Source organism: Camelus dromedarius, chromosome 10, assembly GCF_036321535.1.
Source record: "Camelus dromedarius isolate mCamDro1 chromosome 10, mCamDro1.pat, whole genome shotgun sequence".
Classification (NCBI taxonomy): domain Eukaryota; kingdom Metazoa; phylum Chordata; class Mammalia; order Artiodactyla; family Camelidae; genus Camelus; species Camelus dromedarius.
This window is the reverse complement of record NC_087445.1, coordinates 37,795,978-37,940,156: the sequence shown is the minus strand read 5'-3', so window position 1 is coordinate 37,940,156 and position 144,179 is coordinate 37,795,978. Positions and strand designations below refer to the sequence as shown.

The 144,179-nt window shown below is 37.8% G+C and overlaps 1 protein-coding gene across 6 annotated transcripts; it reads left to right on the top strand.

Moving 5' to 3' along the window:
• Positions 1 to 36,247: 36,247 nt before the first annotated feature.
• Positions 36,248 to 116,211, top strand: CEMIP2 (cell migration inducing hyaluronidase 2). Of its 6 annotated transcripts, none has more exons than XM_031449864.2 (24): positions 36,248 to 36,302; positions 61,904 to 62,246; positions 65,989 to 66,129; positions 66,721 to 67,282; positions 70,893 to 71,062; positions 75,101 to 75,289; positions 76,933 to 77,102; positions 78,619 to 78,828; positions 79,143 to 79,348; positions 79,490 to 79,559; positions 82,246 to 82,374; positions 84,550 to 84,638; positions 88,998 to 89,129; positions 90,591 to 90,626; positions 91,243 to 91,398; positions 93,644 to 93,821; positions 95,941 to 96,156; positions 99,591 to 99,799; positions 102,920 to 103,102; positions 105,381 to 105,600; positions 108,189 to 108,287; positions 111,211 to 111,365; positions 113,753 to 113,856; positions 114,217 to 116,211. In XM_031449864.2, the coding sequence occupies exons 2-24, from the start codon at positions 61,916 to 61,918 to the stop codon at positions 114,411 to 114,413; spliced, it is 4,152 nt and encodes a 1,383-aa protein (XP_031305724.2). In that variant the 5' UTR covers positions 36,248 to 36,302; positions 61,904 to 61,915; the 3' UTR covers positions 114,414 to 116,211. The 6 variants fall into 6 exon arrangements, with proteins under 6 accessions (XP_031305724.2, XP_031305721.2, XP_064346338.1 ...); XM_031449861.2 differs by lacking the exon at positions 36,248 to 36,302 and adding an exon at positions 46,076 to 46,154; XM_031449858.2 differs by lacking the exon at positions 36,248 to 36,302 and adding an exon at positions 46,581 to 47,178.
• Positions 116,212 to 144,179: the final 27,968 nt, after the last annotated feature.

Here is a 144,179-nt window from a genome sequence, read left to right as displayed (position 1 = left end):
AGTCTTGGTTTTCAAAAATTATGTAACTGGAGAGCAGCAAGGACAGAGATTATAGAAAAGGGACAAAGACTAGATCTGAAGGCAAAATGAGTCACATGAGGATTTGGGACTTCCCCCCAAAGGCCCTAGAAAGCCACTGAAGAGTTTTGGGCAGTGGAATTTTGTGTTCAAAATTGTGCTTTAAAAAAAAAAAACCCATCTAGATTTAAGGTAAATGATGACTTGAAGGGAAGTAGAGGCAAAGGTCACCCAGAGAAGGCCATTATTTAGAAAAATTATGTGGTGGCGTGGTCCAGATTAGTGGCAGTAAAGATAAAAGTGAACAGAAAGTTTTGAGAGGAGTGATAAGCTTGAGAGTAATTGGTGATGGACCTGAAGTGGGAAGTCAAGGATGGCTTCTACATTTCTGATTTTAGCGACTAAGTAATTAGCAGCACTATTTCAAAAAACTAGGAATTTTTTTTTAATTTAATTTTTTTTATTGAAGTGTAGTTGATTTACAATGTTAGTTTTAGGTATACAGCAAAGCAATCAGAAACTAGGAATTCTTTTAATCTTTTAATCTTTTGGGAGTATACGGGGCAAACAACAGCATCTCCATCTTACTGATGTGGTGACTAATATTCAAGAAAACCATGTAATTTGCTGAAGTCCACATAACTCATTACATGCTGAGAGCTGTTATTGACTTCCTGCAGTTTCTACTTCAAATGGCAATGCTTGAACTTGTTCTCTAATTGCATTTAGAAACAACCTACCATAGGTAAAGTTAAGTGTGTAATTTAAAGGAAGAGAGAAAGAAACTGGGTTCTGATATAGTCCTCAAGCTTAAGATATTTATATTTTTGACAATTTCAGCAAAAGATAATTATGCATCTTGGAATCATGGAAACATTCTGTGAAACCCTCGATTTTAATATACTTGAGAAAACTCTGAAGTGGCCTAGGTAAAGTTTTGTTTCTCTCCCAGCCACAATATTCTGCAGTTCATCTTTTAGAGTAGTATTTCTTAAACCTTAATGTGCTTATGAATCACTTGGAGATCTTGTTAAAATGCTAGTTCTGCTTCAGTAGGTTTGGGGTGGGGCTCAAGATTCTGCATTTTTAACAAGCTCCCAGGAGATGCCTAGGCTCCTGGTCTGACCTTTGAAAAGGCAAGGTTTTACATGAGCCCTGAAGTCGATGTGGGCACTGAAAGAGGTCAGAAGGAAAGGACCCAAAGGAGCCCCAGAAATGTAATTATGTTGAGGATAAACAGATCTAACTCTTGTGAAATGGTAAAGTGGATAAACTTTGTCAGGCCTATTTCCCTACTTTCTAAATTCCTTTCCTCATTCAGCACCTGCCTACGCCTTAGTCCATCTTTCTATAGATTAACTAATGAATCCTTGCCTAGAGGCAGACTGGAAGGTGGTTTTTTCTGTTACCCTTCCCGGAAAGCTGTATTTTCAACTGTACTCTTTTTTTTTTAACCAGTCAGAAGTGTTTTATTTTTAAAAAACAGAGTGAAACAAACAAAGAAAAAACCTTTTAATCAGAAAGTCTGATTAAATTCAGTATTAACTCAAGCTCTCAAAAACCGATTAGGGAAAGCCAACAGGTGCATGAGAGAAAAGCAGGCAGCAGTTGACAGTTCTTTGATGGAAAAGCAAGTTGCATACTTACATAAGCTGCCTTAATGATTATCAAGCCCAAGTTTTGTTTTTCAAAAATAGGTTTTGAGACTCAAAGAATAATTAACTTTAATGTGGAATGACAGGGGATACTTTGATATTTGTGGGGAAGGGTCCCTGATTAGCACTCCTTCAGAGCTGACCTAGACAAATCCTAGAGAAGAGACTGCCAGTTCAAGCGGCTTGTCTTATAGGGAATATCTGATGCTGCTTAACTCCCCATGCCTCCTTGAAATCAAATCTTTAAGATAATCAATCTTTAAGATATGCCAAATATTGAAAAGGAAAGAATTTTCCCCCAAAGAATATTGGTTGGCAACTTCGCCCTTGCTTGCTCTGGACAGGAGTGATGTGGAAGGTAGGGACATTGTTGAGCTCTCAGTGAGTCAAGGGATAAACAGGTGGAGTTAGATTGGATTAGACAGAATTGTTCCAATTAATCACGCTGAATTTAGAGACAAAAGATGTTAGGTTCTGTTCCAGGTTTGGCCATTTACGTTCTATGTGACTTTGGGCAAGCTATTTCACAACTTTAGTTTGTCTCTTCACAAATGAAATGAAACAACGGGACAAAATGATCTCTATGTTTCCTTCTGGTTCTAAAAACTGTGTCCAAAATTGTTTCAGGTGAGCTTGAAAAATAGATAGTTTTTAAGCTGCTGGTTTTTACACTGGCTGGTCATCAAAATCACTTTGGAGAGCTTTTCAAATATACAGATCTTCTACCCTGTTCTGATCATCAGTGTATGCAGCCTTGGAAACTGTTTTCATTAAGTTGTCCAGGTAAAGTCTGTCCATCAGATAAGTTTGGGAATCACTTAACCAAGCCACAAGGCGGCGCCTGGGGGATGCTGATTTCCATCTCAAAGATTTTAAACTATTTTGAATATTAAAATGCAAGTAAAATTGATTTTCCATTTCTGTATCTAATTTTACTTCATATAATTTGAAATGAATTTGTAGTTGAAAGCGTCTCTTACTTTTGGTATTTTGGGTGTAGTTTTCTTTTATGTGAGCTAAAGCTATGTTAATATAATACGACTGTAATTTCCAGCATTACAGACATAAAATTAATGTAATCTTTACTATTCAAGTTAAGATTGGAGGTTTAGAGAGTGGCAAACTATCTCCTGATGTGAATGAAGGATAAATGTTCCAAATTTTCTAAGATAATCCCTTGACCCATGGCCCCTACATTTCTTCTGCCCCTTTTTTTTCTTTTGTTTTTTTAAATTGTAGTTGATTTACAATATTGTGTTAGTTCTAGGTGTACAGCAGAGTTATTCAGTTATATATATATGTATTTTTAAAGATCATTTTCCATTATAGGTCATTATAATATATTACATTTCATTCCCTGTGTTATTCAGTAAATCCTTGTTGCTTATTTATTTTATGTATACTAATTTTTATCTGTTAGTCACATACTCCTAATTTGTCCCTACCCATCCCTTTCCTTTTTAGTAACCATAAATTTGTTTTCTATAAATGTGTCTGTTTTTGTTTTGTATGTAGTTTCATTTGTATTATTTTTTAGATTTCACATACAAGTGATATCATACAATATTTGTCTTTCTCTGTCTGACTTACTTCACTTAGTATAATATTCATTAGATCCATCCATGTTGCTGCAAATGGCAGTATTTCATTTTCTATTGGGAAGTAGTATTTAGTTGTATATATACCACATCTTTATCCATTCATCCGTCAGTGGACATCTAGATTGCTTCCATGTCTTGGCTATTATAAATAGTGCTGCTGTGAACACTAGGATGCATGTATCTTTTTGAATTGGCATTTTGTTTTTTCAGATATATACCCAGGAGTGGAATTGCTGGGTCATATGGTAGTTATATGTTTAGTTTTTTGAGAAACCTCCATACTGTTTACATTCCTACCAACAGTGTATATAAGGATTCCCTTTTTTCCACACCCTCTCCAACATTTATTATATGTAGACTTTTTGATGATGGACATTCTGACTGGTGTGAAGTAATACCTCACTGTAGTTTTGCTTTGCATTTCTCTAGTAATTAGCAATGTTGAGCATCTTTTCATATGCTTGTTGGCCATCTTTATGCCTTCTTTGGAAAAATGTCTTTAAATCTTGTGCCCACTTTCTAATTGGGTTAGTTGGTTTTTTGTTATTGAGTTGTATGAGCTATTTGTATATTTTAGAAATTAACCCCTTTTTGGTTGCATTGTTTGCAAATATGTTCTCCTGTTCCATGGGTTGTCTTTTTGTTTTGTTGATAGTTTCCTTTGCTGTGCAAAAACTTTCAAGTTTGATTAAGTCCCATGTGTTTATTTTTCTTTTGTTTCTTTTGCCTTGGGAGACTGAAGTAAGAAAATATTGCTGATTTATATCCAAAAATGTTTTGCCTGTGTTCTTTTCTGGGAGTTTTATGATGTCATGTCTTATATTTAGGTCTTTAAACCATTTTGACTTTATTTTGTATATGGTGTAAGGGAGTGTTCTAATTTCACTGACTTACATGAGGCTGTCCAGCTTTCCCAACACCACTTGCTGAAGAGACTTTTTTCTCCATTATATATTCTTACATCCTTTGTCTTAGATCAATTGACCATAAGTGTGTGAGTTTATTTCTGGGTTCTCTATTCTGTTCCATTGATCAATATGTCTATTTTTGTGCCAGTACTACTATGTTTTGATTACTATAGCTTTGTAATATTGTCTGAAATCTGGAAGGGTTATGCCTCTAGTTTTGTTCTTTTTCCTCAGGATTGCTTTGGCAATTCTGGGCCTTTTGTGTTTCCATATAAATTTTAGTATTATTTGTTCTAGTTTTGTGAAAAGTGTTCTGGGTAATTTGATACAGATCACATGAAACATGTAGATTGCTTCGGATAGTATGGCCAGTTAACAGTATTAATTCTTCCAGTCCAAAAGCAAGGAATATCTCTCCATTTCTTTGTGTCATCTTCAATTTCCTTTAGCAATGTTTTATAGTTTTCAGCATATAGGTCTTTCACCTCCTTGCTTAGGTTTATTCCTAGGGTTTTTTGTTTTTTTTTTATGTGACTTTAAACAGGATTGCTCTTTTACTTTCTTTTCTGATATTTCATTGTTCATATAAAGACATACAACAGATTTCTGTATAATAATCTTGTATCCTGCTATCTTGCTGAATTCGTTTATCAGCTCTAGTGGTTTTTGTGTGGATTCTTTAGGTTTTTCTATATATAGTATCATGTCATCTGCATACAATGACTGTTTTACCTCTTCCCTTCCAGTTTAGATCCCTTTTATTTCTTTTAATTGTCTGATTGTTGTGGCTAGGACTTCCAACACCATGGTGAATAGAAGTGATGAGAGTGAGCATCCTTGTCTTGTTCCAGAATTTAGCAGGAAGGCTTTCATCTTTTCATCATTGAGAATTATATTGGCTGTGAGTTTGTCATAAATATCTCTTGCCATGTTTTTGGAAGTTTCTAGAATCTGTAGGTTTTGCTTACTCTCTCAAAAACTAAAACTCCATCATTTCCCCTCAAAATATCCCCTCTTCTGTAAAATAAATAAGAGAACTCAACCTCATAAGGTTGTTGTGATGATTAAATGAGTTAATATATCTAAAGCATTTAGAGCAGTGCTTTGCATGTAATTAGCAGAAAGAATATGTTAGTTATTCATATTTTTGTTGTATGGTTATCATTACTGTCTATCTTGGCAAGGCTTCCACCACTCAGTTACCCAGTCGCACAACCTGGGTTCCACTCTTCCCTGTCCTTCAGAGAGGCTGAAAATGATAAAGCTAATGGGACAAAATGTTAATGGGTGAATCTGGGTAAAGGATATGCAGCTGATTTATGTACTTTTTTTCAATTGTTGCAACTTTTCTATAAGTTTGAACTAATTTTCAAAACAAAGTTAAACAAACAAAACAAAAACTTCACTGGCTTCCTCAGCATAATGTCCAAAGGCTTTACCTACTTCTTCAGACTCTCCTCCTACTGTGTTTCCCTCTTGATGTTTAAATTTCAGCCACAATAACATGATTTTAGTTCATTACTTTTGTATTTGCTGTTCTCTGAGCTGGAGTGCTATGGTCTTCACCCATTTTCTACCTGGAAAACTCCTATTTATACTTCAATACCTGGTATATAATCCCTCCTGTGTGATACATATGTTATTTGACAGATTTAATCATCTCCTGTGATGGGCTGACTGTGTTTCTCATTTTGACTCCTAAGCCCCTTTCTCATATAGAGTAATTACTGCTAAACTCAGAGTTTTTGGAGAAGAGTCCCTTATGTCTTATCTATTATTGCATCCCAGCATCTGAGATTCTGATTTCTCTCCTCTTGTACTCAGAGAACCAGGCCATGCTGGTTCCTCACCTTTTGCCTTTTGAAGTGGCCATAACGACACTCAGTTTGCTGCTGCCTCTTATTGTTCCTGGCTGAAGCTTGGCTCTGGCCACTCTCCTTGTTTTTCTTCTTTCCTCCATGAGGAGGAAGTGAACCTTTACTGATGAGGAGCTGAAATCTAGTGGTCATCGTTGTTAGTTACAGAAATCTCCCTACCCCAGTGACCTCCTTCCTTTGTTCTGTGTTTAGAATCATTTTACCTCTTGGAAGTCTCAGTTTCCCCATCTATAAAAAGAGTACTTCAGTCCAACATCCCTTATAAGAGAGTTGGGTAAGGGAGGAAAAATAATTTTCCCTCTACCCTTCAGGATTCTTGGCTGAGACTCCTGATGGGGAGCAGAATATGCCACCCCAAAGTATGCCCCTTTGGCATAAGGATTATCTTGAATAGGTTTATTTTTAAGAAACAGCAGACATAGGAGAACCTCTGAAGACTGAGTAGAAGTTACCTTTTTGTAAGAGACGTTTACATTTATAAGGGAAATCTTCATTTGTAAGAATGTCTCCTCAGTACCCAGGAACAGAAGGATGAGACTCTAATCTCTAGAAACTCTTTATTAATGCAGAAGGTCCGACTTAAATCTACATAATAAGCAAACCATTGTTTACTATGTTTTCCTGGTAACCTCCCCTAACTGACTTGCCCCACCCCCCAACATCTTTCTTTTGTCCTTAGCTGAAGATGGTTTTCAAAGTGTGTGGAGGGTCTCCTAGAGGATGGAGGGAAATTCTTTTTCCTCCCATACAGCTTTCTGTAATAAAACACAGAGTAACAAGAGAAAAACAAACAAAGTTAACAACATGTATACCTTCTGTATACATGCCAGAGACCCAGGAAGACTGATTAATTCCTCAAAATGGCTCAAGCTACCACCTTAAATACCACCTTCAGCCAATGACAAAAGAAAGATGTTTGGGGTGGGGGTGAAGGTAGGGGAGCCTGTAATGAAATGAAAGGTTACCAGGAAAAGCACTGTAAACAGGGGTAGTTTGTTATGCAGATTTAAATCTGATCTTCTCTGTTGGTAAAGAGTTTCTAGAGATTAGGAGTCTTACCCTTTTCTTCCTGATAACAAAAAGGGAAAAAATCCTTACAAATGGGGATTCCCCTGTACATGTAAATTTCCTTCCCAAAAGGGCAACTTCTACTCTGTTTTCAGAGACTCTCCTGTGTCTGCAACTTCTTGAAAATAATCAGCCCAACATAATCCTTATACCAAAGAGGCATATTTTGGGGTAGCAAATTCTGCTCCCTTTCAGTTCTATGTTATTTTCTATTCCATTTGCTTAGGCTTTCTTTTAGAGTAGGTCATTTCATTTAAAACTTCATGCTAATTTGTCAAAGTTCATCAAATGTTACTAGAAACTAATAAGGTATTTTTTGAACTTTATTTAAGTCAAAGACCAGTTTGCTCTGGTGAACGTATGTCCCTTTGGATTCTTACGTTTTTATTCTATGGAGATTTTAGGGTACGGCAAGCTTAGCATAGTTTATAGCAATAATTGCCTCTTCTGAAAGTTCCACATTTTCACTGCTTGTTTTTACTGCCATTTAAAACAATATGTTTTGTGGTTAAAAAGTGACCTGACTACTTGAAGAAGAAAAATCTCGAATTGGCAGTAAAACGCATTCACTTTGAAATACCATTGTGAGGACTGAGTAGTTTCTACACTGTTGAAATAGATCATATGCTTAAAATTTGCCATTGGGAGAAGAAGTATGACTCTGGAATGAATGCCTTGTCTTTCTTACTCAACACTCTATTCTGGTGCCTCAGACAGTGCCTGGCTCAACAAACATTTGGTGAATGAATAAAGGAATGAGGTCAGTAAGCCTGTTTGGGGAAATGTCAGAACTTAAAGGGCCTAAATATGTTAGAGCAAGTGACAAAGAAAACCCTGAAAAGAAAAGTTCTTCAAAGTCCAAAATTTGCCATTAAGAAACCATTTGGTGCTTCTGATTGATCTATGATGAAGAAAATCAGCTGCACCTGGTCCAGGACTTTTCATGGTGGATAGTCTTCAAATGTTTCTGAAATTGAAGGTTGTAACAATATTTTTTGGTCCCTTTGTGTTCCTTCTGTTTGTTGCACGCTGTAGTTTTTTGAGCAAGGGTTTTCTGGAGAAGTTTTACTGGAATAAAGGGGTGACTTACTGACAGCCCTTCCCTTCTCATCTGCTCTTTATCAACATTGTACAGTTTCCTGTAGCTGTTAGTAATGGGGAAATGATACAGGGACATTAGTACACGTGAGTAACCCAAAGTTATGTTGTATTACTCTTCCGGCTCACATACTCTAACTTTATTTGTATGTTAAATGATTTGCAGTTATTTTCTTAAAAACACATTTTATTTTCTTGTTGAATTACTGTTTATCTGCTGTCTCAGGTTTTCTGAAGGCTCTTCTCTTTTTGCTGCTCTTCCAGTCTGGAGAATTAGCAAATGACTATATTGGGGCAGTGGGAGAGTGAGTACTCTATAAATCATCAAAATGCGATGTACTGTATATTCTCAGCATGAACTGAGATGGAAAAAAAAAATCTGCAAATTGGATTGATTCCTTTGGGCTTAACTTGGATTGGCTGCAACACAGATTCTGCTGTGGGTTGAAGTCATTTTCTACTTTGGCACTACGAAGTCCATGGGGAGTGGTGGAGTCATGATATAGCAGGAAGATTCTGGGAGCAGGCCAGCATCTACATCTGTTCTGAACTGTAAGTGGACTGGAAAAGTGCTTTGAAAAAAGAAAACCAGAGGAGGGAGGTGAAGGAAAACACAAAACCTTTACCCTCAAAAGGCCACGGAAAATGACTTGATCAATTGCAAGGAGATTGGATTTAGAGAAAAATTTTTATAGAAATAAAATATATACAATTCTTTCTATGTCTTTATCCTTTAAGTCTCTCTCTTCTTATAATAAGAGAATCATAATATATAATACAAGAAAATCTTATTAGGAAGGACTAAAGCATCACTTACTGTACTTGGGATGAGTCAGTGATGGAGTGCAAGGCCTTGATAACACCTTCTGACTTTCAACATACTTTTAGTGAATTGCGTAATGGATCTCTTTTCTCCAAATGTTTGACTACACCATCTTGTAGGAATCCTTTATTTTTATTTTTTTATTCTTTTTCTTTAAGTTGTACTCTATCAATTGAATGTCATGAAGACCATGGGTGGGAGAGTGTGGCTGATTTACTGGAAAGAATTCACAAACAGGCTGGCCTGGGTTCAAATCAGACTCTATCATTTCCTGTCCTGTGACTTCATGCAGATTGCTCTCTGGCCCTCAGCTTCTTCACCTGCAGTGGGGGTAGTAGTATCTAATTCACAGGGTTGTTGTGAGGATTAAGTGAGCCCCTTAATGTTTCCCTTCACATGGAAAGCAAGGGATAAAATGTTAGGTTTCTGTCTCTCTATTCTCATGAGTTCCCTTTCCCTTTATCTTATTGTGCTGCAGACACTGTTCAATATCCAGAATCTTGATTTCCAGAGAAGGTAGAAGGTATTTTTGTCTGATTGAAATCAAAGAAACAAACTTGGCTTGTCTAAACTTGAAATTATTTTTTGTAACTAGCTAAAAGTGGCTAGAGAAACCAAGAGAGGAAACAGGCTGCATGGCACGTACACACAGAAAGGGAGATTCTAAGTCTACTTGGAATAAACAAAATGGATTTTGCAAAAAAGCTGGGGCAAGGATCAATTGAGTTGTTTAGCTAACATGCCAGATTCTTTTTAGAAAGACTTTCTGAAAATAGCAGTCAAATTTCAGTAAGAGGCAAATAGAAGCTTCAAAATAATGGAAATCATAGAAATAAGTTCCACATGATTTAGGAGAATTTTTTTTCGTCTCTGAAAAGCACTTTACATTTTCTACTTAGTCCCTGGGATGTATAAAGAGAATAAAATAGCTCTGAGGGGTCCCAGGGCCCTACTCAGCCTCTTTGAGTCACTGTAAAATGAGAGAATTGAAATGAAATTCATTATTTCTAAGGTCCCTTTTAATTTAAAATTCAAAAATTGTGTGCTTTGTTTAAACTGACATTAAAATTATTTTTATACTTTATATATTAAAAACAAATAAGAATGATTTACTGAGAACTTAACTTGGTGTGCTACAAGTTTTTTGCTCCCTATAATTACCCCAGGAAGCAGGTACTATTTTTTTTTTAACATTTTTTATTGAGTTACAGTCATTTTACAATGTTGTGTCAAATTCCGGTGTAGAGCACAATTTTTCAATTATACATGAACATACATATATTCATTGTCACATTTTTTTTTTCTCTGTGAGCTACCACAAGATCTTTTATATATTTCCCTGTGCTATACAGTATAATCTTATTTATCTATTCTGCATATGCCTGTCAGTATCTACAAATTTTGAAATCCCAGGCTGTCCCTTCCCACCCCCCGCCCCCTTGGCAACCACAGGTTTGTATTCTATGTCTATGAGTCTGTTTCTGTTTTGTATTTATGTTCGTTTTTTTTTTTTTTTTTAGATTCCACATATGAGTGATCTCATATGGTATTTTTCTATGTCTTTCTGGCTTACTTCACTTAGAATGACATTCTCCAGGAACATCCATGTTGCTGCAAATGGCATTATGTTGTCATTTTTGTGGCTGAATAGTATTCCGTTGTATAAATATACCACATCTTCTTTATCCAGTCATCTGTTGATGGACATTTAGGATGTTTCCTTGTCTTGGCTATTGTAAATAGTGCTGCTATGAACATTGGGGTGCAGGTGTCTTTTTGAAGTAGGGTTCCTTCTGGATATATACCCAGGAGTGGGATTACTGGGTCATATGGTAGGAAGCAGGTACTATTATTATTCCCCTTTTATAGATGAAGAAACTGAAGCCAAGAGAATATAAGTAATTTTCCCAAGGTTGTCCAGTTAGCAAATGGTAAAACTCAGATTTAACTGGAACTCTGATTCTGTCTCATGCTTTTAACCTACACCTATATTGTCTTGCAGTGTATAGTAAACACATTGCTTACTGACAGTGGGATAAGTAGCTACATTGGCAACAGAAAATTCTACCTTGCTGAAAAACATTCTCTTAAATAAATGATATACTGAATAATTATACATATCAGAACCGGGAAATTTGTCAGTGCTTTGGACTTTGAGTTCTAAGGGTAGGCAAAATGTTTTTTTATTTTGTTTTGTTTTTAACCTTGACTCCTGCTTCCCAGGTACAATAGGCACTGAGTAAATTTTTATTGAATGAAATGTATATTGTATAACTTCATTATAAATCATTATAAAGATTTTGAAGGCTAGAAGCAACTTTATAGCTCATTTAACCTATCTACCCCCCCCCCCCCACTATTTTATAGAAGAAGGAACTGAAATTCAAAGAGGGTAGTAAGGAAAACAAAACTAACACCCCAAGACTCCTAATTCACAATCCAGAGCTCTTTCCACTTTGCTGTTACATGGAATCCTTTGCTTCCTGGTAGTGTATTCACAGGGCTAAATGCCTATTCTCTTCATCGGTTGAGATGCTCAGGTCTCCAGTTTACAGGCTCTACTTTTTTGCCCATTGTCCACCCTTGAAACAAGCAGAGAGCATTGCAGGAAATTCCAGCTGGCATGGAAAAGCACTCCCTTGAGAGAGGACCAATTTTGCCTGGCCTTGGGGAACTTGCTTGCCTTTTTTCAGCTGTGTCTGAACCAATATGGCTGGATTTACAAGAGCCAAGAGGATGTTTCACCATCTGCCTGTTAGTGGGGGAACTGGCCTTTCTGTTCCTCTAACATGGCTCAGGGCCAGTCCACTAAGGCACTCCTCCTTGGATTGATTGCATGTGGCTAAAGGAAAGGAAGCTCGGTGCTGAGCTCCAGAGCCAAGGGTGACAAATGGCTTGCATAAATGTGCAACAACAGCAAGTGTGATCTGAACACAATTGCACACTGTTACAACTTTCTCCTAAATACATGTTGTTATCACATTGGGATAGTAAACTGAGAAAGGCTTGGCTTTAAAGAAAAGAAATTTTTTCCTAATTACAAAAGTACTACAAGTTTTTTGTAGAAAATTTAGGAAGTACCAAAAAATAAGAAAATAAATGTCAACTATTAGATTACCATTCTGGGAGAATCATCAGGAAGTTTTTGTTATATATATTCTTTATAGCTTTTAGAACATATGTATATGGATTTCACATGTGTGTATGTGTTTTTTTCTTAAAATATATCATAAACATTTTTTATACCATTAAATCTTATTTACACTATTTTTTAGCAGCTGCTTAGTATTTCATCATGCCTGTAACCCTATTGCTGGGTATTTAAGTGCTCTTCGGCTTTTTGTTTTTTTAAAGTAATGTGGTGATAGACCTCTTTTTTGTGCAGCTCTGATTGTATTCGTAAGTAAAGTCTTAAAAGCAAAATTGTTAAATCAAAGCTGTGACTAGCGGGAGGCTATAGCTTGGTGGTAGATCACATGCTTAGCATGCACAAGGTCCTGGGTTCAATCCCCAGTACCTCCATTAAAATAAATAAGTAAATAAATAAAACCTAATTACCTCCCCCAAAACAAATAGACAAACAAAAAAAGCTGTGACTAGTTTCTAATTTTAAAATTTTAAAGCTTTGATATCTACTGTCAAATTGCCTTCCAGCAAGGTTATGCCAATTTACATTCCCACCAATGGTATATTAGCAAATTGCTCAGTGTCTCAGCTAACATTGGGAGTTGTCTTGTAGAATCTTTGCCAATGTGTTAAGTGAAAAATGTTAGCAGTCCACCTTAACACTTAAATATAGGTGGCTAACCACCACAGGTTGCCTTAATTGAAATGCAGCTGAAGTTACAAAGACTCATACACAGGTAGGTTTGTTCCCAGACAATCATAATTGAGCCATTTCTGCATGTATAATTTTTTTCTAGTTAATTACACAAAAGCAATGATGCCATCCTAGGCTCAGTTTTTCAGTTTGCAGATGGTAATATTCACCCTAGAGTAGATAAGCCTTTATCTCTCTTTTTTTTTTCTCAGAGAAGAGAGGCGGTCATTGTGTCTTTTACAGTTATGAAAGGAATATTTTCATCAATTGTTTATTTCATGGGTGTCATAAGTTTGCTGCCAGGAAAGTCAAGGTAAATGCTTCTGTGTAGCAATATTTTGATAAGAAGGAAATGTATTGTGTTTTGTGTTTCACACAGTAGAGGTATTGTTGGAGTAGACTTTTTTTCAGTTTCTGGAAAGGAAAACTTGAAACATTTTTGGTGGAGTTCTTTACGGGATGTTAGAGAGGAGCATGTCATTCTGGTTGGATGATTTCAATCATCAGGAGTAAGTATGCCTAGGTGGTTGTGCTCAAGAGAATGACTTACTCGTCTTTGTATTCCTAGTGCCTACAGCTGTGCTAGAAAATATGTTCTATTCAGAATTTAGTATTTCTCATGAAAGTCTGCACTTGCTCTGAGAACAAAACCATCCATGGTAAAGGAGGTGAAAATAAGTTCATTATGTTTCTTATCAAAGAAATGGAGATGATTAGATAAATGTCAATTTTAAGAAATTTGTGTAGTTGTATTTTATTTTGAGTAAACTAGTACAGTGATACCTACTTTTGATTTCTCTAATATTTGCAAAATCACCTTTTATAGAAATACATACACAAAAAATACACTATATTTCTGAAGTATTTATAGTTTACCATTTGGATGAAAAATGTTTGTAATTAATACTTTATTTAATATTGAATGTTTACTCTCAGTATAGCAGAATAGTTTTTCTGTAATTGTAGAAGGGGGAGAAAAATTCTAAGAAAGCTGATTTAATTTCTGTTTTAAGATGTTGGCTTTTCTTATGTTATGGAAGATCTCACTATAATGCAAGTGCTGTAGCTAAACTCTTAGCTCAGTGTACTGTGCTAGAATGGACACAGGAGGTCAGGGTCTATGGATCTAAATTCTGATCCCACAGCTCTGTGACCAATGAGGGAACTTAAGCAGTTTAGCCAGGTAATGCCAAATTTGGCTGATGTTGAATCTAACAAAAGCAAACATCATTTTGTGAAGTATTTCTTTACAGAATAAGTTCCTTTCTCTTCTGTTTTTTTCCCTTCCCTTTTTGGCTGTATGATATTCCTATCACTTAAAACAATTTTTTATCTTTATTTATTTATTTGTTTATTGGGGGAAGTAATTAGGTTTATTTACATATTTATTTATTTTTATTTTTAAAATTTTGTTTGTTTGTTTGTTTGTTTTTAATGTAGGTACTGGGGATTGAACCCAGGACCTAATGCCATCACTTCTTATGTTGTACAGGTAGAAATACAGTGTTTCCCCTTTCCTCACATTCCAAAGGATATCATATGCCGAGAGAGGAAATGGAAAAGAAGAAACCTAAATTATTCTACAGAAGCAAGCATAAGGAACTACCTAAGGAAAGAAAGGAATAAGGAGCAAGAGAATTGGGAAGGAAGGCTGGAATGGTGAATGCTTTAAGGAGAATGACTGAAGAAGTTAGAGCAGCTGACATTGGGGAAAAGAAAAGGTAAGTATTTGCTAAGGAAGACATTATAAAGGTTTGCTCTGTGTTGTACAATAAGACCCAGAATTAAGATCTATAAAATTCTTTGTTGCTCTTTGGAGCAGGATCTTTCTTTCTTATAGACATGACAATGTGATGAACCTGGACATGAGACAGTCCTATTGTTTTCAGGTTAGACTTAAGAACTAGAGAGCTATTTCAACTGTAACCATCACTCACAAAATAATGTTAGGAATAAACAGAAAAACAGACCATTTATTATGTGCCAGCCACTTTGCATATATTTTGTCTAATATTTTGAACAATTCAACAATGTAGGGTTTTATTTCCCCCGTATAAAATTCTGCCTCTGGAAAGGTGGGCATTTTTATCTTGAAGCATTGCATGCCTATTTTTAGGAAAGTCTTAATGAATTGTTGAATCAAATCTTCAAAAGTTTGTAAATTTCTGCAATAACCTCAGCCATTGCTATCTGTTCTTTGCTGGGTTAAAAATTAAGTAAGTCTGAATTATATTAATATAACATTGTTAATATTAACTCTAGTTAAATCTTTAAGTATACCATGGATAAAAAATATGAATATATTCTTTCAAACTAAATATTTGAATGAATATTTAAATGATAGAAATACAAATTTTCATAATTATAACAGCAAAGTGAAAGAAATATGAATCCTTCTTACACTGAAAATGGGTAATTAAAAACCAGAGCAAAGCCTCTAACTGTATGTGGAACTTGGTTCCCCCTCTTTCTTTGTATGAAGTTACTCAGGAATTGGTATAGCTGAAAATAGAACCAGGTCTCCTGAACCCTAGGCCTTGTCTGATTTTTGTTGCATGAGCTGCCTCAAACACAAAAGACCATGTTCTCAACTCTCACTCTTTGTCCATTTTGCCAGCAGCCTCTAAAAACAGCCATTCAATTAAAATATTTGGAGTCTGAACTCAGGCTCTTTTGGGTGCTCAAATGATCGGGGCATCATAAAAGGCTTAAAGTTCCACACAAGTGCTGTAGCAACCTATCCCCCGACCCTCCCAGCTCTGATCTCCATTCATATCCACACTGGCTGGGTTATTATTTCAAAGAGGAAGAAACCAAGAGCAGGAGGCAGATGTACTTAATAATAAGTCTTTGGTTCTCTCTGCCTAATAGGCAGTGGTGCCCTCTCCTGGCAGAGCATAGCATAGCACTTCCAAAAAGGAATGGAGACTATGGCTGATGGCTTCAGGTGCTTGAATAAATCATTCCATAGCACACACTAAGATCTTCCAACTAGTTTTTATTTATTATGAGCTTTATTTGAGGTAAAGGTAGAAAATAATGTACTTAGATTCGCAATTTAAAATAGTTTACAGTAATTCCTTTTATATATACTTCATATTATCCTTTTAGACATTTTTTAATATATAAGGAATAAAGTTAATCATTTATGAAGTTTAACAATAATCAGAAAATTGTCTTCAAAAGAATTTTCTTAGTGTGCTATTACTATAAATCTCATAATAGCCAAGATATTTATATGAAGGGCACGATCCCAAGTCATTAAATAAAAATAAAAGTACACTTCTTAAAAAGGGGCTAAAGAAGAAAGTACACCAAAAATATGCATATGCATACTTTTCAAAAGGACATAAACTATACTTTTAGCTACTGTCTTCTCTTCAGATTTCCTTTACCGACAATATATGGCAGAACTTTTGATGTCAGGGTGCTGCTGCAGGAAGATCTCTAAGGCAATCGTGTACAGAAAAGTTTGTGTATAATACAGGGAAAATATAAAGATATCATTCCAGAATTAAAGTTTGCAATGATAATTGATACCAGAAAGGACTGGAGTGCCTTCATATAATTATAAAAATGTACATCTATGTATAGTATGCCACTGGAGTTAGGTCTTGAATGTACTTGATTTACAGAATCTCCATCTTTAAGTGACTTAAAATTTACCACACAGGCAGATATTTCACTTCTGTGCTTTTTTTTAAATAGGCTGACTATGTATAATAAAGTTTATTTGTAAACAGGATGTTTATTTATAATAAATAGCTGATCATTCATGAGTGCTAACTCGTAAGCCCTAGTATACAATAAATACATTCTAAATATAGGATGTTTAACATATAGATATTGGATTTTAAAAAATGACAATCCTGAAATCCCCCATGTTTCATCATATTGCATAGCTGAAATTCATCTACTTTTATAAAAACATATTCTTTTTATTCACACAGAATTTTGCTCCAATCCCCTTCAATTTCTTTCTATCATACTACATAGTGGAACCACAAGTTTATTCATTAAACCTTTAAGCAGTTCACAGTTTTAACTCTTAATTTTAAAGCAGCATATTCATCATATACAAAAATAGTAAATGGTTTCTGCAGGAAAGGTGAAACTGTCCACATGTGCCTGACTCTTTCCTCTGTTGCCCCATGCAGGGCAGATGCTTTGTTGTGCTTGTTAGGAAGATAGATAATTAACCCCAAAATATAGATCTATTCCTCCAGCTTCTTTTCTTTTCTTTTCTTTTCTTTTCTTTTCTTTTCTTTTCTTTTCTTTTCTTTTCTTTTCTTTTCTTTTCTTTTCTTTTCTTTTCTTATGCATCACATTCTGTTTGTAAATCTGCAGCATTCCCATCAAAGATGTGAACGTTCTTAGGATCTATGTCAATATGCTTTAAAAAGTGATTCCATGTGAAAGAATAGTAGCTTTCAGGATGATTGCTGGGAAATCCTATATGTTCATGCATGTTAGGTGTCTTCACATATTTAAAAGAAAGGTATGACATTCTGTTAGATTTTTTATAAGATACTGTAGGCATTCAGAGCAGGCATCCCCAAGATGCGCCACCTTGGCAGTGATTATTTTGAGCAAAAGGCAACGAAGACTCTGTGAACTGAAGAGAAACTACTGCCCCTCCCTTAGGTATCTAGAGTAGTTTAACTGGGGATTTTTTCTTCCCAGAAAAAGAATTACTACCAGAGATAAATTTCATCTAAGTGGCCCCATCTGTATGGCAGGGCAAACATCTAGTTATCAAACATCTGCTCTTCTTATTCTGTGAATGACCCTACTGTCCTTGGAAGCCCCAGGCCCTTATCCCATTCCTAAGCTCAGGATGGCATACAGACCTCGTTTTACTTTTCTGTCTTAAAACCTCTCATGTTTTTGAGGTCTCTGACTCTCTCGTATATGTACGTACAAAATTAAATTTGATTTTTCTCCTGTTAATCTGTCTCATGTCAATTTAATTCTTAGATCAGCCAGAAGAACCTAGAAGGGTAAAAAGTGTTCTTCCTCCCCAACAATACTAGTGGTGTATATTTGTACACCCAGTGGACTGACAGATTCTTCTGATGCTAGAGCAACAGGAGCTTTTTCAGAGAGAAAAATCACCTGTTTTATCTTAAGTGATTACATACTCAACTATGATGCTTTCATTCTCCTCCCTTGGAAAGAGAGCTGACCACCTACACAACACTAGCTTCTGAACTTGCAGTTATTTACAGAGTAACTCGGGTGATGCTACAATTTTAGGTGCAATGACCCAAACCCCATTCTACACAAAGAAATAGATTCCACTTTCTTTTTTTTTTTTTCATTTAAACTATTCTGTTCTTAATCATGATGATTACCTAGCTCTTTTGTGCTGGTTTAGACATGTATTAGCATCATAGCCAAAGATGATGAGTCATTTGACCATGAACCAGATTTGGGGGGGCAGTCTGCGTGCCATTTATTACCAGAGTGCAGCAAAATAACGATACTCACTCTGTATTTTCTTTTCATGGTGTTATTGCCAGTAGAGGCCTGATGCGATCCCACAGCCCACCACTAAGGACTACTGCATTTTGAGACATGAAGGATTTGTCACAAGCAGCCTGACATTACTGTGTGGTATGAATTGCTCCCATCTTATTTTTATTTCCTGTACATAGCATGAAACACTTCCTTAAGAAAGGGCTCTCTTTATCTATGGTAAATATTCTAATTCAAGGGCCTACCTGCCACACATAGTAAATGGCCTAGAAAACAAGTTCGGTTTCAAACACTTGGAACTGGGGCAAGCGGGCCTCCTTTTCTCTCTGTTGGCACCCCTACCAACCTTGCTAAAACACTATATTGAATTTCCTTAAAGCAAGGGAAAACAAAAGCCTTTTATATTGCCATGTATTTTTAAACCAATGGCTTCTTTTGCATAGCTCTATTTATTGTGTAATTAAGAAGAAAAAAGACTATTCATGCTGAGATGAAAATTCTTTTTAAAATGTTGTTGCAGCTTTTGGATCTCAGTGTCCTCATTTTCAGATCTTATTGTCCTCCTGGTCCTTCAACCCTCCCCCAAAGCACCTCAATAAAGTAGTTTGACCCCCAAAACATTTTTAATAAACAAACAAACAAAATGTTGCAAACCTTGTAAAACACAGCATATTATGAAAATTTTATTTTCTTTCAATAAAATTTTTTTTTTAAGATTAAAGCTTAATATTGACAATCTAGTAATTTTAGGAGTCTATGTAGTAGTAGGTTTCAGTGTAGTAAAAAGTATTCTGCAGTGATGGAAGTATGCCACACTTTATATGTAATTCATGCTCTTTACAAAGAATATGACATCTTCGAAGACAGAACAGATAGAAAATGGAACCATATGTTTAAAAAAATGATCTGAGGCAACTCCAAGCATCACATATGCTGAAACTTGGCTTACCCTGCTCTTGTTAAAGGGCTCAGGCAAATTTAAGCCTTCACAACATTTATATATCTCACATGTTAGAATAAATATTCAAAGACAAATAATAATATTAATAAAAATAAAATGCTCTCTGTCTTAACTTCCTCATTTGAAAAAAATCTCCTCAAAGCTAGACTCATATTATTAAAATTTGCTAGAGGCAATAATATTAAAAATTGTAAGCCCATGTACAAAATTCTTGAGCTTTGCTTAGTAACAACTCAGAACACCTACTGCAAGGAAACTGAAGCTTAGCCTGTCAGGCCTTTTAGAAAATCAGCTTGAAAAATATTTGGTAACCTTACCCATGCTTACTAATGACCTTGTTCACAGAGGGAAGCCCAAGTGGCTTACAGGTCACACCATTATTCCTATGGATCCTATTTCGAGCTGTCGGTTAATTTTACAGCTTGGTTCTTTCTGTTTAGGTAAGGTATGAAGGGACCTGTACCCATTTTAATCTCTATTTTATTTTTTAATATATAAATGACCATGCTGTGAATAATTTTTAACATCAGGTAAACTTTTAATTTCTACAGTTTTAATTTTGAGTGTATTGTTTCCTACTGAGAAACTTATGAAAAAAGGTAAATAACAAGTTTAAAAGAAATTATATTGAATGTAGTACTTTTCCAAAGTTCTCATTTGTGGTGCTCACTAAATTGGTGGATTGTTGGAGAGTGTCACCTTCTAACTCAGTTCACTAAGCTTATTCTGGGAGGCAAAAAGTATCTTTTTCTGAAAAGACTGCACAAAGCTTCACTGTAAGGCTATCGTTTAGGTAGTGCTGTAATATTGTTATAATGTGTGACAGTTTATAAAACATTTTCACATTTGTTAATTCATTTATTTCTCTTAACAACCCTAAAATAGTGAAAACAGACACTATTATCCTGTTTTATAAGGTTCCAAGGGTAACATATGCAAGGCTTTAAGAGGTAAAGGCAAGCTTTGAACTCCAAATTTTTGTGATTCCAAATCTCAAGCTCTTTTTACAACCTTAGAGTAAAATTTTCTCAATTCTTTTTTTTTAAATTGAGATATAATTGACATATAACATTATACAACCATTTGTACAACATAATGATTCAATATTTGTATACATTGTGAAATGGTCCCCACAGTAAAAAGTAAGCGCCTTCCAAAAGCAAACTCTTACTGCCACCAGTATTCCTCACTCCTCACCAAACCCAGCTACTGGGCCTAAATGGTGGCCTTCCTGGGTCACAAGGAAAAGAAGGAAAGACAGAGGCGAGTCTAAATTCCTGATGCTCACTGGAATCTTGGCAGCGAGTTATGCGCTGTCACAGTTTTACCCTAAAGGAGTAAACTTCAGTAAAGTTTAAATAGATTAGGACCGTCTGTTATACAATTCCTTCCCATCATCCCATCGCCATAGCAACCCACACGCCAAATAAGCAAAAATATATCAGGAAAACTTAAAAGAAGGTGCCAGCAAATGTAGCCTCCATTCCTGGTTCCAGAGTTATTTCCAGGATCTCAGCTGGTGCTCCGTCTCCTTGCTTCCTAGCATCTTGTGACATTCAGCTCTCACCCACGAGCACTGGAAAAGTCCCAGATGGATTCCCAATACTCCCAACATTTGGCACCAAAGGTCTCACTTGGGTTTTTTCATGACTTTCCCAATATCCAGCCCCCATAGATAAGAACGATACTAACATTGCATAAACACCACTGGTTAAAAAAAAAAAAAGGAAAAGATTTCTGTTCTAATAGATTGTACAAATTTCAAAAAGGATTACCATTTATCCCTGAATAGCCCTTATGATAATAATGGAAAACAAAATTTATTGAGCATTTCTTATATACCAGGGAGTGTGCTAAGAAATTAACACGCATTGTATTATTTAATCCTTGAAACCATTTCATGACATGAGTATTATTCCTGTCCCCATTTTACAGATGAGGAAACTGAGTCTCAGAAAGTTAAAATAGCTTACCCATGCTCACTTCATTTGAAAATTAAGGAGCTGAAATTTTCATCAGGGCTCAGAGCAGGATGTTGATTATAAAAGCATTGAGACAAAAGGAAGGACGTATGGGCCAGGGGGTGGTTGAAATAACCAGTGACTTCCTTCCTTAAGCCTAAACCCAGTTTCATTATATAAAGCATCTATGATTTGGCAGGAAACAAGTGAAACTAAGATGAGTCATGAATGGGCTCTAATTCTACTAGGATCTGGATAATTGATCAAATATTTGTTGTGCTGTTGTATAAATGATGTCCTATGAGAAAATCCTTTTCTGCCATGCAAGTCAAATGCAAGAAGCTTGCAGGACAAACACATAGTTAAGACTGGACTACAAAGTAGTTTCTTAGTGCTATAAAAGCAGATAGAGTAAGTGATTTATTATTTTTAAGACATGTTTATCTTTTTGTATTTGTGCTTTAATATAGTAAAGAAGGCCAAGAAACAATTTTCATGGTGGCCTTATTTTGTGTCTAAAATGCTCACAAATACACGTATGTTATTTCTTCATTCATTTCATCCTGACAGTTATGTCAGGGATTTTTCCCATGTGAAGCTACTAAAGGAGAAATAAGTTATTTGTCCTGCAGATACTGGGTAGGCTATGATTCAGAGGGAGAATCTTCCAATCCTGTGAAGAAATTGAAAGAGGAAGAAATGCCTCTCACACACAGGCTTTGATGGATTATCTCTCTCTTTTTTTCCCTCTGCTGGAAAGTAGCAAAAACAGTTTTCTGAAGAATAGTAAACGATACTCAACCTGGGAACTTCCTTTTGGGTGCCTGTACTTGGGATTCTTTTTCATAGGAGAAAATAAAAGCAAAGAAACTAACAAACAAAACTACGTAGCTGAATTTCCTGACTTTTCCTTCATATGTCATTTTTAAAATTTAAAATTAGTTTATTAGTATAACCTATTCATTAAGTATACTTTCATTCACAGATTTTTTTTTAGAGTGTAAAATAAACCTTATTTTTAAGAGCAGTTTTGGGTCACAGCCAAATTGAGTGGAATGTACACATATTTCTGATATATTTTCTGGCCCCTCACATTCATAGTCTACAGCATTATCAACATCCCTGATCAGAGTGGTACATTTGTTACAATTGATGAACCTACACTGATACATCATTATCACTCAAAGTCCATGGTTTATTCTAGGGTTCACTCTTGGTGTTGTGCATTCTACATGTTTGGACATACGTATAATGACACCTATCCACTTTTATTGTATCGTACAAGGCAGTTTCACTGCCATACAGATCCTCTGTGCTCTGCCTCTTCCTCCCTCTCTACCCCTCACCTCATCCTCTGGCAACCACTGATCTTTTATTATCATGGATCCATGGTTTTGCCTTTTCCAGCATGTCATATAGTTGGAGTAACATAGTATGTAGCCTTTTCAGATTGGCCTGTTTCACTTAGTCACATATATTTAAGACTTCCCCACTTTTTATGGCTTGACAACTCATTTCTTTTATCACTGAATAATATTCCATTATTCAGATGTACCACAGTTTTATTTCCAGCCACCTACTGGAGGTTATCTTGGTCGCTTCCAAGTTTTGGTAATTTTAAATAAAGCTGCTACAAACATTAACTGCAGGTTTTTGTGTGGACATATTTTCAACTCCTTGGGTAAATACCAAGGAACACAATTGGACCGTGTGGTAAGAGGACACTTAGTTTTGTAAGAAACCACCAAACTGTCTTCCAAAGTGGCTATACCGTTTGTCATCCCCACCAGCAGTGAAAGAGAGTTCCTGTTGCTCCACACCCTTTCCAGCATGTGGTATTGTCAGTGTTCTGGATTTTGGCCATTCTATGTATGTAGTAGTATCTTGTTTTAGTTTGCATTTCCCTGACAATACATGATGTGGAACATTTTTTTTTCTCATTTGCCATCTGTAAATTGTCTTTGAAGTGTCTATTAATGTCTTTGGGTAATTTTTTTAATTGGGTCATTTATTTTCTTATTGTTGAGTTTTAAGAATTCTTTGCATATTTTGGACAGTAGTCCTTTATCAGATACATACTTTGCAAAGTATCTTCTCTCAGTCTGTGGCTTGTCTTTTCATTGTCTTCATAGAATCTTTCACAGAGCTGTTTTTCATTTAATGAAATCCAGTTTATCAGTTATTTCCTTTATGGATCATGCTTTTGATAGTGTATCTAAAAAGTCATTACTAAATCTATTGTCATCTAGATTTTTCTCCTATATTTATTTCTAGAAGTTTTATAGTTTTGTGTTTTACATTTAGGTCTGTGATCCACTTTGAGTTTATTTTTGTGGAGGGTATAAAGCCCGTATCTAGATTGATTTTTTAAAATTTTTTTTGCATGTGGATATCTAGTTGTTACAGCACCATTTGCTGAAAAGACTGTCGTTGCTTCATTGTATTGCTTTTCCTCCTTTGTCAAAAATCAGTAAACTATATTTACATGGGTTTATTTCTGGGCTCTTTATTCTGATAAAATCCTGGGAGGTTAGGATCTGGTCAAAGAGCCCTTCCTGAAGGTAGATCTTGTTAAAAAGAACAGAACGATCTGGTGTATTTCAGAATGGTTTATTTTCCCCTCTGCCTGCCAGGAGAGACTCTGGTAGAGCTCCAGGAGGTTAAACTTACAAAAGTGTGTGGTCTTCCTGATATCTGAGTCCTCTAGTGTTTTTCTCTCTCAGACTTGTCCCCATTGAACCTCTAGCAATTCATTAATTACAGTTCAGGTTTCTGTACCCTGGCACTGATTCCCGCCGAGGTTTCTGCCTTGGCAATTTATAATTCTCTATATCGACCTATTGGTCTCACCAATTTCAGAGGCAGTGGTTTGCCCTGTGACTTCCTCTAATGAATCTGGGAATTGTTGATTTTTCAGTTTGTTTAGCTTTTTACTTGTTTTTACATTGGAGTGGCAACTTCCAAGTTTCTTATGTGCAGGATCCAAAACCAGAAGTCTCCATACATCTTTTAGGACTGAGAAATACTGAGATTAAAACCTGTTTCCTTTCTTCTTTCTATCTGTAGATTTGTAGCAAAGATTTTATTCACAGAAGAATCTGTATGTATGTAACTTAATCTTACTACCTAAAAAGAAATACATTTTATGTGTTAGAGGCTATGATTTGAGATATTACAATATCTAGTGACCTGTATGGCTTTTGGAGGCAGATATACTGCGGTTTGAATATTGGCTTTGCCATTTAATGACCTGTATGGTCTTGAGCGGGATATTTAACCTCCCTGAGTTTCAGTTTTGGATCTTTAAAAAAATGGATAATATATAAAAATATTAAAATATATATACTTAAAGTAAATATAGAAATAAAATAGCATATAAAATATAAAATTTGAAAATACAAAACATGTTTTGAAAAGGATAATAATGCTTATAATGCAGAAAAGAGATAAAAGATCATAGCGTAAAAAGACAAAGCAGTCCCTAGATTTCTGTCCCTTGAAAGGCCTGCCTGCAAGCCTAGCCCCTTGGCTGGCACCTGGGAAGCTGCATTTGGGGAGAGTTCCCACCATTTTCTTATAAGAGGAGCTCACTTTGCTTAAACCGTTTATGCAAACAATATGGTTTGTATTGGGCACCTGTTTTCCTTCTGAGTGTCTGGAATTTTAGTATATGCTAAGCAGAGAGTGTCTATGTGTGCAGCCCTCAGTAAAAATCCTGGGAACCGAGTCTCTAATGAGCTTCCCTGGTAGACGTCATCTTACATGTTTTGTCACAACTCATTGCTGGAGTCCTCTGTGACTCTCCTAGGAGAGGACTCATGAAAGCCCATGGTTTCCTCTAAACCTTCACCCTATCTACTTTTTCCCTTTGCTGATTTTTCTTTGTATCTATTTACTGTAATAAATCATAACCATAAATATGACTATGTGCTGAGCCTTGTGACTCCTCCTAGGAAATCACTGAACTTGGGATTGACCTCATGGACCCATCACAAGCCTCCTTTACTAGATTTTCCCAAGTATTAAGTGTAATTACACTTAGCGCAATATAGTAATAAGTAATAATAAATACTAAGAAATGATACTTTGGAGTATTATTTATCTTGTGATAACCTGGTAGATTTGAGTCATATGCTAAAGGATATAGGACAGAAAAATGGCACTAACCAAACTTGAACTTTTCTGAATGCTTTTCAAAGCAAATTCCCTTAAAGTAACCACAAATAAGTACTCAACTTTTATTTATAGTAGAACAATTAGGATGCTGTATACTTCTTGGATCCTTCTTCTAGACTTGGGTCAATGACAACTTACACATAACAGCCAGATATATTCTCAGATATCTTTTGTGTGTTGGGGGGAAGGGTGGAGAGGAAGGAGCATTGTACCATTCTGAGCCTTTGAGAAAATAATTTGCCCTAGCCACTTCCTGTGTTTGAAGAATTGTAATGTAAAAAAAAAAAAAATTGCTATGTATTAGCATCTGACAAGAGCCCATTTGAGATTAAGAAGTGTAGACAACAGGATGTACTTTTTTCTTGTCAAGGTAGAACTCTCACACCTGGCTAATCAACTAGAAAGTTTGGTTTTTGCATACCTCAGGAAGAAAAAGTCCTAGTGGCTTTGGGGTCATATTCTGCAGTTTTTACTTACTTTGGGTGGGTCCCTACATGCAAATTGAAGTACTTCTGTTGGGTCCCCCAGCTTTCAACTACTTTCATCATCATGTTTATCAAAAACAGATGAAAACTTGAAGCCATATGTATGTTATGGTTACTGCTTCAGCTCATAAGCTCAGTGACATGAAAGACTGCCAGGTGCACGTAGGGCCTTATACAGGAAAGTGCTCTGCAGTGGGTCCAGGCTGAGATGTGAGTAGCCCTGTCACCTGGGCCGTAGGATCCTGCAGACCCCATGATGTTGGAGGTATCAGTGGTAGGAAAAGATGCAGTATGGATTTTGTGGCAAGCCCCAGCAAGAGAATCACAATTCAGGGCCTTGAGAATTGGCAGCAAGGCCATGATACTGTAGTAGAGAATCATATGCCTTTGAAAAACTACTCCTGCCATGCTTTAAGGGTCTGGTAAAGACAGAAAGCCTGTCAGTGGTCACCAAGTGACCACGCAGTGAAACGTCTCATCATTAGCTGTGGCCAATCAACCAAGTCATAAAATAAGCAATCCATCAAAAAAAAAAAAAAAAAAAAGTGCTACATCCAGGATTGAGCATAAGCAGGACCAGAGGGCACAAGTAAGCTGCATGAGCAGTAGCCCAGACCACCCCCTGCATGGTACCTCCCATAGTTGCTCCAGTACCCCTCTTCAGCTCACACCCATAGCTGTATGGGGAATTCTGCATGACCAAGTGAAGGAGGAGAAAATAGTCTGAGTTTGTTTTGCAGATGGGTCCAATCTGTATGTGAATGCAAGTTGAAAATGGATGGTAGCTTCCCTGCAGTCCCCTCAGAGGTGGCCTTGAAAGACAGTGGAAATAGAAAATCCTCCCGTGGGTAGTGTTGAGTGGAGCTCTTGGTCATTCATTTTATATGGAAAGAAAAGTAGGCTGAGGTTAGAATATATATGAACTTATGGTCAGTGGCAAATCACATGGCCAGTTTGCTAATGGTCTGGAAGGAAAAAATAAGATTGGACGTTTGCAGACAAGGAGGTCTGGAGCAGGGGCATGTGGAAAGACACAGGAGTAGACATGAAGTACATCAAAGAGAGAATCTACAGAAGAGACACTAAACAACCAAATAGACAAAACAACCTGGCCAGTTGACTGACAGCCAGCCCCTGCCATTGGCTACCCAAGTGCTACCATGATGGATGTATGAATCAAGTGGCTGTGGTAACGGGGATGGAGACCATGCAGGGAACAAGCATTGTTGATTCCTACTTACCAAGATTGCCACTTCTGAATGTCCAGCTGCCAGCAAGAGAGACTGAGGAAGAAGTTGACTCTTTTGGGCCCCTATTATCCTGGAAGTAAGTAGTTCATTCTCAAGAATAGTAGCACATTCTGGGTATGGGTTTGTCTTTTCCTGCATTCTGGGCCTCAGAGAGAACCAATCTCTGAGAGCTTATGAAGTGTTTAACTCACTGGTATAGGATCCCATGTAACTTTGTATCAACCAGGGACTCACTTTACAGCAAAGGAGATGAGGGAGTAGGCCCATGACCATCGTCCTATCACATACCACGCCACCCAGAAGCTGCCACACCGAGGGAGTGTTGGAATAGCCTGCTGAAGGCATAGCTTGACGACCATTTTCGAGGCACTACTCTGTGAGGACAGCCTGTGCTGGGATTCCCCACTGGGACTTGCTCGACACTCAAGCCAGTACCTTTGACACCATCAAGTCTGACAAATCACATGGCCCAACAGCAAGGCTGCTAGCACCACAGCTGAGATTTGACGCAGAGATTTTTCCTATTCTGGGCCTCACTCAAGGCTGGCAGCCTTTTGCATCACCTAGTACTTGGGCCAAAGCCATACCTCTAGGTGTGGAATGTTGTTGCCTTCTTTATGGTAGGAGATAAGATGCAATAATTAGTCTTTTACATTGGAAGGATATACTGGCATACCCCTTACTATTGGGCCCCTTGACATTTTATAGATATGGCAAGGCCTGAATCGTCACAGGGTTTCTCTGTTATTCTCTGGAGCACATGTACCTTCCTAAGGCTCTGAAATGCTAGCCGTTTCTTGCTCATTCAGTCCAGTTGACATATTGCTACCAGAGTAATGGATCAATGTGATGTTCTGTAGGATGTCCAGATGGTCCAGATCTCTTTGGACTATATTGTGACAGAAGGAAGGAGAGTTAATATATTCCTGAGGGAAAACTGAAAATATATATATTGTTGTCTGTTACATGTGAATTCAAACTGTTTCTGGTTCTTCTTTTCTGACTGAGATAGAAAACAACATAGTTGCAAAATCAAAATCAATTTCTGAATTGCCGTTGTCCCAACTATTGAAAAAGTTCACACAGAAATATTTTCTAAGTGGTTACAAATAGTGACTGTTCTCTGGGATATTTACAGATGGCCTGTACGATGTTTGTACAGGTGGTATACACGATAGCACAAGTTTCATTGCTGGAATATGGCTTTGTAGGGAAAATACAATACTGTCTGGAAACTCAAGAGTTACAGATACTTGGTAACCACAGCCAAAGCTGAAGTAGAATGCGGATAGGAATACAAAAATGATCAAGCAAACAAGCTTGATCCATGCAAAGATATTTTGATATTCTTCCAAACTGGAGGAAGAAAGAGATTTCAGCTGCTGGCTCAGTTACCATTCTGAAGTGGGGTTTTATTGGTTTAGACCTCAAAGGTTGAGACTTGCCTCAGAAGTCAAGCTAGATCATCATCTGTGCTTACGACTGATACTGCTCGGTACATGTGTCCAACAGAAGTGTCTAACAAATAGTCTGCCAATGGGTCCTCTTCAGTCTATATTCCTGAGGCCATATTAATCTCTATCAAAAATATCACATCTGGCCTGGTGTCTGTGATGCCAGAATCCTACTGGATCCATTCTGCAGGTGGCAGACCAAGGAATTAATGGAGCTATGATAAGAACCACAGGCCCTAAATCCTTTAGATCTTAGGGTGCAATATTGTTTGTTTCTTAATAAGGAGGTATGGGCAACATCTGTAGCCTCAGAAGGTTCAAAGAGATATAGGGAATCAAAACCTTTGAGAGTGTCTGCCCAGATGTCCCAGCCCATGTGTCAGGGTCCCTAGATCCCTAAACAGGGCCCTGATCTTAGCATAACAGAGTTTCCTTGATTAGGCTTTTAATCATCTCTGAAGTCCAACCATTCTATTAAGATCTGGGTTTGGACCTTGACTTTCTCTACTTTGTTGCTGCAGGAGATGAGAACTTCTCTGCAACCAAAGAGGCCCCCTCTTTCACATCTGGCTTTCAGTTCCTTGTATCTTATCCCTCAGCTATTCTCTATCTTTAAGTAGCATATCAGTGGTCCTTAGCAACTCACCATCGGTGGACGTTTATGACAGAGCTTGTGTGCTTCAATGATGGAGTCCTTATCTCCAGTCTGGGCAGTGAGTGATCCAACTCTAAACCCCATCTTACCACATGCTCTTTCAGACCTCTCCCAGTACAGTCCAGGTTTTCTGGAAGCAGATGCTGAGACAGAGTTTAGGTTGCAAGATATTTGTTGGAGATCAACACTTTTATAAAGAATAAGACGCAGAGGGAGAAATTTATCTGTGATGTAGTCCTGACAAAGCTTCCAGCAATGCAGATGGCAACCGTGGAGTGAATTTGCCTATCATAGTTGTCCATCATTGGGCTGAAATGGCTAGGCGTTTATAACCCTTGTCTATTAGTCACCAGGTACAAGCTGCCCCGGGAGCCCATTGGAGGAGGTGGCTTTCTGCAGCTAAGGCAGACCCCGAGGGACTGAGAGTTGGATTGCAAGTCTTGAAGGAAGATCTGGGCAGTGCCTCTCTGTCTGCTACACAGACTCACCTTTCTTCATGCATTGCCCTCCCAACCCCCTCAAGTGTTCAGGCTCCCACTCTCTCTCTCTCTCTCTTCCATTCACCCTTTCTCTTTTCTCCTCTCTTTGTCCTTACCCTGCAAAATCCTAGGCTGCCCCCTACCCTCCCATTCCCCAATCTCCCATTTCCAAGAGCTGAGTGCAAGAGAGTAGTGGGAGAACCATTTCTTTGTTTTGTCACTTCCTTCTTTTTAGTGTCCGCCAGGTCTGAGCTGGGTTAAGATTGAATTAGAGGGGAGTAAGTTTTTAAAAATAATTCCTTATATTTGCATAGGATTCACAAAGCCCTTTCAAATACATTTTGAATTTTATTTTTCATAACTGTTCTGTGAAGAAGCTAGCATTATTTCTCATCTTTCAGATGAAGAATCTGAGGTCTCAAGAGATTGTGACTTACCCAATCTAAACAGGTCCTATGGGGTGTCGGACTCAAGTCTTCTGATCCCAAGTCCAGGGCTTTGGCTGCTGTGTCTTAGCTACCATATCTACCTAACAGTGGGAAGACTGAGGAAAAGACAAGCAATGATTTGCATAAAGAAAATAAGAGCTAATAGTATTCTAGTACCAATTCTGGAAACTAGTGAGGGGTGTGGCTTCCTACATAGCACCAAGCAATTTTCAGACATATGACATGTGCGTCCTGCAATTCACCTCAATCCTGACACTATCTACCTAAAGATAGTGTCATATTCCACAGGTTAAGGGCTTAGTCCTACAAGACTGCCCTGCAACCCCCACTTCAGATGCCAATGGCAAGTCCAGTTTATCACCTGGGCTTCTGACTGGCCAGCTATCGACTGGAGGTTCCCACAACCCCCTCCTTAAGTTGGATTAATTTGCTAGAGGGGTTCAGAGAACTCAGAGAAACATTTTATTTACTAGGTTACTAGTTTATTATAAAAAAAGATATTACTCAGGTATAGCCAGATGCATAAGAAAATGTGGGGAAAGGGTGAGAAGCTTCCATGCTCTCCCCGGACTCACTAGTCTCCTTGAATCTCCATATGTTCACCAGTCTGGGAGCTCCCTGAACCCTGTCTGTTTTTATGGAGGTGTTATTACATAGCCATGGTTGATTAAAGAATTGGTCATTGATGATTGATTAAACCTCCAGCCCTTCTCCCTTTCCCCAAGGTCAGGGGGATGGAATTTAAAGTTCCCATCCTCTAATCATGTGGTTGTTTCCCCTGGCAAGCAGTCTTTATCCATAGGTTTGGCCCCAAAGCCACCTCATTAGCATAACAAAGACACTCTCATTACTTAGGAAATTCTAAGGATTTTAGGAACTCTGTGCCAGGAATGGGGACTGAGACCAAATACATATTTCTTATTATAAATTACAACATCACAGCTAATGTTAGGTGGTTAATTGCTGTTTTGTTTCCAGGACCCACCAGCTAGATGTTGGTGACATCCTGGGTAGAATGAACTGGTCTAAAGGATGCAGTTTGATCCCGATAATCTTTGTATCTATGTTCTCTTCCAGGGCCAAAACAATCTCTGGTTACCATGAGGAAATGGAAAATAAGCATTCCCTTTTCTCTTCTCTGCTTTCACGCTCATCCTCCTACTGTCTCTTTTTCCCATAGCAGCTGGAGTGACCCATCATAAACTGTAAGTCAGACCGTGATACTGCTCTCCTGAAAACCTTCTGGTTGGCTTCCCATGACTCTTGGAAGACAAATCGAAGTCCCTCCTTTGGCCTCCAAGCCTTTAAGTGGTTTGGCTCCAGGATACCTCCCACCACTCTCTCCCTTACTCACCTCCTTCCAACCACAGTGGCCTCCTAGCTGTTTCTTAAACACATGGAGCACATTCCCTCTTCAGGGCCTTTGCATTTCCTGTTCTGTTTTCCTGGAAAACTCCCCAGATGCTTGCGTGGCTCGCTCCTTCAGTCCATTCTGGCACCTGTTCAAATGTCTCTTTCTCAGCCTTTCCTAACTGCTCTCTGCCAAACAGCCTCCCCATTGCTTTCTTTCTCCTTCCCCTGCTGCGTTTTCCTTTCTGGCACTTACAGTATGACATTATATCATGTAATGGTTTGTTTATTTGTTTATTGCCTCCCTCCCCCACCTCAACAAGACAGCTAGTTCCCCATGGCAAGCACTTTGTCTTTTCTGTTATGTCTCCAGCTCCTGGAACGAGGCCTGGCATATAGTGGGAACTCAATATAGATTTGTTGAATAACTGAATGCATCCTCAGTTTTCTTTCTTTTTCTTTGTAAGGAATCATGGACTCTTGTCCTTAATTCACCACTTGGGACTACGGTGAATTATTTATTCTGAAAGGCATTGTTTTAAGTCAAAGTGTTAACCAGAAAAATACATCAAATTCCATCTTCTTCCTTTTTAACTTTAAGTTCCCAGTTGCTTCAGCTACATTTAAAGTAGCCAAGATCCCTTGTGTCAAATAGAAACACATGGGCTGGACCTCCAAAGCTTTTATGGTTGATTCTGCCTGTCATTACCAGGTCCATTTCTCTCCTACTATGACTTAGTTCAGGGATCCTTAACATGGAGTTGGTGAACCTCAATGAAATTAATGGATGGGATTCTGGGGACTCAAGAATCTCCTAAAATTGAGCCAGAATTGTGTGTGCACTTTTCTGGATTCTAAAGGAGACCCAACACCTCCTACCGAGGTTTAGAACTCTTCAAATCATGACAGTTGTCACCATTCACCATGCCTTCATCCACTCTTTTTTTTTCACTTTTAATTAATATTTTTTTAAATTGAAGTACAGGCAGTTACAATGTGCCAGTTTCTGGTATACAGCACACTGTTCCAGTCATGTATATATATATACATATATTCGTTTTCATATTTTTTTCATTAAAGGTTATTAGAAGATATTGAGCATAGTTCCTTGTGCTATACAGAAGAAACTTTTTAAAAAATCTCTCTTTTATATATAGTGGCTAACATTTGTAAATCTCAAACTTCCAAATTTATCTCTTCCCACCCTCTTTCCCTGGTAACCACAAGATTGTTTACTATGTCTGCGAGTCTGTTTCTGTTTTGTAGATGAGTTCTTTAGTGTCTTCTTGTTTCTTTTTTTAAATTCCATGTGTTATTGATATACAGTATTTTTCTTCTTCTTTCTGGTTTACTTCACTTAGAATGATGACAAAGGCTTAATTTCCAGAATATATAAATAGCTCATACAACTTAATAACAAAAAAGCAAACAACCCAGTCCAAAAATGGGCAGAAGACCTAAACAAGCAGTTCTCCAGTGAAGACATACAAATGGCCAATAGGCACATGAAAAAATGCTCAATATCACTAATTATCAGAGAAATGCAAATCAAAACTATAGTGAGGTATCATCTGACACTAGTCAAAATGGTCATCATTCAAAAGTCTATCCACTCTTTATTGCCAGCACAGGACTATTGATTGGGCAGAGGCTTGAGGAGTAGTGGATGGCTGAAGTTCTCTCTTTTCTTCCTTAAGAGAGTGTGATAACACACAAAAAATATAGTTAGTGTGAAAGTTGGCTTTAAATACTAAAGGATGAAAACCTAGGATCAATCTAGTAGTCTATCTCTCTTCCCAGTGACCTCCAGTTCTTTGTGGAATGATAAGCCATGCACACATATACGTATTTGTCTGCCTATCCATCCATTCATCTGTCCATTCATGTATCTGTCCGTCTACCTATCCATCCAAAAAGTTCCCTACAGCATGTCATTTTCAAAAGAGGAAGACACATTCTGTTTTCTCTTCAGATTCTAACCTCTGTTCTATTTTCAAATACACCTGTTGGTGTGGCTTTCTTCTCTGCTATTTTGAATCCAATTCTGATCTTGGATATTAAGAATAATGCCTCTAAAAAGAGAATAATGCCTCTAGTAACAATTTTATAACATCATTCAACACACTTCTGGAGGTGGTTAATGTTCACCAGTAAAAGTGAAAATGAAAAAGCTCTATTTGCTTCTTCCTGAAATGAAAACTATTTTTCCTGTTTACTGAAGTAATAATTGATATAAAAATTGACACTTCACTAAATATGAAAAAAGTCAGTTGAAATCAGTTCCAGTCTTGTCTAGAGGCCATTGCTAGTGATACTTCGGTGGATTTATTTCCTGACTTTTTTCAGTTCTCATACACACATTTACTTTTATGAAAATGGAATTATACTATGTATGTGATTTTAGAGTTTGCTTTTCCATTTCATATATGATGGGCATCTTTCATTAAATATATATTTGCATTGTTATTTAATGGCTACAGAGAATCTAATGTATTGACAAAATAATTTTTAAAAACAACATCCCATTGATGGCCATTGAAATCGTTTCCTTTTCTCCCTTATTCTAAACAGTGCTGGGTGAACACTCTTGTACAACACCCGTATGCACTTGTCTGATCATTTTGGTTGGATATAGTCTGGGTCTTGGTCTTTTTTTCTGTAAAACAAGAAGTTGAATTGGCTGATCATTAAGGTTCCTTCTAAGAATCCAAATTCTGAAAGATATCTTAAGTTATAATTTGATTTCTTGCTTTTTTGTAAACATTTCTTAACACATCCTAGATAAAGAAATATTTATGCTATTTTAAAAAGTAAAATAATTAAAATTAACTCAATTAAAGGAAAAGAAGCCCTAGCTTTTAGGGAGTATAAGAGAATCTCTTAGTAATATGTTTTAGTGCTAAATTGTTATAGTCATCAATTATCTTTTTGCCTAGCTTAAACCTTATGTTGGCATGTAAATTTATTTAACTATTTTTATTTACCAGTCAAGCCTCTCTGAACCTTCTCCTGGAGAATAATGCTCTTTATATATACTTTCAGGGTTTAACAGTTAAAATTTCTCTTCTCCTATAAATGTAATTCTAGCTTTTCTTGGATAAAAGAGAGGTTGAATTAATAAAACACTTGGAATTATACTTAAAGAGAGTTACTAATTTTGTGTGTGTGTGTGTGGCTAAATTAAGGAGAGTATACAAAACAACCAGCATATACTCTTCATTGGTCATGTTGTGAAAGACAGAGAAAGGCTAAGGGACTGTTCCAGATTAAGAGGGACTGGAGACACATGACAACCAAATACAACGGATGACCTTAGACTGCATTCTGAACTTCAGATTGGGGGAAATTCTGTAAAGGAGATTGTTGTTGTTGGGCTAATTGTCAAAGTTTGAATACAAACTGTGTATGGTAAAATTTCTGATTTTGATAATTATGTTGTTGTTCTGTAAAAAAAAAAAAAAAGTCCCTGTTTCCACAAGATATACAATGAAGTAGTTATGGGTAAAAGGGAATGATGCCTGCCATTTATTTTCGAATGGTTTAGAAAGCGTACATAAAAGTGTATAGTCAGAGAGAGGAGCAAATGTGGCAAAGTGCTAACAGTTGATGAGTCTAAGGGAGGGACACTCAGGAGTTCCTACTAATCTTGCAACTCCTGTAAGTTTGAAATGATTTCAAAATGAAAAGCAAAAATCAAAAAACAAAACAAACAAACAAAAAACCTTTAGAGCATCTTTTTTTTTTCTTTTCTGAGAAATCTTTTTCACATTCTTATGTGTTGGGCTCCCATTTGTAATCTGGAGTAGTGCAGGGTGGGATGTGACCAAAGTCAGTTATAGCTATAAAATTTCACTCAAATGAGAGATCTGGCCTTTTCCTCCATTTATGTCTGCCACAAAATTTTTTTACACAGAAAGGGAGTCAAGGAAAAGCTAAAAATACAAAAAAATAAAAATAAGTAGACGTTTAAGTGTGGAAGAATGAGTTACTGTTTTCTTCAACAGATTTTCTTTAACTTAGTATGAAAAATTTAAGTCTATAGTAAAACAATTACTGAGATAAACACCTATAAAGTCATAACCTAGAGTTAACAATTGTTAATATATTGTCACATATGCTTCATTATTATTTTTTGCTAACTTTTAAAAAGATGTTGTGACATTTCATGCCTAATCCTTCAATGGAAAGCTCTAAAAATAAGAAAAATTTTCTTTGTAACTACATCACCATTACCACACCTAATAATATTAACAATAATTCCTTAATGTCATCTAATTTCTAGTCCATATTCAGATTTCCCCATTTGATCCCAAATGTGTCTTTCACTGATTCGTTCAAATCAGAATCCTGTCAAAAACCACACATTACACTTTTTTAAGTCTCTTTTAATCTATAACTATTTCCCTTCTTGCTCTGAGTTGTAATTTTTTCCCTTTTGTGTCTAGCAAATGTAATTTTGGGAGAGGGTTGTAAATAAGGAGTTTGAAAAAGGCTGAGTCTTTGTATACAATATAGGCTAATCATACAAAAGTATTTAATTAAAAACCAGGAGATATTTTTATTTCTTAGAGACAAACTGAATACTGTTTTGAGTAGTTTTTACCATTTCGTTGAACCTCACATTTCTCATCTACATTAACTGGGATGATAATCCTTGTCATGCTTATTCTACAGGTGTGTCACGAGGATCAAACAAGACAGTGTTTGTGAAAGCATCTGTTCAGTGGCATGCAAATGTAAGTCAGCACTGCTATTATTATTCTCTCCAGCAGAATAACTTTTTAACTTGAGGATTAACATGAGACATTAAATCTAAATGCTGCTGCAGGTAGAGGGGAACAAAGGAAGAACAGTCCTGTAATGACCGATTAATCTTTCTGGTCCCTTATCCCTTCAGACTCCAAACCCCAAGCCTAAATCCATGGGATAACTTTTCAAGCCAAAGTTTCAAATACGTAATGTGGGTTCCCCACTGCGCCCCTCCAAACAGCCTGAGCCGTATAAGCGGTTGCCAGACGTGGCCCGGGGCGCGGAAGCGAGGCGCAGCAGAGGAGCCAACAGCCGGCTCTCCCACCCACGCCCTTTCCGCCCTCCGTGCGTCAGCGTCCCGCAGCGCGCCGGGAGCCACGGAGTTGCTGACTGTTATTTCCTGTGTGAATTAAAGTGCAAAAGAATGGAGGGATGACTGGTTGTCCTGTCACACTGGTGACACCTAGGGCCTGGCTTTGGGAAACATCCCTGGTTCACTGCCCTGCCTCGTAAAGCCAGGTGTTCTCAGAGCGACAGTGAGTGGTGTGCTCCCGAGTTTGGGAGACAGGTGCCGCGCCTTTGGCCACACCACGTGGGGGCCTCCCTCTACTGCTTCGCGTTTTAACCTTTTTTGTCTAACCAGGTTGAAACCCTTTAGCTGTTCACACCATACTAAAATTAGGGGCTCATGGGATCTCTGTGCTGGAGGGAACCTCAAGATCATTGATGGCAGCACCCACCCCGTAATAATCAAATGTTCTTCATACTATTGCTTATATATAGTTAGTAAAGCAGTTAAGAGCAAATCTCCCTGGGTTCAAATTTCTGGCACCTACTAGTTGTATATTCTCACACAGATTACTTAGCTGCTCTGTTTTAGTTACCTCATCTGTAAAATGTGGATAATAATAGTATTTATCTCATAGGGTTTTATATGAAGGTTAGCAGAATTTATCTCTATCTCTGTCTCCAAATCCATATCCATATCTATATATCTGTATCCACACCTATATTTATGTCTGTGAAACACACACAGCTGGTCCTTGCCCAGGAAGCATTATATAAGTGTTGCTATTTTAATGTACCTGTGCAGTCCCTGCGTAAACACCTCCAGGGATGCAGAACTCCATAGCTCATGAAGCAAACCATTTAATCTTTGGTCTATTCCATCCATCATATGCAGCTCCTTATATTGTTGGGGGAGGAAGGGAAAGAAAGGTAGTGCCAAAAATAGACTGGGCCCTGTGGCAGATTTTTTGCATGTACTGTGTTGCAACTCTGTGAAATTATCCTCATTTTATTGATTTACATGTGACCAAACTGAAGCACAGAGGATTTGGGAACTTTGCCCGGAGTTGAATAACGATTAAATGTTCCTGTTAGAATTTGAACTTGGGCCTCTTAGGCTCTAATATCTTTAATTATTGGAAGATAACTGTCTTTTTCACACTGAGACTTGGGGTTTTTTCACACTGGTTGGCACATAGTAAGTTCTCAAATGGCAGGAAGTATTACTGTTAATTTCCATTAATACTTTATATGTTCTAACCACTCTTTCCCTCTTCTTTTTTCTTGCTGAGGCAGGCTACTTACAACAGTCTCCTTTACTTGATTTTACCTGTTTAAAATATTAGTAGTATAGTCTTGCCTCTGGTCACCTGTGTCCACAGAGACAGTGACTCACCAGGTAGAGAAACATTTGACAAGAATCTTTTTGAAGTTAGTTCCTTCTGTCCTACAGAAAGTTTTAAAGTCAGAAGTCAGTTCTTCAGTGGTCCTGAGAGGAACTTCTCTTTCTGCATTTTCACTGGAACCATTTTTCTTCCTGAAGACTCAGATAGAATAATTAAATGTAAATAGGCATTTATTCTAACCCTCTATCAGCTTCTTAGCTGTGAGCTTTTCTTACACATGGCCGGGATGGAGTGCTCCTGAGGCAGCCTGTTCATTTTGGATAAACCCTTATTATTTACTTTATTTATTATTTACTTACTCAACAAATGTTTATTGAGAGCTGAGAGCTGTTGCCAAGCACCAAGCTAGGGACTAGGGATACAAGGAAAGTAAAAATAGCGAGTTTTTCATAAGACTGAACCAGATTCTGCATCCCTTGATTTTCTACCTATTGATATCCCTTCTGCCTTCTGGAGCAACACAACAAAGTTAATTTCTGGTCCTCACAATAACCATTCATAATTTGAAGATGGTTTTCCAGTTGCCTCTGTAACTAAGATTTTTTTTCCTTCAAGCTTTCCTTCTAAAAGATACTACTTTCTTTAATATTGGCAAGTGACCTAAAGGTGATGAAAAAAGTGGGTCTTACATACTTTCTCTGAATGTCAGTTTCCTCATTTGTGAAATGAAGATAATTATACATAATAGGTGACTGAAATTTTGAGGAATTATGTTACTTGTCTGAAATAGAGTGTGTGTGTGTGAATTAGTGTGTATTATTAGCATTAAATAACTCTAACTGCATATATGTACCAGGTACTCTTCTAAATGATTCACATCTATTAACTCCCTTACTGTCATAACAATTCTGTAGTAAGTATGTGATTATTGCCATTTTACAGATAAAGAAACAGGCACAGAGAGCTTAAGTAACTTGTCCAAAGTCAAACAGCTAGTAAGTGGAATTGCTGAAGATCTGAAACACTGTGGCTCCAGACCCTTGTTTAAGGGTCCCTGCTTGGTAGCCATTTTTATATTAGGAGAGGCTGAGAGAGGGATGAGAGTTGAATGGTTCTGAAGGTGAAGGGGAGCTGAGGTTGAACTTGGAGGCTGACCAAAAGGTGATATCTACTGTTTTAAATAATTGCCTACATTTTCAAATTCAGTCTCTCGGGTTGTCAGTCTAGTCTCAAAGGAGGCTTCCTTCTTCCCTAGTTGCAGCACCCTGTCCATTCAGCCCCCTACTCACGTGTGCTGGTTTCCCCTGTACCTCACAGTATGGTTTTTGGCAGCAAATAGTACCTTTCTTTCCACAATACATTATTTATTAGTTTCTTATGCTTGTTCAAATTGTGGCTTACAAACATGTTTTTGCACTTGAGTATGGTTTTCTTGTATGGTATAGTATGGTTTCTAGCTATTTACCACTCTAAATCAGCCTGAGAAATGGGGAAACCATAGTTTCAACTCAAGTTACAAACAAAAGGATAATTTCCTTAATGCATATAGAACTTTTACAAATTAATGAGAATAAGAAAAACAGCCAAGTAGTACAATGAGCAAAAGATATGAACAGACAAGTCACAGAAAAGGAGCTACAAATGGCTCTTGTATATGTGAATAGACACTAATCCTTGGTTATTAGTAGATAAATGTTAAAGTTGTTTTTTTCCTGTGGCAAAGATTGGTACATATTTCTATGTCTTTATTTATATATCTGATCTTATATACTGCTGGTGAGGTGATAGGAAAATAAGTACTCTCATTCATTGCTCTTTGGAAAATACGTTGGTATAACCTCTATAAAATACTGTTTGACAGTTACCTATCAAAATCATAAATGTGTATATCTTTTGTTTAGGTCAGAGTTTCTCAACTGGGCATAATTGACATTTTGGGCCAGATAATTCTTTATCCTGTACATTGCAGGATGTTTAGCAGCAGGCCTGGCCTCTGCCCCCTAGATGCCCATAGTACCCCTCCCTCCAATGTGACACCCAAATTGCTTCCAGACATTGCCAAATATCCTATGGGGGACAAAATCCCCCTCAGTCAAGAACCACTGATTGAGATTTTTAATTATTGCATAACAAAAGCTCAGTGGCTTAAAATAACAACTATTTGATTTGCTCAAGATTCTGAAATCTGGATTGGGCTCAGCTGGGCAGTTCCTCTGCTGTTTTTGCCAGTGTTCGCCCATATGGCTGCATTTATTTAGTGAGGCACGTGGGGCTGACCTCAGCGGGGATTCTGAGACGGCTGGGTCTTCTCGCTCTTTCGTATTATCTCTGGTCTTCTCTCCTCACACATGGTCTGTCTGTATAATGAGAAAGTGAACGTACAACACTCTCTCCGTGTAATTTCTCCAGTAGGGTAGCCAGATTTTTACATGGCAGCTCAGGGATTCCAAAGACACAAAAGTGAAAGCTGCCAGACTGTCTTCAAACTGTTGCTTATGTTCAACTAAGCAATTTTCTACATTTCTACATAAAGCGAAGCATCTGTCCAGAAAATTCTTTGACCTTTATGACTTCTTTGGATTTATTTGGTATCTGGAGAAGACAAGTCCAAACAGAAATTGGGCAAAAAGTTTGCAATTGGTCTCTCCTGGGTCCATAACATTCCAAGCCTAGATTATCTGGTCCTCAGGGCTAAACCTACTCTGGTCTTTTCTTTTTCACCATCATAACTCATCCTCCTCCTGAAATTTCTTTTCTTAGGGTTAACATCCTTTAGATCTTAGCTTAACTGTCACTTGCTGTGTTAAGTTGACCCTTTAACAACTTGGGGGTTAGGGGGCACTGACCCTACGTGCAGTTGAAAATCCTGGTATTAACTTTGCGGTTAACCCTCAGTATCCTGAGGTTCCATATCTGTAGATTCAACCAACCTTGGATCACGAAGTACTGTAGCATGTACTTATTGAAAAAAAATCTGCTTATGTAAATCTGCAGAGTTCAAACCTGTGTTGCTCTAGGGTTTACTGTATTCTGTGACCACATTATCTTAAATTCCTCTTCCCCCACCCTACCCCCAACAACTAGTGCAAGGGCTTTTGAAGCTTCTACTTACTTCATTCTTCCATTGTTGCATTGGCCAAAGCAAGTCACATGGCCAAGTTCAGAGTCATCGTGGGAGGGGATCTTATAAGAACATGAATACTTGTGTTCATTTCTTTAGAGAGGTTGTAAAAATGTCACAAAAGGGATTTGTGGAATTCATTTGGACTTAGGGTAGTTTCTGGCAAGTTGTTAACTCTGGATTTTCAAATCACTGATGATCCCAAGTTTCCTGAAGAGCACTTCTGTCATCCAGGTGGTCCTGAGTCTACAGGATTTATTTTTTCTTGTACTTTATTTAGTCTTTAATAATAACTATGGAAAATGCAGAGAGCTTTTGATACAGTATATTTTTTAAGCTATAAATTTATGCAGGTAAGTTGCTTCTAATCTTGCTTTTCCTTTCTAATTATGCTCCTTTGAAGAGTTCACAGAATTTTAATCTTTCAAAGTAGAGTGAGTTTATGCTCCTTTGCTGGCTGCCAGGAAGGGAGGAACAGGAAAGAAGGGATAAAACCTGAGAGATAATGCATGATTTCAGGATATTGGTATTATTTCAAATTAAAATCTATATCCATAGCCAGCTTTCTCAATTCTTATACAAATTCATTACTTAAAGTCTATCAGGATACATCTGTATGTGAATATAATGAAAAGATGCCACATTTCTCGTGTATTTTTTCAGTTTACATGTATCATGCAGTCCTCATACAGCAAACAAAGGGTAGTGGTGGTAACACCGCATATATTTTAGGCATTGTATAAGAAAATCTTAATCCAAAATAATAGTAGCAACTCTTACAGTAGCAGCTTCATTCTAGCTGGGTGACCTCAGGCTATTCACTTCCTTTCTTAGGAACAGTGTCCTCAGTTGTGAAATGTCCTCAGTTGGGGAAATGTCCTTTCTGGTTCTTGGGTTTGGGTGCCAGCATCAAAGAAAAAAATCACTTATATAAAGATAGCTGTAAAAGCCCTTAAAATAGAAAAATACCAAAGGTATCTAACTTTTTAGGGTTTTGTGCAAATTTTGAAGATGTTGGATAGGAATCAGGATGGGATCTCACTTTTTTCAGAGTAAAGGTCATATTTTTTAATAAGGGAAACAAAAGATGATTAATTCCTACTTAGAATTAGAGGCTTAAAGTAAAATAAATAATTTTTTCCTTTCTTTGAAATGACTGTCAGAGTTTTAGCTATATCAGAATTGCTTACGTCATACTTTAAAGCAAGTATCTAGAGAGTTGAACTGAAAATATATACAGTCCTCATAACAAGCTGATGAAGTGTGAGAATGAGGTTAGCTGGATGGAAGGACATAAAGAAAAGATGGTTTTGTTGACACTCAGCTGTACCACAGCAGAGAACGTTCACACTAACATTCTTTAATGTTATTGCGCTGGGTCACTGGGGAAAAGTTCTTCTAAGACTTTTAATTAATGTGAGGATGGCAAACAGCTCATCAACACCTTCCTAGTGAAGCATTAGTCACCTGTAACCAGGAAGAAGTATGAATAGAAAAACATGATTTAAAAATGACCTGCTCCCACCCTCATAGAATGAAACACTGTTGGTAGGAATCAGTTTCTCCAGCCTGGGCTAAAACAGAAAGGAAAAGAGTAGGTGATAGTCAAGCAAGGTTCTATCTTAAAGGGTTTGGAGCTGGAAAATGCAAAACAAGCAGAGGTTCTAAGTGCTGAACACAGAGGTGCACAAACTCTTTCCAAATCATGATATTTGGTCCTCTACCCTCTCTTAAAGGGCTTTTCGAACTGCTTGTCACCTGCTCAGCAATCAGTGTCACTCAACTACTGTGCTAGGCCCTGAGGATTTAAAAATGAAGTTCCATCTTGAATCTTGGCATTCTCAGGTCCCCTGTCTGTCAGCTGTGAGGGAGTGGGCAAGATGGGAATGGCTGGGGCTAAGATTTGTTTTATTAATCACAGTGCAATGTGGTAAGAGCTGTAGCAGATGTGTGCAGAGCCATCGGAGCTGAGGGGAGGCCCTGACTGGTGACCATAGAATGTGCACAGAGAGGGTGACATTTGAAACAGTTCTCAGGAGATGCAAAGGACAGTGATAAGTGTGGTAAAGGGTTGGGCCAGCCAGGGGACAGAATGGGAGAACTGACATTTCAGAGAGATAGGGAAAGGGAAGCACACACAGAACCAGAGAGGTTTGTGAAATAAGACGTGTGGGGAGTCCAGCTGCAGTTTCTCACCATTAAAAAGAAAGTTCTCATTTCCTTTAGGTAATGCTCATTGTATGTATCTCATGGCCTTCACCCCCAACCTGGATCCTAAGAGCACTCAGTTTCCTATCCCACCAAAAAAGTTATTGTGAGTGTAACCTGATAAAATATTCCAATTTAGCGAATCATGGAGGGCTAAAGACATGACCAGAGGCACCAGTAATACAATTTGCTGAGCACTTATGAGGTGTGCAGCTAAGCCCCTTAGAGCATAACCATATTTCTCATAATGACTCTCTGGGCTAGGTACGATTATTATTTCTATTTTTAAATTAAGAAGCAGGCATTGAGGCATCTTGTTCAAAGTTATACAGCAAGTGAGCTATGCACTCTGACTCTAACCAAGGCAATCTGACCAAAGTGCCTCACGTCTTAGCCAGTGTACTATCCTGCCTCAAGACTGTGAGCACTGCCACCACTAGGAATCAAAAAACACCATCTGAGCATTCCACTCATCCTGGGGCTTTCCCTCACAGGGAAGGGACAGGTGAGGGTGTTATATACTGTGTGAGTGGGTAACATGGAGTTTGCCAGCCAAATCTGTCTTCAAGGGAGGACATGCTGCCCAGCTGAGTGCTATTGACAGCTGGCCCTCTCATGGACTGCTTCAGCTGGTGAGTCATCTTGCCAAGGTTGTTGCACTTCCCAGGATCCTCCACATTCAATGACTAGTTCAGGAGGAGGCTATTTAAAGTCCCAGGCATCTAGGCCCAATATCTCTGATGGGTCATGCTAGCTGCAAGGCCTCTAGGGGAGAGTGGCCGAGCCTGTTGCTGGGTTCACATTGAAGCTCAGATACTTCCTGTTCCATCCTGCTTCCTGTCCCTCCCTCCACAGGTGTCGACCCCATGGGCATTCCTTAATGAACATCCCACCACTCTGTCTCAGAGCCTGCTTCCCTGGGAACCCAATCGGTGATGATATCAGTTCCATTCTGTGACTTCTCACTTTGTTCTGTATCTTTTGTAACTTCCTTTCATGTTAGTTTCAAAACTATTTGCCTTTTTGCTTTAAGGACCTTTGGTTTTTCATGTTCCAGATAAATATCTAAGAACAAAAATTTATGAAATTCACAAAAAAAAAAAGCAGATGGTACAGAGAGTTCCCCTATATACCCTGCCCTCCTCCCACATGCACAGCCTCCTCTACTGTCAATATCCATTTTCCTTGGTTTTGGCAATAGATACAGGTTATAGAAGTAAGACCTCTTTAAAACCAAAACTTTCATTAAAATAGCTTATGTGAATTTTTAATTGTTATTTTTGATGCTTGAGTTATTGGCAGACTTTATTCCAATATACTCTTGCTGTGTGAACTTGGTAGTCTCCTTAAACTGTCTAAGTCCTAGTGTCCTCATTTCTAATTGGAATAGTAATTATTGAGAGGATTAAATGAGCTGGTGCAACTCTAAACAAAGTGTCTGGCATGTAATAAAGATTCAGAAAATGAGCATTTTTATGTAAAGTTGGCACTGCACAGGCCACAGGGTATATTTCTTTCCTGTGGTTGCTGTAACACATTACCACAAATTTGGTGACTTAAAGACAACAGGAATTTATTCTCTCAGGGTCTTGGAGGACAGAAGTCTGAAATCAATGTGTGAGCAGCACTGCTCTCCCTCTGGAGGCTCTAAGGGGAACCCTTCCTTGCCTCTTCCAGCTTCTGCTGGCTGCTGGCATTCCTTGACTTGTGGCTACATCACTCCAGTCCCTGCCTTCGTGGTCACATTGCCTTTTCCTCCCTGCCTTCATTTTATAAGGATACATGTGATTGCAGGTAGGGCCACCCTGATAACCCAGGATAATCTGTTCAACTCAAGATCCCTAATTAAAGCTGCAGAGGCCCTGTTTCCATATAAAGGGACATTTCCAGGTTCTAAGTTCCTGTTCTGTTCTTACAAGGCATAGTCCTGACCATTTCACATTCAGACTACTAAAACAGTCATTTGTTCCCTCCAGTTTGTCATCATCTGGCTTATTTTAAGAACCTTCATCTCTCAAAAGAGACAGTGGCTTCCAGAGTCCCAGGGTGGTTTCTTTAAGGTCTCAGCACAGTACTAGACTGTGGTGCTTTTTTAGAGGCCTCTTTGCAAGGTTTTATTTAATTCCAGGATGCACTCTAGCACTGTTCTTCAAACCTGCATATTCCTGGCATCTCTAATTCAGTGGGTGGTGTTAGATCTGGGAATCCAAAATTTTCAAAGTGCCCCAGGGGAATTTTATCAGCCAAGATTTAGAAACATTGATTCCAACAAAGTACTGAACCAAAACCCTCGAAATAGGGAATCCCTTTCCTGCCTGCTGGGTGTGTCATCGTTACATGACAGAGTTTTTATTAAAAGGATGAAGGGGGAAAAAAAAAGAGCAGTTCTGAAAACTGAACAGTCCTATCTGTACAGTATTCACTGAAAAGAGTTCCACAGCGGGAAAACTTCCAATTCCGAATTTAGTGGCGGATGACGGCAGCCCAGATTTGGCAGTTCTGCTGCTGTCACTAGCCCGGGACCTCGTGGGTCTGACTGATCAATCCCGGGCCGCACCCTCAGCGGGAGCCAAGGCTTTCCTCTGTTGAGAGCAGCTCCAACACTGGTGGTGGCGTGGTGGCGGCGAGGCTGCTCCGGTTACGCTGGAGTGCAGGAGCGTTGGGATGGGCCGGGGAGTGGCTTTCAGCGCCACTCCTGCAAGTGGTAGCCACTCCAGAGTGCCGTAGGCAGGGGGTGTGGGGAGACGTAGGTATATTTATTCTGGCGTGACAGCGGGTTGCTGGGACCGCTCTGTGCTGCAGGAGGAGCTGTCCTGAGTCTGGGAGCCGGCTGTCCTTCGGAAAAGGCTAAGAAACCAGCACCAAGGATTGGCCAGGTGGGGGCGCCCGTGGTGCGGTGGCCAGAATCAGGAAATTCTTGGGAGTTGTGGACGTCTCTTTGGGGACGCTGGGGCGCAAAGTCTGGTTCAGCTGGGAGCGATGAAGGGGCAATGTCCAACTCAGCTGTGAGATGCTGGGGCGCGAAGTCAGGCTCATCTGGAAGGTGATGGAGGTGTAATGTCTAGCTCAGCCTTGGAGTGATGGGGGTGTGGTGTCAGGCTCTGCTGGGGGTTTTGGGGCTGCAGTGCCGGGCTCAGCAGCGAGGTGATGGAGGCGCGGGCTCAGGGTCAGCCAGGTGTGCGCGGCGCCGCACTAGTAGGAGTTTGCAGCCGCATCCGGGGTGCATGTGCGTGTGTGTGTGTGTGTAGAGGGGGCGGGGCGCTGCCCCGGCGGCCGTGCAGTCGAGCGCTGTTCCTTGCCGCAGCGGCGAGAGGCGCTGAATGCTGGCGTCCGCAGCTCTCGGGGAGCCCAGGCGGCGGGAGGAGCCCTGAGCGTCCACCGCCTCCTCCAGTCGTAGGCTCCTCCTCTCCTCCTCCTTCTTCGTCTCGTTCACCCGCTCGCCCGCCCAATTCGCAGCCCTCGGCCCTGCAGAGCCGGGCCGCTTGTCTGGCCGGCGGAGGCTGAGCGCGACCCTAGGGAGCCGCGGCGCCCGCCGACCAGGGACAAGCGCGACTCCTGGCGCCCCGCTCTGCCCAGTGCTGCCGCCTTCTTCCCACTGTTTCGGGGACGCTCCGACCGGCGCCTCCCGGGCCGCGATTCTCCTCCACTTCCTCCCGGAGGGGAAGGAGCCGAGAAAGCGGAGCGGCTGCTCGGGAGAGAGCGAGCCGAGGCCCCTGCCCCCGAGGCTCAGGGCTGGAAGAGGAGGAGGCGGAGGCGAAGGGAAGTGCGCGTCACTCCCGGGAGGAGAGTGTTTCACCTCCAGGCATAAGCTGTGGCTGCCAGTTGCGTAAAAGCGGCAGCGGCGGCGGCGGCAGCGGCGGCGGCGGGCGCTGAGGCTCGAAGGGCTCCCTGGCCATGGAGGTAAGATCCGGACCCGGGGACGCCAGGAGTTCGGCTCTTTCTCTTTGGACCGCTGTGTAGGCACCTGAATTAGCCGACGCTAACCTGGGAGGGGAAGGTAAGAAGCGACGGGGGTCACCCGCCCCCCGCCCCGCCCCCCTTGCTGCCTGCTGGGGGCCACTGCGAGGACGCGGACCCTCGCACCTTCCTAGCTCCCCGCAGTCAGGAATTTGGCCATTTTTACTGAAATGGAAAACATCCTCCCGCTCCCCCCACGCTCCGAAGCACCCTCCCAAGCACCCTCCCGCCCTCCCCCCGCGTGCCGCCTTTCCCCTCTTTGGATTAGGAGTAACAAGACTCCCCCGGAGTTCTTTACATAAGTCCTCTCTGTAAGAAAGGGTAGTTGGGAACCATGTCTTTATTTCTTTCTCTCCCTCTCACTTTTCGTTACTTTTACGGGAAAGGAAACAATGGACCTTTGAAAGTCGGTGTGAACAGCCTTAAACTTTCTGGAGAGGGCTGGTATGGGGGAATAAACCCCACAGGAAGCCGACTACAGTGAAAGGTTGGTGGAATGTGCATTGCAGAGTTTCGGCTTAAGTGCGCGCGCCTACGCGTTTGGAGTGACCTTTGCCTCTTTATTTGCCTGAGGTCGTGGGTCCCCCGCCCGTCTCCCCAATTTCTGTTAGTTAAGGCGACGCTTTAAAATCTCGTGCAGCTTTCTTTAAAGCTGGGGAAAGACCCATCACTTCCATCTTTCATCTGCAGAGTTGGGAGGTCTTGGCATAAGAAGGGGGTCCTGCTCTGTGAGGAACGCTAACCGCTGCACTTAATGCTGGTTGCTACACCCCTTGCAGTAAAACCAAGGTTCTGATGTCCCTGGATGCTCTCTGCTGAGGGTTGATGTGTGCTACCACATCTCGCCTTGAGCGGAAACTTCTCTCTTAAAGTCTCTGCATTAGGTTAGAAAACAGACTCTGATGTATGTCTCCTTTCATCAACAGTAGGGGTTAAGGATAGAGGATTTAATAATTTTAAGAACTTTTATTCCGTACAGGAGCCACTGGCTGTGTTCCCTCTCCTTGTTTCAATGTGACAATGTGATGCGATGTTGCATAATTTCACGTGTTAAGCGTGTGCAGATATTTTCATGAGCTGTTCCCAGTACAAAGTGAGAAGAATTTAAAGGAAGGTGGGGAAGGGGCGATTTCACCTGAGCTGAGGGAGACCTGAATCAAAGCAGCCAGACATACCTGTTGGAAATGACTTTGTTTCAAAAACAAATGCATTTAAAACGTTGTTTTATGGTTCTTTGGTTGGCTAGAATGAAGCTATAAATGTTTGTTTCACCTTGAAGAAAACTTGCTATTTTCAGAATTGGTCTGGGCATCATACTTTGGTTGTGTGCCTTTGATTAGCTATTCAAAAAACTCTTTTGAGTTTGCATTTCTGGGCAAAGCAGAAGATAGTGCACTTCCTCTGCTTAATAAACATTGGGTAGCACCTTCTGGTGCTTTATTCTTTACATTAAAATCACTTCTCTCAGCTTTCTATTTACCTGCACTACAGGATGTGTGTGTGTGTGTGTGTGTGTGTGTGTGTGTGTGTTTGTGTGTAACCGGGAGTCTTGTCCATGGTTTTCAGTTCAGTTCATCTGATGTTTTATCTGAATGTGTTTACAGGCACAGAAAAGTAAGGTTAGAAATGAATTCAGAGCCATCACCAGTCCCACTTTAACAGTCTATGAATGAGACAAACAAGCTAAAGACCGGGCACTCTGTAGACAGGGGAATTGAATGAGTGAATTCTCACATAGTGCTTATTTAGATTTCCTTTGTCACAGATAATTGTATGAGTAGTCTTTTTTTTTTTTTTTTTTTTTAAAGAGGGTCCTTTATTTGTCTGTTGTGGAGTAGGTAATTAGGTCGGTTGGTCGGTGGGTCGGTCTGTCTGTCTATCTATCTTTTTATCTATCTAATTTATTTTAATGGAAGTACTGGGTATTGAATCCAGGACCTTGTGCATGCTAAGCATGCACTCTACCACTAAGCTATACCCTCTCCCACTCCTTTCTTGATCTGGCCTGAAACCCACAAATTTTCAAGTCTCAGATTTCACAATAGGAAATCTGAATAGGACACTTCATGTTCTAATAGACATAATCAAGCCTGTTCTCAACCATCTATCTTGGAAATGAAGAGAAAGCAAAGCAAGAGAGTACAGTGGTTTTATGGGCCATTTCTGAAGTTGAAAAGTTGCTACTTAATTAGCTATGTGCCTCTGGGCGAGTTTCTGAAATTGAGAATTATGAATCACATGTTAGAAGGAAAAAATTTAAATGATCGTTATCAAATTCAGTTTAGACTCATATGGGACACTGTATGTAAATGTGTACCTTGTAAAGTACTGTAAAATGTGAGTATTGCATCATCCACCTACCCACCATCCATTTAGCCTACAATTATTAATCACTTACTGTGTGCCAGGCTCTCTGAAAGCAATCTGATTGCCCACTCTCTTTGCGGAGTGTTCTTTTTGGAACAGAGAGGGAGTTGGATGGAGTAGTTAAAACTTGGGAGGTCACAGGGAGTGAAGATAATCTGTGTGGTGGCTTCTACCTATAAAGAAAACAATCTCTGTTGTTGAAGAAGTAAGTCTATCCAGGGAGAAAAGGAAATAAACAATTAGAAGTCCCAGTAAAGTGTGTGCTTGGAGAATTATGCATAGAATGCTTTGAGAACCCAGAGCAGAATTAAATTGGGCAATGGGGATGGTGGTGGGGGAGGAAGCCATTTAGTGAAAAATAAAATTTACTAAATCAGACAAAACAGTAGGGACTGAAAACTGATGTCATAGGTACCATTTTGAAATGTAAAGATTAGAGGACTTGAAGTCAGAATGGAGTTTAAAACAAGGCTCAGACAATTGCTAACAATTTGCAATTGGGCAAATCCCCTAATTCTTCACACACTGTTTCTTTATCTGTAAAATGACTTTACAGAATTCTTGAGGATTAACTTCAATTTAATTTGCTGTGTAATATGATAAAGTACCATACAAGCTAGTGTGGTTTGGTACTTTAAAAATATGTTCTTTTTAAAAACTATAAATAGATACAAGTCATAACTTAGTCTAATTTGGTCTCAGTCACAGATTTCAATTTCACTGGCCATTTCCAGAGTGTTCTGAATCCCATCTTGAGTGCAAGTCTTCAGACTTTAAGTTAGCTATTATCATATGGTATACGTCACTTGTTCAGGCATCTTCATCTCAGCAACAGGAAGTCTTTCCATTGCTTTGGGATTGTGAGCACTAATTAGAAGGATGAGCTGTCTAGTACAGTACATCAGTTGAGAGGGGCTTGTCTGGGTCTGTACTGTAACGTCTCCCTGCCTGTACTTTTCTCCCTGCCTCCCAAGTCAGGATAGCCCTTCTCCTTTCCTCTATCCTAACAAGATGAATATAGGGGGGAAAAAAGAGAAAGGACAAAAAAAGCTATGCATCTGCATTTTTGAGAGCGTGAAAATCACCCTTAGTAATTTTCTCCATTTGTAAAGAGGTGTAATTTTCAACTACACTGTTAAAGAGAGGCTGTGCTCTCAATAGCAACAGCTGCTGTCTAGGTGAAACTTGAATCTGTAAGCAATACTTGCTTTAATATACTTGCCTTAATTCTCTGCTTGAAATGGATTTAAGCTCATCTGACATTTTAATAGATTGCCTTTGATAGCAATTCATTCTCAGATATTTAAAACCGCCATGTTAAATGTCACTTTTGGGGGAAGGGCAGTAGGACTATAAATCACTTTTCAGGACAGTTACACATGCTGAATCTTAGCATGCAGTTTGAATGGGCCTCAAAAATAATATTAAAATGAGGAAGTTGAGACCCAGAGAGGCTAACTAATTAGGTAAGGTCATGTAGTAAATTAATGGCTGAGCGGAGACAAGAACTCCTTTGTCCCTATTTCCAGCCAGCATTTTTTCCCCCTCCAGTATACTCTGATTTGCTCCTGTTTGGTTTTGTTAGCAATTTAGTTATTTTAATGTTTTAATAGTGAAATAATTTGCATTTTGGCTTAGAAACCCATTGCGCCCAAGTATAAGGCAAACACTTTACCTTTTTCATTTGGGAGAATCTACACAGAGTGGGGTGAAGCTACTTGTAATAAATTGTCAAATAAGAAACTAAGTATAAAAATAAAGTTAGCTTTACTTGCATTTTCTATAAATAGTATAGCAATTTAAAATATTGTTGAAGTACACTTTTTTTTTAAAAGAAACAAATTCCTGGAAACGTTACAGATTTGTGTTGTGAATCATAGGATAAAAGCATATTAAAAATGGGTTTTCATGTTCTTTTGCTTTCCTTGTACTTGCTTTGGGAAACCTTTAATGCTAGTTGTCAGAAGGTATGTTCAGCAAATATTTTATTGCATTCCTAAGATGTACAAGGCACTGTGCAAGTTGCTGTGAATAATACAAAGATGTATGAAGCATAGGGTCTATTAAAATGTCTGTTTACAAAAAGTGAAACAGACTCAAAGCTGTGTATGACTTATAGAATTGCTATCTCCCAACAAATCAGTCCTTTGATCTAGTGGGCAAATCTACTCTGAAATTGTTATTATTAGACTAACCAGACTTGTAACAAGATATTTATTTTCATTACATGATGACAAGTGATAAACATTTATTTTATCGGGACTCCATCTTAGTTTGGAATTTAAGTAAAAGTTTGGCAACATTTGATGAGATTTTATATTATGAGAAGTTTGCCTAGGAGAGCTTGTGGTAGTCTTAGCTTTAATTTATTTTAAAAAATGACTTTAGCATTGCACAGAAATGTGACTGGAACATTGTTGCCTGAAAGCATTGCAATTTAAAACAATCCATGTTGAGCCACCCAGAAAAGAATTGTCCTTAATGACTTTAAGTTTGATACAAGTATCTTAAAACATATGTATATTCATCACAAAGTCTATGTCCTCGTCATGTCTGATTACTAAGTCTCTCCGGAGTGAAACTGTTATTGGTTTGGGGGCTCTTGCCTAGTTATTGGCTTGTACTTGGAGACACCACTAATGGTGACTCACTTCCCTGAAGAATTAAATTTTTTTTTTTGCTTTTTTTACATGCAATGAGGTTGGAAAATTAATTATTAACATTTTAGGGATCGGAAAGATTAAGTTTAGCACAAGGACAAGTACCTGATTCCTGTTTCAGAAGGAATGAGAAAAATGAGACATTTTTAAAAAAATTGTGGATAAAAAAACCACACATAACATTGTTTTTAATACCACCAGTGCCACTGCTATAAAATCAACTTTATATAAAGATTTAAAAATATTATACTTCATTAATGCAAAAGATGTCACTTTAATTGTTCAATAGGTACTTGGTGATAGCCATTCTCCAACCATCCAATGGCAGATGCAGACAGGATGAAGTGCTAGTAATTTGGTAAAAAGTAGACTGTGTATGAAGGTATAGCTAAAAAGGCCAAATGAGAGATAAATTGTCTTATCTGCATGGTTAATGACATCTTTTGATGAAACTTAATTGCTACTTTCCCAAGTGCCTGTGCTGATTTAGACACTGTCTGTCTTTACCATATGGCTACCCTTTACAATTTATGGTCAGCTCCTGGATAACTTCCCAGCTGCTTGGTTACCATGTTGTCCGATCTTGGCGTTAGCCTCAAAGTATTTCTTCTTGCTCCCTGTTTGTGCTTGTGGCTTAGCTCCTTTTTGCCTGTCCTGCTGCTGCTGGCGGTGTTCTGTCCGTGTTCAGCCATGCAAAGACCAACCTCTGCTCCGGTGCTGAGTAATTTCTCATTCCCTGGGGGTCCTGCCTTTCGACACTCTGGTATCCTTGAGTTTGATGGATGTCGAGGAGGTTGTGGAGGAGGTATATTATGGTCCCTTTGGTAGGCTTAGTCTTCACAAGCCCGAGGAGGACAGGGACGGTGGTTCTTTTGTATTTTGGCCAGGAACTTATCTACAGGTGACACCCACCAGCCAGCCTTCCAGAGAATAAGAAAGATATCATGAGTCTGTTGGTTTTTCCCCATATTGGTTATTGCTGGACGATGTGCTGTCATTTTAGGGGCAGAGTTCAGTGGTAGATTTTAGTTCACATGTACAAAGGAAGTTATCAGTAGTAGTCTGATGGTATATTTGGATAGGTAAGTTTGGGATTTAGTAAACTCAGACTGTCACCTCTTCAGACATACCAGCCCAGTGTCTGTGCCCTAACATGCATTGTCATTACTTGTTCACCCATGTCATCTCTTGACCCCCCAGCACTAGGCCATGAGCTCTTTGAAGGCAGAGATGTAGAGATCATGTATACATTTTGCATTAACTGGGTTCCCATCCTCTAGCAAAATCTATGTCTCATAAGGGATGTCCAAGCCTGAATGTGTTTCCTGTTTGGTAAGGCTTTTCTCTCAGTTGTTAAAGTTGTATTGAAAATAGACTGTGTGTTGTGGGTAAAAGAAATAGGACATTTGGATTCTGGTCCTGGCCCTGCCATTAATAGAAACTTTGCTTTGATGGTGGATCGAGTAGCCCTGGATCACTTCAGTCTGAGCATCTCATTATTCATCTTGAACGTTTCATAGTTGGAAAGGCATGTCAGAATATACTTGTTACATGTTTCCTACTGTCTTTGCTTCTTGATGTCTGTGTATCACTAGATCATAAACTTTCTGTACATCTATGCTTATTTATCAGACATGTATCTGTTGTCTTTTCTTTATCCCCATCTTTCAACATTCTACCAACATAACTTTCTTGGATTCTCCTTCTTGAGAAGTATTTTAAAGCTTTATCTCCGGCGCTCAGCAGAGAATGCAGCCCACAGGCAGCTCTGCCCTGTGCTATAACCTTAATTAAATCAGCCCCCTCAGGTCAGACTTAGGCTTTGGTTCTTTCGAAGGCCAGCTGCAAGGCTGATGACATGCCTGCGTCTGCCATTGTGTGCTTCTGCACAGCCATCCGTCACTGTCAGCAGGTTGGAAGTCTCTGCTGTGTCCTCCCAGCCGGTGGGGGATGGGAGGTGGGGGACCGAGGGCGAAGGGGGATGGTCTAAGGGGCCTTGGGAGGGAGGGGAGAAAAGAGAACAGCTTTTCAATAGAAAGAATTAAGGAGAAAAAGGAATCCGAGGAATAATAATCAGAAGAAAGGAAACAAAAGTGAAGAGCAGAGGACTGGTAGGTAAAATGACCCTCTCCTTCTCTCTCCAGTTTTGCAAGTTGAACAACAATCATTCTTCAGTTTTGTTTATCCTTTAGTTCTTTACTTCCACCCAAAGGCCTATGTACTTTGCTCTTTTTTAAACTTTTATTTTTGACTGGGTGAGGAGTGTTAGATAGTCTTCATTGTCACCCTTTCGCTCACCTTGGTTGACAAATCTGTGTTTTTACTCCTTTTGCTTTTCTTTTGTTGCCTGTGATAACGTTCTCCAGCCTTTTCACTCCATCATCCATCTTGGCTTTAGGGTCAAGCATTGCTTTTCATGGCCATGCTAGCAGATTTGAAAAAAGACAGGATTAATGAGTATATTTGGTGGCAGGAAAGTCAGACATCTGCCTCCTATACCTTGCATAAATGAGAGGAATATAAGAATGAATTAAAAATATTTCTTAAAGATCACTTATTTAATTTTAAAGTGAAAAGTGTTCACTTGTTTTACTTTGGGCATTAGATATTATAAATAAAGACTTTTTGTTTTGAGGGATCCATATTTTAACAGGAGATTCCAGTATAATTTGCTGAGGATATATCCCCTTTAGTGAAATTGTAGCTACTTTGCTAATTGTAATTCCTTAAATACAGACCCATGAGCATATAGTGTTTTGTTGCTTTCCACATAAGCAAACTCTTGGTATTTTTAGTTAATTTTTGTTTTCCTGACTATAGTTTTCTAGCAAAGAGAATATAGCTTAACTGAAAAGTGAATTTCTAAGAAGGAAAAAAAATGTCTTCTAACTTTAAATTATAATTACTCCAACTCATGGTTAGTGGCAAAAACCATTTCTTAAAGTACATTTAGTGTGTTTAAGACTATACATTGGAAGAATTTTTATAATTTTTCTGCATTGTAGTTTAATAGAATGAGTGTATATTGGGAGAATTATTTCCTTTTGAGAGAGGAGATAATGTGAACAACACATGGTACCAAACTAGAAGTCAGGTGTATACTGGTTTCTATGTAATAGTAGCTTAACTTTTGAGTATAACATTCATCATATGTGTCTAAATTGACCAAGTGGAGAAAGAAGGTAGAATTAAAGTGTCTCGGTCCCTTGTCCTTACTTCATAGGAAACTGTTTATAATTAAGAGTTGGTACATTTCCCCTTTACCTCTGAACATTGGCCTGGGTAGATCAGGTTAGTAAAAATGAACCCGAATCAATGCAGGTAAACTAACTTTGCATTTCCTGGGAATGTGCCAGACATTTGCAGGTGACAGTGCCCCATTCTGATTTTAAGAGTTAGAGAGAAACAACAGAAAGACGGGCTGTGATCAGTGCTGGGTAATAATGGAGAATGTGTCTTGTGTGAATGCGGCAGTGTGAAGGCACTGTCCTGTTTAGAAGTCAGGGTATTCTATTCTTTGGGAATCTGTTTACACAAAGCTAAGCAGATCTCTGAATGAAAGTAAACTTAATTTTTCCCCACCATCTGTCTGTTTTCTACCAAATAGCTATAGGAATAGACGTAGCATTTATGCTGAATTCCTTTGTAGTGGTTGTTGTAGAAAAATGTTTTATCTTGTGTGCTCTGGGGATAGAAAATGTAATAAAATATATTCTGCTAAACTATGTATAAGAGAATTCCGCCCCCCCCCCGAAACTCTGTGTCAACCTTTGTTTTTGAAAATCTTTATGTATTTAAATACATACTCTTCATGAGAATCTTGATCACACTTAAATATGTGACAGTTTGTGAAAGTAAAGGTCCTAAAAGTCAACTTTGCTAATTTTGTTTCTTAGCTGAATAGTTTTGTATGATTGAGGCATTGAGCTCATTGTTTATCACCGACAGATGTGATCTGAATTTAAAACAAAACTAGATGAACATCTTACCCCCTGCTCCTCCTCCCACCCCTCCAAAAGACCCAAACCTGAAAATCACCTTGATGTTATTCACTGTTGTCTTTCTCCTAAAAATAGGAGATTGGAAATTGAAGCCATTAATTGAAAGCTCCAGGCCAACAGAAGACAGTTAAGAATTTTATTAGGTCATGATTACTAGTAATTATAAACATTTATCATTTGTTTTCATGATAGTGCATGAACACCTCTCTTTCCTGGCATGTTTTACTTTTTACTGTGACTGAGCATACCAGTCAATATGTTACAAAGACTTGCCAAGATCTGAATAAAAGGAAAAATTTCCTCAGCTAAGTTTTGGCCAGTTATACTGAAACTCTTGGAAAGTAAAGACCAACTTGTAGAACTGACCTTTAGGTTGGATACTGTTTCAAGAATTATGTCCTTGATCAAGGAAGGGATAGACTTGATGAGATCATGCAGGCCTCTTGACTGTTCCTATAAGCCTGAATTTTCCATTCAAAAATAAGTTTTCATACCAAGCTTAGGCAGGATTTAAAAGAGCTTAAATAAGTCAAAAGTGTTGCATTTTCATTAGATTTTTCACTATGATCAGCCAATATGCATGGCATAGCACTGGGCTGTGGGAGCCCCCTGCATTGGGTTGGAAGGGCCAGATGATTTTGCAGACTGTAGGGCAAGGTCCTCAACTACCGTGCAAGTGATCAACACTTGTGGTAGGCAGTTGGTCTTCTGTATTAGCATCTCGACAATAGAAAGAAAATGGAAACTCAGCTCTTTTAAAGAGCTCATATGAGTTTTGAATTAATTGCTGCTACCTCTATATTGAGAAGAGTTTTCCTTTCATCACAGCATTTATTGGCTCTCAGCATAAAATATAAAGTGGAATGGAACATTTCCTTTTTCCTAAGTACCTACTACATTTTATAGTGTGTGGTTAAAACTTATAAAATATTGTGAAAGGTTGAGCTTGGCTAGATGGTTTGCTGTCCTTTATCTTTAGAATTCCTACTTGTGGTTGTTAATAATACCTTTTAGTCACCCACTGGATTTATATTAGGATTGCATTTGGTAAAAATTAATGTGTTGACTTTTTTACCTGAAGTAGTAAATATTCTCAATTTTTCCCAAGTTAGAGCAACTAAATATAAAGATTAGACAAATTTCCTAGAGCCTCAAGGATGTTGAAGAGGGAGTGAATAGGAAATTCCGATCTCTGTGTGTGCATGTCTGTGTGAGAAAAAGGAATAGAGAAAGAGAGAGGGAGAAGAAGAGAAAGAGAAGGAAAGGAATAGTGTAAGTTCTGAGTACTTTAAGCAAGTACTGAGTACCTGCTATGTGTGAGGTCCTGTGAGAATACCAAGATGAGTAATATGTCGTCCCTGCTTTCAAGAGGCTTCTGGTCAACTGCAGGAGATGGAGAGGTGCATAACATTAACTACTGAAACATAAGACAGAAAGCAAGGTGATTGAATAAGATTTCTAAAAGAGTACAGGGATGAACAAACAAGGAACTTATTGTGGAATCCTGAGACTTCATGGATGAGATAGCACAGTGTTTGAAAACTTTATATCCAAATATCTGTTTTCTTAAAATCATACCCCTTTTTAATAGGTTAAAAAAAAGCAAAGACACAACTATGATCTCCTTTAATGTTATTGAAATTTCAAAATAAATTACTTTCTGTGATTATTTACTGTAATTTATAACTGAATAAATTAATTGAATGATCTTACTAATTGTATAAGCCCCTCCCACAGTTATTGTTTGAGATTATATATGTAAAATAACAGCAAATTTTTAAAGTTTTTTTTTTTTGTGAGGCAGCTGAGAATTGGACAAAAGTACTAGGTTTTAAATGCTTCCCCTTTTTCTGGCATTTGCATTTACATCTTTGATATGATGCTTTCATATTTTTAGTGATTTATTATCAGCTTTTAACTTTTGCCTGAATTCCCTCTGCATATTTTTAATTGCATGATTTAATTTTTCTCATTAATTATTACCAAGCCTTTGGCTACTAGTTTTTTAATCATCCAGGAAATAAATCTCACAAGACAATTTTTTCAAGGAACATCTAAATACCAAAAATTATGCTTCAAAACCTTTGTGGAGTGTATTTCCAGATTCGGTATGAATGACTTGAGTTATTCCTCATTTTGGATTATCTGTGTTTAGGAGTTTAGCACAGTTTGTAATAACTCTAAATATGTATCTTCAAATACTGGTGTGTTCTTTGTATACTGTATGCTTTCCACTAGAAATACAGCCCTTTAAAAAATAACCGGTAATATAAACAAATTAACAGTGTATTAAGTAAAATTTGGTCTGTAGGAAAAATTTGAAAATGGTACCTAATGCTCACCTTGAATAAAGTATTGAAAGCCAGAGGAAACGCTTCATCCTCTTTCTTCTGTTAGGTTTCTCCTTTGTTCTTAGGACCCCAGACTCAAACTAATACTACAAGTAATAAATAACAACCTTATTGATTAAATAGCCTGGGAACCTATTACAGTATTTCCTTGGTCAGTTTCACTCTTCTTCAAGCAAGTGATTTAAAATTCAATTTAGGAATTACATTTCTTGGGGATATTATAAATCTTTTGTCTTTATCCCCCGTGGTCCCTACCACAATTCTTTAATGACAGCAAGAGCTCATAATTGCTTATGAAATGAGTGAAATGTCCATTTTTTTACATGAATAATTTAAATCTATAACTAGCAATCAATATATTTTAAAGTAATTGATTCATAATACTAAATTTACCAAGTGAGTTAACTCATAAATGTCAAGTGCAATCCTAAAACAATGTATTTGCATCTTATATATTAAAAAATCATAATAAATTTAGAGGGAAGTTTGAATATAATGTGATTATTTTCTTGTAAATTTATCCTAACATTTAGTTGCAATACTATTACTTAGGAAAATAATGAGTGTATTTGCTGCTTATGTATTTACATGTTTTTCAGTAAAATAGAGCTAATTGGCTCAGAATATATAGAAAAAAAATATATAGTTTTGCAGAAGGATTATAGGGAAAACACAACCATGATTATTTTTGATTTATTGACCATGGTAGTTTGTGGCAGACACCATCTGAATTTTCATGTTAGGATACCATTTTGTGAATGTGAAGAAAGAATTTTTCTCAGTGGGATGGTGACTTCATTTAGCCTCTCAATGCCTTTTATTTTGTTGTGGGTACATCTGGAGACATTATCTCTCACAAAAGGGGCCTCCAGCCGGTTAAGTAATAACAACCTTTCTCACCCTGAAACAATGAAGTATCAGATGATTGCAGCCTCAAACAAAAGATTCCCACTCCCTTTCAGAGGAGATTATAGTCTGATTCCCCTCTCACCCTGGTGAGCCTGGCACTCAAGAATATCTGGTTTAGTCCTTTCTTTGTTAATAGACGATCATAAAGGGGTCTTTGTCCTACTCTCTCATTTGTTCCAGCAGGATGTATCCATTATTTCGTTCTGCTGCTTGGCACATGCAGCAGTTTCTTCAATAATACCTTGAACTGTGTTGTTTTTCCTCTGTCATGGAGCTTAAGCTTCATCTAAAGAATTACTTTTGTTCAGAAATCAAACCCCACAAACCAAGTGTTTTTGACAGACACAGTGACTCTGAGAATGTTCTTTGCCCCATATAAAATCAGCATCAATTCCTGATTAGATTCCCTTTCTGTCCCCATTAATTTCCAGGTCGTTTGGGTCCTGGGAACACTTATTTGTGGCTTCTTTAATGACCACATTTTGTGTTTAATGGATTTGCTGTAGTTTAGAGCAGTTTGGAGGTACCCTTATTCCTTGTTTTGGCAGAAGATGAGGAGGATTAACTACAAGAGCATTGAGTGAAGTCAGGTGACTCAGATGCTGCAGTTGTTAAGGAAGGGCGATAATAAACATCATGTTTCTTATTTTTCCACAGTTGTTGCAATAAGAACATTAAATGGCACAGCATTTCTTTCATTCTTTCCCTTCCTTTTCTTTCTCCTTGCTTTCTTCTTTTTCTTTTTTGCCCTCCCTCCCTGCCTTTCACTTGGCAAAGCACAGAGTAAGGTTTCATTCAGAAGTTATTCTTGTATTCAAACACTTATAAGTACTTACTGTAAAGAGTATAAAAAGTACAAAGGACAGCCCTTTTTTGGTGTGTCAGCTTCTCTTAGATAAGAAAGAATCATGTATAGTCTAGTGAACTTCTGCATGAAGAATTCCTGAGAATATTACAGCGCCCTTTCAGACTCAACAGGTTCTAGTTACACCCTTGCAGAACTGATTCTTTGAAATTATTGCCTCTGGATTGTTTTGAAAGACACATTAGTGTAACTGTTAAGAGAATTAACTAGAGTCAGAACTCGTGGGTTCGAGTTCTGGTTCTCTGTACGTGGGCTAATTAATTTTTCTAGTCCTCAGTTTTTCTCACGTGTAACATGGAGATAACGGCACCTACTCAGATATGTTGCATTCAGTGTATGAGATGAGTTAGCACATATAAGGTGTTTAGAACAGAGCCTGGCCATAAGCACTCTATGAACGTTAGCTATTTTTTAAAAATCATCTTAACCATAATATTTCAAAGCCTAGTATTTTTTAAGCAGAATTTGAGGATTTAAAGAGATAATAGACTTTCTCACTAAATGAATTCACAGTCTATAGTTAGGTAGATAACATGGTTAAAAATAGTTAAAGAGGGGAGGGTACAGCTCAAGTGGCAGAGCACATGCTTAGCATGCATGAGGTTCTGGGTTCAATCCCCAGTACCTCCTCCAAGAAGAAATAAATAAACCTAAGTACTACTCCTCACCAAAAAAATAAAAAATAAAAAAAAAAATAGTTAAGTTGCTTTACCATAAGATAAATCTAGTGGGGAAATTAAACATCTAAACATGAAAGCTTGCCTGTTGGAACTTGTTAGGGCCACCTTGTGATCCTCATATGGCACATGGATTTTAACTTCCATTTGAAAAACTTACAATAATGACACTCAAGTTGTAACTGCCTGATTCAGTGTCACCAGGATATGTTTTGAAAATGTGAAATCCAGGGCCCTCTTTCCACCAACTAAGCCAGAATCACTGGGGTGGAGAGCCCAGGAATCTACATTTTTAACAAGCTTCCCTGGTGATTTTATGCACAGTTGAGGACAGTTGCTATGGAACAGTGGCTCGCAACCTTGATGCCCATTAGAATTACTTGGGGGCATTTAAAAGATACAGATGCTTGGCTCCTGACTTAATTGTTTGGAGTGTAGCACTGGGCATTAATGTTAGCGAGTAATTACAATGTGCAGGGTGGAGGAGCAGTGCCATTAGAAGACGATTAGTGAAGGTGATTGTTGACGTAGTTTATTATATCAGGATGTAAGCTGATTGTATTTTCAAAACATCATTACACTAGGGACTGGGGAGAAGGAGAAATCAAGAATTATTGCTGAATGGCTACAGAATTTGGAATAATGAAAAAGTGTGAAAATGGATGATAGTAATGGTTGTACAACATTGTGACTGTGCTTAATGCCACTGAACTACACACTTTAAAATGGTTTAAATGGTAAGCTTCATGTTATATGTATTTTACCACAATAAAAAAATACTTTAAAAAATCCATTACAATTCTCACATTTCTGAGCCTTAATTTTTTTCTTTTCACAGTGACAGTGTATCATGCATGCCACTGATTCCAGGGGACACTCCCCTGCTTTCCTGCAACCTCAGAATGGAAACAGCCATCGCTCCTCTGGCTATGTTCCAGGGAAGGTTGTCCCACTGCGCCCCCCTCCTCCTCCAAAGAGCCAAGCTTCAGCCAAATTTACCTCCATCAGACAAGAAGCCCGGGCCACCTTTGCTTTCTCATCTGAGGAACAGCAAGCCCAGAGAGAAAGCCGAAAGCAGAAGAGGCACAAAAATACTTTCATTTGCTTTGCTATTACTAGTTTCTCATTTTTTGTTGCACTTGCAGTCATTTTAGGAATATCCTCAAAATATGCTCCAGATGGTAAGTGTGTATGTGTGCGTGTATAGATGCATGTGTGCATACAGAATATATTCTAGGTGAAGAAAGAAGGGAAGGAAACAGTAGAATAAAATTCTAAAAGCTTTTATGTTATCTTAACTTGGCTCTAGGTAATTAATATATAATAAAATAATATGAAGTGTAACTTCTTATGAATGAGAACAATTGTTAAAGGAATCCCTTGGAAATGATAAAATTAATGGATTGCTCTTTCTTTCCATTTTGCCACTTTGCCCCAGGGCTCAAGATGGTTTTGGAGCATTTCTTTTCCAAATAGTAATTTTAAGAGTCTTTATCGAAATCTTGTGGTAGCACAATTTCATCTTTTGTGCTAGGCATGATTTTCAAACTGCTAAAAATTTTTAGTAATAAAAGTTACTAAATGTAGTGATAAAGTACATTTAATTGAAAAAAAAAGTGAAAGCGATAAGATTTGTGTTCTGCTGTTTGAAACTGGCTGAGGAAACAGTTCCGAAGGAGAAGCTTACAGTATTTTTGAGGAACAATGTAAATCCTTAAACATCCATTAGGAAGTATAAGTTCTGGTACACTTGTCTAAAAATCACTCATTACTTCATGGTTAAACATTATTTAGGGAGATTTTAATTTCTTAAATGGCCTTTGCTTTTCAAGTTGGTAATATGGCAGTACTTTGGATGATTTTGAAAAGTTGATTGTCAGTCAGCCTCAATATAGTACCAACAAAGAATGGCCTCATAATAGATCCCATCCATCTCTCTGAAAATAAGAGGGCTCAGGGCTGTGGAAGAAGTAGATCAGGCCACCTGAATTGGGCACCATATTTGTCTGCGTTTTTTTATGGTCTGCAACAGATTTTTGTCGAATTAGTTCCTCCTTAAATGGATGTAATATTTGAGAAGCATTTTACCATTTATAAGACTTAGAAATATTAGTTTATTTACTTTCCATGGGTGACTTAGGGGTCTTATAAACTTTAAGGTTTTGGAAGAGCTACCATCAGTATTTCTAAGAAAATAGATCTGAAGTAAGAGAGATGTTCATTCAACTCTGTTGGCCCAGCCAGTAGACCACAAAAGGAACTTGTGACATTGCTTTCCATTGCACTAGCGTTGACTTTCTCTCCCCTTTTCTCCAGCAGAGTAACAAGTTGACTACTGTTGATTCATTCTTTCCAAGTAATCTGCAGTAAAGGGATGCTGGATTATGGAAAATCAGAGCTGAAATAAATCTGTGGCTTTAATTGGTGTTTTCATATTCCAGCTAAGACATTGAATTGCTGATGTGGTTCCTTAAATCAACATTTTTCGTTTTCACATTTTGGTAGTATAAGGGCAGAATATCAGTGGAAACATTTGGTATGCTGAAATATTTCAAGATCAGCCTCACTGTGGTTATTGCTGTTATGTAACCTTGATAATGCATCTACTGGTCAACAAGTGGGGGCTGACTAAGCTATTTTTTGATGCTTTCTGCAGACTGCATATTTTCTCATTAAGTGTAGTTTACAGGAAGGAAACAGATTGGAATTTTTGGTGATGGTTCTAATGAAGCATGCTTTCCTGGGGAATAATTATAAACAATTAAGAGGAATTATATAACTATGTAGTAGGCTCTAGATCTCAAAGACTGGATTTCCTTTTCTGGGTATAGTTCTTGCTACGTGGGGCCTACATTTTCTTGTGATATAACATCATGGAGAATTCCAGATAAATGTTTTATGGGAAGAGAGAGAGAGGTAGGAGGAAAGTTCAAGAAATCCTCAGTATTAAGTCAACAAAGTCAAGAGATTTCTTATTTCTTCGATGGGAAGAAGAGTTAAAGGATTATTTTAGTATAATAGTGATGATCATTGATTTATCAGAATTAAATATCAGTGATTATGAAATTGCTAGGAGAAAAATTAATTCCACGAAATAATTGCCAAGGACTTAACCAGTGGGACTAATTTTAACTGTAGTAGTTACTGTCACCTCAAAGGGAAAATGTAAGCCTAGTGCAACATGAATGCTTAGCAATAGAGGTTTGCATTAGTGCTATGCAAGTTCAAATGAGGAAGCAAAATTTTCTTTCTATAAAAAAATATTTTGTGATGCACCCAGTATTTCTTTTTCTCATATTCTTCCCCAACATGTACCTTCTACCTTCATATGATTCCCAAGCATATCTTGCCCATTCCTACCACTCTTTAGTTTAAATATACTGAGGCCTGTGTTTAAACTTACTATTCTAGCTGAGCGACCAAATGGGCTTGGATAGCAAGGGATACTTGCATCACTAGTATTTTTATCTCCCCTTCATGTTCTTCTTATTTAAATACTAGCCACCCTTTGGGGGTCTAAGTCTAGCGTCACCTGCTCCATTGAAGATGCTAAAGCAGTTATTTCCAGCCTAGCTCCTCCTTTTTCTGAGCTCTTTTGCACCTAAAGTAACTCCAGCATTGTTCAGTATTATTTCGAGCATGGTGGCTTTTTCTTTCAAGCTAGATTATAAGCTCTAGGGGCTGTGAGCTTATTCTAAATTTTATAAATTACACACTTCACAAATTTTGTAGTATCTAGTACAGAGTAGACAAATTGATCCTCAATAACTACTTGGTCATTAGTTGGTCAAAATTTGTGTGAAAATACCCCCCGCCCTCCTTCTTCCAAATTATAGTGGAAACTAAAGGTCTCATGCATTAAATAGCTGTGGCAATGCAGACTACTTTTATGTTTTCATCATCACCTATTCAAGAAGCAAACTTTCATTCTAGTGAAGGAACACTATAGGAAAGTAAACTTCATGTTTTCTTTCCTTTTAGTTGTCTTTATTTCTCTTTAGATTTGGAGGTCATTTAGTACCTTAAGGGGAGAAAGACAGTAACTTTAATTTGAAAATACTTAAATGTCAAAAAAACACCCCACATTTAAAATCAATAAAATAATTATCTTAGGGTAGGACAGAATGGGTAAAAATGCTTCATATGTATTTGTGGGACTAAGGAAATCATCATAAAGAAAAAAATATTTTCTTATATGTCAGGTGTTAGATTTCTAAACCAAAGTCATACTATGTCTTGCAGATGGTAAACCTCATTTCTTAAAGGCAGACATCCTTATCACTCAACTTGTTGAGTAATCTTGGGTTTGACTTCTCTAATCAGCAGTCTCCTCATCTCTGAAAATGACAAGTCATGTCTTTGGCCATTTGCCTCTTGCAGTTTTGTTGAGAAAGTGTGTATCTCTGAAGATAGCGATGTTTATCAGCACCTGGCTCTGGAATGAAAGAAGTGCTGTTGCTGCCTACTTTATGACTCACTGTGCATGGGGAGGAGCTTAGAAAGACCTGATATACATATTGCTTAGCAGTTTCCATTTTTTACTTACCAGTATGTTGTGAACATATTTTCTTTTCTAAAATCACTTTCTAGTGTGGGTCCAAGGACGATTTATTTCCAGAGTAAATGGCTTAGGGATACTCCTCTTTTTTTTTTTTTTTTTTTTTAACCTTGTAGACTTTGACTCAACCTAGGTGATAGCAACTTGGTTTTGTGGTGAAACCTTTTTTATGTGCTGAGGAAGTAAATGATTTGACATATCTCTGCTGGGTGGGATGGGATGAGATTTCTATCCTTATGACAGGAAATTAAAATACATCAGCCCATTACTTGTAGGTTGCAATAAATGATGATAGTGTTTGGATTTGGCAGAAGATATTTTTGCATATTATTGGGTTAATGGGATAATGTTGCATTGTTTTATAGAGAATTGCCCAGATCAAAACCCCCGACTCAGGAACTGGGATCCAGGACAAGATTCTTCAAAACAAGTTGTTATCAAGGAGGGAGATATATTCCGTCTGACCTCAGATGCCACAGTGAATTCTATAGTCATTCAGGATGGAGGTAAGTAATGTTCCTTGTCTATGAGAACTACAAGGTTGCTCTTTACTATGGGGGAACATTTAATGTTCTTTATTTAAAAGAACTTAGCTTTTAGGATATGGTGTCACTCTACCTACAGAGATAATAAAAGTTCCCAAGGTAGAACGGTAGAATTCAAGAGCTAGAAGAGCCTTAGAAATCATGCAAGACCTCTGATTTATAGAAAAGGAAATAGTTTCAGAAGGTGATCTTTCAGAGTTGTAATCTTTGTTACAACTATGGAGAGTGATGAGAGAGTTAACATGGGTTAACATATGTAAAAACCATATAAAAATGAGATTCAGATTTATAGGGTCTTAGGTATTTTTCTAGAAATGATTTATCTTTAAAGTAACTGGATTGAAATTCATACACATGGGCATTTTAGGGTGTTGAAACTCTCCATTTCTTCCTTTACTGTGTTTTGAAAAGGGTTCAATTTTCTAAGCAGAATTTTAGTAAATTCTTTTTCCCAATTTAACTGCTTTTTTTCCCCTCTTAAGATGAAATCTATTTCTCTGTATCTCAGAAAGATGTTTCAGAAGTTGGCTTACTTAGTGTTATTCCCTGCAGGACTGCTTGTATTTGGGGACAGTAAAGATGGATCCAGAAATATTACTTTGAGGACACGTTACATCCTGATCAAGGATGGTGGGGCGCTTCATATTGGAGCAGAAAAATGCCGCTATAAATCCAAAGCAACAGTTGTCTTGTATGGCAAGTCAGATGAAGGTGAAAGTATGCCAACATTTGGCAAAAAATTTATTGGTGTGGAAGCCGGCGGGACACTGGAATTACATGGGGCACAGAAGGTATCATGGACGTTGTTGGTGAGAACTCTGCATTCTTCAGGCTTGATCTTTGGCTCCTATGCCTTTGAAAAGAATTTTTTAAGGGGCCTCAATGTGAGGGTCATTGACCAAGACACTGCCAAAATTTTGGAAATTGAGAGGTTTGATACCCACGAATACCACAATGAAAGTAGGCGACTTCAGGAATTCCTGAGAGTCCAGGATCCAGGACGGATTGTTGCCATAGCAGTTGGAGATTCAGCAGCCAAAAGCCTCTTACAAGGAACCATACAAATGATCCAGGACCGGTTGGGAAGTAAGCTGATCCAAGGACTAGGCTACAGGTGGGCACACATATCTTTTTCCTTTCCTTGCTGCTATGTAGTAGTGTCTGTGTCTGTGTGAGAGGAGAGGGAGTGTGGAGAAAAAAACACAACATATCATAGTCTGACTTCAGGTGTCAGCATGGTCACTACCCTTTGGAAGTCCAGCTGTCTCTTGCTTGGAAACATGGGATGGGAGGACAGAATAATGGTTACAAAGCTCTTTTCTTGGCTCTGGTTATGAAGCCCTGTGTGAACTTTTGCATTGGGCTTATGAAAAATTAAGAACAGAAATGTGGTACTGGAAAACAATCAGGCAGTTTAAGGAAATTGACTTTCTTCTTTTATTATCTTCTGAAGATCATATGAAACTCAGGCTAGTCGAGGCACCTTATAAGTTGAAAGGTTAGAGTGCATTTCCATGCTGAGTTGTAAAAGTTGTCTTAAAAGCCTAGGGGTTTGGTAAGGGGTGGAACATGCACAATTTTCTTTTTTCTTTCTTTTTTTTGTGGGACGAATCCTGTGCATGCTAATTTGAACCTGCTTGTTTGATTGGCATAGGCCTATGAAGCCTTGGCCCATGTGAGGAAGCACAAGTTGGAAGACTCAGAGGTTCATCCAGATAGTAGGATTCATTTCTATGGTTTATTCCTGTGTTCTTGTGCTATATTCTAGTTAATCATGATTTCTGAATGCAGTTCTGGGGAAGTAGCTGGCTCAACATTTAATTAGAAAAAAAAAAGAAGTTTTTATTCTGCTTACTGTTCATAGTAAAGTTGAGGAATATCTGCAGTGAAACGTAAGAGGACTTCAAAACTCACATGTTGAGATGATCTCATTATTTTTTCCTTTGATGGTTGGTTGATCTAGTTATTAGTTTTTCCTTTGGTCAGTGTTGGAATGGAATATTATTTGTAGAAATTGTAGAGGAAGTTAAGAAGACAAAAATTAGTGAAGAAAGAAAGTCTGTAATGTTCTAAAAATGCTTTTTACTCACCCAGGGAATATTTAGGAGGTGCTAAGTGCTGGGTACCCATAGATGCTTAGATGAAAGCACACCGTCTCAGAGCCCTCCTTTAATCTGATGGATAAACAAAGACCTAAATAGACAAGGATCATACAATGAGACACGTGGTGCAGCTACAGGCTGTGATGGGAGTGCAAATAGAAGGAGCCACAAAATCGGCCTTGGGGAATCTGTGGCAGCTTCCCAAAGGTGAGAGACCCAAGGGAAGTTTAGGGGTATGCTATGTAGGCTGTAGAGAAGGAGGACTTTCCAGACAGAGGTAATAGCATGTGCAAAATCTCAGGGTTTTTTTTTTTTTTTTAATTAAATATTAAACCCATAAAGAAAAGTGCTAAAAACAAGAATGTAGAGTTTAATGACTTCTACCCTGTGATACCGGGTAGCTACCACCGAGGTCAAGAAAGAGAACATTGCCAGTGGCCTGGAAGCCCCTGTCCTGTCCCTCCTATTCACTGATCCCTCCCTCTGCTCACCAAAGGGAGGCACTCTCCTAGGTCTGTGAGATCTTAAATTCAGGTTTGCCTGTCTTTGAACTTCATATAAATGGAAGCAGACAGTATGTCATTTTTTGTGTCTATTTTCTTTGCTCAACCTTGTTATTGAGTGTGATTTGTCAGTGCATGCAGGGCTGGCTCATTTTCATCGCTGTTTATTTGCTATTGTGTGACTGTTGCACGGTGTATTTACTGCTAGACATCTGGGGAGTTTAACAGTTCGGACCTCTGTTATTAAAAACTGCTTCTCTGAATATTCTTTTATCCATCTCTTCATGCTCACGTGCACATATTTCTATAACTTTCAGACCTAGGAGTGGAAGTGTGATCTTTTCAAAGTCAGACACCTACTTTGTTTCATTATCCAGTAATGCCAGCACTTACAACTTCTGTTTATGTCATTATTGTTCTAGATTTGTGTGATCACTACCTATGAATATTTTGTTTGACTTTTTTTGGTTTCTCTCCCTATTGCTGTCTAAATTCCCTTTAAAATACTGCTGCTGATTTGATGGAGGAATTAGAGTTATGATCCTTTGCCAACGTTCCATTTCATTGACATTCTCTCCAGTGTGCATAAACATGCCCCTTTGAAGATAATGTTCTGGCACGTTGAAATTTTCCTCAAGTGGAGGAGGGAAGTAGGAGTGTTTTGGAGATAATGTCAATAGAATAGAACATTGTTTTATAGTTGCTGAGGCAGTTCTGGTAAATAAAGGAAGCCTCTGATATTTTTCCTCCCCTTCCCTCTCACATAGGAGATAATAAATTGAGACATTCTTCATTTGATTCTTTCTGCTATATCAAGGAATATAAATAGAGCCATAAAGCATAGTCAGCCAAAGAGTAGCTAATCCACACAGGGGCGGGTGTGGAATTTGTAAGGATGTAGGCATGCTTTGGTTGACTTTCATCTGTGAATATCCAGCCATCTGTCTAGCATAGATTACATTTGACTTTTTTTCCCCCTATAGTAAGAAGTTGACATTTTTCTTTTCATGTCTTAAACCAAGAATATTGAGGCAAACTTTCTGACTTTTTGTCTTTGTTCTTTCTTTTCTTTTCGGATTGATTTTGGGCACAAGCTTGAGCAAAGTCCCTGGAATGTTGATTACAGTATCACAGAAATAAAATGGTGTTTTTCAGTCATATTGCTTTCAACAAATAGATATAAAGCATGTAAAAATTGAAATCTGTTGAATAGTGATTCTACAGCTTTAATTTAAGAATATTAAAAAACCAGTAACCCAGTGGTTCTCAGCCTTGCTTGTATACCTGAAATCTTAAAAAATTCCATGCCCAGGACCCACCCTAGATCATTTACATCAGGATCTCTGAAAGGTAGACCCACCCTCCCTGCAATTTGTGTAGTCACGGTTGATAACTATTGCTCTAACCTCTGACCTCTAACTCAGGGATCTCAGTGTGGTTCACCATCACCTGGGAATTTATCAGAAATGAAAATTCTACAGCCCTCACCTCAAACAATCAGAGGGTGGGGCCCAGCAGTCTGATTTAATTAGCCCTCTAGGCGATTCCGATGCCTACAAAGTTTGAGAACCACTGCTCTAACTTGGTGGTTCTCCTGGGTGACTGCACAGTCATATCATCTGGAGAACTTTAAAAACATACTAATTCCAGGCTCCACCTGTAAAGAGGATGATTGTATTGGTCTGGACTGAGTCTATAAGCATGGATATATTCTCCCATGATGATTCTGTGATGCAGCTAAATTTGAGAACATTGCAGAGAGGAGAGTGGAAAAGAGAGCAAGTAATAATCAATTAAGAAAAAATGGGTTTGTGCCCAGAATGATATATGAATGAAATGGGTGTGTATTGAGGAAGTCAATGATTAATTGAAGTCTTAGTCAGTGGTGTTTCACCTGTTACAGAGCTGGATAAACAAGGATTTAAAATCCAGGTGCATTTCCTCCTGTGATGTCAGTTATTTCAGTCAAGTTTGGACTTGCAACTTCATATGGAAAAAAGAGGTGGAGGGATTGACAAAAATGAAATAGAGTTAACAGCACCTGTCTTAACATCTGTGTCAGGGATTTGGTCAGCACCATGACAAATGATTAAATGCATATGCTCTTTTTTTCTTCTAGGCAAGCTTGGGCTTTGGTTGGTGTCATTGATGGTGGAAGTACTTCTTGCAATGAATCTGTGAGAAACTATGAAAATCATAGTAGTGGAGGGAAGGCCCTTGCTCAAAGAGAATTTTATACTGTGGATGGTCAGAAGTTCGCTGTTACAGCTTATAGTGAATGGATTGAAGGTAGGCAAGTACAGTTTATACTCTTTAAGACATTGGTAAATATTGCGACAGATTTTTTTTAAAGTAGTAATTGTATTCAAACGACAGTCTGTTTAGATTTCTCAACTGGATGAACATGAAACCTATAGTTTCCCTACTATTCTTGATATTTTAGTCTCAAGAATTCTTTCTGGACTAGAAAATGATCTAACTTGGGCATCCCCTTTGTTCCTCATTCTTGAGTCATATGGTGTGGTTAACTAGTAGAAATGGATTTGTTTCCTGGATTTGGTACCAGTTGAACCAATCTGGATATGATAGGGTGGGGTGTCTTTGGTTATGTTTCATGACAGTGAAATGATCTTGTACTTTGGATCTTCTCCTTATGTAGATGTATTAGTAGATACTACCTTTGAACACATGCTATGTAAACAAACTTTGATTTTCTTAGCATTCATCTAATGTTTATTTTACAGACAAATTGGAAAATAGAAAAGTACAAAGTAAAAATTAATCTTTAACCCTGTCATTCAGACATAATTGGTATTTTTTATCTTTTATACATTCCCTTCCCTAATGTTTATTTTGTTCTAATCTGCTATCCTCTCCTTAAATAACATATTGTAAAGTTATCTTAGGTTTTTCTGTACATTTTTTCAACTTTTTTTTTACATTTTTCTTCAACATATTTTTTTAAAATTATAATCCACCTTTCAGAAGAACTATCATGTCTAGCACTGATGTTCTGATTTTTTTCTTTTAAGGATGTTCACTGCAGAATTTCTGTAACCACTTTGCTGTTAGATTTTTTGACTCCAAGTGGACTGGTAGCTTCCTGTCTGTGCTTGCCCACCTCCTTTCTTTTCCAACCCAATATTATACCAAAATTAATGTGAGATGAGTAATTAAGAGGTGCTTTATTACCTCTGTAATTACCCAGAAAGGTTTATTTTATACACTGGGTGCATACCTCTGTTTTGAGCAGCACTGTAACAAAGTATTTACTAAAATGAATTTCTGGAGACAGAATGCCTGGGTTCATATCCCAGCTCTTTTACTTACTGTATGATGGTTGGCATATGACTTTAAATTCCTAACCCTCAGTTTCCTCATTTGGAACATGGGGACAGTAATGGAAACTACCACATAGGATTGCTGTGGGTATCAAATGTGAAACATATGAAGCACAGTGCATATATTACCCATTCAGTAAAAGTTAGTCAATGCAAACATGACTTGGGTTATAAAGGTGTATTTTGTTTCCTTGCAATTAAAAAGAGAAAGTCTTTTGCTTTAAAACAAACAGATAAATAGAGTTCCTGGTATGTGACAGGGACTTTCACATATTTCATCTAAGCAGACGTCTGAGTTTAGGGTGGACTCTGTTATGCGTGAGGAAGCTGGAATCCAGCCTCAGCTTTCTGCCTCCAAGACTGCTGCCCCTTTGACCACATCATGGTTGCCTCTGGCAAAAAGCATAGGTAGATGAGAAGCATTTCCTAGCAGAAATTTGGACCCACAGAAATTGTTTATTAGAACTGCTTCCAGTAAGATTCCAGGCAGGGGATAGCTAGTGATAAACTGTGAGTCAACATTTCCTTTGTGGGAAATTTTGTTTTCTTTTCCACATTACTGATAACTATTCATTTCTGAAAGATGGTACATTCTAACTATCTATCGCAGGATATTATTTGTGTCCCGTGTTCTCAGTGGCTCTTATTTTCTGGAAGAAGTGAACGTTTCTCTCCAGGAAACAAGGAGGATGTGCTTATTTCCTTTCATACTTACAGTTTAGTAGTGCTAATAGGAGGTAGCTCAGGCAGGATTTTGTTCTAAAGCCAGAAAAAAGTGAGGAATTATTGAATAATGCAGATTTTCTCCATCTAGCTTTTTTTTTTTAAACAGAAACAAATTCTAATGATTTTTTTTTCTTTTGGATAAGTTTTTTTTTTTTTTTTTTTTTGGTGGGGTATACTGAGGTTTGTTTGTTTGTTTATTTAAGTGCTGGATACTGGGGATTGAATCCAGGACCTTGTGCATGCTAAGCATTCATTCTACCACTGAGCTATACCTTCCCCCTTCTAATGATCTCTTAAGTCAAAACTTAATTATCTAGTTAGCTTTTTTAAAAAAAGAATTATTGAAATTTTACATAAAAAATTAGTATTTCTTAGTTGCCCTTTTTTGTTAATTTTAAGTAAAAATTGAAATTTAGTGTAGTGATTGTTGTTGCTGCCATCAGGTTTTTGATTATCTTTGTTCTTAACCTGCTTATTTTGATTCTGAGAAGGCAGAATAATACGGAGGTTATGAAATTGGACTCTGAAATTAAATTAACATTCATTTGTGAGCTCGATCATTTCTCAGCTGTTATTCAAACTCCCTAACCTTTGCTTTCTTCATCTCTAATGCATGTAATAGTTCCTATTTCTCAGAGTTGTCTTGATGAGAAGTTATTATACATGTGAAGTCCTAACAACTGTTAGCTGTCCTTACTGTTAGTTATTAAGCATTTAGACAAAATTCTATTAATGGCTTTAGTATCTGCATGCAAGAAACATAAAAAAGAAAACAGTTCGTATTTATTAGGTTCCCTTTTGGTGCTTTGTAGAAACAGAAAAGCATGATAGATAGAGTCTAAAGGAACAGAATTGAAGACTTTCTCAGGTTACATTTTATCAGGATAGCTGGCTCAAGACTGTAAGGATATTTGGATTATTCCTTGTGTGAATTTCCCTGTTTTTGATTCCCCTACTCTAAGTGAATGTGTCTTTTTTACTTCTTTCATCAGCTTTTAGAGTCAGTATCTTGAAGTAGCCTCAGAAGCGTTTGCCTGTTAGAAGGATAATAGTGAAGTACAGATAGTTAGTAAACAGATCTTTGAAATGTGATGTGTTCCCACATTTCCATATTTTCCATAGCTTCCATCTATTCCATATTCATTTGCATTGAATCAACTTTTAGATGACGACAGATTATATCATGGACATTTTAGAAGCAAGAAACACTTCCACACTTGGTTGCATGTTAAAGAGTGTAAGTTATGGATATAAATTGGACCAACTTTTCAGTTTTCATCTGCCTAATTGGGAACCAACTCTGAATTTCGAAAGGAGGTATTAGGAGAGATCAATAATTAGTAGCCCCTGGATTGCACAGCTGACGTTATCCCAGGAAAGGCGCTGAGCTGGACTGGGGCACTATGATGTGGCCTTTAGGTCACGTTGCAGATCATAGTGGGAACACTCCTCTCTTCAGCAGACATCTATGAGTCTGCACTATGAAACAGAGCAGTGAATATACTGATGGATGTACTTTGCTGCCTTCACTGATGTAGCTTCCAAGGAGGAGAGCTGTCTTCCTGTTGGAATGATATGAATCATACCAGAGAGAATACTAGAAAGAGAATGCTGAAGAGAAAGGTTACTTCCAGCAAGGGTGTTGGGGAAGTCCTTAAAGATTCTCCTGAACTTTATAAGATGAATAGTACCTTGGTTGGTAAATTAAGAGTGGAAGGATACTGTAGATAAATACTAAAGGATGAGCAAAGGCCCAGAAATGAGAGATTGCATACGGCAAGCTTTTATTCTTAAGATTGTATATGTGCTAATTCCTACCTGTTGTCCTGTGTGTAGATTAAATTGAAGCATCGAGTCTTATTAAAGACCTATTCTGTGTTTGGCAGCTTCTACCTGAGTGTGATGTGTTCTTATTACATATTAGGATGGTGTGGAAGCAGTATTACAGTTTTAGCTCTGAGTTGAAGTACAGCAAGAGATTTGGGGATTGGGAGCCTTCTTCAAAATTATAAAGTAATATTCTATTGAATTGACACCTTATATTCTGTCATTGTTAGGGGTGCATGGAGCTTTCTCCCTGGAGGGCAGGGATTTATATTTTCATCTTTTTATCATTAGTATCTGTAGAATGACTGACACATGGTTTGCATTAGTAAAAATTAGCTGATTTGTGTTTATCTGAACTTTTGATTTGTGAATCAGTGAGGGGGTTAATTTAAGAGAAAAAAAACAACTCTTTTTTTCTTGCTTTTTGGTCTAGGTGTTTCTCTTTCAGGTTTCTGGGTAGAGGTCGTGGATGGAGTAAAGCTTCACCTGCTGGATGATGTTAGTAGCTGGAAACCCGGAGACCAGATTGTGGTTGCAAGTACAGACTACTCCATGTACCAAGCAGAGGAGTTCACTCTTCTCCCCTGTCCCGAGTGCAGCCGCTTCCAGGTCAAAGTCAAAGGTATCATCAGACTGCTTAGGATGCTTCTTGGGAAACACTCTTCTTGAGATTTGATTCCTGGAATTCTTTTTTTTCCCTTCAGTCATCACCACCACCACCATCATTATCATCATCAATACTGAAGGTCTTAGCAGTGGGGTGCTTTGAACACTAGAATCTCAGAGGATGTTAGATTCAAGTAGTCATTGAGCAGTAATGTTGCTACTAGTGATATATAGAAGACAAATCAGTGTTTTTGTGCCTGTTTCTATGCTTAAAAAGAAAAGATGTAGACTAGATGGATTGATTTTTCCAAAATCCTTTCTAACTTCTTTTTTATTAATTCTCCACTATCAAATAATAGTAAACTGGATTTATTTTTTAAATAGAAGTGTTTCTTTTTTTTAAATCAGAAAATGGAAAATGAAAATCATGGTTTTTGAGTATCTATTTTCTTGGCAAAAAGTAGATCTCACCAATAAATAAAGCTAAAGAGGTATTTTTTATAAAACTACATTTCCCATCATAATCTTGAATAATACATTTCTTGAGAGAGAGCAGTGTACAATGAGATTCTTACTGTAAGCTGTGTTTAGAAAGAATGACTGACATTTACCAGGTACTTGTTTTGAGCCTGGTAATAGGGAAAGCTTCTTCCTCCATTGCCTCAATTATGGAATTCATTGGGCATTTTACTCATTATATTGCTTTCCTTGCTTCTGTAATAAAGATTATACATTTATGACACAAAACAAAAGGATTTATAATAACTTTATTAGGTACTCACTCAATGGGTAATTTAGAGCTTTGAAGTTTGAAGGAAAATTTTTTGATTTAAAAAAAAATAGGATTGGCTCACTTGGCACTTTTTTCCTGCTTCATTCAGTGTTGTACTTTTCTTTCTTGACAATACAAGGCGTAAGTAGACAACAAAAAGCTAAAAAACCATGATACTATCTGACATTAATTTTGTTTGGAAATTCCTACTCTTGTTAACAAGTCTATGTGATAATGAATCTCCATGATCTCAACTCCTTGATTTATTTGTATTTTTCTTTTCTGAGTTTATATCATAAAGACATCATATAAAAACTCACTATTAAAGTGTTCCTAAGCTTCCAATAACAGTGGGAATTTTTTAAATGCATAATAATAAAATAAGAAGTGGGAAAGACAAGATGGTAACTTCTGTACTGTTAGTGTCCAAATGCAGATTGCTTTAACTTTGAAGTAAAAGCAAAAACAACTGGACACTTTGTTATCAGCATCTACAAAACCATTAGTTTTCCTGGATTCAACATGCATTTGGGTCTTCATAGGTCCTCAAGGGAGTAGAACAAGAGCATGTGGATGGGAACCAGAAAGAGAGAGAGCATGGGTTCTTAGATTCCAGGTTATTGGGTGCTGTTCAGAGAAGAGCAAGCTCTCTGTGTATGGGTTTGATAGTTGGTAATGAGGGTTAAAGCCTTGAGTGGGTGATTAGGCTACATAATTTCTTAAAATCTTTCCTTCCTGGGAGTCTGGTTCTGATGTATTGAAGAATGGAAGCAAACAGTAAGTTTTGATAATGTCCTGGAGTTACAGAATAAAGAGAACGTCTTTTTGAGATGAGTTTTATACTTTCTTTTTTCTAATATTCTTTTTCCCTTTCCCTCATCAACCAGAAACCCCTAAGTTCCTGCACATGGGTGAGATTGTAGACGGTGTAGACATGAGAGCTGAGGTTGGAATTCTTACCCGGAATGTTGTAATCCAAGGAGAAATGGAAGACTCATGCTACGGTGAAAACCAGTGCCAATTCTTTGATTATGATACCTTTGGGGGACATGTCATGGTAGGCAAAAGGATTTAATGAACTCTTTGAAACCCTGGTTGCTAAGTACATGTTTGAAAAAACTTTCAAATTTAGGAATGAGATCTGTATGGCTATTGAAATCATATTTTATTTCTCTATCTATAACAGTGAGATTTTAGATAATTAAAAGATAAAGTTGTATCTTCATTTAATTGATTTGGATCCATGGTTAAACCATTTAAGAATTGTCCCACAAAGAATTAAATCAGTTTACATTGGGAAGAACCAATTATATGAACTAAAAAACCCAGTAATCTTGGTATCATGCATCTCTGAAAGAATCAATTGGGTTTTTAAAATTTTTTTTATCAAAATTATTTTTTGCCTTTTTAAAATTGAAGTATAGTCAGTTTACAATATTGTATTAATTTCTGGTGTACAGCATAGTGATTCAGTTATATACATTATATATATATATATATTCCTTTTCATATTTTCATTATAGCCTGTTACAAGATATTGAATATAGTTCCCTGTGCTATACAGTAGGACCTTGTTGTTTATGTATTTTATATTTAGTAGTTAGTATCTGCAAATCCCAAACTCGCAATGTATCCGTCCACTCCATACCCCTTTTGCCCTGGTAACCGTAAGTTTGTTGTCTGTGTCTGTGAGTCTGTTTCTGTTTTGCAATTAAGTTCATTTGTGTCATTTTTTTCAGATTCCACATAAAAGTAATATCATATGGAATTTTTCTTTTCATTTATGGCTTACTTCACTTAGTAAGACAATCTCCATGGTTTTTTTTAAAACATGATATTATGAAAGGGCAGGCAGTAGTAACGTACACATATAAAATATGTTTCTGTAAAAGTATTTTTTGAATGCAGATTTTTATTCAGTATTGAGCATTGCTCTATGTACTAATCTATTGGACTCCTGGGCTGCATTTTTGCGACATGTGTCTTAAAATCACCTTTTGTGCATTGAGTAGGCTATTATTGTTAGCATCATTTCTGTTACACTGATTTCTGAAATGTTGGTCAGTGTTATTTCTTTGTTTTTAGTAGTAGGATTGAAAATCCAGTGTTTATAAATATTGAGTGCTAAAGTTGTGGATCAAAGAAGCATTTTTAAAAAGAATGAAGTAAACAACATTATGTGCTAACTAAAACATTGAGGGAGGATTTAGAAATAATCATTTATCAAACTATGGTGGCAATTATAGAAATGAAAGAACAAGATGAGATTGGAAATGACTAAAATGTTTGAACAAATCCAGACATATATACAGAAATCATTTCTGTATCTTTCCTGGTTGCATTTCCTTTTATTCCTAATAGGAGGCTATTTTTATTACTCTTAAAATACTCACTTATGTATAGAAGCATTTGCTAAATTATAAACTGGGGATCCAGCTAAACAGTATGCGAAAGAAAAATGCCTTAGTGCCTAATCTCCTTCAGATATTTTCTATTAAAACAATATTTTTTGCTACTTTGCTTAAGCTACTTTACTTATATATTAGTGTGATTTTGGTTGTCTTGTCTTATAGATAAAGAAAAATTTTACTTCAGTCCATCTTTCTCATGTGGAATTGAAACACATGGGTCAGCAGCACCTGGGGCGGTATCCTGTTCATTTTCACCTGTGTGGAGACGTGGATTATAAGGGAGGGTACAGACACGCAACATTCGTGGATGGCCTATCTATTCATCACAGCTTCTCAAGGTGCATCACTGTGCATGGGACAAATGGCTTGCTGGTAAGTAGCCTTATGTTATGTTGATGCGTATTATTGAAACAGTTCTCTCTTCTTCATTCTCATGACTTCTTAATTTTATATAAGTAAGGTATTATACCACATGTCTTACTCCATTCTCCTTTTACTGAAAATTGTGCTGTTTTTTTTCTGTTCGCTTAAGAGATCAGTAAACACTGACATTTGACTTTCCCCCATCAGCAAAGATTAAAACTTCTTTTTTGTTTTTGTACTGAGCATGCCTCATGAATAGCAGTTGTCACTTAAACCACAATCAGTCTTGTTACCAATGACATTATACACTTCTATTTCTGCAGATAAAAGACACCATCGGGTTTGACACACTAGGTCATTGTTTCTTTTTGGAAGATGGTATTGAACAGAGAAACACTTTGTTCCACAATCTGGGACTCCTCACCAAACCAGGCACCCTCCTTCCCACTGATAGGAATAACTCCATGTGCACCACCATGCGGGAAAAAGTGTTTGGAAATTACGTCCCTGTGCCTGCCACTGACTGTATGTGAGTAATTGGTGGAGTAAAAAACTCACATGTGATGGTCAAGGCCTGCTGGCTTTTGCAGAAGACATTTTGGGGAGAGGTTTTTAATAGGTGGGATTTTTCCTGACGAATGTTTCAATCACCTTAAAAAATGCCTTTCAGGGCTGTTTCAACTTTCTGGATTGCTCATCCCAACAATAATCTGATTAACAATGCAGCGGCAGGCTCACAGGTAAATGATATTAAAGTGCTTTCAGTTTTTTTGTATTCCTGTTTGTAAGTATTCTGGTTTATATATATGCAGTGTAGTATGTGGTAATCTGACTTAAGCACGACCTTGATTTCTGGTACTGCTTATTTCGTTGAGAGCAAGCTATGGTTGAGATGGTTCTTCTGTTTCTTCTAAATCATTTGTGCCAGTTACTGTTATGAGTGTAGTAAGACAGATGCCAAGTGGAGGAAAAGAGGTGAGCTAATAAATAGGGGTACCCTGTCATCTTCAGAGTGCTTTTAGTGTATTATGTACAATCTTTCTGGCTCCTTCTAGTTCAGTCATATTAATGAGCAAAGAAAGCCTTATGGGAATGGATTATTCTGTAGAATATTATGACAATGGTCATTCTGGTCAAAGGGGCACGTCCTTTTGTTAAATGCAAGGATTGTGTAAACTTAAGGATTTCATCTCCTTGGTAAAGCAGCTAAACTCAACTGTGTGCCTTAAATTAACTGTGTGCCTTAATTGTTTCACATACACAGGGATGACTTAGAATAAATGAACTACTTTTGGGTGACAGAAATGACTCCAGGGTTAGCTTGAAGAAATTTGCATTTATAATTGAGTATATTTCAAACTGCTAATCTATAATGTAAAAATGAATCTTTAAGACAATCCTGTGGAGTTATATCTGTATTGAAAACAGCAGTACAGAAATATGAGCTTTGCAGCAAAACCTGTATATTCACATGTATACATTAAAGGCTATTAAAATTTTGAAAAGGGAAGAAACACCTAGCATTGTTTTACAGGATGAAGTAAAAAATTGGTTGAAGGGAGTATCTCTTAAAGATAACCAAAAAAACAGGTATCACTAGGTAAGGATGGAATTCACATCCATGATTTTTCTTAAAAACATAAAACATAAAATTCTTATTTGACAGGATAGAGACCTGGACATTTAATCATTTCAGGCTTCTATTCATTTATTTTTCATCAAATATTTGTTGAGCCCATATGGGATTTATGTCGAGAGTTTCTTACTGGAAGGTGAGATTTTGGGTAAAGATGACCGAGAATTTGATGTGCAGTCTTACTCCAGGATCGTCTTCTGATCTATGTTACATTACAAATGAACAGCCAGAGCAGAGATTCCTTTCAGCTATTTTCAGAAGTCATGGGTTGAAGATCAAAGCAAATTGCAAATAGTCCATGAAAAATATAAGGTGAGGTTGCCAGAAATCCTTACTGGGGCTCATGTGAGAAAAGGAGAAAGCAGGTCACTCTCTTTTCCATCTCATATATGTTCTTCTTCCTTTTCATTGTGTGAGTTCTTTCTTTTTCTCTCTAGAAAAACTGTTCTGGTAAAGCTCATGTTTTGGCAAGGACTTTGCTCCCAAAGTAGATCAAACCCCTTCTTGTACCTTTCCACTGCCTTTTTACAAAGCTCCCTTCACCTGTTTTGACACCACAGTGCTGCTACCTCCTTACCCCTCTTCTTCCATCCCCAATTCCAAATTCCATTGCATCCTGGGAGGGTTCACTCTGCCCTCAGCTTACAGGGCTATGGTATGGAGCCTTCTTCACAGCCTTCTAGCTCTGCTTTGTGCCCAAAAGAGTAGTGCCAAACACATTGTTCAGAGTAGTTTTTTTTATTAAGACCCATCTGGAAAATTTTATCACGGAACAATGCTAAATATTGCATTCATTTTGGTGTGTAGGTATATATGCTTTCCACAATTTGCCTCTCTGTGCTCCTAAAGGACTTTGTTACAACTAATATGGAACTTATTACATATATTATATTTTAGTTCACTCTGTATTTCCCATTAGACTATGAATTCTTTGAGAACAGTCTTTATTGTACACCTGGCATATACTGGGCAATAAATAAATGTTGGCTAAATTTGAATCAATACCTTTGGACTGTATATTTGAGTTGTACAACAACCTGTTTAATTAAACAGTGTGAAGTCCTTCACATTAGGCTGGTTTTTAATTGAATTGTAAATTAAAAAATTAGGAATATTTCATTTCAATTTTTATATCTCATTGAGTGTCAGAAATGTTCTGGTTAAGGTAAATTACACTGAAATTGAACAGGCAGGACCCAGACTGAGACAGCATCCTGATTCATGCATGTGGTGGTTTTTTCTCTTTGGCAAAAACTTGCCTTGGGACAGGAAGTGTATTGGAGTTGTTTGAAAGAAGTCAGTGAGCTCTACATGCTGGTGGATAGTTGTTTAATAGGTATGACTCATCTATTGATCAGGTTTGAAGGTAAACAGAAAAAACACCGTATTGCTAAAAGGCTGTGCTGTCCTGGTCACATGGAAGGAAGGGAGGCTTGTTTGGTTCTAATTCTGCATAACTTTTTAAAGTAGGTAATGATGGGAAAGTTATTTTGAAAGTAAATTTTGGTGTCAGCCAATTATTTCTGTCTTTGGTCCCATCTTACAAGCAAAATTAAAATTTGTTTCTTTTTTTTTAAAGCCTAAGATGCTGCTCTGAGGGTGCTGGATTAGTGCACAATTTTATAGAGTTGATTCTGAACTTGAAGCAATGAATAATTAGTATTAAAAAGATTGAACTTGTTTGTGAAGTGCTTAGTTTATGTGAAGGTGTTTCACAGAGTGGTTTTATAAAGAAGGCTTTTACTGATTTTGCCCTTTTTTTTTTTCTGATTTTGCCATTTTAATTATAGGATGCTGGAATATGGTATTTATTTCACAAGGAACCCACAGGGGAATCCAGTGGATTACAGCTCTTAGCGAAACCAGAACTCACTCCATTGGGAATATTTTATAACAATAGGGTCCATTCAAATTTTAAGGTAGGTTCCTAAGTTTTTAACAATCAGTACATATGATTTACAGTGTAAAGGATAGACTACTGTGATTACAACTGAGAAATACCAGTTTTAGGTAGAATGTGTCATCAGAGAAAATAATTCGTGAATGAAAAAGCAGCCTCCTAACACTGCCATGTTCAGAGTGTATAGACAGATTTCTGCTTATACACACAGAGGAATATATGCTAGTGCACACGTGCATATGCAATCTGAACAATTGTAGTATTGGACTTGACCTGTGAGTCCTCATCCTCTTCCTTCCTTCCCCTTACCTTCTTAGAAGTCTTTAATATCATCATTACATGTTTCTAAGAACATACGCATTAGATAATATGCTTCTAGGGGTTAAAAAGCATATTTTCTCTCTTCTCTCAGTGCTGATAGGATGTCCTTTGGACATTTAATACTAATTATGTAAATGGTGAAATCTAGTTTAAGAATATTTGACCTAATTTAAAATGATACAGGTCAAGTAAACTAAAGGCCATTTAGGAACTCTAATTTCCGTGACATTTGGCATTCATTCCTACCTCCCTGGTGATAAATACATCTGGTTCATTTTATGCTTATAAGGCATCTTGATATTTTCATTATACGATAGATTCAGTGCCCAGATTCTTTGATCCACATCAAAATTCAATTAATACTTTCCATTTACGATATTCAGAGGATCCTTTAAAAACCTAAGTGTCATATAATTTGAAGAACTTAGAATCATTTGATGAAGACTTGAGGGAGGGAAAAACTTTATACAGAATTATGGTTTTTGTGAGCTGAATAGTTGATTATGGCTAATAATGATTGAAAGCAACACTTTAAAATGGAAATTCTTAAAATTTTCTAATTATAAGTGGTATTACAAAAAACACCTTATTCTAATCAATTTTTTAAATGTCATATACCATGAGGACATGTAGTAATCTACTCTATTAATTTTTAAAATATTAGATCTAAGCAATGAGTGGATGATTATGTTTAAATTAAATCCAGAACAATATCTGTCTGACTGCCTGCTGAGTACCATTTAGATGTCTCAGGGACACATAAATAAAATGTGTTCAACAGGAAAATCCTTATCTTCATCCACAGACTCATTTCTGTATCTCTGTTTCAGTGAATGAAGCCTCTAGCCACCTAATTGCCCAAATTAGAAATACATGAACCTTTATTGCTCGCCCTTAGACATTTTGTTAATTACTAAATGGTATCAGTTCTACCTAGTAAAGAGTTCCCACTCTATTTTTCCTGTTACTACTGCCACAAGTCTAGGTCATCTTTATTTCTCTTCTGGATTACTGTAGTCATCTCCTATTTTTCCTCTTAGCTCTTCTTTTGTCCCTTTCTAATCCATCATCCACCGTGTAGTTACAGTATTCTTTCTTAAAATGCACTTGACTACATTGCTATTATTCAAAGTCCCTTTGTCTTGACTCTTCAGTGTATCAGCTGTGCATCATCTGGCATTTGCTTCTCTTTGTTCTTCTTTCTTAACTTTCCTCCCTCCTTACATTTCCTATATGGGATGTTTTTTCCCTCAGATGTGCCATGCTTTCTTTCATCTCTAGACTTTTTGTTCAAATGATTCCCTTGAGTACTTTCCTCTGGGTTCTTCAGCTGTTTCCCACCTACTCCCTGACCTTCATCCCTGACCTGTTCTTTCGTGTGGTTAATTCCTCCCCATCCTTCAAATTTCAGCTTTAGAACATCACTTCTTTTAGGAGACATTCCTTGAATTCTCTCTCTCCCACCTTCACAAAAAGTCTCATCTTGGTGTCTTTCTTATGTGCTGCCAAAGCATCATCTCCTGCCTTTGATGTATATTTGTCCTATTGGATTATAATTGTTTATTTGAGTGCATGTCTTCCTGATGGTTTATGTGTCAGTAACAGCAAAGACCATGGTTTTCTGGTTGATATATAATGCTTAGTGCGTACTTTAAGGTGGGCACTAAATAAATGTTTAATGAATGACCAAATAAATAAAATTATAAAAATATACAGTAAAGTAGATGTTTTTGCAATACCTTTGTTTTGCTGTTTATACCTCCTCCCTCCTCTTTTGGTAGATGTGATGATCTGAAACTGATTTTCATGAATCATTATATATGTATATAACTTGGGATTCATATTCATTTCAGTCCATTATTATATTTTCCAGGCTGGCTTATTTATTGACAAAGGTGTCAAAACAACCAATGCTAGTGCTGCTGACCCAAGAGAGTACCTCTGTTTGGATAACAGTGCAAGGTAGAACCAGTCCTTTTAAATCATACTCAAACCATATCTTGCCAAAGGAAAATTTTCTGAGTTAAGCCATTGTGCTCTTTTCTCCAGTAACACATTTAAAATGAAGCTTTCAAAGTTTGTAGGAGAGTTTTGTAAAAACATTTATTTTGCTGTTCTAGGTCCTGTGGCTGGGCTATTTTATCTTTTTGAGATGCCAAAGAAACTGCTGCTTTTTCTCTTTTTGACAGTTGTAAATTGATGTTACAATTGTAGAAAGAGAAAGAAAAAGAAGAGAGATATGTTGAAAAAGGGTCCAAATTTGGCCTAAAGTAGAATATGATTCACTGAAAAACAAGTTGAGCTAAGATGTTTTAATATAATCTCTGAAAACCAAGGCATATGTAATTTATTGTTAGTGGTCAAAATGGAATGTTGCATTAAATCTATTTCAAAGGGAAAAGTCTCAAACTTGATGACCAAGCTAGTTCTGGGTCGGTTGTTTGTAGTCTCAGATTCACATCATAGCTGGGCTCTATGTTACTCTCCTTTATAACCACAAATGTGGTTGGGATATGGATCAGCATTTTAACAGAGGTTTTTTGTTTTTTGTTTTTTGTTTTTTGTTTTTGTTTTTAAACATGCTATAAATGAGCCAAAATAAATAAAATGTCTCCAGTGGAAACAAAATTTTCTGGGAAAGATGGCAGCTTAAGGTCATATTCAGTAGAAACCGTGTGCGTGTAATTTCCTATACTTCAAGTTGATTGACCAACTAAAGGATTTGAAAAGGTGCTAGATTTAATAGGTTCCGTTGGCAGTCATTTAAGAAAAGAATGCCAAGCGCTGTTGTTCACAAGGGAATCAAGTAAGAGCCACACTGTAGGTCGGTGAAGCAGGATCCTTGAGACAGAGTAATAAGACATGAGGTCAGGAGAAAACTGAGGAAATAAGTTAGTAAAATTACTCATCATTAAAGGTCAAGTTGAGCCTGAAATATTTTAAAGCAATGATTGGAGAGCATTTGAGAAATGGAGAAATTGTGGGCATTGGTTAAATAAAACACAAGGCTCTGGACACCTAATAGCTGACATGGAAAAAGAGGAGATAAATTTAAAATGAAAAAGGAGCATATAGGTAACAACAAATTATGAACCAAGAAGAGAATATTAACTAACAAAACAAAGAAATCTTTGCTAGGAGATTGCTGCTGCTTTTCAAAAGAGTTTAGTATAACTGGTAGAACTAGTAATGTGTGCTTTGCTAAGTTAGTACTAACAGAAAAATCTTTAAAACACAACACAATTGACTCTCTTACCTGCCGTAAAAAATTATGTGTGTGTATATGAATGGATGGATAAGAAAATACATTTCAGAATCTACTGATATTTTAATTATACTTGACAATAAAACAATTTATTCATAATGGCTTAAGTTCTTTACTGGGTGTGTGCATGAATTATGATAATGGTAATCTTTGCTCTGCTCTCCATTACTTTTCTTATTAGTTTATAAATGTATACACATTGGTAAGAAATTAGACTCCATTTGGAAGTTGTTAGTGAAAAGAACTGATTATAGAAGGAAAGTAACAAGACATTTGGCAGCTAGTAAAGATATTTAATTTTGTATAAACTAATGTATAAAATATGCCCACATGCATTCATACAGTCCAGACATGAGTGAAAATGATAAAACTCAAACACAAATGAGTAATGAGCCAGCCCATGAATTAAACATCAGGTTCATGGGACCCAGAAGATATTTAGTCTTTTCATCAAAGGGGAAGTTGACTCAATAGTTAATCAGATGAGCCTTTGTGTCTTCAAGATGTGAAATTACAGGAATCCAAAGATAGGATATTTTAGCCCCAGAAAGCTCTCAATTTAAGATTGGGAGATTTCATCTGAAAGAGTAAAAGAACATGAGAACTAACTTGTACATTTAAAGCAGAGGACAATTAAGGGAGGATTGGAAAGTGTGCTGAAAACTCATAAATGAAGATGATGGAAAATTAGGACAATTAACTGCATTTTCTACATACCATGTGGAAAAGAGGATGAAAATAAAAGGTATCCACGCAAGTGGTCAACGATTGATTTATATGGATAGGAATTTCAGTAAAAGTGAGATGGCTACAGCAAATATCAGATGTTGCTGTATTGTACTTTTTTTTTTTGGCTTTCTTTTAGAACATTGTGTAGTTTCCTTTCCAGAACTTTTCCATCTGCTTGATATTATGTAACGACTGCAAAGCTGTTTGGCAGCAACTACAATGCCAGAAGAGTGGGTGATGGCTCAGAGTCAGACTTTTTACCTCTTGGGTCAGAGCTATTTAGTGTAAGGGGTCACACTCACAGTCTAAGGGTGGATGTAATGCTTTCCAGGTTGGTCTCCTTACAGTCCATTCTCTATAATCCTTTCACCAAGTAGCGGTGAGATCTGGTTCTATCACTTCCCTGATTTCATGTTTCTGATGACTTTGCATTACACTTAGTTATTTACCCACCTACTTTACTGAGGTATGACTGAAATGTAAGAAGCTGTGTGTGTGTGATGTATAGAACACGGTAAGTTTGGAGATTAAGTACACACCCATGAAACCATCAAGACCATAGGCATATCCATCACCTTCCAAAGTTTCCTTCTACCTCCTTTATGGTCATCATTTTAAAAAACTGTTTTTTAATTTAATTTTATTTGCAGTAAGAACACTTACCATAAGATCTACTCTCTTAGCAAGTTTTAAGTACCCAATACAGTATTTTTAGGTATAGGTACTATGCTGTAGAGGAGATCTCTAGAATTTATTTATCATATATATAACTAAAGCTTTGGTACCCTTTGACTATCACCTCCCCATTTCCTCCTCCCTCCAGCCCCTGCAACCACCATTCTTCTTTTCCCATTGCATTTAGGATAAAGACCCGCATCCTCACCTAGCACATGCCCTCCTCTCTGTCCTCTTCCTCTTGCTTCTTACCAGCCAACCTGCTTTCTGTCCCTTGAACACACCGAGCTCACTTGTGCCTAAGCACCTTGCACTTGCTGTTTTCCATGTGTAGCTGCTTCTCCCATCGTACATACTTGGTGAGCATCTACTATGAGCCAGCAAATTTCATAGTAGCATTTGTACAAGTGATATTTCACGATCATATGACTGAAAATCTCAACCTGCTGAATTGGTTTTTGTAAAGCTGTCTATTCTCTGCCCCCTCACCCAGCTTTGTAAGATTAAGATGGAAATGATCTTTTTTTTTAAATTAGGTGGCCTTATAGAATTATTTGAGTTGTTATAGTTAAGAGTTTTTGACATCGATTTTTGTGGCCTTTCCATTAGGATCTTTGTTTTAGAAGGAAGTGAAAGAAAAAGTAAAGTTCAGTCTTTATAGTTAATAAGTCAATTAAATACAACCTATTTTTTTTTTTAAAAGTGCTGATACTATTTTTTATTGAAGTATAGTTGATTTACAACATTATGTTAATTTTGGGTATACAACACAGGGATTTAATATTTTTATATTGTACTCCATTTAAAATTATTATAAAATAATGGCTATATTTCCCTGTGCTGAACAATATATCCTTGTTGCTTATTTATTTCATACATAGTAGTTTGTATCTCTTAATCCCACACCCCATCTTACCCCTCCCCCTTCCTCTCCTCACTAGTTTGTTCTCTATACCTGTGTGTCTCTTTCTATTTTGTTATATTCATTTGTTTGTTCTGTTTTTTAGATTTTTAGATTCCACATATAAATGATAACATACAGTTTTTGTCTTTCTCTGTCAGTGAGATGTTCACTAACCATAATACCCCCTAGGTCCATCCAGTTGCAGATGGCTGAATTTCACTTTTTTTTTATGGCTGAATAACATTCCATAAATATAGTCTATTTTAAATTTAGGTATTTTAAAGATATTGAACCCAGTTTTATCTCTATATCTAAAACATTTTACCAGCACACAACTCAAATAATACTCTGGTTCAGATATATGTATGTTGAAATATGTGATTAATTTGTTTAATAAGTTTATATTAATGTCATGTAGCTGAAGAATTTGTGAAAACATGCCATATTTCCTGATCTGAGGTCTTTGTTTATTTTTGAAATGGTTTCAGTGTTCAGAATGTTTTGCAGTGTCCATTCTGTAAGTTGATTTTTTAAAAAACTATGAAATATGAAAGCAGTTCTTTGGAAACTTATAATTTTTTTCAATATTTAAAATATAAGTAAGTTCTATCTTAAGATTTGTTTTTGTTTTGTTTTAGTCAAATTTAAGTCCTGCTTTTTGAAACTTAAGCTTACAATCATAAATAGCTGATTTCCATTGCCTTTTCATTACTTTTAAAAAATGTCCTTTTTTCCCCCCAATCCCAAGGTTTCGGCCTCATCAGGATGCAGACCCTGAAAAACCACGTGTTGCTGCTTTAATTGACAGGCTTATTGCTTTTAAAAATAATGACCACGGAGCTTGGGTCAGAGGGGGAGACATCGTCGTTCAGAATTCAGCGTGGGTATTCTCTATGAAGTTATTATCTGATGACACTAATGTATTTATTTTTAAGGCTATTTTTAAAAACCCAGTAGACTGAAAGTACCATGGTGGTTTCTGGAATCATAGTATCATTACTAATAGACAGGACAGGCTCTGAGGAAGTATGCTAGTGTTAACTGACTGCAAATGTTTGGAATTGTCTCATTCTGCTGCTTTTATTGGAACTGAACTTGTCTGGTGACATGAGAGCTTTTTGATGAGATTGAACAGAAACTGGGAATTTAACTTTATGTAACAAACATGGTCTATGTCAGAAAGCTAAATAAAGATTTTGAAACTACCTAGATTTTTTTCCTTCTTCTTGGAAACTCAGAGTTTCCTGATGCTCTTCTTTCACCGCCATTCAAAACAAAAGTTTTGAATTCCACCTTAATAAGTCTGTTGACTTATGTCTTAACATGGACTTGAGGCAGTAAGCATCTCACTTCTTTTCCATTTGTATAATTTTAGGAGAAGTCTGATATATCTTGAGTTAATATTTGATGTTTAAGAGTACAGAAAAACATTGTTTTTTCCTGGCTGGCACTAACATTAGCTTCTTGGCATTTTTACCATCATCTCTGACTTTTCTTGTGCAAAAAAATGGATATTGTATAAAATCTATAGAAATGGCTTGGGTATTAATGTTGAAAAGTTTTGAAGAAGATACCATGATCTAATTGTTGTTAAAAATAGCTGTTCCTTGGTTTTTGTCGGGGATTGGTTCCAGGACCCACCATGGGTACCAAAATCCTGATGCTCAAGTTCCTTATGTAAAATGATGTATTATTTGCATGTAACCTACACACTTCCTCCTGTGTACTTTAAATCATCTCTATATTACTTATAGTACGTAAGACAATGTAAATACTATACAAATAGTTGTAAATACAGTGTAAATGCTGTGTATATAGTTGAGAGCACTGGAAAAATTTAAGTTTGGCTTTTTGGAACTTTCTGGAATTTTTTTCTGAATATTTTTGATCTGCAGTTGGTTGAATCTGTAGATGCCAAGCCCACAGATATGGGGGCCAGCTATAATGATAAAAATTATAATTACAGCTAATACCTTATATGCTGCTTACTCCATGACAGCGTTCTAAATGGTTGAAACTAATTAGTATTTTAATGCTTTCAAGTATTCTATGAGAAAGCTTATATTATTATTGCAATTTATAGGTAAGAAAATTAAGGGACAGACAGGTTGAGTAACTTGCCCAAGTTCACACAGCCAGTAATTGGCAAAGCCACGGTTCAAATCAGGTGCCTTTACTGAGGAGCCTTGTGCTTTTTAGTTATTAGAAAGTGAAACTTGTTTTGTGGCCTTGGAGAGTAACATGGGCAATTCCTGGATTTTATGACAATTAAATATTGAGAGAATTACCTCTTATTACATGATGTGATAAATTGTTTCCTAATTATCTTTTTCTCTTATAGATTTGCAGATAATGGAATAGGACTGACCTTTGCCAGGTTTGTAATTACTTTAAAAATACTTACCTGATTTTTTTCAAACTGTAAGGTAAAAAACCCTTGTTTTTTTTGTTTGTTTGTTTTTTTTGTTTGTGTTTTTGATAACCTATGGGAACGTTGTATCATTTATTAGCATTAAAAAAATGAGCTCTCACTTCCTGGTTCCACTAGAGGGCCAAAAATACATTTTTACTGAATTCATACCGAAGTAGTAGGTTAATCTACCTGAAATTACATAGAAGGGTAGGTTCATTATATTTTTTGCTTAGGAGAAAACACTTGAGCTTTAGATTAAAGATCTTAAAAAGTAGGCGAATAAAGAGGAAGGAAGTAAAACCTGGGAGCAGATTAAATATTTTCTTTCTTAGAAGCTGTTCTGATTTCACAATGTTCTTTAAGAACTGAGCTTTTTATATAGTATCTTTATCTCCAGATAATAATAAGAAGTATGTTCATAATTTGGAAGCACTTTTTGATGACTTGCTAATATGTATTAGAAAAAGCTACCCGCTACTTTGAAAATTTTAAACTTTTTAAAGTTATAGCTTGCCTTCATTTGAGGGTCAATTTTAATTTCCTAGAGATGAGTGGTTAATGATTATTCTCATTTTAACAGTGATGGAAGCTTCCCAAGTGATGAGGGTTCCAGCCAAGAGGTATCTGAATCTCTCTTTGTTGGGGAGAGCAGGAATTACGGCTTTCCAGGTGGTCAAAATAAGTATGTAGGCACTGGAGGAATAGACCAGAAGCCTCGGACGTTACCCAGGAACAGGTAAGCGTTGCTTCATCAGAGGAGTGTTAGATTTAACAACAGATGAAAGCCTAACCCTTACAGAAGGTTCTGTGATGACCCTTCATGGGTTGGTTCCCACCGTGACACTTTCCCCACCTTATTATTATTAAAGTGGTTATTATTACTGTTACTATTGTGTATATTCGCTGGAATTCTGGAGCATTAGGTATTAAATACTTTATAGATTTCATTATCAATTTTATAATGAAGGAACCTATCTTGTTTCTTTGTTTTTCTGTTTTTCTTTCCTTGTATAAGACCTTATATAAGCTGGTTATCTTTTTTTTTTTTTTTTTTTTTCTTTCTTGAGCCATAGAAAGTTGCCAAACCATAAACTGTGGACATTGGTTTGGTTTTCCCTCAATATGTGATGTTAGTTTTCAGAAATAGCCACTGGAAAAAGGAAATTGCCTATTGAAAAAAGTCCTAGAAAATGAGTTGATAGATGCCAAAGCTGACTCAAAACCTAACCACAGCTGTATAATTATGATGTTTCAGAAGTTGAAGGGGTACTGGGGTAGACTTTTGGCATGTTTTCTGTCAAAATAATCACAGACTCATTATAATAGTACTTAGCACTGGAAAGATTCTTCAGAGCTTTTAGGGAACTATTACCTAATCTATACCTCAGTTTTGAGACACAGTTTGGAGTTGTTCTCATTTTACTTGTAAGAAAACCAGGTAGAGAAGAACTAGTGTTCTAAAAGCCTTACATCAGAGCTGATGTCAGAGTTCATCAAGCATCAGTTTCCTTAAAGCTCTACACTGTGTCTGGATATTGGGCTAGGACAGGTCACGGGGGGTGGTCAAAAAGACTGCTGGCTTTGGGGGACAGATGGTGAGGGTTGGCAGAAGGGCTTAACTAGCTTCTCTCAAAGGGCGACCAATGCTTTGCTCCTCTCCCCTGTGCTTGTTGTTGGGAAATATTGAACATCATTACTGTGTGCTACACTATGTGTAGAACTCCTGTTAGTCAGTTCCTAGGAAAATAACTTCTTAGACTTTCAATAGCTAACATTTATTAAATGCTTTTGATGTATTGGGCCCAGTTCTAAATACTTTACTATTTTTTTTTCTAAATACTTTACTGTTTAGTTAATCCTTGCAAAGCCCAGTGAGGTAGGTACTGTCATCATCCTGCTTTCTAAATGAGTAACTTACTAAAAGTAGCAAAGATGGGACTCAAACCCTGTTAGTTTGGCTTCAGTGCTCTGCTGTTTACAATTAGGCTATAGCTGCCTCTTCCAATATGTAGATTAAGGAAACAAAGTTGTATTAGTTGGGATATGGATTGCAGCATGATGGTGGCCAATTGAATACCATTGTTTTTATTTTACACTTGCCTCCAGATTTATTTCAAAATGCTTATTGCTTTTTTGCTAAGGAGGATTTTCCAAAATGAAGATTCCTCATTGGTTAATGGATTCAGTTTTTATTCTACTGTATCTTTACAACCTTCTATGGGAGAGGACCATTTGGGGATATATCCTTAGAAATATGTCGAGCCATAGATTTTTAACCGGGCTGTTTGATTTTATTGTCAACATACATGCTTTTATTGTACAACACTGCCAAGTTGTAAACTGATTAGTTGCTGTAGAAATCCTCTACAGTGTCATTAAAGAACTTTATAAGGGAGAAATCTTAAGAGATCCAGAGTGTTACAAGTTTTGTACATTAATTATAGTTAATGATAAAGGAGGAAAATGAATAAAATGGATTTCTCATCCTAGCCATCTACTTTGACATAGTAAGTCTTGAGGATTTACACTTTTATACTTTTAAGTATATCATTTCTCCTTATTACTATCATTCAGTGGCACAGAGAGAGTCTTTTGTTCTCATGCTAGAGATTTTGAAACCAAAACTATAGTATGTTACCAAATGAAAGATCTTAACTGGGTTGATTCAAGGAAGCAAAAGTCACCTCTTCACAGAGGCCTCCATTCTGTTCAAAATGACATCTCTTTCCTACCTGGTCCATTGTATTACTATGTCTTTAACTTCTCCAAGCACTTATTATCTGAAATGGTTCATTGTTTTCCTGTTTGCCTTTCTCACTGCAGTATGTATTTCATTTGATTGGCGATCTTGCTTGGTTACCACTATATCCTAGAATTGTGTGTGTGGGATATTCAACAGTATTTATAAAACAACTGTGTAAGTGAAGTGCTGTTAAATTTATGGGCCCATGTGCATTAAATAAAGTCTTATATTTCAACAGGACGTTTCCAATTAGAGGCTTTCAGATTTATGATGGACCCATTCACCTCACCAGGTGCACTTTCAAAAAATTTGTGCCAACTCCAGATAGGTATACCAGTGCTGTTGGCTTCCTCATGAAAAATTCCTGGCAGATAACCCCCAGGAACAACATCTCCCTCGTGAAGTTTGGTCCACATGTAAGTATGTTCACATGGTTCCCACACAGTGACTATGGTGGAAAGAGGAGGGATGACACATTTCTAAAGACGGAAACACAAACAAAGGATTTGTACTGAGTTTTTATGACTGGGAGGTGAAATCTATGCAAGAGAAAACTAATTCCGCATACTCTGTCCCACTGAATTCAAGGTGAGAACTGAAGTCCCATGGGACCTGGCGTATTTTTGATATTCCAGTGATATCTTCAAAGGGAAAATGGCTTAAAGTGATGACAGAGGGATGGGAAGTGAGAAATTTTGTAGGAATCAGGACATATAATTTTGGGAAATTCTGTATAACAATCCATGAAGAGATTTGGGTTCTACCTGGTATTTTACTTGTCTGGGGCCTATTCTTCTGGGAACTAGAGGATAAAAAATTGCTAAAGAAGAATACTGAGGTGGTACGAAACAAACTGGGTTATTTCTGATATAAACTGTTGGAAGGTTTTTATGAAGATTGCGAAGACGACTTAGAAATAATTGTTTACAATGCAGTAGCCCACAGAAACAGTTTTCTTAGTAGTTTCCTCATTACTACCCCTTTACCATTAGTGCACAGGACAATCTGGTTATATACCCCCAGCCTCCCTGCATCTTGCCACTTCTAGGATGACAGTAGCATAGAGATTACGTCTCAGACGGTCTTGCTTTCTGCTCCCACAGGCAGTCAGGACTGGAAAGTGGCTGATAGGTCTCTCATCCATGACCACAGGCAAACTCTGTGGTTGCCCAGTTTAAAACAGAACTTGGGATAATTTACCAGTCTCTATCTAGTTTTCTTGAGTAGCTGAGGCATGGAACAGGCGTGCAGGTGCTCCAGAGAAAGAGGAAGAGCTACACGAGTGGCTAGGGCCCCACATAAACAAATAGGGCTTGTCTTGGATTACCTCTTCGGTATAGAGGTTGGCTGTTCGCTTACTGCCCTCCCCACGCATAAAGTTTAGTGACCACTGACGTGGTACTACTGAAAAAACAGTTTTTAGATGTTGCATTTCTAGAGTTCTAACAGTCTAAGAGAATCCATGCTAGTCACGCAAGTCTAGTGTTTCATCAGCCTGGAATTCTGTAAGGTGGCAATGTCTGGAACCATTCTTAGAGGGAATGGTCTGCCAAATTTGTTCGGCCTAAAAAGGTGGACTATATACCCTAGACTTTTCTTAGATTTAATCATAGGAGGTATAAGGAAAAACAGAAGAGCCTAGAACAAAGAACTCAGAACCACTTGTCCCACACATCGCTGATTTTCCATTGAGTTGCTTATTTAGATGTTCACTTGATTGTAAAACTTCCCAGGACAGTGAGTACATTTTAGAGATGTACCTGCATGGCTTGAATAACATTAGTAATTTACAAAAGAAGCAGCTAATAGACGATGAAGCATGTCACCTGCAGATTGCTTTGCAGCTGTGTACTATGTGTTCGATAAAGGCATTGAACTAATGTTACCTGACATGAAAATTACTGAGCTGGGCTTGGTCTGTGTTGAGGAGAGAGAAAATAACACAGACTTTTCAACAGGTTCTAGTGAGTTCAGTGGTCTCCCAGCCATACCAATGCAGCACTTGGACTGTGTTCCAGTTTGGAACTGTACTTTTTTGGTGGGAGACATAATCAGCAAGTAACTAAAGCATTTGATGTGAAATAAAATGATTAGTTCAGGAGATAGAACTTTTAATAGATCTTTATATAACTGAGGTATATAATTTGCATAGAGGGAAATGCAGAGATCTTAAGTGTAAAGTTTGTAAGTTTTAACAGGTATGTGTGACTACATAGTTCCTCTTCTCACAACTGTTCTAGTTTCTCTTACCAGTTTTGTCTGGGAAACAAATAATAGTTTTTAAGTTGAAAAGGGAAGACACCAAAGATGAAGTTGAACATTTGATGTTTGAACTTTACAAGGCTTTGGGAATTTTTTTTCCCATGCATGTCATAATTAATCAAAAACTTTGGTTGATAAGTATGAACGGTGACTCAGAACTGCTTTAATGTTAAAGAAATTGTGATGGCTATGAAGTTGGGTCCTTGCAGGGGATGCTGGCTAAAATGGCAGGAGTCCTCATTGTGTGATGTCCTTGTTTTTCACTGCTGTCAGGTCTTCCTCAATGTCTTCTTTGGAAAGCCTGGCCCCTGGTTTGAAGATTGTGAGCTGGATGGTGACAAGAACTCCATATTCCACGACATTGATGGCTCTGTGACAGGATACAAGGATGCTTATGTGGGAAGAATTGACAACTACCTGATCCGCCACCCAAGCTGTGTAAATGTTACCAAGTGGAATGCAGTGGTGTGCAGTGGGAACTATGCCCAGGTAGACAGAACACTTTGTGATGCCTGATTCCCTTCCAGCTCCGGACAGCACTGCTTCTGGGAGGAGTACTCTTCCATTTCTTCCAGATGATTGATACTTTACACAGCATGATTTTTTTTTAAGGAAAAAAATGAAAGAAGGGTAAAATTTTTAGGAATCATAGACTCATAGAATAGTATTTAAAGTTCCCATACTCCAAGTCATTTTAAAGGGGAAAAGTGAGCCAAAGAGAAGATGATTTGCCCTTGGTGAAATGTGGCTGGGATATAGTTGGGGTGAGAACCCATATTTCCTGAAACTTAGGACAGATTTTCTTGCCATGTTACAGCGGTACCTCCTGAGAGGGCACCTCATTCTTTGCTTTCAGGATTATTATCTCTATTTTATCTCTAAATGAGGAAATCTGACTTGTGAGGCAGAATATCAATAGGTCACATGGAAAGTGAGATGTTCTCAGAAACAGAGCTGGGAATTGGAAATGAGTGGGCAAAGAAGGAATCCAAGGAAATTCTTCAAATTATGGTATGGTATAATATCTGTGAAAATATGAAGGGGATGATATAGACTGGGAAGTACTTCTTTGAAAACATTAAGCTAGTGTACACTTATTAACTGGATGCCCAGTATAAGAAGATGGACTAATTTGGGAGGTAGTATGTTAAGAGCACAGACACTCAAGCCAGACTTCATGGGTTTGAATCCTGGCTTTGTTATTTCCTTAAATATGAGCTGGGTAAGTTAATTAACTACTCTGTGCCTGTGAGCAATGAGGGTAATATTAGATCCTCTCATAAGTGGCTGTTGTGAAGATAGAATACATGAGTATTTGTAAAATGTTTCACCCATGACCTGGCACATAGTGAAGTGCTTGCCGCCATTAGTATTATTTGAGGAGCAAGGCTCTGAGTTGCAAAGATGATTTTAATAGTGATATTTGAATGGCTGGAAGATTGCAGAACAGAGGTACCAGTTGCCCAGAATTTTGAAGAGAACGGAATTTTATTTCTGTATTTTAGACGATTAAATGGTAGTATTTAATAATAGATGTCAAAGGAGCTAAAAGAATAAAGGAAAAGGATAATTGGAATATGGAGAGGAGAATTAGGGAAGAGCAAAGTATCTTCCCAGGGGTGTTGGGCTCTGATAGTCTCAAAGGCAGGAAGGAAGCCTCCCTTGATGTGCGGCTAAGTGCTCTTATTTGCAGGGTATGTTCTTCCTGGGGGAGGACCAGTTCTGTGATGTAGCCCCTTTGCTGAGCTTTGGCTACTTTGCCTGCTAAGGGTGCATTCAGGGCTCTTGCTTTTCAACTTCTTGAGCCTCCTGAGCTGTATGTGAATTTCTACCATCTAAGCCTTCTATAGTGGGAGCTTCTTGGAGCAGAATTCTTTATTATTCTTCAGACTTTGAATCATGACTGTTAAAGAATGCTGTAGTTCTTAAATTAAAAAAAAAAAAGCAACCCTTTAAAAAGAGTCACATCTGTAGACAAGACAAAGGTCTTAAGAGGGATAAAGATTAGAGAGATTTTTCTGGTTTATTTTAATGGAGTATTCTTTGTTGTGGGATTTCTCATTCCCATGGGGGCGGGGGGAGTCATACTTGCCTAAGTTCTGGGAAGGACAAGAAAAGGATGGAGAATTAATTACAGTAAAATAAAGAAGAAAAGAAAGTGGTTGAAAATGTGATTTCTTTTTCCATTCATTTTATTCTTAACCAGAGTTGCCCTGTAAAATTAATTTGACCCATTAATACTTAAGAAGATATAGAAATCCTAGAATTAGAATAGAACAAAAATAAAAAGCTTTTAATTCTTTTGTAGCTACAGTTTTAGTTAAATTTCTAGCTGTGCTAGCCATGTATATTCAAAGGAACATGTATCAGTCTGTCTTAAAGTGGTATGTTCTCACTAATGAAAACTTTATATTTTGTTATAAACGTGTCTGTAAACTCTGTGGCATTCTAATGTATTTGAGAATGTGAACCTGATATTTCTATCTTACAAAGCAGAGTAGTAATTATATTTTTATTTGAAGGTGAAGAAAGAAATAAGTTGTCTAATACTTCTCAGAAGGCTCTGGGAATGGTAGGACAGAAGTTTTCTCCTGAGAATTTGGAATTTGGGCTGGGAGTCCAGGTCTGCAGCCATTTTTGTTCCTTGAATGATGTATAATACTATACATTTTTAGGCAACAGACAGAAGCAATTGGATCTCAGGATAGAACAATCATTATTTAGCTATTTGGAATGATATTTTAATGGAATGTCTGCTCTTTGCTGACCCAAGGGATAAAGGTGCTCAGGAAGAGCGGTGGAAACATAAGGAGAATGTGCCACTTCATATCCTTCTTGCATTTGGAGGAAGGCAGGATATATCTGTGTGTGTGTGCATGTATATATATACTTTGTATTATATGTAACCTTTAATTTTTGTAACCTATTATACAGTGAAATATAGGTTAAATATAAACAAATAATAAATATATTAACATACATATTAAACATATATATTTAAGTGAAGATAATCAGTAGTCTCAAAACATATTTCCTGTCCCTTTATTTTAATCTTTAAGTGGTGTCAGAGAGAAGAGTCTTCTACTGAAGTAGTCAAACATGAGTGAGAGTTCAGATTTTCTGTCTCAATGGATTTATAATTGAGGAATTAATATGCACAAAACTGTAGAAGTGACAGAAAAAGAAAAAATAGAGAAGTAGTGTGGATTAAATGCAGTATTCTACAAATGTTTTTATACTTCTGGGGATTTCTGTTATAGGATACTGGTTTGTTTTAAGAAGTTGTTCTGAGGTCTGTTCTTTGGAGGGTGCATTTTGGGAAGATTTTGTTTTGGCGCAACATGGGGTTCAGATGCCACTGGAATAAATTCAGGACATGCAAATTTGCCTCAGTTTAATATGTTTTTCCAGTTTTTGCAGAATGCTTTATAACTTTTTTTAAGGGGTGAAAAATGACTTCTTGGGCTGATGTAGGTCATGGAAAATTGAAAACCCAAAGCTCTAAGATATTTAAAATTTCCATCTCTTGTTTCAGGGGAAAGTCTTTCAGATTTGACTAGAGGGTATCAGATTTCACATTGATTTACTAATTTTTTATGTGTGTACTCAGATTGGGGGCTTTCTTTGACAAGCTGTGTAAACCACCAAGGTTTTATATTCTGATGAATCAGCTGGCCTGTTGTGAAAGAGATGATGAAGATCTTGGCTAGCAGAGTGCATGATCTGTTTTTACCATTTTTGTTTAAGCAGGCTTCGTTGTAAGTGGAGCTTAGGATGAAGTTGGCTACAACTCATTTAGTCTGGCACAGGTCGTAGAATCTCTCTTTTGAAAGTACAGATGCTTAACTTTGCGCTAGAAGTGTTTTCTTTAGCTACTTAAATTTTTATTCTCTTCCCTTTAATTCTTAATTATTTTTTTGAAGGTATATGTGCAGACATGGAGCACTCAGAATCTGACTATGACCATTGCACGAGATGAGTATCCTGCCTACCCTATGGTGCTCCGGGGAATTAACCAGAAGGCCACCTTTCCACAGTACCAGCCTGTCATCATGCTGGAGAAGGGCTACACCATCCACTGGAATGGGCCGGCCCCGAGGACTGCTTTCCTATACCTCATAAACTTCAATAAGTATGCTTCTAGTACCATTAGTTCAAATAGCTGAGCAAGTAGTACTTTTGTGGAGATTAATAATAACCTGTCTCCTCTGTAGCAAGTATACTATGGCAGCTTCATGTCCTTTGTTCCTCCTGTGGGGAGGCTATATATATTATGTTGATGGAATTAAGAGATTATACAAATTGAATCCCGTCCCTTTAAAAGCATGTCTTTTTTGCTACTGTGGTCGATGTATTGTGTGCAGAAAGCCGTTTACAATAGGTTTTAATACAGTCTGCTGAATACTTTAATTCCCCATAGCTGGGATGGGAAGAAATTTTATCTGGTGTTCCAACTGAGCGCTTGGTTACCTGGAAAATAAAATGATTTTCAAGGCCAAGTTTAGACTTGACAAAAGAGAGTGGTATGATTTGATTAGTAATGTCAGCAGTGGGCAAGAGGTGGAAGAATTGTGGCATGAATGTCAGATATTTGCCACCCCTGCCTGAATATGGAAACATCTTTTCATCTCTTTTTGATTTCTCAGTTGTCTGCCCTAATAATATTACCTTCAATCAAGGACTCTGTTTTTATGTTAATTTGTTCAGGTGCTTACTGTGTGCCACTTGATATAAAGATGACTGAGAGAGGTGCTTGCCCTTCAGTAGCTCACAGTATACAGGTAGAGCAAAATTTAAGTGACTTGATAAACCAGTACTAATTTTTAGTGGACAAGGGATAAAAGCAATATATCTGCCTGATGGAGCTGGGCCAGTCTGCACTGAGGAAGTGATACTAAGTCATCTGTTTTGTTATAAAAGCAATAGATTTGGGAAAGGGTTAGTTCTGCTCAGGGACTGATGGATTGGGTATGATAGAAGCATAGGGTGTACATCAGGGGAAGGGACAGAAAATGAGACTAGAAACAAGAGCTGGGCGTATTTTGAAAGGCAGAGGCAAACCAGTCTAGATATGTATGATGGTTAACCCACGTGACTCCATGAGACTGCTCAGATACGTACTTGAAAGACTGGAATGGTTTGTTCACCTAAATGATCATAAAGCTTGGCTTATCAGAGCTCTCTTAAAACAGCCAGTTGAAATGAACAGAGATTGATGCAGAACGTGTAGGAATTCAGCTCCACATTGGTCACTTTCAAGGAAGCCTGAACATCATGGTGGATGCTCTTATTCTGAGATGTTAGGCCTCTGTCTGGCACATGCTCTAAACTGAACCATTACTGTTTTCCTATAGCATTTGCTGCTGCTTCTCTATGCCCTTGATGGAGAATCATAACCTACCTACTGAGTCAGCTAAGCCCAGGAATCCCAGGACTCATCCTTGATTCTTCCTCATCTCTCTGCCCCTTCATTAACCAAACCCTATTGGTTCTATCTCTTTAATGTTCAGATCTCTCCACTTCTTTATACCCTCACTGCTTGCAACTAGTTCAGGCCATTATCATTTCTTGCCTGGATCCCTGCAGCAGCCTCCTCCCCACACCCCACCCCACCCCAACTGTTAGTTCACATTGTGTCCAGGGTGAGTTTTCTAAAAGCCAACCTGATATTACCACACCCATCATTGAGCTGCATAGAAGTCAGTGAAAGAACAAATGATTGTCAGACAGGATAGAGGAGATATGTCCAGTGATCAGCAATCCAAAAAGTTGTATCTGGCAGGTTATGAATCTCAGGCAAGATATTGCAATCAAATGGTACACAAGGTTCTGTACATACCAGGCATAACTTCTGAATAAATACTGAGCAAGTAAAAACATTTTAAAGTGAAAAAAAATGCTGAGCCCAGAAGTTTAAAAAAATCCACATGGGCTTGAAATTCAGTCAAACTTCACTCATTTAATTATCTACAAGTTTGTAGAAATTATATCATGGATAGAGGCAAGAGGAAAAGAGGGATACTTTTTTCCCCCAAAATTTAATACAATTATAGAGAGGTCATGCATTTTGTCATAGTGGCACTTTTGAAAATAACAATTTAAAAGTTATAAAAGCTGCACTTATTCACTAAATAAAAATAAGGAAAATACAGAAAAACATAAAGAAAATTGCAATAACCTATAATTTGTCTATTCAAGGTGAGGCATTATGAACATTTATAGGGTTCTCTTCCCTCTCCACCTTCAGGTATTCTCTGAGCATGTAAATATACTGAAATTTATTTAACTACTCCATTCTCACATGAACATTTAGATTGTTTTTCTCTGCCTCTTTTCCCCTTTTGCTATTATAAATGATACTGCACAAAACATCTTTGCTTGTACATTTTTAGTCTGTATTTCTAATTCTGTAGTGGGATTCCTGGGTGAAATCTGTTTGAACCATTTTAAGGCCTGGTTACATATTGTTTGAAAATCCTTTAGCATGATTAAAAAGTTCTGGAAATGGACAGTGGTGATGGTTGTACAATTTTGTGAATGTACTTGATGCCACTAACCTGTAAAGCTAAAAATGGCTAAAATGGTAAATTTTATATGTTACTGCATTGTATTTATTACCACAGCTTAAAGAATGGCAAAGAAAGCAAGTGAAAAGGAAGGGGAAAATATTTTTAATGGTTTTCAAAAAGTATTAATTGTATATCTGAGGACATTAGGTAAGAAAAAACACTATGGTGTTTTGGTAATATGCATCAAAGACCTTAAAAATGCATATACCTTTATGTCTACCAGTTTTACCACTAGGAATTTATCCTAATGTAATTATAAAGATAAAAATATATTTATGAACAGAAAATTCTTTGGGGAGATTTTACCAGTGTACACTTCCACCATCAGGCTATTAGTGTTTCTTCTGTTATAGTACAACTGTACCCAACCACCTCTCTTGATTTTATTATCTGTTTGCAATACCTAAGAACATTTTATCCAACTTCTATTTACGTTCCTTTGAAACCAAGACTTTTTTGTAAGCCATATTATTGTTGTAAATATCTTGATGAGAAGAATTTAGGGAACATACAAAAGTAGATGATCCGTTAGTGTGTTAGGGTTCAGGACTTTAATTGTTAGTGGCTTAACACAGCAGAAATTTAAGGAGGAGACAATCATGGCTAAAATTTGCAGAAGCTGTAATACTCAAAAGATCCTGGCTCACATGTGAATTCATGTTTTTATTGTCTCTCCTTTATAGGAATGACTGGATTCGAGTTGGCCTCTGCTATCCGTCAAACACAAGTTTTCAGGTTACCTTTGGCTTTTTACAGCGGCATAATGGCTCGTTATCCAAAATGGAAGAATATGAGCCTGTGCATTCGCTGGAAGAATTGCAAAGGAAGCCGTCTGAGAGGAAATTCTATTTTGACTCCAGCACGGGGTAATTCTGGGCAACCAGTGAATGAGAATTATTGCTTTTTTTCTTTAATGGTGAAATTACCAGTTCTTCAGTGTAACTAAGAATAGGCTGTGATGTGATGGCTGTTTGGAAAAGCAGCTGATGTGGGTAATTCTCTGCTCATCACTATTAGAGGTTTAGAGGAGAACTAGAATGACTCGTAATTATAGTTGGCAGTAGGAATCGAGTGAAGATGTTTGCCGTATACCTATTAAGGCAATTTAGAGAGAGAAATTATCCTTGTCTATAAAGAACCAGTAGGCCCAATTGAAAATTAAAATAATTTTTTCCATAACAAACTGTTAAGATGATTATTTCCATATGATATAGTTCATATTTTAGTGAAAGCTCATTTTTCTCTTCCTTTAAGGCTATCTCTCAGATTGACCTTGGGTTTTAAAAAAAATCACTGTGTAACCGTGGCATATTTGCTTTCAACTTTCTCTAGGCTGCATCTTTCCACTTTTTAATTCTAATCCTGTTCACCTGGGGTCCTGTTGGCTTTGTCTGCTTTTATCCAGTTACAGTCTCTCAGCCTTTGGGTTATGGTAGGCTCGATCTCCTGTACTCTTCCAGAAAGTAGCATGCTCCTTCAATATCCATTCCTTAAGCTGACATTTCTACTCTATGCCATTCATTGTCCAGGTACTATAACGATTTCCTAATGTAAATAAGATACATTTCTTCTGCAGATTCACAGTCCATTGGAGGATGTGAGCATGTAAAGCAATAACTAGAGGGTGAAAGTTTTAAATGTTACAAGTTGTATAGTGAGATATTTAGTATGCCCTTTGAGGTAACCCAGAAGTTTAGCCTTGCGGGGCCAGTGACATCCCGAGGGTCACACTGGGGCAAACTCTTGAGGAATGAGTTGGAGGAGATGGATAGGGTTCCAAGAACAGTATGGATAAATGCATGGAGGCATGAGGAACATGGCATGGCATGTTTGGGGTAAGACGAAAGTTTAGACTGGAGAGAAGGGTGGCAAGATTGACTGTAGGGGAAGGAGCTTGGGTTCAGTCAAGTGCTTTGTTAGCTGTTGAATAAGATGCAATTTATTTGCCCCCCAGGGCCCATCCAGCAGCCAGTGTGATCAGCTTAGATCTTTTCTTATCGTAATTGTCTCTGATTTTCAATTTCTAATTAGACTTAAACCACCTAGTTGGGCTTTTATTCTATAGATGACAGAACTTCCACATTCCCAGTTGATTTTCCGCAAAAATAAATGGAACATCCAAATTTGTAAGGACAGTCTGGTGATCCCAAATTAATGATTAAATTTGTGAAAATATTGGAAGTATTTCTTAATCTGGTATTGCTAGAATCCTTCAGCCTTTGAGGTTCAAATTCTTCTAAATTCTATTCATTTTGATGATTTTAATTATATATCAAAAGGCATATGCCTAATCAGTTCCCTGTCATTCCTTTTGTATATATGTTAAAATTACTGGATGTTGGAACAATGGCTGATTTTTGTCTCATAATCACAACTTTGTGATGTTCGCTGACTATTAAAATGTGAACTCTTAATCTCTAGTAATCAATCACATTTTATCAAGTCTCTTTTAGAATCTTGACTTCCTTTGGTTTAAAAGGACTAGGTTTGCTGACAATGCTGGACTGCTGCATGGAAGTTACTTTTCCATTCATCTTGGCAGTAGAGGAGAATTCAGAATGGTTGGGATTGTTCATTTCACTTGATTTTGGCCGAAGTACAGAGAGAAGGACCCCTGGCCCTTCTGCTCTTAGTAACATTGCAGGAATTGATTTGAGACCATATCTTAGCCTTAACCAAATAAGTCCCACAGTTGCTGTTTTTATTATTCCAGTTTTGTGCCTTAAACCAAAATGATTTATAAACCAAAATTAAAAAAAAAAAAAGAATAAACCACACTAATTTACCAAATCCTATACTCAACACAAGTATAAAGTTTTCCAAGGAATTTTTGAGCCAAGCCAAATTCCATCCTCCCAAATTACCTTCTGAACTAATTCAAACCAGAAATCAACTTTGAAACTGTCCATAACAACTGAATTAGGTTATCAAAATATTTTCTAAAGTGGTATTGCCTTTGACTTAGAACCCTAGGAGGATAGAAAGGAGAGAGAAGCTAATTTATTAGTTTTGTAATTTATTTTTCTTTTAAGGAAAAGTTACTTTATTGGAGGGATATCCCTTTTGGCTATGAGTTAATTTGAGGAATTTTGTAAGTTTTTGAAAGTCTGTCTAACACCCAGTGGATTGGTTTGTTTTGTGCAGGTTGCTGTTTTTGTATCTCAAAGCCAAAAGCCACAGAGATGGTCACAGTTACTGTTCATCTCAGGGATGTGAAAGAGTCAAGATCCAGGCAGCAACAGACTCAAAAGACATCAGTAACTGCATGGCCAAAGCATATCCCCGGTATTACAGGAAGCCATCAGCACTCAAGCCAATGCCGTCCATGCTCAAGGGACTCTGTCAAGGCTGCGGGACCCGTCAGGTAAGCAAGGAAGAAAAGTAGGCTGTAGCCTGAAAGGAAAAGTCAAAAGGTTTCTTTGTAATAGATGTATTTGTCTTTGAAACATGGTGCTGACAATTTATAAATATTGCATGGTTTCTTCGGAATTTTGGCCCTTTCTAGAATGTGATGCTCATAAGAGGCAAAGCAGTCTAAATTTATAATAAAAATACCTTCCCCCCCATGATACATCAGTTTACCCTAGATGATTGTGGATTTATTGGTTGTCATCTTTTCTTTCTCAGATATGATTCTGTTACAATATTGCAATTGGGTTTACATGTCAATGATGTTGAAAATATTTTGTTTTCTTGGCAGTGTGAAATTTCTCATCAGAAAAGGCACTCAGGAAAATTGTTTCCTTGAAGATGGAAAGCCACTCTTTGGGCAAATTTTTATGTATTTATTTATTTAGGGGGGAGTGAGGTCTAAGCATGTGCTCTACTATATGAGCTATACCTTCCCTCTGGAAAGCCATTCTTAATTTTGAAGCATGTACTATTATGTGTACCTGTAACTAGAAGTACAACTACTTTGGCTAGAAGTGAAGTGCTTCTTGTGACATATTCTTAATGAGGTGGTCTCCTTCTAGATCTTGAGAAAACATGGCAATGAAAGTAAACCCAAAGTATGAGCTCAAGTCAGGCATGGGGTTTCGGGAGGAAGACCAATTCCAAGTGAAAAAGAAATACAGAGTTAATATTGCCCTAATGAATATTTAACCTTTATACAAACAAATGTGGGTTAAGGGAAATGGTTCTCAAATTGTGGTCCCCAGACCAGCAGCATCAGCATCACCTGAGAACTTGTGAAAAATTCTAAATCTCAGGTCCCACCCCAGTGCTACTGCATCAGAAACCCCAGGGGTGGGGCCTAGCAGTGTGTGCTTGAACAAGTGCTGCAGGTGATCCCGATACACGTTCATGTTTGACTTTCATGGGCCTAGAAAAGTTTTTTAAAAGTCCTTATTGCTGCAGAAGTGCACACTGCCTATTAATAATGGAGAAAACCTCTAAATCTTTCTTTTCATTTCTTACCATTCTAAGTGATTTGAGAAAACAAAAGCTCTCCCATTGCACAAGTTCTTTGTTTCTAATTTTTCTTGTTTCTGTCCACTGGTGGCAGTAAGAGCAGAGAAAGGAAGAGGGATTTATGTTTCCTATTATGATATAAATATTTTTTCGATGGCAACTCACTGTCACAGTCTTGGTCTCTCATACCTTTGAACCACATCTATTCTCCAATTCAACTAAACCAACCAACCAACCAACCAACCAACCAACAAAGCAGGAACATGAAGAAGTTGTATGAATCCTTACCTGTCCCATGTAATGTTTTGTCTGTTAAAGTGAAATTTTCAGATAGTCTTTGTGGGGAAGTAAATTTTGCAGCCTAATATTCCAGCTGAATTTTTTGAGGAAGTCCTTCATTACTGAAAAGGCTTTAAATAAATTATAATTATTATAAGAAATACTATAATTAATAAAATAATCTAATCATCTTTGAAACTTTTCTAAGCCTATCTTGTTCAGTGGTTCCATGCAGTGATGTTTAGCCTTCTTTGTTCTTTGGGCTTGGAATATTGACCAGAATTCATTCATTCTTAAAAAGGTATTAACTACTGATTTAGCAGTTTACAAAGTATTTGAAGCATCTAGGGACATCACTTGTACTTGGAAATTTGAGGGGAATTTTGTTTTGAATATCAAAAACACATGTGTAATAGCAATAAGTAGGAAAATTCACATGAATTTTTGACTTTAGACCTGAAATGTCAAAGAAATGTCCAGCTCCTGGATGCTTGGTATCACAATGGTTTGCTCTTGTCATGAAATTGTTGGTATCGATTTGTGAGGACATATAAATTCAAGTGCTAAATTGTGTGAAGAGGTTAGAGTGCTTTTGAATGAGAAGAGAGCCTTTAGGGAGGAAGTAGGCGGTGGGATGTGGAGATTGGGGATAATTTCACGTAAAAGGAGAAAGGGTTTTCTTAGGGGAGGGAATAGCATCTTCAAAAGCAGGGTAGCAGAAGAGGAGGTGAAGCACTTGTGGGAAAGTAAGGGAACTGCCTGGCATGTTGAATGTGATAGAATAGTGGGAAATACGGGCTTGTGTATAAAATGTGAAACATTTTACTTATTTGTGAAACATTTTGCAGGTCAGGTGGAGGAGTTTAGACCTATTGATGCACAGGCCCCTAAAAGTTTAAACATGGTAGTTCTTGTCATCCACACTTCTGTCCTCGGTCCTTTAAAAAGATTTATGACTTTTTGCATGAAATATTTAGAAAGATTTAGATGTAAAACATGTTTATGTAGTCACTTGTAGAACTGATTTTATTAACAGGATTACAATGATTTGAAACTGGGATTGTTCCAGAAAATGAAGGGCAAACACTTTTCCTATTAAGTCTGTATCAAAAGATGGAATTCCAGGTCATGAAGCAGTACAAAAAATTCAGGCAAAAAATCCCACTCACTGGCTTTGATACAATTGAGTTTATTTTTATCTTTTTGGAGATAAAAAAAACAATGCAGTTGACACAGATAAAAAACTTCTTCCCTGTGTAGGTGGTGTTTACTAGTGATCCTCATAAAAGCTACCTCCCTGTGCAATTCCGGTCACCCAGTCAAGCAGAGACTCAGCGTGGAGACCTGCCTGTTATTTCTGTAAGTGCTATCTGGTGTGTAGACTGCCTCAGCTTCTTGCTTTTACATTCCATCCTAGTGATGATGAACTATCTCTGGCAACATTCGTTTGTAATAACATTTTGATTTTTGGTGGAGAGCAATACAATAGAGGTGTAAATACCTCCTAAACACATGGCGTTTTTAAATAAATTAAATGAATTAAAAATTTTTTCAATTGATTATACTTATGGATTACTTTTGGGTGAATGTTAAAATTGTTTGTATTACTTTTCACTTACTAATAGTGTTTCAGGTGATCCAGTTTTCTTTTCTACAGGAGAAAAGGCATTTTTGGTTACAAAAAAATTGCCATAGGTAATTAATATGTAGAAAACTGTTTATCGTTGGTTTTTGAAACTTAAAAGAAGCTCCCCAGTTATTTCTTTAAAATATGGAAAGTGAAGGTTTTAAAATCTCCTCAGCCGTTTATTTTGAGGCTGCCTGGCTCATTTTTTTCCAGACAAGGAAACTGAAGATGCAAAGTATTAGTCATCTTTCCTAAGCAGGTTAATGGAAGTATAGGCCTGAGCCTCAATGTCAACACTAGAATTTGAGCTAAGAGCCAAGTTAGCTAGCAGTAACCAGCTCTGGGCATGTGGTCTGTCTAAAATCATGTTGATCTGAGTGCATCCATATTAGGGCTCTGTAAGTAGCAGGCATCTCGCCATTTCACTGAGATCCAGCCAGGGCCTGGGCCCAGTCTCATGCAGTCTCTTTAGGAGCTCGCTTTTTTTTTTAAAGTGGTGGACATCACATTTACAAATCCACATACATATGGACAAAAATAAATCTTTCTCTTTTTTTTTTCTTTCCCTATCTCTTTTATTGTGTTAAAATACACATAACATAAAAGTTACCATCCTGATGATTTTTAAGTGTATGTAATTCAGTAGTATGAAGTACATTCATATTATTGTGCAACCATCACCACCATCCATCCCCAGAACTTAACAACTCTGAATTAAGAACTTTTTAACAACTCTGAATTTAAAATATTCCTATTTTAAGGCAGAAGGATGAAATGGGGAGTTATTAATCAACAGTCATAAAGTGTCAGTTGAGCCAATACGTAAACTCTCAAGATCTGCTGTACAACGTTGTCCCTGTAGTCAACAATAATATATTGTACACTTAAAATATTTGAGGATGGATCTCATGTTAGTATTCTTACCACAATAAGAAAGAAAGAGAAATAAAGAAAGATCCCTACTTAAAAGTAATTCAAAGATTTCTCACGTATGTATTAATACCTGTGGCCCTACGTTAGCATTTCTTCCTTTGTAGAATGAATGTGCTATGCGTTCATGATGTAATTTTATTGGTATGCATTTTATTAGTTCAACATCTTAATGCAGTCAGCTGCAGGAAGAACCTGATTCCAGTTAGCTAGCGTGGAACTTGGTGGGTGTCAGTTGCAAAGGGAAGCAAGTGGATGCTGAGTCTCTCTGCTCTACTAGAGAGTTAAAGAAGATAGTGTTTTGCCCAACAGTCTCAGGTAGGGCATTCTCCTGGGTCTGAAGGCATTGTTTGACTCCATTGTTGCACACTGGGTGCCCGGGACTCTAGAAAAAGTCGCAGAGGACTGTGTTTTGTCCTATTTACCTCTAATGCTTTTCACACGCATTATCTGATGAGTCTTTGCTGGACATGGCCTTGCATTAGTTTTCATGGAAAGTTTTGTTTCCTTAAGCAACATGTTTTGGAGGCTACTTTTCAAGAGGACAGTTTGGGTATATTAAGGATCATTATATATATTTTTTATCAAATGTGTCTTAGTTTTTAGTATTCAGTTTTTAAAAATAAGAGAATCACTCTGTCTTTTTAAATATAAAATGGCACTTTCCTCAAGCACTCTACAACTGAGCAATTTAAATACAAGCAAAAAGCCACTTTGAATTCCTGTGAGATCATTAGCGATTAGAAGTAAAATTTAAATGTAACTTCTCCAAGCAAAGGCAGGTATAGTGATGAGAGCATCTCTCCTCTGTTAGCTTTTAATGTAGTTTATAATTTTACACATTTTAAACAGAAATAGTGCCTATGGCTTAAATTAGTGTTAAGTCATTTTTCAGTCTAGTAAGTTTTTTTTGCTTGCTTTTTGGTTGAGGAATTAATGATATTTGGATGTGTCTGGAATTCCTTTTTCTTGTAAAGGTCTCAAACCATTAATTTAAAGGGGATGACGGGAAATTTCAGTTCACAGTAATTTTGAACAAGATATAGTAATACTCTGTGGCTTAAATCCTGGTAAAATTATCATTTTTCCATTTTGATTTTAAAGAAGAGCTATATGGGACTAAGGAAATGAAGCAGTCTGGCTCCTTTGATGTCCCAAACCTAGACTCTAATGGGGAGTTTATGTGAGTTAAGGCCTGATTATCTATCTATCTATCTATCTATCTATCTATCTATGAGATATCTAATGAGGTATCTGGATACACACATACATACATACACACATACATAACATACATACATACATACACACACATATGTTTGGTTTTTTTCCTCAGCAAATGTGACAGTAAGTGAGCTATCTGAGCTGCAGTATAGAGGCTGCCACCTGATCACTGAGTTAGAAAGCTCTGACTCCAATGAGAGAGTATGTGTATAAGAACGAAGGCCCTGAACCTGCAGAGAGTTACCCGGCTTAGCTGAGTTTGGACTGCCATACTTTGCTTGGAGCATCTTATTTAGTCCGTAAAGACCAGTCAAGGCAAAAATCAATGAGAACGTAGGCTTAATTTCAAATGTTGGCAGAGGAAGAGTAAATAGAATATGCAATTAGAATATTGGAATTATTTGATTCATGGGTTTAGAAGGCAGAGGCAAGGGGCTAGAAAGATGAGTCATCTTGGAGATACTGAAATGGTGATGACAGCAGACACTTTTGTATTCTCAGATCAACGGCACCGACTTTACCTTCCGAAGTGAGGGCATCCTCCTCCTGATCGTGGATGCCTGCAGTGTTCCCTTCCGGTTGACAGAGAAAAAGGTTTTCTCTCTTGCTGATGTCAGTCGTTTGGAAGAATATTTAAAAAGAGGCATCCCTCCAAGGTAGGTGAAGCTTGCTCTCTAAGAGGGATAAGATACCTTAAAGATGACACCTGAGCTTTGGTTTGTCTACCTGCCCTTTTACTCTGGGCATTTAGGCTCTTGAAAACTAGTCATTCCTTCCCAGTCTCAGGTTGATGCATGCCTGTGTGAGCTAAGCTGCTTATTATTGATAAGCAAGGACTTGGATGTTAGAAGAGTTTGCAAATAATGAGAAGGCTCTTGGAAGGAGAAAAGCTCAAAATTTTGAAACATTATTCTCCCACTTTTTAGTGTTAAGTTGATCTACATTGCACCCAACTCACTCAGAAGGCTCATTACCATTTTAAGACAATTTTATGACAATTTTACTGTTGCTGCCATCTGTCCCACTGGTGAACCCTCAGACAACACTGTGCTGTGACAGTAGTACAGGCAGTCATCACCTGGGTCCGTTGGAGATGACTAGACAGGAGTAAATTGATTTTTAAGTTGGTGAGTGTGTGGTCTCTCTTCTAAGAGCTCTAGATTGGTTCATTTTTCTTTGTTAGTCTCTGAACAAAAATGCCTAGGAGAGAAACCTTTCTTTCTTTATGTTAGGCAGACCCTGCCTAGAGGCAAGAAGATTCAGTCTCCTTTCTGCCCCCTTGGCTTTGCTGCAGACACTGATTTATTCATTTAGTGAAGCCGCTAAGGGGGACATAGGCTTCCCAGGGAGCAAAGGCCTGTCTAGCTTTTGGATTATCATCATTTGATCTGATCAATTATGCTCTTTATACTTTACAGAACCAGATCTCATAAAGTCATTGGATCATTTGAATATAACATTCTATGAGTATGTGTAGCTCTGTTTTCTGGTTCAAGACACTTGTGGGGAATTCCTTTCTAAGATCTCAGTTTTCTTTATGGATTTAAAGATTTCTCTTAATGTTGAAAATACGTGCCCTTACTCACTCCACCTAAAGTAATCAAAGACATAAATCTCACCACAAATGTTGAGGACAGCACAGTAGCCCTGCAAGTCACCCTGTAGATTTAAGAGTTAAAACTAACGTATTAAAAAGTCACAAGGTTGTTTCCAGAAAGAGGACATAGTATTTTGAGATACTGATAGTGCTCTGTTTATTGATCTGGGTGCTGGTTATATACAAGGGTGTCTAGTTTGCAAAAAGTTAATGTGCTGTGCACTTAGGAATACTATTCTATATGTATGTTGTATCTTAACAAAGTGTTAACTTATGGCGCAACTGGCAGTGACTTCCAGGGAGGCTGGGTACATGTTGGGGTAGGTGTAGGTGATGGGGGACCTGTAAATGATCTCATGGAACTAGCCTGAGTAATTTGGACCCATTGTAAAAGGTCAGGCCTGCAGGGTTGCTATGGTCAGATGTCTGGTCTGACTCTGAATTGAATCACCACTGCTTTAGAAAGACTTCAGCAAAAAACCCATACCAACATATAGCTCAGTGGTAGAGGGTATGCTTAGCATGCATGAGGTCCTGGGTTCAATACTCAGTACCTCCATTAAAAAAGAAAGAAGGAAAGAAAAGAATTGTAAAGAAATGTCAAGACCCACATTAAGAAAAGAAATACTTTACTAAAGGATATACAACAAGAGTTGAATAAAAGGAGAGACTCTCCCTGTTTCTGGATGGAAGAATTAATACTGTAAAGATGTCATTCAATCTAAATTAAAATACAAATTTAACACATTTCCACTGGTCTCAAAGTAGGTTACTTTTCTGTTGCATTTGGCAGTTGATAATGAAGTTCATCTGGAAGAATAAATGTGGGAGTAATAAAATATTTTTAAACAAATTACAGTAATACAAGGGGCTTATTTTATGATATAAAATAAACCATGAAGCCATAGTAATTAAGCTGGTTTAGTTGTGATAGAGGAGAGAGAGATCAGAAGACAGAATCCACAAACAGATCTGAATATATGTGTTGATATCCTTGTAATACAGATGGCAATTTAAACCAAACCTTGGGGAACAGATTTTATTTTATTGTTTTTTAGAATTGGTTTTATCCATTTACTTAATAAACAGATAATAGAACAAAGGTAAATAAATAGAACACCTGAGACAAACAAAACCAAACCCCTCCGTTAAAATAGTTTCGTCCATGAAAGAGCTGTGTTCCAAGCCACCCACTAGGTCAGCTGACCTAAATGACTTATTTTCCCGACATTTAGAGAGCCCTTGTAATAGCAACATAAGTTCTAGTTGGGGCATTGAAACAGACACTTGTAATAGCAAGGATGAAAAGGCATGTGAGGTGTCTTTTGTTTGTTTTTTTGAGTTCTGCTTTTATCTGGTATTTCTATACTGTATTGAGTTCAGAAGGGTACTCAATAAATACATGCTGAATTATTGAAATTTGCTCTGATCTTCTAACTTTTATAGGTCAATTGTCCTGTTGAGCACAAGAGGAAAGATAAAGCAGTTGAATATTTCAGATTCATTAGTACCTCTGGGATTAGCCAAACCAGCCCATCTTTATAACAACGGTTTGTATTTGTATTCTTCTGTGAAGTTCTTAGGAGGAAAGCAACATAGGCACTTTTATAGTGGAGTGTAGCTACCAGACTATCTTCATGAGCTTGTTTGGCTGAGGCGAGTATCATGAAGATAATTTCTAAATCAGGAGACAGTATTAGAGGAAGTGTGTTGGGATGTGGTTTGTTATTTGGAACAAAAGGTGGGTAGTAAGAGTTCATTCTCTGACGTAAGGAAGTATAGTATTTTTGTTGTTGTTCTTTGTTTCATAGCTGCCTTTGTTTTGTTCACCTCCATCTCACCTCCCACATTATCTTGTCTGAAACTAGTAGAGGCACCAACTTTTTTTTTTTTTTTTTTTTTTTAAATAGGGAATACTGTATTTCTGGGATTCAGTGGAAACTTTAAACCATCATGGACTAAGCTATTTACCAGTCCTGCTGAAGAGGGCCTTGGGCTGCTTGAACAATTCATCCCTTTGCAGCTGGACGAATATGGTTGTCACAGAGCCGGCACTGTCCGCCGAAGAGACCTGGAACTGTTAAGGCAAACTTCAAAAGCACATTAGAGACTAACTGTAACTTAAGTGCTGGGGGGAAAAATGTGAACTAACTTATTTAATTTATGGCATTTAAAAATGACACTGTTAACCCAACAGAACCATTTTCCTGTTTGATACAGAAAGGAGAGAAAAGAGTTTAAAGTGATTGCTTGAATACCAGCTCACGCACCTTCTAGTTGTACAAAATGTTAAAGAATTTATTTGTATTTGTTAGGCTGGTATATTTCAGAGAGCGGTTCTCTTACTCCCCACCTCCCACCCCCGTGTTTTGTAGTGACCATAGGCAGTGCTTTACCTTTGGCATAGTGGGATGACGTGGGGTGGGGTGGGGGCTTCTGAGAGTCAGCCGCAGTCCTTGAGGGGACCAGCTCTTGTAGCACCTTGGATACTTGAAGTCTAATGCTCTGTTGTGTCGTTGACGTTGGGTCAGCAGTTGACCTGGGTGGCTGGCATGGCTTGGGCCCTGGTTCTGGGCAGCCTTTGAGGATTTTATATGATACTGAATGATAGAGTTTTAAGTGGCAACTCAGGCCCAGCTCATGCCCTTTTTTCCCTGGACATGTGCTATTTTTATTCATTTGTATATTGATTCCTTCTAAGGGTTCAACTTTCAAAAGGAAGTATATTGGGACAAAAGGGCTTTTAGGGGTTAGACTCTCTTTAATCTGTGACCATTGGGCAAAATTTTGGCTTGCACCAGGGTCTGAGGTTGGTGGGACCATTTTTGCAGCTTTAATCTTTAGCCTGTTTTGACTGTATATTTGTATTTAAAATGAAGAGCTGAGCTAAATTTTTTTTTTTTTTAAGAAGCAGGCCATTTTCCTGAACTATAAACCTGTATCATTTCAACTTGCACAAAGGAAGTCTGTTCTTTGAGTTGCTCCTGCACCCAGTTTTTTTGTTGTTTTTGTGTGTGGGTTTTTTTTTTTTTTTAAGCTTTTCTACTCACCAACCTGGCAGGAAGATTGCAAAAAGCTTAACGATACCCCAAAATATTGTACTCAGGGGGAGGAAAAAGGGAGAGCCTTTTAAGGGCCAGAATCATGGAGGGAATATTCAGAAGCAAACCTCTTATAGCCTTAGAGGAATCCCTCACTCTTAAATTGTTAGAGCCAATTTTTAAAGGCATCATGATACCCCATTTTCCTTTCCACTGGGTGCATGCATCTCCTGCCAGTGAGGATTGCATGTAGCAAAAGGAGATTGGTACCGCAGCCTGAGATGTCACCACACCAAGAGGAAAGAAGCATTGAAATACCTTTACTTTTTCCTCAACCTACAATGCATGAAGTGTAGTGGAGGGATGGCCACGGTGAGACGGGAGGGAGTATGTTCAGGTTGACTTAGGCAGTGAGTACAATTTCACTTTTCTCTACTAAGAGCAATGGCTGGTGGCTGGTCCTTTTGTATCCAAGAGAAACTTCAGAGCAGCTCTGTGTGACTTCCATTACTTTACAAATATGCTACCTCAAAGTGATACCGATAAACGTTTCTAACTATAAGTGCTCTTGCGAAGGGCACGTGTCTTAATCAAAATTTAGGTTTTTTTGGTTTCTTTTTTTGTATTTTGATGAATGAGATCTTACCTATTAAATATATTATCGGATCATGGTTCCTCAAGGTGATTAAAGTTTGTGTGTGTGTTTTTTACAACAAATATCTTTTATGTGTGTGTTTTTTTGAGTTTGGCTCTTTAAAGATTTGGAGGATATGTAAGTTCTAAGGCACTTAGTTTTTCTGATTTATATGCTAATGATCAGGGCCTAAGTTAAATAAATAAAAATATGTGTGCATGTATTTTTTATATATGTGTGTGACTCTATCTGTCTTAACAGTCAGTCAATCATTTTTTTTGTTCCATATTCCAGCTGTAAAGAAGCTATTGGCAGAACTGAGGAAGGGAAACTGTGGTCCACTAAGTAGATTTTGTAAGACTAAGCAAGCTTCAGAAGACCAGGGGTCATGTACTCCAGTGCAGAGGCTCTCTTGACTGCATGTTGGAGTCACCTGGGGAGCCTTAAAACTATGAAGGCCTGGGCCCCACCCCTCAACTCCTGCATTCAGATTTAATTGGTGTGGAGTGCAGCCTGGGCATTAGAATATTTTTTAAAGCTCTCTGTGTGATGCTAATAAGATGTAGCCAGGTTTAGGATCCACTGCACTAGTATAATGGGCCCACTGTTTAACTTCAGTCTATAACTTTTTTGTGTGATGAAAACAAAATTACAATTATCTATTATTTTTATTTTTGATTCCTATATTATTTATAGAACTCTCAGCCCTAAACAAGGCATTTCGCTGTTATCTCCTTTCAATAGAACTTTCAAATACAGTTTTTAGTCCTTTACAGTTTTAATTGTCTCAAATTGTTAAATTGGTTATTGAAGCTGATATAGACATCTCAGGCAATTGGAAGCTAGCAATCTGTTTTATTTCTACTGAGAAAATATATTCAAAGGTGATTTATAAGTTCATAAGCATTTTCCATCAGGTGAGGCAGTTGGTTGAGCTCCAGAATTGTGGTTGTCCACAAATCAGCCAGCTGATGAGAAACACAGGGCCTTCTCATATGTCGACAGACTTGGGTTCTAAATCTCTCCTGTGAGATTTCTGCCTCTCCATCTGAGTCAGCATGCCATATATTATCTTCAGAGGCTGGGGGAGAGAGTGCTTGTGAGAAGATGAAAGGTAGACTTATGGCCTTGTAGAATATGACTCCAAGGCAGCCTCTAAGCTGATGTGTAGCCCTGGGGGTGGGGAGGAGGTATTTATGACTCCTCTGTTCTCTGGCTCCATCAGAAGAGAACATATTCTCATGCCATTAAATGGATTATTTCGCCTAGAGGAGGGGTGGGCAATGAGGTGATGGATAGAGGCTTAAATGCCACAGATAACGAGGTTTTCATTCATCAAGGGATGAGGTAATGTTTGGATAAGTCCAGTTGAAAGGCATTTCAATAAGCAGGAATGTGCTTAATTTTTTTTTTCAGTTGGTCCTAATTGGTAAGTACTTAGATTCCATTGTGACAATGTTTGTTGATTTCATAATGCAGGGTCGGATTTTACCCTCCAAAATTCTTGTTTGGCTTTCAAATACTTATGAAATCATGTTTAATAACTTGAGAAATTCCCCGAGAAGTGAAGACTGTGAATGGGAGTACTTGGGTAACAGTTTTGTGTCATTACAGGTAGTCTTCACTTGGTAATAACCCAGTCTTTTAGAAAGGAGAGCACTCTGGACTGAAGCTCATTTACAACAAAAGGTCAGGGAGGAAAAAAATCAAGAAATGGCATCTCCAGTCCCTCGCTCACAAATAACAAAATACTGTTCACATCTTGGCTGGACTTAGCATCATTTGGAAGATTGAGGGTGTTTTACCCATATTTATCTTTAATATGAGAGAGAAGCTGAAAAAAGGATGCTAATTAGGCCCTGGTGTGAGGAAGGGCACACACCACTTTGTTTTGATAAAATTAGAGAATGGCTGAATCCTGAAGATTTCTAAATGAGAAACTATGCCCCAGAGGGCATCCAAAAGTACCAGCTATAGCAAGATGTGAAAATGTTTTATCTAAAAATTCAATGAATAGTGGGTCACATTTGTTAAAAAAAAGCAAGAACAAAACTTCTTAGATTGGTTTTTTTAAGTGTTTCTAAGATAGACAATATGATTAGTCTGGATATGAAAAACAATAACATTTAAAGTTCATCCTCAGAAAAGGCTTAGACTTTATAATCAAAATTGATTCATCAGAGGTTGGCAAACTGACCTGCAGGACAAACCTGTCCCCATGATTGGTTTTATACTAATTTTGAGCTAAGAATGCTCTCACATCTTTAAATGACATGTTGGAAAAAGTCAAAAGAAGAGTAACATTTTATGATGTGAAAATGACGTAAAATTTAAATTTCAGTCTCCATAAATTAAGTCTTAACTGGAAGACAGCTGTGCTTATTTGCTTACATATTGACTAAGGTTTGGATAGGGCAGTGGCAGGTTTGAGTAGTTGCCACAGAAACTATATGACCTGCAAAGCTGGAAATATTCACAGGCATACCTTGTTTTACTGTGCTTCGCTTTATTGCGTTCCCTGGTTGTGGCATTTTTTCTAAATTGAACGTTGGTAGCAGTTCTGGGTAGAGCAAGTCTATTGGTACCATTTTCCCAGTAACATTTCCTCACTTTGTGTCTCACATTTTGGTAATTCTTCTAGTATTTCTATCTTTTTCATTATTATTGTATTTGTTATTGTGATCTGTGATCAGTGATCTTTGATGTTACCATTGCAAAAAGATTATGACTCACTGACGGTTCAGATACTGTTGAGCATTTTTTATCGATAAAGCATTTTAAAATTAAGGAATGTATATTGTTTTTTCAGACATAATGCTATGGCACATTTAATAGACTACAGTATAGTGTAAACATAATTTTTATGCACTGAGAAACCAAAAACTGTGTGACTTGCTTTATTGTGGTACTTGCTTTATGACTGTGGTCTGAAAGCAAACCTACAATGTCTCTGAAGTATGCCTGAACTGTGTTCCTTTACTGAAAGTCTGGTGACCCTTGATGTTGGTGAAGGGTATATTGGTGTTCACTGAGCTGTTCTCAGAACTTTCCTAAGGCTTGAGAATTTTTAAAATGGAAAGTTAAGGGGAAAACCTGCATCAGAATCACCTGAAGTGCTTGATGAAAATGCAGAATCCCAAGCCCTAACTCAGAGCAGAGAATTGGATCTCTGGGAATTGCAGCTGAGAATATAATTTTATAACAAGCTCCCCAGTGTTTCCTACGAACACTAAAGTTTGAGAACCCCGTAGCATGTAGTGAGCCCCTGTTATTTCTCTTCCTCTTTTCTTCAGTAGAAAATACATCTGAACAGATCTGAATGCTATAGTTTTTTGACTCTGGTTGTTCCATCTACGCTGTCTTCTCCACAATTTTTTGTGACTAATGCAGGGCAGATTTGATGTACAACACAGTATGTAGCCGTTTCTGGGGCAAAGGTTTGGAGCCCGTGGTAAAGTCTTCTCTCCACTGTCTAAAATTCTGTTAGAATTATTCCTTTGGCTACAGTTATTCCTACAATGAAATCCCAGCCATCATTGCAAGTTCTTTTTATTATTTTAAGCAGTTTAAAGGAAAATGTACATTAAGCCACAATGAGGCTGTACAGACTAAAAAAAAGAGGTTTGGTTGCTTTCAAATGGAACTGTATTCACCTTAGTTATTTTACATTTATGGAAGCACTGATTGGCAATTACAGATTTTTTTTTTAAGGTAGAATGAATTATTTCATATAAGCAATTTGCTTTGTAAGCAAAAGCCTTTTCATACATGAACTTTATAGAGGGGGTGGGTGGTGGTTGGGTGGACTTGAGGGGGATAATGAAGTTGGTCCTTGCCAGGAAAGAGGTTGGGACACACCCTAGGGAAGCATGGCAGGTTTATCTTTTTCCACCTTCTCCCACCAGCTTATATTGATCATAACAGCCAGTTCCTGAGGGAGGGAGGCTTAGGTCCAAGAGGTTTCTGATGTGGGAGAACGTAGGATCTACGAACTCAGTAGGCAAGGAGCATCATTAGCTCCAACATGGGTGGGATGAGGAGGGAATTCTGACAGGGCAAACAAAGACCTGCCAGAATTTGTTGGCTCCTTCAAAAATGTGCATGCGAACAGTCTTCTAAGGAAAATGGCTCAGTGAGGAGTTAGTGCATTTGAGACAGAGTGAAGTGCCTGATACAGTTCATGGCTGTAGGTATTGTGGTCCACAACAGGGTGACTGGACGGTAACATGGTGATGCACAGGTTGGTAAAAGAATTTACCAGACATAAAGTATGAGAATAGGAAAGGCATTTATTAGGGGTATGCTGCCATAGACAACAGTGGGCCACACAGGCAAGGGGTGCCTGTGTGTGTGCAGAGGGCCAGTCGTTGGGGTCTTTTATAAGGTCGGGTCACAAGGTGCCTTATCAGCTTGTGCGTGAGTCTCTGGTTGCAGGTGAGGTAAGAAGTTTAGGGTGCATGAAAGGTTGGTGAGGTTTCTGACTCTAATAAGGTGGGCTTAAAGAAGCCAGCCTGAGCTATTGTGAGATTAGGCATTACCTAGGGCTATTAGTTTGTTAGGGCAAACACCCAATAAAGAATGTACTTTATCTGTTGAGGGATCACAGGCAGACATATGAGAGCCCAAAAATGGGGGTTGTTGGGCTTTGAAGGACATCAGTGTACCCGACAGGTATGGTGAGTGTTTTGGTGACCAACCTAGGTCTGATGCCAGCTAAGGCTCTTTACTAGCAGTATTTCCTAGTTTTTGAGCAGTTTCCTACTCCCAATCCTGAGCTTTCTCATCTATAAAATGGGACTACTGTTGCTGAAAAACCAGCCTCTGTACCCCAATAGCTGAACTGATTTTTTTTGTTTTTGTGGGGGGAGGGGTAATAGAGTTTGTTTGACGGAGCTACTGGGGATTGAACCCAGGACCTCCTGCATGCTAAGCATTCACTCTACCACTGAGCTATACTCTCCTCCGCCTCAGCCCCGCCTCCACCCCCTAGCCAAATTGAGACTCAGAGGCAAAGTTTTGGGAGAACTACAAAAGAACAGCTTTATGGCTTTGCCGGGCAAAGGGAGTCACAGCAGGCTCATGCCTTAAAGACTGTGAGCCCATCTTGGGGCAAGGGTCCTCAGGTTTTATAGGAAAATGGGAACAGGAGAGTTGATAACAATCAGGGTGCGAGCAGGGGCTACATTCCTTTTATCTTGATAAGAACTTGCTGTTTTTATGGAGGAATTTAGGAGGGTCTGCCAATTTTCTTCAGGTCAAAGGTAAGTTATTCTAAGAAAAGACTGCCCAGGGAGGGGAGCGTAAAACCAGATTAGCTAGAAGTACAGGCCTGAACAACTCGGTAGCCATTTTGTCAGTTTTCTACTCTTTCACTAATAATACTTTTGTAAAATAATGAAGGGGATTAAGTGAGAATAGCCAACAATACATGGGTGCTTTGTTTAAAAAAAAATCAGATTTCCAGACAGTTTGTTACCCCAAAACTGAGTTCACCTTTTGGTGGGTGTTGAGCCAAAGATCAGGAGAAGGAAGATTTATTACTTGCAGCAAGTAAACAGAACATTGGGGATCTTTCGCAAAGCAGTGTCTCAAACAGCAAAATTGGGGAAGGTTTAAGCTAAGGGCACGTGCATATTCATGAAGGGGCTTGGGCTGTCCAAGGGTCCAAGCTTTAGTTGATTGAAGTCACAGGGGTCAGAAAAGGTCAACATCATCTCTTATATAGTTTATGTAGTGGTTGAGCATCCGAAGTGGGTTTAAACTCTGCAAAGCAGCTCAAGAAAGTGCTTCAGGGTAGCCTTTATCTTTGAAACAGAACTGGGAGTCTTTAAAACTGATTTGTTATCTTTGCTATTGTTACTTATCTTCCTTGATAACAGTTTGTTCTTTTGTTCCCTTAAGATCATTGTTACTGAGATCCATTCAAGGACAAGCATTGTGGCCAGGCTTAGATCACAAAAGGGCTTAGGTCAAAATGGCTTCTCTTATGTCAAGAAAGTCACATGTGGTTTATCTTTCTCCCAAGATTCCCTACCTTATCTGCTTACACCATGAATTCTGAGTAGATTTTTGAGGGCTAAGGATTAGGGAGTCTGTATTTCTTAAACAAACTTTGGAGATAACGCCAGATTTGGGAACCATTGAGAACACCCTGTGAAAGCCCCTGTGTTAGTTTTAACACACTTCCCTGCTCAGTTGCTTTTATCCAGAAAACAGTCCCTCAGGCCAGTCATTGCTTGTTTAGTGAACTGGTTTGAACATCCACACGAGGTTTGCATTTACATCCTTACTTGCACTAGCGCAGTAACTCAGCAAACCAGCTGTGTACGGACTAGAGCTATGAAATGTGGAAAGACAGCTAGGAAGTAAAACCATGTGGCTGCACCCTGTTCTGCAACTGGTGTGTGCAGTTTCGTGCTCTCCACTCCTGGGAGGGAAAACTGCTGTTAATGGTTTGCCTCTTCCAGTCCCTTTTATTGTAAACTAACATGGAACACAACTTATTTCTGATTATCTCTTAGTACTTTAACCACCCACATTTTCACTCCTCCTTCTTATCAAGTAGGAAACATGCTAACACAGTGAAATGGTTCAGGCTGAAGGTTTATATGAGCAGCTGAAGCTGAGTTAGAGGACTTGGAAAATGAGTGCCTCTGGCAACAAAGCTTCCCGTGTGGTTTTTTCCTGGTCACAGCTCCACCTCCTCCTCGCTGGCAGGGTCCACTGCTGTGGAAAGATCCTGTTCCCAGATCTCTTTTTACCTTTCATTCCCCGTCATTGCTCACATGTTCCAAGTCCAACCCTCAATATCCTTAGGCCTTGGGAAATGAATTCAAATTCAGGTTGGTCCTCATATCTAAAATAAATCTCTCCTAGGCAACAAGGCCATTTTAATATCTGCCCACAGTGCCTATCACCCTAAAAGTAGTATGTTGCTGGAAGTTTTGTTTATCTGATTTGGTTGTTTTTTTAAGGCAATGTTGCCCTCCTGCATACTTTACCTACATGTGGGGCTGATGCCATGGAAGCCTAGAGGAAGTCACAAATCTGGAAAAGCCATAAACTGAATAATCAGTCACAGGATAATGGAGTCAATACCATCTACAGGATATGAATACTTGGATTTGAATGGAGTCCCTTCTGACTATCTTCAGGATGGTTATGGATAATACTGTGATTTATGGATAATACTCCTGCTTAAGTGATGTTCTCAGAACATGGAGACTAGATGATTAACCCTACCTGGCTCTGAAACATATAATCCATTTGGATTCCAGGCCCGGAGTCTTGGCCACAAGAAAATGTATTTATTCCAATGTCTTCCTGGAAGTTGTGCTCTGTGAGCACTGGAAAATCCCCTTTGTTTATGATGTCCTGCATTTCTGTAAATCACCTTATTTCAATAGCCGAAAGGAAGAGGTTTGGTAATTATAGCTTTCCTTTGTTGCAGCTTTATATTGAAAACATACGCCAGCAAGGTTAAGTAAGAATCCAAGTGGATAGATGATATATAAACAAGATTAGGAATCACAAGGATTAGGAGCTTCCTGTGCAGTTTTATCCAGAAGAAAAAGATCGATTACAAACCCTAAAATTATCTTTTTTTTTTTTTTGCTGGAGGGAGTATGATTTTATTATAATGATGATCTGTATTTTCTGTCTCGTTTCCAGTTCCTTGAAATGAGTTAACTTGTTGATTTCCGTTATAAGTTTTTAATGTAATGTCTAAAATATTACATTTAAAATCTACTGACAAGTATTATTGTTGTGTATTTTGGATAGTCATCTTTTAACTTATCAGCTTAATACCTATGTTGCTGCTACCTATTTGATTGAAATAACATGAGCGTTTCTTTACATTTTATTTGGTCCTTTATTTTATCTGTTCAACGAAGATAAATGATTAATACGAAGCATAAAAGTAACCAATGAAAGACTTAAAGAATAGTAACATTGGAAGTAAAAGGTGAAGAGAAAGAAGAAAGACTCGCTCCTGGTTTTATTAAACTTTTTCTAGTAACTATTTCTACATTTAAGTTAGCAAGTCACAGCCAGTAGAATCGAATTAGTCATTGAATGTCTGAGTTCACTTAGTGAGGTACTATTTTTAAAAAAATCCTGCCTCCTTAGTGTGTGTGTTGCTTTCATATATCTGAGTGTTTATTCATTGTACCAACATCGTTATTTTGGTGAGGGCTACAAAGAAGGTATTATACTGGTATGTGTGGTGTTAAAGAAAAAAATATTCAGGACACTTGTTAAAGAAGATAAGGCAGACTTTATTCAAGGGGGCTATTATAGTGGAGTTTTGTAGTGGAGGAGAGATGGAGTTCAACTCTAAATACAACAAGGACAAGTGAAGAGTTACAGCCAAGGAGCACAGTGGGAGCTGTTGGATGTAAAGTGATGAAGAGAAAGCAACAAGGGTAGGGGATTCTGGCTAGGCAGGATTTTTGCTGAAGGTGGGCTAGGGAGTGGAGGTTGGGGAGAGTGAAGAATTTCATTAGATATCAAAGATGGGGAGTTTTCACTAAACTGAGTCAGCAAGATTTTTGCTAAAACTGGATTTAAAAGGCCAAAGATGGAGACCAAGGTTTGGGGTCCAGTCAGAAAGAGGACCCAGAGGAGCCTGACTCCATTTGGTTAAGGAGAGAGTCTTTGTCAGTGATTCAAGGGTGAAGGTAAGTCTTCTATTAATTACCATGGGGAGTTTGCTATTTAGATGTACTCACCTGCTTGGCATTGAGTTTAGAGGAAAAGAAGTCTTACTTAGCCTTTCTCTCTGATAAGATTTCTGTGAGTCAAATTGCCTTGAAATGGGCTTTTTAATTGTGAATGTTAAGATTTCAGATACCACATGGGAAAAGAACAAGTTATAAAGAGGGAGGAATCCCTGTTATGGATTCTGCCATTCTCTGGGTTTTCCAAAGCCCAGGATTATCCTTATTAAAGTGCAGTTTATGAGCCATTTCCTTCAGAACCATAGGATTTACTGTTAAAACTGGATTCATGGGTTCCATTCTAGATGGATTGAATTAGAATTTTTGGTTGCAGCCCAGAAGTCTGTATTTAAATAAGCGACCAAACCAGTGGAATGAATCACAGAACCCAGAATTAGACCTGTAACAAAGATGGCATTGCAATCAGGGTAAAGGATAAACTATTCAACAAATAATGTGAGAAAAATTGATTTTCCATGTGGAAAAAAATGCAGTTAGATCCCTACCTCATACCATGAAGAAAAGATAAACTCCATTAGGTTAAATATTTAAGTGTGAAAGTAGTACTATTAAAACTTTTAGAGAAAATATAGAAGAGTATAATTTTGACATTGAAATAAAGGATACCTTACATTTAAAAAAAATCGTAAAAAGAAAGGAGAATTCTACTAGGTTAATAATTTAATAATTTTGTGCAATGAAAGAGACCATAAGCAATGTTAAAGAGACATGCCACAAAGTTGGATAGGATATTTGTAACAAGTATAACCAACAAAAGAATTAGTATTGAAAACATATAAAGAACTTCTCTAAATCATTAAAAAAAATAAAAGCAAACAAGGGGAAAATGGGCAATTTTTAATCTTATCCAACTCATAGAACAGGAAAACTGAGAGGCAAATACATATATGAAAAGATGTCTAACTATATTATTATTTAGGGGAAATTCAATTAAAAAGTGAAATACCATTCAAAGGGTTCATGAATATGCAGAGAAAAAAACTTTGGACACACTGTTGGCTGAAAAGTAAACAGGTACAAACACTATGGAGATCAAACTGGCAGTATGTAACAGCTTTATATGTATGCTACCCTAATTTTATATATATATATATATATACACACACACACACATATATATATGTATATATACATATATACACACACACATATATATGCCTATGAATTTCTTGCTCGTGTGTGCAAGGAAACTTGCAGAGATATTTATTGCTGTATTTATATGGGTAAAAAATTGGGAAGAACATGAATGTTCATCATTGAGGGACTGCATAAATACATTATAGTATACTCATGTATTGGACTACTGTACTCCAGTTAAAATGAATGAATTATGTCCAAGTCTATCAATATAGATGCACCTAGAAAAGGTAATGCTAGCTAGACAAGGCACAAGTGGATACTTATGAAATGATGACATAATATTTATGGATACAAACATATTCTTGAAGTTGCATGATACAATTTCCTATCTCTAATGAGATTTTTTTCTCTTCTTGCTAACCTTGGAGATTCATTATTTTACATTTAGATATCAGAATGTTGAGGCTAAAATTACCTTATCATTCATATTTTATCTTCTCATCCAGTCTTTTCCTTTTTTGTTTTGTTTTTAAAAAATCTTTTAAAATGAACTTTTAATTTTACAATGATTTTAGATTTATAGAAAAATTATGAAGAGAGTTCCCATATACCCCACATCTAGTTTCCCCTATTATTAACATCTTAAATTATTAGTATGGTATATCTGCTGTAATTAATGAACTAATATGTTAAGTTTATATTTTATTCAGATTATCTTAGTTTTTAACTAATGTTTTTTATCTATTCTAGAATCTTATCTAGGATACTATGTTAAATTGATTAGTCATGTCTAATTAGGCTCCTCCAAGTTGTAACAGTTTCTCAGACTTTTTTTTTTTTTTTTTTTTTTTTTGGATAACTTTGACAGTTTTGAGTTGTACTATCAGGTATTTTGTAGAATGTCCCTCATTGGAGTCTGATGTTTTTCTCATGATTGGACTGGGTTTTGAAGAAGACCGTAGAGGTAAAGTACCATTCTCATCACATTGTATTGAGTGCCTGTTATTAAAATTACTCATCACCTTTGACGTTAACCTTGATCACCTGGTAGAAGTAGTGTTTGTCAGGTTTCTCAACTGTAAAGTTATTCTTTTTTCCCCTCTCCATTTGTACTCTTTGGAAGGAAGTCACTATGTGTATCCCATATCAGTTTTTTTTTTCAAAAGAGAAATTGTAGCTCAGAATGATAAAGTAATTTGTCCTAGGTCATGTGGATAATTATACCTAGTCCAATGTATGATTTGGGCCATAGTAAGAGGATTACTTTATGTATAGTAATTTAATTTTATTTTAAAAATTAATCAATGCAATTCAATTAATTTTATTTCACTTAAATTTTACATTTAATTTACATGTAAAATTAAGGTTAAGGGAGTATACTTAGCATGTGCAAAATCCAGTGTCCCCTCACCCCCAACAGTCCTTCTACTCAAAAATAGATTTATTAAATAACATATTCTTCATATTAACACACATACACACACACACAGAGCTGAACTCAGAATGAATAGAGGAAAATATACATGTTGGAAACTAGAAAGGAACTAGTATCAAAGAGCAGGAGCTAAAGTTCCATGGGGTCCATAAACCTATACTAGAAGCCTCCCCCTAACATCTAGGTAGGAAATTCTAGGGTCCTGAATGTTTGGAACATGGTCTGGAAGAATACAAGAGGTACATGCTCAGGTGGGTATGTGTTCTTGGGCTCCTGGAGTCCTTAGCTTTTAAAGACGGCCACTGTGGATGGAGGGTCAGAAGGACCTTTTAATGTGTTAGGTCACACATCAGGACCTGATACCCAGGTCTGAAGGTGGTACTCTACATAGCCATGGGGACTATACTTCAGGAAAAAGAAAAATAATTGCAGAGTGAAGCTAAGGGGTACAAGAAGTGATGATGAACAAAGAAAGTAGTAAAATATAGAATATAATTCTAAAAAGTAATTTCCGTTAATAAAAGCAAAACAGTATTTCTTTTGTATTTGAAAATAGACTAGAAATAAAATGCTACATAATAAGTTATAAGGCAGAGGAAGTTACTATATGCTAAGGTCCTTTTTCAGTAGAGAAAATACTAATTAACTTTGACTTGGTCATCATATTATAAATGTATGCTTTTAAAAAAGCACAAAATGCATAACTTCCAAACTGGAAAGTGAAAAGAAGTTTAAAAAATTGATCTATTTAATGAAAGACAGCAAAAAGAAGAAAAAACAGTAAAAAAATAAATGGGAAAAAATATAAAGTAAGATGGTAGAAATCCAAATATATTAATAATCACAAAAATAGCTTCAGATAAAACTCATTTTTCTAATATTGGATTAAAAAATTGGTTTGGTTTAAAAAATAAAATATAAGCTGTTTACAGGCATACCTTTAAACAAAATAATATGGAATGATTAAAAGCGAAAGGAAAAAATTTTATACTAACCAAAAAAGTTGATACAGTACTAATATTGAATAATATCAATAGAATACTAATAAAATATTAAGCAAGAAAATGCATAGAGAGAAAAAGAAACATGTAATGACAGGATGTAGCATTAAGGAATAAAGAGAAATACCCCTCTTATAAAAATTGACAGATCAATGAAGCCAAATTAAGGAACCAGTCCCTCTACTGAACCATGAAAATAGGAAAAAGGCATTCTCTTGGTTTCCAATTCAGGAACTATGGTTCAGTCTTCAATTTGCTTTACAGCATATGCTACATATTTCCCCCATATTTCTTAAATACGTATTTTCAGTTCTCCAAACTCACCACGTGTTCTCTTCTTAAGCTTCATGCATACTTTTCTCTCTACCCAGATCTTTCTCCTCCCCACTCCTTTTCTTGGCTAACTGCCCCTGACCTCATGTTAACTGTCCTATCCTCTGGGAAACTGTCACTGTGCCAGGGGATCCCACAGCACCTGATAATTCTTCTACAGTGGCATCTGTAACTCTGTATCATAATTGCCTGTTACTTCTCTTTCTCCCCCACTTCACAATATGCGTTCCTGGACTGGAGCTATGCTTTTTTCTCCTATTGCAGCACAGTGCCTGGCATATGATTTGCTTCTTGAGTAAATACATCAATGAAGGAATGAGGTAAGGAGAAATGAAATGTGACTGCAGGTGGAGGGATTAATTCTATCTAAGTAGATAGCTTCAAAGTGGAAGGGACCTTTAAGAAAAAAGTTGGAGAATGAATGAAGGCAAAGGTTTTTCCAGGTAAAGGGAACAGTGTGAACAAAGGCCTGGAGGCTACAGAAAGCAGGTATGGCAGGGAATTTTAAGTGGTCAAATTCAGTGTAGCTGGAGCATATGTGGCAGTGAAGGAGGAAGAAATGAAGCTGAAAACTGAGATTGGGATCGCACAGAGCCTCAAATGCTATGCTAAGGAGTGTAAACTTTACTCTGCAGGTGAGATAGATCTATTAAAAATATTTAAACAGTAGAATGATTATGGTAGTTACTCCAGCTATTCACCAAATATTTTCAGTTCTGACTTCTTAGCCTCTATTAGGATTGTACTTCCCTGCCTGTCTTTGAAGGTAGGCATGGCCACATAACTTAGTTTGACCAATGCTAATATATGCTACATCTGTGCAGAAACTTTAAGAGACATAATCTGATTTGCTGTTGAGCCTTTTCCTGCCTTAGCTATTGCAGAAGCAGGAGCCTTGGTCCTTGAGTGAGAATGACATAACAAAGACCCTCAGGTATTTGTCACAGACACGAATAAGACACAAAACTTTGTTGTTAAAAGACACTGAAATACAGTGGGTATTGCAGCAGAACCTTGACTGTTTTGACTATTATGGGTTTTATTTTTGTTGTTGTTTTGGATCTGACAGAGTCAGTTAGACTTGAGGCTAGGAGAAAAATTAGGGGCCCATTCCAACAGAACATTGGTAGCAAGGAAGATAAGAAATGGACTGAGAGCCTAAGGACAGGAACTACATTGAGTTTACTCATTATGGATTACTATTGCCTGGCACAAGTCCAGGAATAAAAGAGAGGTAGAGGAAGAATCCTTGTTCTCATGCTTTCACAGAGATTGCTTAGTATTCCTTCAAAAGATCTGTTCAAATCTTAACCCCCAGTACCTGTGAATGTGACCTTATTTGGAAATAGGGCCTTTGCAGATATAATTAAATTAAGGATCTTGTGATAACGGTATCCTAGATTTTGGATACTCTATGAATCCAATGACTAGTATCCCTCTAAGAGAAAGGGGAGGGAGATTTAGCAGAGATACAGGGGGAAGCCATGAAAAGATGGAGGTAGAGACTAGAGTTAGACAATTACAGGTCAAGGAATGCCAAGGATTGCCGTCACCCATCAAAAAATAGAAAGGAGGTAAGGATTTTCTCTCAGAGCCTCCGTAAGATATCAATGCTGCTGACACCTTGATTTTAGACTTCTGGCCTCTAGAAATGTTAGGGTACATTTCTGCTTTTGTTTGCTTGTTTGTTTAAGAAATTGTAAGTTTATTCAATGGGGGGCTCTGAGTCCAGACTCCTGGTTGCCAGAGTCACCCTCGTCCTCCTGGAAGCAGCCGGGCCCGACCTCGGTTGGCCTCGCAGGTCTTGGAGCAGCAGCGCTGCTGGTGTACGAGGTCTGCGCCTCCTTCTGCGCCTGCGCCGGCGCCTGGGCTGTCGGAGCTCCCGCGCGCCCGCCCACGGCCTGGGCGCCTCAGCGCTGCCGTGCTCCGGTCCACCTTGGCCCCAGGACCTGCTTCGGGGTGGTTCCTGTGTGTTCTGGGTCCTCGTCTTTGCTCTCTTTCCACTTCCTGCACATCAAGGGGCGTCTACGAAGGCTGGTGAGAAGGAGTTGGGCTGTGAGGAGGGAGGTGTCGCACCGAGGGTGGTCCTGAGGTGGGGTTCGAAACCGAAGCTTCCAGGGCAGCTCCTTGCCCCGGGGCTCGCCACCAGGCAGTGTGTGGAGAATGGAGACACGCACATTCCTGTCTCTTAGATGTTGAAGTGCCGCATTTTGGTCAGGAACTCAAGGAGCTCCTTGAAGTAGTCGCCCTAATAGGTGTGGTGCGCAAAGATGGCGGCCTCCCAGTGGTACACGTCGCCCCGTCAGCGGGGTCGCCTGCAAGCCCTCCTCCTCCGCCTCCGCCCACAGCTCCTTAAGCTCCAGCAGCAGCGCCTTCTGCCTGCTGGACACCAGCTGCCAGGCGTTAGTGTGGCGGAGGGCCCCGGGTCCGGGCAGGCGTCGCCCTGGGGCCTTGCGGAGCTGAAGCTGGGCCTGGGCTTCTCCTCGCTACGCTCCAGGCTGGAGTGCTCCGCCTGCTCTGGCGCTGCCGCCACTTGCTTGCCTCCACCCGGCCCACACTGCCAAATTTCTGTTGTTTTAAGCCACTAAATTAGTGGTAATTTTTAATAGTAGCCCTAGAAAATTAATACCAGACTTGTGTTCCACTTCTCAAGAGGGAACAGCGTTAGAGTAATTTTTCCAGTTACATCTTTTTTTTTTTTTTTTTTTAACCGTTGCTTCCCCCTCTGCACAGGGGTAAGAGTGATTTATTTGATTTCTGAGATTGGGGCATTCACTTGCAGCACCTAATGCTCTTCTGGGCTGTCTTTTAGGCTGCCTGTGGGATGGTTATGTTCCCTTACTCATCCCTTTTACGTAAGCAAACCTGACTGATGACCCTGAACCTGTTTTCTAGAAGCTCTCTAGGCTTGAGGCATGAAAGGCAATACGCAATTTCCCATGCCCAGGTGGTTGGGCATATATATGCTTTGCAGACTGTTCCTTCAGAAGGATTGCAAGATTGGACATGTGTATATTATGACTGAGGGTTTGAGGGTCTGGAGGTCTAGAAGAAGAGGAAGGTTCCGTGTGTGTCACAAGTATAATACCACATGTTACTTCAAACTTACCAAGATTTAATTGATACTCAGCCATGATGAAAAAGGTCTATTTCATCAACTCTTAAGTTTCCGTTGATTGCAAGACTCATCATTATTTTATGTACTGCTAAGAAAGAAATAGAAGAAACAACTCCATATTAATCAGCCCAGAAGCCAGTTGTTGCTTTGAAGTGTCTCTCAGGTTTTCTGAGGTCTGGCAATTTTTCCTGCCTCTAGTGGCATTCACTGGCTTGTGATAGGTAGTCCTTTGCACATGTCTCAGTAATGAAATATAGCATTACCTACTTGCAAACATTTTTTTCTTAGTTTCTATAAAGCACTTAGTTATTCCGGTCAGGCATTCTTTACTGTCTATTTCACATTCCCAAGAACAAACCTTCTCCCCTGTCTCTGCATTCTTCTCCTTATTAGTCACACCTACCTGTTGTCACTTCATTTTGCTTTACTTTGTTTTTGTCCCTTGTTGGGTCAAGTTCGGTTTGTTCTGTAGAAATAGCTAATGCCTTATTTCCCACTCTTTAGAATTCTGGGGTGAATTAAATTTACAGATGTTTATGAGTGATGACAATCATCATTGGTGGATGTGGTAGCAGTACATTTATTTGGGAACTGGCTACACTGAATGATGCCAGCTGAGAGGGAATCCCAGCAATTTTCATGTAGATCAGACATTTGAACCCAATGAAGAATGGCCCCCACTTTTTCTAGCTCTTATAAAGCCTAGATTCTGCTTCTGCAATCTGATGACATTTTTTGCTTCTATCTCTTATGGCTGGGGGTAGGGGAGTGAAAGTCAGTTGTTCAAAAGGAGGCCCTTTGTTAATCCTGATTCCCAAATCTGTTTCATAGGAAAATTTCCAAAGGAATTTTAGGAAGAGAAACAAATGGCTTAGGAAGAGAGCATTTGCTCTATTATACATTCCAGTGGCTGGGTCTGTGGCCAGCAGGGCAGCCAAACCTAAGGCATTTCGAAGAGCACAGCTCTTTTTAAAATTCGAGTTCAATGTCTGGACACAATGCTAATTGTTTCACATCAGTAACTTGGTATACAGTGCTATGGGGACGTCAGTGTTTTCTTTTGTCAGAAACAGCCTAACTCCTAGTGTTTATTCAAAAAGGTTACAGTTAGAAAAGATTGTGGAACAGAGCTTGACAGAATAATCATGGGCACCAATCTCTCGTTCCACTACAAATTTCTTCCTCTTCCCTGCTATTGTAGTTGTCAGATGCTAAATGCTTGAATCATCTTGGATTCTCTTTTCCTAGGGAAGGACAGATACTGAATGCTGTAGCCTAAACAACTAGCCTGGGAACAGGCATGGATGTGGAGGCTGTTGGTGATTTGAACAAAGCCCAAACATGCCTGAGATTAACTTGACTTAAAGGAATCAACAGAATCTGAAAAAGAACTAAGCTCTGAAGCCTTTGTTTGCAAAGTTTTGTAGCCTAGCCAGATCTAAATAAAGCTTTTCCATCAGGATTTTAAAACAAAACAATGAAAGAAACAAAGCTTTCCTTGCTACTGGCCAGGTTTTGAGTTCAGAGGACTAGCATGTTGGATATGGAAAAAGATACAATCAGTTTCTTTGAACAATTCAAGAATCTATCCCGTCTTGGAACATATAGCACTGCAGGGTTGGATTTATTTCCATTGCCTAAGGCAAAAGCTAGTTAGTTAATATTTCATGGTTTTTTTTTTTTTTATGGTTCAGTAGTTGCAGAACTTACACTGTAAGATGAGGCAATGTCAAGTTGACACAGGATGTATAAGTGACTTAGAAATGATATACTGAGGGTGTGCCCATGTACTTAACATTCCTGGATGCCATATCTGGCTCAGCCATGAAAAGAGGTTTTCAGTATCCTCTTCTGTGCAATGATGATGCAAAAAAAAGGTCACCAATTTAAAAAAAGTTCAAGTGAAAAACCATACATACAGGTAAACTGTGAGGGGTCTAGGACGTGGTACAGTGTCTGTGCCCTAAACACTGGTCTCCCCCTACACACAGATTCTTCTGTTCTTGTGTCCAACAATATTTATGGACCCAGAACATACATAGGAGGCACTCAGTTAGTATTTGTTGAATGAAAGAATGTTTTGTGGCAAAGTATCATCATTTTCCTCTATAGCAGGGGTTGGAAAACTCTAGCCACAGGCCTCTTTTCCTAAATAAAGTTTTATCAGATACAGCTACACTCAGTGTTGACTGTGGCTGCTTTTTTGCTACTACAGCAGAAGTGAGTGGTTATGACAGAGACCATCTAGCCTGCAAACTCCCAAGTGTTTACTATCTAGCCTTTTATGGAGAAAATTTGCTGATCCCCACTCTACCCTAAAATTCATAACCTTCCCTTAAACAATGTGTCCATGAATGTTCCTAGAACAGTATCTCTCAAAGTGTGTTTCAGGGAACACTCATTCTATGAGCTGCTCCTTCCTGGTTTAGGAAGTTCAGAAAATAGAAAAAAATTTTTTTTTAATCTCTCTGGGTTAGGGTTCCAGAAAATAGAAATTTATAATATATATTGTAAAGTCTGACAATTAAAAAATCATATAATTTTCATTCAGTACTTTCAAATTCATTTGACCTTATTATTTTTTCTCCACCAATTAGTGTTTTATAGAAGGAAGTTGCCACAGAAACACCTTAGGAAATGTTGGTGAACAGAATTCATTTTGCATGGTAACTCTAACTCCAGTAAATTGAGAGTGACTGCCCAGTGCATTGCACTTAGAAGGGTCATGAGGTATTGCCAAGGCCAGTCGGGAAGAATACAGCAACTCATTACCTAAATCAACCATGGTATGTGTGCTGAGCATTTGCTGACACTGTTTACACCTTACTCAAACTACTTTACAATTATGGACTTTATGGTCTCTACATTGGCCCCTGTTACATATAAGATGTAACTTCAGAGATGCTTTTCTTGTGTGGTTGTAACTGAGTTATGAAGAAATTTCACAAAAAATTACTGTGAGAATACTTGTCTTATCTTCAAAGGGAACTGCTTAGAAGATGAAATTTGATTGGTTTAATAGATGCAAACTTTATTACTATATGTTATTTGCTTCCGTTATTCCCCTTACACTTGTGTTACACCTTTTGTACTTATTTCAGTCCTTGGATGTCTTCTTCTTCTTCTTTCTTCTTTCTTCTTTCTTTTTTCTTCTTCTTTCTTCTTCTTTCTTCCTCTTCTTCCTCTTCCTCCTCCTCTTCCTCCTCCTCCTCCTGTTCCTCCACTTCTTCCTCTTCCCCTTCCCCTCCTCCTCCTTCTCCTCCTCTTCCTCCCCCTTCACCTTCCTCCACTTCTTCCTCCTCTTCGTCCTCCCCCCCTTCCTTCTTCTCCTCCTCCTTCTCCTTTTTTTTTTTTCAGTCTTTGTTCTCTTTGACTTCAGATTTTGAAGTTCCTATTGACATAGGCTTAAGCTTAGAGAGTTTTTCTTCAGTCATGTCCGGTCAACTAGTGAGCTTGTGGAAGGCATTCCTCATTTCTGTTACAGTGTTTCTGATTGCTAGCATTTCTTTTTGATGCTTTCTTAAAATTTCTATCTCTCTGCTTCCATGACTCATCTATTCTTGAATGTTATCAGTTTTTCCATTAGAGTCCTTAGCATATTCATCACAATTTTTAAAAATCCGGGTCTCTTAATAATGGGTCTCATAATAGGTCTCATTCCTGCTATATCTGAATCTGGTTTTGATGTTTGCTATATCCCTTCAAACTGATTTTTCCTCTTGATATGCCCTGTGGGTTTTTGTTGTTGTTGTTATTGAAAGCCTATCATGAAGTATTGGGTAAGAGGAACTCCAGTAAATAGGATTTTAATGATGTGCTAGGGGAAGGGGAAGTGTTTTATAGTACTGTGATTAAATCTCAATCTTCTTGTGAGTCTGTGCCTCTGGATGGTGAATTTCACCAGTACTTTTCAGTCCCCCAGCTCTCCCCCATAGGTGGGACAGGATGGCCAGAGTGGGTTGGAGTTGTGTATTTCTCTTATTCCAACTTTTTAGGTTCTGATTAAATCCCATCAAAATACTTTCTCTTGAGGTCAGCCCTTGTTAAGAAAAGAAATCTCTACAGGTCAGTCTCCCAAGGCAACAGAAATAAAAGGAAAAATAAACAAATGGGACCTAATTAGTTTATAAGCTTTTGCACAGCAAAGGAAACTATGAACAAAATGGAAGACAACCTACAAACTGGGAGAAAATAGCTTCTAATGATACTACCAACAAGGGCTTAATTTCCAAAATACACAACCAGCTCATACAGCTCAATAACAAAAAACAAACAGCCCAGTCAAAAAATGGGCAGAAGGCCTAAACAGACACTTCTCTAAAGAGGTCATCCAGATAGCCAATAGGCACATGGAAAGATGCTCAACATTTCTAATTATGAGAAATGCAGATCAAAACTAATGAGGTACCACTTCACAGTGGTCAGAATGGCCATCATCAAAATGTCTACAGATTTATTAATGCTGGAGAGAGTGTAGAGTGAAGGGAACCCTCCTACACTGTTGGTGGGAATGTAAATTGGTACAGCCACTGTGGAAAACAGTATGGAGGTTCCTTAAAAAACTAAAAATAGAGTTGCCATATGATCCAGCAATCCCACTCCTGGGCATATATCCAGAGGAAACTCTAATTCAAAAAGATACATGCACCCCAATGTACATAGGAGCACTATTTACAGTAGCCAAGACATGAAAGCAACCTAAAAGTCCATCAACAGATGACTGGATAAAGAAGATGTGGTGTGTGTACACACACACACTCACACACACTGGAATACTACTCAGCCATTAAAAAATGAAATAATGCCATTTGTAGCAACATGGACAGACCTAGAAGTTACCATACTCAGTGAAGTAAGTCAGAGAGAGAAAGACAAATATATGATATCACTTATATGTGGAATCTGAAATATGACACAAATGAACTTATTTACAAAACAGAAACAGACTCACAGACGTAGAAAACAAACTTATGGTTACTGTCGACTGAAATAAATGTGCAGCCTAAAAGTTGAGAGTTATGTTTTATTTGGCGGGAGGACTCCAGCTAGGATGACAGCCTCTCAGATTGCTCTGAGGGCCTGCTCTGAAGATGTAGGGGAGGAGCTAGGATATATAGGAGCTTTACAACAAAGACCAGGTAGTTGGAACAATAAAAAATTACTTGTTATCTAAAGAAAACCAGGCATCTCAAGTTAAAGAATTTAGTGCCTTTTTATGTATGAGAGGAAGCAAACATTTGGGCCCATTGAATTCATTCCTTTGACAAGCATCTAGCTATCTAAGGGCCAGCATCCTGTCCTTTATTATTCTGAGTCCCCTCAGAGTGCACCATTGTGAGTGGCTGCAGAGTCTGGGCTGCAGGCTTGTCTTCACTGGGGGGTGGTGGCAGCGGCTGATGAATTGATGGCTTCGGCATTCTTTGTTTACTGATACAGTTTGCAGTATTTTTCGTTCACATTACCAAAGGGGAAAGGGGGTAGGGGAAGAGATAAATTAGGAATTTGGGATTAACAGATACACACTATTAAATATGAAATAGTTAAACAGCAAGGTCCTATTGTATAGCACAATGAACTATATTCAGTATTCTGTAATAAACCATAATGGAAAAGAATCTGAAAAAGAATAAAATTATATATCTATATCTATATCTGTATCTATGTCTATATCTATATCTGAATCACTTTGCAGTACACCAGAAACTAATACAATATTGTAAATCAACTACACTACAATTGAAAAAAAAAAAGAGCTCTATAGTATTTCAGAATGGTTCCCTTTCCCCTCCCTGGAAGCAGGAAAGAATTTTCCTCTAATACTCACTGTGAGAACCTGGTAGTAGAGCTCACAGAAATGTAAGACCCTCCTGCTGACTGTGTCCCCCTGGAGTATTTAACTCTCAGACTTGTCCACACTGACCCTCAAGCAATTTTTCAATTATGGTTTAGGTTTTCCTATCCCAGTATTGGTTCCTGTGGAGGTTTTTGCTCTGGTAAGCTGTGATTCATTTTATCCACCTGACTGGCTCTCCAGTTTGGGGGCAGCAGTTTGCCCTGTGACCCCACTTCTCTGGTAAACTTAAGAATTGTTGATTTTCAGTTTGTTCAGCATTTTGCTTGTTGTTAGGATAGTATGGCAACTTTCACACTCTTTACATGCTGGACCAGAAATTGGAAGGCCGCATCATTCTGTATACTTTCTGGGTTCTAAAAAGTAACAAAGTAGATTTTTTGCCAGACCTTGTGTTTCAAGGAGTCATTGTAAATTTACTTTTTGAAGCCCCACCTTTGATTGAAACATATAGCAGTTCAAAAAGAGAAAATGAAAGTAATAGATATATTAATAAAAAAGAACAGCATTTCTCTATACCAGAAACACAACAGAACAAGAAAGCTACAGTTGGGGGTTAGTGCTGGACCATGCTGAGCTGTATGTGTGAAAGCAGGCAGAAGCTTCTCGAAACTAGGGCCTTGAGTGGTGCTCTCCTGGTTAAGAAAGGAGACTGGAAAGCTCCTTAGAGCTGTCACTTCTATGAACTTTGTACCCAGGGAAGAAAGATACTGTAAACGTTCACAACCTGAAAATGAGACAGGCCCCACATAGTGGTATGTCTTTAATATCTGCAGTACTGTCAAGGGCATGGGGGAAGAGAGGCAGTTACAGGTTGCCAGTAGACCTGGGAAACTGTCTGGAAAGGAAGAGAGAAAAAAAAGACATTTTACTAAAATGAGCTTAAACTACAGACTCTAAAACATATGAAGAAATCTAGTCTGAGAAGGCTAGCTAAAAATTTGAGATAAATTCACTTCAGTTACAATTAAAATAATAGATTAATATGAAAAATTCTTTAAATACATGTGTTTAGGATCCTCAGAGTGGTAAATGAAAAACTTTCATATGAAATAAAAATCTTGTACATGAAAAACATAGGTAGTGGAATAAGACACAGAGTATATTGGATCAATTCTAGGCTGACAAAGTTGAAGAAAAAAATAGTACTCTGGATAGTTGTATTAGAAGTTCCCTGAGAATTTTCAGCACAAAGGGAAAGAGAAAAAATATGGAAAAGCAGGGAAGAGACAAGGAAAATAAAGATGGAGAAACTTCAGCATACATCCAACAGGAAGTTCAATAGAAAAAAGGGATAGTGAAAAAGATACTCAAAGAATGAGTGACTGAAGACATTCAGAGTTAAAGAAATTCACAAATCACATTTTACAGAGCCCAAAGAATAAAGAAAATGAAAAATAGAAATAAATGCAGATGTAGACCTAAGATGGTAATATTGCAGAACTCCGAGCATAAAGAGAAAAGTCTTAAAAGCCACAAGAGAGAAAAACAGAATTCCTGTTAATGAATACCCATAGATGAACAACAGACTTCTCATCTGCAACAGATGCCAGAGTACAACAGAGCAATATTTGCAAGGTGCTGACAGCAAATAATTGCAAACGTTGAATTCTAAGTCCAAATAAAATATGACTCAAGAATAAGGACCCTATAAAGACAGTTTCAAACATCATTAGAAAAATTTACCACCTAAGATCTTCAGTGGAAGAACCACTAACACATATTCAAGGATCAAGATGTGAAAAACAAGAGAAACTGATATTCTTAAAGTGCTCTTGTGTTTAACCATTGACACTGTTTACACACACACACACACGCACGCACACACACACACTCACACACTCCTCTCAAAACTCTAGATAAGAATATGAAGGGAGACGGTGGAGGCAGAAGTGGGAGTCAAGTTCTTTTCACTGAGTAGGAAGAGAAAACTTCAGTTGTTTAGGAGGTAGATAGGGATGCTAAGTAATTCTAGGCCAGTGTTTCTCCAACTTTGGCATCTATCAGAATCGCTTGGAGCACACAGGTTATGGGTTCCATCCCCAGAGTTTCTGATTCATTAGGTCTGTGGTGGGACCTGAGAATTTGCATTTCTAACAATTACTAGGTGATGCCGATGCTGCTGGCCTGGGGTCAGCACTTTGAGAACCAGTCCTCCAGATTTTATTAGAAAAATATTGTAGCTGACTCTGTAGATCAAAAACTAAGGGTGAGCATTAAAAGAATAATTTTAAAACCACAGGGAAAAATTAATGTATATAAAAATGTAAAGACAATGGAAGGCAAGAAAGGAGAAAACATAAGAGAATAAGGAGAAAAAAGTGAATGGTAAACACAAGTTAAAATGGTAGAACAAAATCCATAGACTGACAGTCTTTACAACACATAAAACTGAAAAAGAATTTACATTCAGACTATATCAAGCATTTTTACAAACCTCTAAAGAAGACAAAACATGAGAAAATTTGCAAAGGATTGCAAATTCACACACAAAGACAATTCACACACACAAAAAAACAGAAACCAAAAAATAACATGTCCAGTAAGTATATAGAAAGTGTTTAGTCTCACCAGTAACCAGGGAAATACAAATTAAGACATGGATTCATAACAAACAGGTAGGTGAAAACTTAAAAGTCTGATAATTCTATATATGAGTGGGAATGTGAAGAAACAAGAAAGAAGTCTTGCACACAGGTGGTGAAAGAATGTACTGCTACAGCTCCTTAGAGAACAATTTGACATTATGTACTAAGGATATAATCCTCATGTCATATCAAAGTAAAGGTGTGCAGTCTCTGTGACCCAGCTGTTCTGCTTATGAGGAAACCAGAGAAACTCTTGCATGTGTGCACGGAAGTGTGTGCATGACTGTTCTGGCAGCTTGGCTTGAGATAATGAAAAACTGGAAATAACCTAATTCTTTCACCAGGGAGTGGATGAAAATGTAGGATCTTCATAAAATGGAATACTACGAAGAATTAAAATGAATTGATGCCGTGAAGAGATAAATTCTACCTATAGACTTTTAATATTATATATTATACAACATTATTAACCTCAAATACTTTTGAATAGTTTTGAATCAGCCTCAGTTAATATAGCTGAAACTATGAACTGCATGTTTCAGTGATAAATAAGAAACTTCAATGAAGTATATTGACATAAGTGCTTTTGAGAATCCAAAAGACTGGGTTAGCCATTATTCTTTGTTTAGATTAGAAAGATATCCCAGAAGGTTGAATAATACTTACATTCCAATAATCATATTTTGAAATGAATCTACACCTCTTTTGTATTTTGTTTATCATTGAATTATCTCTGCATAAGTCTGTTTGCTTAAAAGAGCAAAGAACTTTCCTATAATATAGAGAAGCTTGTTTAATAGTTTTTGTTCAAAGACTGTTGACTTATAAACTTGAGACAATGTTTGTTTTAAGAAACTACATTTTTTCAAATATTTGTAATAGAGAATTATATTTATTACTGAAAGAAATGTATGTATGTAACAGTCATTCTGTTCTTGTTTTAATTAATACAATCAGTATATAAAAACTGCTCATTTAAACTAGGAAAGTGTAATTAAAACTTTCCTAAAAACAAACAAAAACTTTCCTCCCTGCAAAAATATTTTTTCAAGCAAAATAAATTAGTGCTTCTAACATTAATTTAAAATTATAATACTAAATCTAATTTTCCATTTGCATATATTAGCATGGTAAACCTCAAAAACAACAAAAAAAAAGAAAATTGTTAAGTATATACAGTAAGATGACACTTATTTAAACAAAACTTTCAAAACAATGCTGTATGTGTTCCATATGATGTTCTTTTACCAGAAACCATGGTATCAAGTAAATATCCATATTGCTTATGTTATAATATACTATGGTGATAAATTATGAAAACATGGAGAGCATTCAAAGAATCTAGTGGTTTCTGGGGACGGAGGAAGGGAGAGGTACCAGGACGTTTCAGTGATATCTGTCATGTTTCTTTCTTTTTTTTTACCTTTATTTAGATACAGTTGATATATGACATTGTATAAGTTTAAAGTGTACATGGGTTGATATGATACACTTATATTTTGTAAAATGATTACCACCTTAGCATTAGCTAACACCTGCATTCTGTCATATAATTACCTTTTTTGTGTGGTGAAGACATTTAAGATCTCTTCTTTTAGCAACTTTCAAGTATGTAATACAGTATTATTAGCTATACTCACTATGCTGTACATTAGATCCTCAGAACTTGTCAGTTTTACAATTGGAAGCTTTTAGCTTTTGACCAGTATCTCCCTATTTCCTCCACTTTCCAGCCTCTGGTAACTACCACCTTATGTTTATTTCTTAAAACAAATGGTGAAAATACAGCAAAAATAACTTTTTTTTTTTTAAATATGGGTGGTGGGTACTTGGATATTTGGATACTTGGATTTTAAAAGGGTAATAATCCATCGTGTATGTTTATTTAGGCTATGGAACATGAGTGAAAAATAAGTGAAAAAAATATGTTCTTTTCCTCATATACAGAATTCTTATAAACCAGCTACATACAGACGATTCTTCTCCTTTCCTCCAAACTCCAGAGTCACCTCTTTTGTTCCTGCAAAGGCTATGCAAACACGCAGATCTCCAACAACAGGAGCCCCATAGAGGTAGTAGTCAGCTGGTAGCAGCATAGAGCCAGCAGTATCTTTCACATTGCTCCAGTAATCTTTCTGTACATTTCCAGTTAGCAAACTCTGGCTTGTCCAAAATCACTACCCAAACCTTCACCAGTCTCCTAACATTTCCTCAACAGCACTGCAAACTCTTAGCAGATGACACTATCCAGCATTTAATCAGAAAAATAGAGGCCAGTAGGCATTCCTTCCTGAACTTCTCCCCATCTTTCTCCTGACCTGCAGATCTGAGTCTGAAGCCTTTATTCTCTCCATTCCCCTTAGTTTCTGTGAGAACAATGGACTTCCTTCTATGTCAATTCATCCTTTCCTTTTACTTTCTCACAATATCACTTTATCAGTGGTGCCCCTGGCTCCTGCATCTTTATTCTCTCCCTATGTGTTTTTGTTTCTCTTTGGTATGTAATTATGCTTAACTATCTTATAACTTGAAAAAAAAAATCCCCCTTGACCCTCCCATTTCCACAACACCCATTCTTCCCTTAACAACTTTAATTCATTTTTGAAAACTTCATTGCTAAATGAAGAGACATTATGGTCAAAAACTTTTCCTGTCAGACTTCTTGAAAGAGAAATCTACTCCTTTCTCCCACTTCCATGGTTGTTTAGTTACTGCCTTTCTTAGTCTTCTAAGTTCTCTTGCCAAGAATTTGCCAACTGACCATCTTGTATGTAAGTACAATGTTTTGAGTTGGCTTCTTGGAAGTAGTTCATAGAATTGAGTAGTTCCTCTTATTTGAATGTCTTTCTGCCCTTGACTTCAGTTTTGTTGAACAAGCATTTATTAATGGACCAGACACAGTGTGCCAGAAGCCACTCTGGATGCTAGAGATGTGAAGATGAGTAAGATGTGGACCTACCCTTAAGAGCTTTAGAGGCTGGAACATGGATTGTGGGGAGACAGCTAAATGCTACTTCAATAGAATGACATGCAGGTTGGGCTGTGACTCAGCTTAGGAGCACAAAGGAAAAGCAGTTAGTGTGGTGAGGTGGGGAGAGACCAAGAGAAGGCTTTTCTGGAGAGGGTGGTACCTGAACTGAGTCTTAAATTTCTGTCTCTTAGGGTTTTTCCTTTCACCTCTCTTCTTTTTTGGGTTTGTGTTCCCCAGTCCTCCTTCCTTGACCCTTGATTCTCTTCTCATTCTACTCACTCTTTGCATGTTTGTGGCCTTGACAACCAGCTGTATCCTGCCTAGATCTGTCTCTTAAACTTTAAGTTAGATACACTCTCCCCCCGCCCCAGCTTTATTGAGATATCATTGACATATAACATTGGGAAGTTTAAGGTGTACAATAGGATGATCTGATACACATATATATTGAGAAATATTACTGTACCATTCTTAAACACTTCTGTCTGGGCTGGAAATTTTACAGGCAACTCAAGGTAAGATATTTAAAATGGATAATTTTTTAACTCCTTAAATATGTCTGTCCTCTTATGCTTCCTATCAGTGGATGCCACTATAATCTGTCTAGATACCTAAGCCAAGCATTTAAGAATCATCCTACTATGTTTGGTCACCAAGAGTTATTGATTTTGCTGCTTCCTGTCTGTTACAGCTGTCTACTTCTCTGAATTCCATTGCTGTTGCCTTAGCTTAGACCCTTCTCATTCTCTGCTCATTGCATCACCTGCTAACTGGTTTCTCCATCTTCAGGCTTTCTTTTTAAGTCTTTTCCATATCACTACTACATTGACCTCTCAAAGCACAAATCTAGTATCTTCACTCCTATGATTAAGGTCCTTTGATCACTCCCCGTGGACATCAGGATGCAATATAAACTGATTGACCTGGCTCATGAGGCATCACCTGTGGAATTTCCACTCATTGATCCTAATTTCCAGCAAATCAAAAGGCATATGGTTCCCTGAGCAGACCAGTCTCATGTTTTGGTGCTTACGCATATGCTGTCCCCTCTGCCTAGAACTTCTTTGTCCCCTTTCTTAA

Coding starts and splice junctions, on each gene's coding strand:
- CEMIP2 (XM_031449864.2), top strand. CDS start 61,916: ATGCATGCCACTGATTCCAGGGGACACTCCCCTGCTTTCCTGCAACCT. Junction 75,290..76,932: donor CTTCCAGGTCAAAGTCAAAG/GTATCATCAGAC, acceptor CTCATCAACCAG/AAACCCCTAAGTTCCTGCAC. Junction 77,103..78,618: donor CCTTTGGGGGACATGTCATG/GTAGGCAAAAGG, acceptor CTTGTCTTATAG/ATAAAGAAAAATTTTACTTC.